At 43.7% G+C, this 144,179-nt stretch overlaps 2 protein-coding genes and 1 long non-coding RNA gene across 9 annotated transcripts; 1 reads left to right on the plus strand and 2 right to left on the minus strand.

The window, feature by feature from the left end:
- Positions 1 to 11,243: 11,243 nt before the first annotated feature.
- Positions 11,244 to 81,824, minus strand: PRR5L (proline rich 5 like). Of its 7 annotated transcripts, none has more exons than XM_082226387.1 (9): positions 81,396 to 81,824; positions 56,733 to 57,004; positions 54,064 to 54,144; positions 49,905 to 49,953; positions 40,624 to 40,681; positions 37,288 to 37,379; positions 31,925 to 32,065; positions 29,560 to 29,686; positions 11,244 to 13,758 (listed from the first exon to the last, which is right to left on the minus strand). In XM_082226387.1, exons 2-9 carry the CDS (start codon positions 56,900 to 56,902, stop codon positions 13,376 to 13,378), a joined length of 1,101 nt encoding a protein of 366 aa, XP_082082513.1. In that variant the 5' UTR covers positions 56,903 to 57,004; positions 81,396 to 81,824; the 3' UTR covers positions 11,244 to 13,375. The 7 variants fall into 7 exon arrangements, with proteins under 7 accessions (XP_082082513.1, XP_082082514.1, XP_082082517.1 ...); XM_082226388.1 differs by having other exon boundaries at positions 81,512 to 81,823; XM_082226391.1 differs by lacking the exon at positions 81,396 to 81,824 and adding an exon at positions 81,073 to 81,323.
- Positions 81,825 to 94,749: 12,925 nt separating this feature from the next.
- On the minus strand, positions 94,750 to 106,872 carry LOC309535023. The gene is made up of 5 exons (XR_014220974.1): positions 106,777 to 106,872; positions 105,965 to 106,088; positions 99,469 to 99,737; positions 96,019 to 96,121; positions 94,750 to 94,918 (listed from the first exon to the last, which is right to left on the minus strand). It is a non-coding gene; the product is annotated as an uncharacterized lncRNA (long non-coding RNA).
- Positions 106,873 to 106,931: 59 nt separating this feature from the next.
- On the plus strand, positions 106,932 to 117,318 carry COMMD9 (COMM domain containing 9). The gene is made up of 6 exons (XM_082226999.1): positions 106,932 to 107,036; positions 108,630 to 108,755; positions 109,248 to 109,387; positions 110,140 to 110,174; positions 115,249 to 115,352; positions 116,380 to 117,318. Exons 1-6 carry the CDS (start codon positions 106,971 to 106,973, stop codon positions 116,518 to 116,520), a joined length of 612 nt encoding a protein of 203 aa, XP_082083125.1. The 5' UTR covers positions 106,932 to 106,970; the 3' UTR covers positions 116,521 to 117,318.
- Positions 117,319 to 144,179: the final 26,861 nt, after the last annotated feature.

Genomic DNA, 144,179 nt, shown 5'->3' on the forward strand with positions numbered 1-144,179 from the left:
CTCTGATGTCCATCCATCCCACCTTCGTCGCCAGTGTTAAGTTGTGGGTTGACATAGCAGCCGGCACAGCGATTTCTTCAAGTAGCTCTTTTATTCTGGTAAGCTGGAAATAAACAGGTACCGCTTACCAGCGGGAAGGTAAACGGCGTTCCGTGTGCTGCGCTGGCTCGCCAGATGCAGCTTGTCACGCTGGCCACGTGACCCGGAAGTGTCTCCGGACAGCGCTGGCCCCCGGCCTATAGATGTGAGATGGGCGCACAAACCCCAGTGTCTGTCAAGACTGGCCCGTTCGGGCAGGGGTACCTTTACCTTTTTATTGTTCCTAAAAGATGTCAAGGATCTGTTTCTGGGAGACCACAGAGGTACAGAGCAGACTGCAACTGCTTTTCAAAAATGACTTAATGGAGAACATACCTGCTAAGTCTTTCAGATCTGAAAAAGGCATAGATGGTACCTATGATTTGTGTCTAGAATTTACTTTGTCATCAGCATTCTCAGATTGCCCCTAGGGCTTTTAAGAAAGCAGTTTGGATGCTGGAGCCCAGTATAACTTGTTCCTGAAATGTCAGAAAGTAATAGTATACTACATTACTCACAAAAGTACAGGCTACAGCTTCTAAGCAAACTCCAAGGTCAATATCAGAGTGGTTATCAGAAGCACTATAATGTATTTCAGTGGCTAAGCCTCAAGGTTTTGAAGGCATAGGTGACAATTGTTTGTGGAAAGGATAAATGCACTCTTACTTGTATTCAACTAATTTTTACTCAGGGTGGACCCATTGAAATGAATGCATATGACCAAGTTAGGTCCATTAATTTCAATGCACCTACTCTTGAGTAAAACATGGTTGACTACCACATATAAAAAATATAGAGGGCCTCATATAATTTTTCTGAACTAAAGACAATATCTTAAAAATAACCCTTTTAAATCTGTTTGTGGGAGGGGGTGGTTATTGCTTTGTTTTTGTTCTTGCTTTTATTATATATTTAGTGTTTTTTATCTTGTATTTTTATGTTGTGAACCGTCCTGAGATCTGTGGATGAAGGACGGCATACAAATTTAATAAATGAAAATAAATACAAAAGCAGTAGAAAGTTCTTGTGCTAAGTTTCAGATTACAGAACTTGATTTATCTGATAAAATGAAAGGTGCGGCTCTGAGATAATCAGGGCATTATCAACAGGAAAACTATGTCTGTGCAGCTATGGGACTTTCCAACTTCTTCAAAATACTGAATAGAGTTAATCATGGAGACTAAATTGCCACCATTTAAAATAAAACAGGAACTCCTTGTTTGTGAAACTCCTATGTAGCACCGTAACTGAAGCTACAATTATGGTTTTACAAAGTGATTATTGCTGTCTGAACATTTTTCTGTTTGAACATTAACCTTCTCTTCCCCCTTCGGAATCTCATGCTAGCAAGTAATTGCTGCTATTGACTGGAGTTACTTGGGTTCAGAAATATCAATACTGTTGTCTCAAGGAAGTGCTTGGAAAGAATAACTCTTCCCCTTTGCTTTTTTCTTAACAAGAGACACCTGAGTTTTCCATCTTTTCTGTACTTTATGTCCTCCAGTTCACTCCTAATGTTTGTTCCTGATTTATTGCCTTCGGTTGAAGCATCGCACTCTCTCATTCTCGCAGGTTTTATTGCAGACAATCTCCAGTAAAAGCAGAACAGGAACAGTGCTGTGGATGGGGGGGGGATTCTACAATATCACTACACAGAGCATGCAGAAAAAATTCTGTGGTTTCCTAGACTGTCCAAAAACACAGTGATGGCTGGTAGACATTGCACCTGTTGGGGTGATTAATTAGTGGTGTTATGAAGGGGGAGTTCTTGGAACAGGGCAAGGTGGGGGGGTCACATTGCTATCCACTAAGGTGACACTAAGAAGGAAAGAGCAACAGCAACGAATAAACGGAATAATGACTAACATGGATATAGCGACATAACGTATTTTTCGCCCTATAGGACGCACCGGCCCATAGGACGCACCTAGATTTTGGGGGGGGAAATAAAGGGGGGGAAATTTATCCCCCCCCCCAGGCGCGGGGCTGGGGCGGGGGAAGCCCGAGCTTCCCCCACCCCCAGCCCACAGAAAGGGTCCGAGAGTGATGGCGAAGGTGAGCGCACCTTCGGCATCGCTCTGGGACCTTGCGCGGCTGGGGGTGGGGGAAGCCGGAGCTTCCCCTGATCCCAGCCCCCAGAACGGGTCCCAGAGCTATGGCGAAGCGGCGCGCAGCTTTGGCATCATTCTGGGAGCTTGCGCGGCTGGGGGGATAGCTTCCTGAAGCCTGGAGAGCGAGAGGGGTCGGTGCACACCGACCCCTCTCGCTCTCCAGGCTTCAGCGAAAGCCTGCATTCGCCCCATAGGACGCACACACATTTCCCCTTCATTTTTGGAGGGGGAAAAGTGCGTCCTATAGGGCAAAAAATATGGTACTTTTAAAAGGGCTTGAACAGGTTTATGACGACTCCTCCAACTTCAGCTTTTAAAATGCTCATTTGTTGATCCTCCTCAAGAGCAACATTAGCTGTTATGGTAGAATAATGCATTACATCAGCAAGGAGAAGTTATTATTATTATTAATTGAATTTATATACTACCCTATACCCGGTGGTCTGAAGGTGGTTTACAGAATAAAATCAAGATATAAAATCACAAAATGCCTAATAAAATAACACCAACAAGCCAATAGACCCCCCCAAAAAAAAATTTAAAAAAGGGGCATAGTATGTGAATCAGATCAACCAAAGGTCTGGTTGAAAAGCAGTGTTTTTGCCTGGCGCCTAAAGGTGTATAATGAAGGTGCCAGTCAAACTTTCCTGAGGAGAGCATTCCACAGATAAGGAGAAGGCCCGTTCTCGTGTTGCCACCCTTCAAGGAGGAGGCACATAAGGAAGGGCCTTAGAATATGAACTCAGGGTCCAGGTAGGTTCATATGGAAAGAGGCGGTCCTTGGGGTATTGCGGTTCTAAGGCTTTATAGGTCAAAACCAGCACTTTGAATTGGGCCTGGAAACTACCATATTTTTCCGTGTATAAGACTAGGTTTTCTTACCAAAAAAATAGGTTTAAAATTGGGGCTTGTCTTATACACAGGTAGTGCTGTAGGGTGTTTTCTTAATTTGGAGTCCCTAAAAATAGGGGGTGTCTTATACACGGAAAAATATGGTAATTGATAGCCAGCGCAGTTGGACCAGGAACGGTGTAATATGCTCAAACCGTCTTGCTCCGGTGAGCAACCTGGCCGCTGAATTCTGCACCAGCTGAAGTTTCTGAACCGTCCTCAGAGGCAGCCCTATGTATAACGCATTGCAGTAATCTAACCTAAAGTTCCCAACCACTGGGTTTTATTAAGAAACGGCAGGACCGCAAGAGTGAGAGATGAAAATAAATTTTGCTTTGGTGAGCTACTGGATGTAATCCAAAAGGGATCAGAATCAGACCAAGAATATAATACATTTAAATCAAAACACAGAAATGATGAAAATATAGAAACTCTGCAATAACTGAAATATAAGAGTCAAAATAATATATGAATAAAATATGAGAGAGTGGATTACTAAGTCTTGAATCACATCCTTCTAAAAATTGGAATGGTGAAGTTTGAGCCTCTCGAACAAATAAGCAGAAGATAATATCAAAATTAAATTATTTTTTTGGGGGAAATAAAATCCTATAAAACCTGCATCTATTCAAAACTATTCATGAACCAAGCATCCAGATCCAAAAAGGAAGCTCAGAGTAAATGGCAAACAGAAGCTACAACCACAGACCAGCATGCTGGCACTGAGCAAAGTAACTGTGTTTGAATCCCATCTCCCAAGTGTAAGCTGATCTCTTTTTTTCCTCGTAGCCACTACAGATACGACTTTGCCCATTGACTTCAGTTGCAGCTTCCAATACCCCTAGGATTTGAGGAGGAAAACTTTTACCATGTAATGTAAGGTCTGGGCACGTACAGATCAAGGTTGTGCAGCTGTTAGGATGGGAACATTCATTTCACCGGTGTCTCTGCCACATATTTCCTGCGTAAACATATAAAAGTTAAAGCTGAAGTTCCTGTCTTTTAAATAAAGCTACAAGTATCAGGGGAATAGTAACTGTAAATCTTATGCAGGAAAACTCCAAGCTGCCTGTTTGGAAAGCCTTGTTTCCCTAGCTACTTTGCAAGAATTTATAGTCAACGGATCATAAGAGAAGTCAAAGTTGGCTTCTTCCAGTTAATTTCCTTGGGTGTCTAACATTACACCGTTCTCTCCATGTGGGCTGCTGTTGTTTTCTCTCTTAAAATTGATTCTTACATGCTGACAGTATGCTAGCTCCTGGTTTCCATTAGAAACTATCCGTGCAAAAGATTAATTGATCGGTTTTTAAATAATGGATATGAGATCCTGGAGGCATGAGAAGTTTTCTCTTCCTTCAAATTGCGATATGTTTGCTTTGCCCAAAATGGTACCTGTACTGCTGCCACTGAAAGGACCCTCCCTTTGGTCCATCTAAGCATATATTGGGGGATGTTGGAGCATGCAGAAGGACAATAATCATAATAGGAGGACAGGTTTGTACGGGACTAAGTGGTCCTTCAGATACCCTAGTCCTAAACCCTGGAAGTCAGGGTGCTTCCTATACCTAACCTTCATTGTAGTATAGGTTGTAGCATTATAAACCAGTTTAGTTTACTAGTACTCTTAAAATAATAATAAATGCAATAAAGCTTGCCTATACCAGTTAAAGCAGCCTTTCTCAACTTTGGGTCCCTAGATCTCATTGGACTACAATTCCCATCATCCCTGCTAGCTAGGAATGATGGGAGTTGTAGTCCAACAACAACTGAGACTGGAGGTTGAGAAAGGCTGAGTTAAAGAATAATAAACCAATCTCTGCTAATTATACTTGGCACTTGATTGTCTCTATATACATTATGAATGAAGCATAAGTTACAGTGTGGCTTTTGCAACTGGAACTTGGGTTTCTGTTAGAGCAAATGTGGTCCAACAGCTACTTGAGCTGCATTATAAGCCAGATATTTGTAACAGAATTTGTAAGGTCAGAAATAGTTCTCAACTGCTTTGTTTTTCTGCTTCTTCAATAGCAAGCTCCTGAGTCATAGTCCCTGTTCCATTGAAAAAAAAGTAAACACATTCAGCAAGTTCCTCTTGAGGTTCAAAATGAAGTCTGCTTCCTTCTAGATGCAGTGCTGTGGACTTGTGCTGACTAATTTAATCTCAAATGTAAGCTTCCTATTTTCCCTTAACTGAAAAGCAATACTCCAATATTTCATCCTGCCTGACTGCTGCTGTGAATTTAGCAGACTAAAGCCTAAAAGTAGAGGCTCTTTTTGGTTATTTGGTAATAACCGGTTACTTTCCAATTCAAAGTCATTGTTTGGCAATATATACTGTCTATATTATAGGGACGCAGGTGGCGCTGTGGGTAAAACCTCAGCGCCTAGTACTTGCCGATCGCATGGTCGGCGGTTCGAATCCCTGCGGCGGGGTGCGCTCCCACTGCTCGGTCCCAGCGCCTGCCAACCTAGCAGTTCGAAAGCACCCCTGGGTGCAAGTAGATAAATAGGGACCGCTTACTAGCGGGAAGGTAAACAGCGTTTCCGTCTGCGGCTCTGGCTCGCCAGAGCAGCTTCGTCACGCTGGCCACGTGACCCGGAAGTGTCTGCGGACAGCGCTGGCTCCCAGCCTTTAGAGTGAGATGAGCGCACAACCCTAGAGTCTGTCAAGACTGGCCCGTACGGGCAGGGGTACCTTTACCTTTACCTTTACTGTCTATATTGTGTACCAAGTTTACCTTTACCTTACCAAATATAGAGTGGTGCATGAGGTTTTGTCTACTCCAATCCATCCATCCAATTGCACTAAAAGATAGCATGTGCAGAAGAATTATTTGAATAGCTCAAATCTGTGGGTATAAGATCAGATCAAGGAACATAGCCTGCTATACAGCCCCAAATTACTGTTTCTCTTGCCAAAGCTGTCCTTAAATGTTGTTGACTCCTTTCACTTCAGTTGTAGAAGAGGAGGAAGAAAAGTTATTTGATGTTAAAGAGGAACTTTGTTCATAAAATATTTGGTACTTCCCCTGACTCATATGCCAAACACAGAGTTTCCCACGTACAAAGGGAAACAGTTTGCAAATGACATGCCCTCAGTGGGTTGGATCCACCGCCTGCAGAATAAGGTCTTTCCCAGAGTGGTTTACTGTCTCTCTCTCTCTTCACAAGTAGATAATTTTACCTCTCAGAGAGAAACAGGGATTGCCTAACAAATCGGATCCTCCTAATTGAGGGTCCGCGTTGCACACGGGCCCAAGGTGCCCCCCCCCACTATCCGGGGGGTGGGGATTGAGCCTGGCCCATGCGATGGCCCCACGATCACACCATGGCCTATTGGCCAATCAGAGATCGGTGGTGTGATCATGGGGGCATATAAAAGGCAGTGACATATTTCCGGGGATTCACCTGGCTTCGCGACGCCGAAGACCCACCCTGTATTTTAGGTGTCTGTTTTGGCCTTGCTCTGGACTTCGTTTGGCCGCCTGTTTTGGAACAGGGGCTGGGTAGGAATTTTTTTCCATTTGGTAAATTGACACTGGCCATTTGGTTTTCGCCTACCCCCTTAGCAATCGTCACAACTTTTGTAAGGTTTGGCGGTTAGGCATTGGCTTATTGTGATATGGGGGAGGGTGGTGCGGTCATCACCTGCCCCTCCAAGTACAAGGGTATTCCGTTAGAGGAATCCATGGGTCTGGATCTTGTCCGAAGTCTGCTTGAGGGGCTAGGGCCATGCCAGGACCCAGTGGGAACCCCGGGGTGAGCTTCAGTTGATTGCCATCGACGGAGCTCCCTCATTTGGTTGTTTACCCTTCCAGACTTCCTGCAAGGTGGGTAGGAGTCAGATATAGTTATTGCCAATGCCTAAGCCAATACCACTCACACTGATGTAATCAATAAAGTTATGGCCTAAACTTTTGCCCATTAACCTTAAACTAAAGTTCTGTGTTAGTGTGTATTAATTTATCCGTGGGGGTGCACCGGGGTCTTGACGCGCAACTCTCAGTGCCCTTAACTACATCTCCCAGAATTCTGCTGAGGGAATAATGGCTGTTTAAAATGGTATCCTAGTGCTTTCAACATATGGTGTGAATGTGGCTTAAGATTGCAACCACTGCCCACGCCCCAGTCTCCAAAAATTGAACCTATATGCATACCACATAGAAGTGGTGTGGGTGTGTGGGTGGGTGTGTGTGTGTGTGTGTGAGAGAGAGAGAGAGAGAGAGAGAGAGAGAGAGAGAGAGCTAGCTTTCACCCCTCAGCTTCCATTTGTTCAATTCTACACGGATGAACATATAAACAGGGCTAAAAGTTAAAATGTTAGGGAAACAACGGAGACGGCGTATTATTAGACCTTCTGTTAAATCAGCTGTGGGGAACTGTTGGTCCTCCAGATGTTTCTGAGCCACCACTCATGTTACCCTTGACCATTGCTCATGCTTGTTGGGTCCGATGGGAATTGTAGTTCAGTCACATCTGGAGGACCAAATGTTCAGCACACCTATGTTAAATATTCCAAGACAAACAGCTTGAAGAACACATCCGATCCCTTGCTGTTGCGAGAGTAGAGCAAATCTTCATCAGTGCCTCAGCTCAAACTTCACTCTTATTTGCTCTGATAAAGGGTAATTGCCTGTTTTAAGAGCAGGCATCTAGTGCTATTTTTCTAGAAAAAGAGGTGCCGGAACTCACCATGTAAAGCCTCAGTCGTTCTCTTACAATGGCAATGGCACCCACCTGAGAGGTGCCAGAACTGAGTTCCGGTGAGTTCCAGCTGGGGAAAAAAGCCCTGGGCATGACAATATTTTAGTAGTAGTCAGCATATTACTAGACACTTGGTTTAAACTGAGTTTATCAATAGACATGAAGCTGGGTCCTTACTGTGACGCTAGGGGGCAGTGTTACTCTATTAAATCTGGAGCAGCTGTGCCTGCAAATTTGCAGCAGTTTTGGGTGATGCTGATCTGGCAGCTTGAAAGAAAGATTATGTGTGTGTGTGTGTGTGTGTGTGTGTGTGTGTGTGTGTGTGTGTTCAGTAAGTTAACTGCAACCCTGTTTAACTCGCTGAAAACCATGAAATTCCCCCCTGCAGCACTTGGCAAAGAGGTGGTAAGTAGTTAGAATTTTAATGTTTTCCTTTCGCATTAAGACTGTATGTTTTAACTTAATGGTAGATAGGAAATAGAAAGCTAGCTAGTGAGGAGATATGTAAGCATTACAGCCCGAGATCTTTAAACACACTCTGTGAACGCTGCAGGAAACCCTTCAGTAACACCACCTCTTCACCTTGTTAAGGGGCACTTAAACTAGAGCAGATGGTGGTTTGTTTGTACATCTACATATATATGAAAAGAAGTGGTTAAAACCTAGCAGCATGGGAACAGAAATGCCACAGAAGTTGTGAATGCAGCAGCTGCCTGATGCAACCCAGATTCTGCTCCTGGCACATCTGAGGCAAGGACTTGGAAGCAAGCCTCAGTCCCCTTCAGCGTAAGCAAGCCCCTCTCGTCTTCCAATGTATGTATCTCAATTTGAGATGGAAAAATAATGCCAAGCGACTTCTGAACTTTGCTACTGGAGAAAATCTAGCGTGGTGAAGTCCTCTGTTTCTCAAGTATTTCGTTCCCTTTTACCACCACCACTCCCCCAGCTGGATTTAAAGCAAGGGTCGGAAACTTACAGCCTGGGCGCTAGGTCCAGCCCAGGGCCTTGACCCCTTTGCTGAATTCTATCCTTTCCCCTTGAGAAGAGTTGTGAAGACGGAGATCAAGCCATACTGGGGACTGCCAGGCAGCTGAAGAGTGTGCGTGGGGAACAAGGGGGCTGGAGTCTGACTCTGGAGAGGGTAGCAGTGGTTTGTGGGAAGCTGTACCAGCCTGGAGGCAAGAATGAGAGGCAGGGGAAACTTCAGAGTGGAGCACAGGATGGGTAAGGAGGAGAGGAGAAAGAGGCAGGTCAGACAAGTGAAGGACTGTGTCCCTCTCCTCCACCACTGTCTCCCAGAACCAGGAGGGAATTGGAAAGGGATGCACGGAGAAAGTTTCCACACAGGCACAGGAGCTTCAGCAGGAGTTTGCCTGGACCTATGTCAACTATTTGGGTGATCACAGCTCATTTGACATATAACTTTTGGTTCCTTGCAATGGGCTTGGTCTTCTGAGTCTCTGTTCAGAGGATCAAACAGTGTGATCATCTGCTAAGAAGCTTGCATTGGCCCAGTTTTAGAGATGCCTTGAAGCAAATCTAGATATCCCATTGGTAGTGTCTCTCTATTGTTAGCCAATTATGCAAGTGGTTTGCTGTTCTGGAAATTTCAACACCACCATCCCAAAGTGCCAAAAAGCAGGTTGGGGGTGATTGGCATGGCATACCACCCAACATTTCTCCAATGAAAATAGGGACATCCTAAGGATAAATGAGACATTCTAGGATCAAATCAGAAACTGGGACAGCTTCTATAAATCCAGGACTGTCCCTGGAAAATAGGGACACTGAGAGGGTCTGGCATGAACAGGCGTAAGATATTTTAATGCTGAACTGAGATGAGCAAGCTAATGAAATCTTCTATAACAATGTACCAGATGTCTCTGTGTTACAAAAACACAGACTAACAGTACCTTATATAAATTTAGAATTTGGATGCAAGCAACAAGTATAAAACAATGTGATTCTTTTCTTTTTCTATTTTTGTCCCCAAAGAAAACTCCATAAATTTTTCACAAGCCCTCTGTCTGTAAGATCAAGGTGATTCATTTATTAGGGGTGTCCAAATCTGATTTCTCTTTCTTTATTCAGACCAGGGTGAATAAAAACCCAAAGGAGGGAGGCAGCAGCTCCTTTTCAAATGATGACTCCACATGCTTCCTCCTGCTGCGAGGCACCTGCTGCTAGCAATGACAGAGCATTATAAGGGAGGGATTTATGAGCTGTGCCCAGATTAAAAATTAATATAGAAACTGGCCTCATTCAATTTTGGGAGGCGGCATTTGTTTTCAAGAAAATAATTCATACTGCTCAGGAGGGGGAGAGGGGAATTTTCACTAAAAAGAACGGCATGCAGTGGGAGGCCCCCTTTAAAGAAATCTCTTGGAGCTCCATGGCAGTGTCTTGAGAAAATACTGACCATGGATTAAGCTGAAGCCATAGGGGCTGCCACAAGTGGACAGGCAAGTGGGTGTCCTGGTTATTGCTACATGGGTCTAAAGGACAGTTGCAAATATGGTTGACAGTATTCCAGGTGTGATTCCAATGCACCTTCTGCTTGCTGTGTTGTTGATGGGCATCTGTCTTGCTGGGAATCTCTCTAGGGGTGAAGTCAAACTGCTGTGTTAGCAGCACCAAAGTGACCTCCCCGGGGTTCAAGCCTGGGCAGTGCATATGGAGGTCCTGGGCTGCCCAGATGACAAGACCCCCCTCTTGGCCTCGCTGATGTGATGCTTTATAGCAGGCCAGTCTGTTTGTCTGGTCAGCCCAATATTGTCTACTGGTTGCAGCTCTCCAGAGGGAGTCTTTCCCATCGTCAACTACATACCTGATCTTTTAACTAGAGATGCTAGGGATTGAAGCTCAGTGTTCTCAGCATGCAAAACATGTGCCCTGCTACTGATCTGTGCCACATTTTCCTGGAAGGCAGCAAAGATTTCCATTCTGGAAGAAGGTAGATGCAAGGTTTTAGCAGAGGAAAAACTGTGGCTATGTGTGGTCCCACAACAGATCCACTAATATGTTTGTAATTATACATTAGGCCTGCTCTTGGTAACACAAAACTTGCTGAGAAGATGGTGCGTGAAGTTTGGCTTTGCTAGACTATTGCTTAGTCAGCCTTTCAGCTGACTTCCTTCACTGCCATGTTTACTGTACTTTGAGGCTTAATAGACCCACAAGCACACACCCTTGATTGGGAGAATTGGTGGTTGGATGGAAGAAGAAAGAAATGAATGTCTGTGGGAACTATACCTATGAGCAACAGAGAAAGAATGTACAGTTGTGTGCACACATGGGGATGAGAAGGCCAAGTGGATGTAATATAACGGGGATTTCAGCAAATTAAGGCAAGCAGAAGACAATGCAGTGGATAGGCATGAGAAAACACAGACATCTCTGCAGTAGGCTTCATCAAAGCTGTTTCTTTTGAATATGTAAAATGAAGGCAGGCAACAAAGATTCCATTTAAATAAAAGGATTTCTAATTGAGGACTCAACACCAGTTCCTACCACATTTCCAAACATTAACTTTTTCCTTCTTTGTGAGCTTCAATTAGATATTCAGAGTAAAGCTCTCTTACCAAGTTAATCCTTGCCATGGACTTGAGTGGTAACCATCACTGTGGCTTGGCACAATTCCACAGGGGCAAGCATACTTGGGAAATTATACATGCGTTTTAACATATACATTCAAATCAAAACCAGAAATGGACACATAGCGGAAGAATAAAGGAGAAATGTTATCCTTCATTCCAAATTAGTTACTTGGAACATTTTATAGAGTGAAAGCTATAAGCCTATACACTTGCAGTTGAGAATCAGACTTTAAGACTAGGATTTACCTAGCTTTTGTTTATATCTCATTGGGAGCCCATATTAGGGCCTGGCCACCCACAACCCCATTCATTTTATTAAGCTGACCCTTTTACAGCTTAAAAGTTCATTCATCATTGTGGGCCTCTGAAGCCAAATAATCCAAGAGGCATTGTCTCTTGTCTGCACCTATTGGTCTAATGTGACCATCCCTGGCCCTGCTCCTTAATTTTATCAAGACTGAATTTAATTCCTTGGGTTGCATTCTACTTCCATAAAGAGGTAACTGTTGCAGAACAACTTTCACACACGATTATGATGCTTGATTTTTTTTTTTTTTAAGTAAAAATCTGGCTATTTCAGTTGCTAACAGGTTCTTGGAATCACCCTCATTGGGAGAAGGAGAACCTGAGGAATATCACCCCTACCCACCCCCATGATAACTTGGATTACCAAAGGTATTTGGTAACAGAACTGTGTTGTGACTGAAGCATCAGGTTTCTAGAAACTGGAACCCTGGACTCCAGAAAGACACCACTACACAGCTTCCAGAAAGCAAGTCTGTCCTAGTGCTGAGCTTTGTGTCAGATGTATGAACATAAGTATAGAAGGCATTACACATTCTATATACCAGTCAACAAATGACCCTGTTTTACAAGAGGAGGAGTGTTGCCCCCAAATGAGGTTAGATCCCCATCAGCCTAAAGTTTCCCATATGTAATGGAATCCTATTGATTAGTAAGAAAGCTGGGTTTCTTTCATTTTTGGTGTTCATGGAAACAATGGGAAGGGTAGACAGTTCTCAGTTCTACATGTTAATACATGCATAGCACCATTGCCACTCCATAGTGGTCCCACTTAAAGTAACCAACATAACTAAATTACTGTAGATTCATTAATTTCAGCGGGTCTCCTCTGAGTAAAACTTAGTTAAATACCACCCACAAGTTCCTTAGCATGAGATCCTTTAAAACGGCTTCTTCTCCAATTGTGTCTCCTGGAATATAAAAATTTAGAGAGTCTTTCCCAGCCTAGTTCCTTCCAAATGTCACTGGACTCTAACTCCCATCACCAGACCATTGACTATGCTGGCTGGAGCTGATGGGAATTGGAGTCCAACAACTGGAAGGAATTAGACTGTGGAAGTTGAGCTTATATTTTTCTTTGGAATATACTTAAGGGATCCCTGAGAAGAGCAATGCTGAAAAGAAAACCTCAAAATCCCCAACATTCAGAAATGGCTTGTGCAACCTGGTCACCAGCTTTTGCTGCAGAATGAGGCAATGTTCTTTCAGTATATTATAGAGTTCTAACTCTGGAAATTGGGTGCAGTTTCACCCATCCTGATGGTTCAAGACTTGAACCAGCATGCTTCATAGCTGGCCTCCTGCATGTGCCATAGAGTGTAGCTAGGGGAAAGTGTGTGCCTAATATTATTGATCATTCTCCCCTGATTTCATAGGAGACCACACATAAGATGCAACAAAAGAGTGAAAGACTGACTCAGGAGGAGAAAAGGTCTGAAAAATCCAGAGAAAAGGGAAGGGATGTTGGAATGCTTGAATGTAGCAGCTTTGTACCTTGAAAACAATATATATAAGCCACATAAAATTAGAACCTGGCCTGGAAACTATTATTTCCAAAAAGTCTTCCAATATTAAGATAGGACATGGCATGTTGATCTCATTTCTGGAGTTTGACTCCTCCACTGTTCTCAGCAAATGACAAAACAATGGTTTGCCTAACACACTTGGTCCTTCGTCCCTCCACATGGCATTTCAGCAGACAGATGTGCAGTTCAGTTCTGTGGGTTCCTTCATGGATGCTGTCCCCAGCCCTTCCGGTCCATCTACTATCGTGGGCTCACTGGAACATTGCCTGTGGTTTAAGCTGGGCTGCAGGAGGAGGCATGTGTCACCACTGTCTGGTTCCTCCACCACCATCCCAGAGTGCATAATGGAAGCCATGGCCAACAGCTGGATATCAGAGTGAGCGTTGGCAACAGTGTGGCGACGGATGTTCCCACACTTCTCCAGATATGCCTCACCCTCCTGCTCAGTCAGAGGTGTCAAGGCAGTCTCGCTGACTTGTCGGTCTGCCACAGTGTGAGAAGAGAAGCTCAGCCCATTGGGTTTTGCACGAGGTCTATGATACCTTCTCTCTGGAAAATAAGAAGGAAGGCATGCAGATTAATTGTGGACTGCATACAAATCCAAGAGCAACCGGCAGTGCAATTTTTCAGAAAACTTCCCTAGGCTGGGTACCATCCCTACCTAGCTGTTTTCTTCCAATGTGGGCCGTGACATATCTTTGACAAAGGAATGTAAGAAAGTGCATCATTCTGCCTAGGCAGGAATAGTCATGTATGTACATGTGAATGTATATATACACCAAGAGAGAGAATAAAAAAACTATTTAATCCTTCCTTCAATATTGTTATCCAGCAGAGGAATGGGGAAGGGATTATGATTGTTGTTGTTTTATGTACATATATAATTATTTCTCCAGCATTGGTAATTTGTTTACAGACATTTGCATCAAGTGACTCCAGAGGTTGTACTTATTTGCATAACATTAGTTTCTAATCTTTCACCAAATTAATTGGGTTGAATTTCGCAACAGGGAAGCAGGTTTTTTTTATTCCTGTATTTTCTAACCATGCAATCCTATCTTTGCGTTTACAAGTATCTGAAAAATGACAGCCTTCATTTTCACTGCTGTTTGTGCCTTGGGTTCAGGATCACATCCGCCCACCCATCCATATGCAGCATCCCTGTTTTCAGACATTCATACCAAATGTGCAAATGTCAGGAATGGAGATAGAAAGCATGGTCCCAGTTCCCCCTACATGTGGAGAATAAGGACCATGATCTGTGAATAAAGAGCACGGCAGTAAAAGTAGCTTATTTCATTGGCTTCCCTGTCAACAACAAAACTGCTATTCCAAGAGCCCCAGTGTTGCATTCAACTTTGAGTCAAAGTAGACCTACTGAAATTAATAGATCCAAGTTATCTGTGACCACTAATTTCAATGGATTAACATTAGTTGACAGCAACCCTATAAGGACTGCTTCTTTACCCACCTGCTATGAAATGCTGCCATGAAATGGAGGGGAAGGGAGATTAATAACAAGGTACAGATAATGGTGATCAGCCAAATGATTCATGAAAGCATGGTAAGATGCTTGTGAGATGGGCTAGAAGGATGAAAGTGTCCTCTTGGAAGGAATCCAGTCTGAGACATTATGTGCAAGATGTCTTTTTTGTTTATCCACTGGCCTACTAGGGGATGAAGAAGAAGAAGAAGAAGAGTTTGGATTTGATATCCCGCCTTTCACTCCCCTTCAAGAGTCTCAAAGCGGCTAACATTCTCCTTTCCCTTCCTCCCCCACAACAAACACTCTGTGAGGTGAGTGGGGCTGAGAGACTTCAAAGAAGTGTGACTGGCCCAAGGTCACCCAGCAGCTGCATGTGGAGGAGCCAAGACGCGAACCCGGTTCCCCAGATTACGAGACTACCGCTCTTAACCACTACACCACACTGGCTTCACCTTAAAGTCCTTGCCTATGAATAAGACTGAACAAAAATATTTCTCCCATGGAAGTCTCCTTGATTTGCCCATGATCATGGTATCATGCACCAAGGTTTTATGTCCATTTGAACTATGACGACGTTCAATTTAAGGGTACTGTATTTCTAAAAAGGCTTCTAAATGGCAGCCTAATATTCCATTCAAAGTAGACAGAAAAAGTACAACAGGGAAAACTGGGCAACACTGTAGCATTAGTTTCCCCAACTTATGAAAACACTAACTATGAGTGTGATGTAGAGAGAGGTTAGAATGTCAGACCTGGGAGATCAGGGTTCAAATCCTACTTGGTCATAAAGCTCACTGAGTGACCATGGGCCAGTCACTGACCGATAGTTGGCTGGTCATACTACACAGGTGAGCACTGCCAACAATCACAACCGAAAGGTGTCAGCTAGGGAGAAACTGAGGGCGGCAGCCAACACTCCTCCCTTTACTCCCCAAAGCTGTTCCATAGAGTTAGGGAAACCCTCATAACAGATTAGGGGGCACACAGGGAGAGGAAGTCCATTACAACACACACACACACACACACACTTAGAGGAGAAGAGGTCTCTGGCTAAGGCTTTGTTTGTATATCTCTTGAAATGTTACGCCAACCCTTGGGTGTATTAGAGTGATATATTGCACAATGTTTTTAAAGCCACATAATCCACCTTCGCTTTGAATGTTAACACCGCAAAATAAGCAAACAGCCTCTAAGCTTAAAACAACCAGCATTAGTAGCCCTAGGGATTTACATAAAGCTAGTATAAATTTACTCAATTCAGTAATCTTCATTGCATCAACTTCATGGGTACGGCTAAGTTATCTAATGAAGCCTCGAGGGACTAAGTCCTCTCGGGACCAGGTCAGGCATTTGCTCTCTCCTCCGCTCCCTTGCCAGATTCAATCTGCAGAAGATGGTAAAAGTTGCCATAAAGCTAAGATGGGAAAACACTGGTTTTTTGTCTGCCAGTATTTTTAAAGCTGGACTTTGCAATGCTTAGAAAAGAACAGCATTATTATTATTATTATTATTATTATTATTATTATTATTACTGATTATAATGGCAAGAGGTTGAATCCGGGGTGCCATACTACAAAGAGAGGAGCCTTTTCTTTTTGCTGATTTCCCCTTCATCTCCCCACAACTGTTCCAGAGCAGATCTTCAGGGGGTACAGGGAGAAGAGGGGAATCAGCAAAGAAAAAAAGCAGGAAAAGTCACCTCTTCCCTTCTTCCTTCATTGTTCTGTAAGCAGAGTAACACTGACAGGAACTCTGGCTCCAAGCCAAAATAATTATTGCAAAATTTTATTACTGCAATAAGTTGCAATAAATAGTTGAGGAATATAAAGCTCTTTATATTAAAGTCTTCTGGCACATTCCCAGCAAGCATGAATGGGAGGCAATCAGCACACAGAGAGAAAATCACAGCCAACTATTCTTCATGCTGTGCCACAGACACTTCAGAAATTGTTCCCTGGAGAAAAACAAAAGTGAACTTGATTTGTACAAGACACCACATTTTAAGGAGAGGCAGACCTGGAGTTTGGGGACTTCAGATAGTATCCTTAAATGATAAAATTATCCTGGATCTTTAATATTTTTGTTCAATGTTATTTGTACCAAAATTAAGCTTTCTGAAGCTCAGTTCAATTCCAATGTGCCATTATTCTCTCTACTATCACCCTAATTTTAAATATAAAAGGCTGTTAAATAGTATTGAATAAACTAGCCTGCATTCCCCTTCCACCACCACCCCCAAAAAAATCTTCCAATTACCATCTCTAAATTATGATAGCAAGTATTTGATTGACAACAATAAACATGGTTTATGAAGCTAAAAACAAGGATTGGGGCCAAGTACTCCTCCTTCATCTGTCCCCTTGCATGCTGCCTTCAGTTGTCAGTTGCACCCAAACTGGAAAACTCTACCTTAATGTCAGTTAAACCAATAAGCCAGGATCAGAGCCTGACTTATTCTCTTTTATCAGCAGCAATTGAACCACAATATATGCCTTGGTGCTACTTCCTAGCTTCATAACCCATAGCTGAAAAAAATGGGGAAGTTTGTCCCAGCCAGACCAGTATTTGCATGGCAAAGTGCACCTACGCATTTAGTAATATCCATACTAACTTAATGCACCTGGGAAACATTTCCTTCAATCCATTTCCTGGTGGTTATTTGAAAATTTGAAATTAAAGTTTCGTTTCTGAAATTTGAACATGAAAACATGTCAAATTAGGACTTCAAAGTCTGAATTGTACGATTTAAAGTGAGGTCAGATTTCCTAAAAATACCATTTCAACTTGTAGCGCTAAGAACACAAATAAGAAGAGTCTTGCTGCATCCAACCAAAACACCTTTCTAGTCCAGCATCCTTTCTGCCAACCTAGTTGCTCAGATGCCTACGGGAAGACAACAAGCAGGGCATGAGCATAATAGCACTCTCCCACTAGTATCCCCAAGAACTGGTATTCAGAGGCATACTACTCACCTGGCAGCAGTTATTACACCAGGCTGCAGGACAGGGGGAAAAGAAAGGTGTGCAGGGCCACTCAGTCAACACAGCTGAGAGAGAAGCAAGTTTTGACACCTGCTCTATTGCAGCCCTTCCACTGCAGCTGGTCATTAGAGAAATTTGTAACTAAGATCTTCACCTCCCTCCCTCCCAATCCATTTTCCTTTTGTGTCGTGTCTTTTTCATAGATTATAAGCCTGAGAATATGGGCTGGCCTTTTGAGCGATCTGAGACTTTGTTGGCTGACGATGGGAGAGACTTCATCAGGCAAGGCCTCCTTCCACCTGCCTTGCTCCACCCTCTAGCCTCTGCTTCTCAATTTGTATTGTATTATTTTATGTACTGTGGCTTGCCATTGTTTTATTGATTATAGTTTAGAAATTATTTATTGTAACTGTTGAGTGGATTTCTGTTTAACTTTCATATGTTGATGTTATTATTTTATACAATTCTAATGATTGTTGAATGTTACTTTTTGATGTAGGTTGCTTATTTTATAGTTTTATTATCACATTTTTGTATTGCATTAGATTGTTATAAGATGTACATTTTTTGTTTCTTCAGCTTGTAAACCGCCTTAAGTATTGTAAGATAGAAATACGGTATACAAATTAAAAATGATGATGATGAATTAAAAATATTTAAATAAAGTATTGTCTCCCGTACTGGAGGTAATATAGCCATGAAGGGTGTATTCTTCATGCAGTCATTACCTTTTATTCCCCATGAATTTGTCTAAATTATCTTAAGTAAGTGCTCTCATGGTTGTGCAATGTTTTCTTTCCCTGTAACCAATGACTACCTGTGCAAAACATTACATCAGCTGGGTTTTGCACTAAAATAGACTCCCAGCCACAGTTCTTTCCAGCAAAATTCTTATTGATTCTTTTCATTGTTAACGTAATGTGTTTCACATACACAGTTTGATGAAGTAATAAGCTGCATGGAGATCAACACAGATTACATGGCACAGTATCTAATAGTAATGTGGCAGAAGAATGCATAGCTTTTGAATATGACTACTCACATGTTTAGGTAGGGCAAAACCCAGCATGCCTTGCTCAGACTTTCACCCATGTCGTAGGCCTCATTCTCCTTCCTTTCAACTGCAGCACCCCTAAATCTGCTGAGGATGGTCCCCCAACCACCAAAAGTAGATACTGGAGTTACATGGGAGGAGAGGAAGGGGAAGTCCTGCTGTGCAAGAAGAAGTCCTTTCCACTCATGCATGGACACCATTGGATTGAAGCCTAAGTCATTCAGGGAAATCATGAACAAGTTGTTCCCCTTTCATCTCTTACTTTTATTACATACAACAGAGAACTATTAATATACATCCATACAGGCGCCCAAGCTTGTTACTTATAACCCTCCCTGGCTCCTTCCCTGTGGAACGCCCTCCCTTCAGATGTCAAGGAGATCAAGAACTACATATCTTTTGGAATACATCTGAAGGCAGCCCTGTATTGGGAAGTTTTTAATGTTTGATGTTTTCCTATGTTTTATATATGCTGTTAGCTGCCCAGAGTGGCTAGGGAAACTCAGCCAGATGGGCGGGGTATAAATAATAAAGTTGTTGTTGTTAACCCTTAAAAGCTCTAACACAGCTCCTGAGTGTCTCATGGGAGGGTCATTTGAAATGCAGTACCTCATCTTTGAAATTCTCTACCTACACACTGATGAAGTCTCTTCATTAAATAGACTCTCCTTCCTTGGCGGTTTTTAAGCAGAGGTTGGGTGGCCATCTGCCACGGATGTTTTAGTTGAGATTCCTGCATTGCAGGGAGTTAAAACTAGATGACCCTCTGGGCCCCTTCCAACTCTACCATTCTATGATTTTATGGAATGATATTTAGCAGCTGGAATAAAGCTTTGAAGGCTATGAAGTTACTGTTCAGTCCTTTTTACCGTTTTACAGTGCAATCCTAACTAAAACTATTCAGAAGCAAGTCCTACTGAATTCAATGGGGCATACTCCCTGATAAGTGCGGCTAGGATCGCAGCCTTAGTACGGAATTCAACATCCCACTATGGTGAATGTCCCATCCGTGCAACTTGAAATGCAGCAAGGGGGAGTGAACTTGCTGAGTTTTAAGCTGCTACTGTGTACACAGCCTTCATTTTCTCAGTGCTTCCAACTGTATTTCCCACTGGGCAGAGGTCAGAAAGGAGAGAGATTCCAGCCCCCCCCTCCCTATTCTGGGCTGGCAGGAGAAAAGGCTGGTGTGCAGTACTGGCCAGAGCTGTGACTACTGGATAAGGGGATTCGGGAGCTCAAGGCAGAGCATGGGGGTGGTAACAACTACTGTATTTTTCTGTCTATAAGACGCCCCCATGTATAAGACGCTCCCTGTTTTGGGGGACTCAGATTTAAGAAAATGGGGGGAGATGCAACCATTTATAAGACACCCCCTAATTTTTTACATTATTTTTAAGGGAAAAGACCTAGTCTTATACACTGAAAAATACAGTACTTTGAGTTTTTCCCTGCTGTCATTTGTAATTGCTGGTCCCAATTCAAACTGAACCTGGCAGAACTTGCCCTTTTCTCCATGAAGGGTTATGAAGTGAGACACTAGCAATACTTTGCTTTCCAGCATCAATAACTGATGCTGTGGAATCATAAGAAGTCTACTGCACTTTGGCTTTGCACACACACACAAAAAGGTTAGAGCATTCACTCCCACGCAGAGGCTCTCCTGCTGGTACGGTAAAAGCTGCGCACAGCGAGGCTGATAGCCGCATTGTCTGGAATGCAGTCTATCTTTCTGAGCAGCAAAGGGAAGATATTCCTCCAGTTGTCACTGTGTCGTGCATCTCTTTCCCCTCCCGGCCTTTCAGCTGGAAATGAATATCTGCTTCATTGTCCGCGCTAAGAAATCGTTCTAGGGTGCCGCTGGAGCAGCAGATTTCTGCATTCCATCATGGCAAAGGCTGCATTTCAGCAATTACTTATCACCGGCTGAAATAATGGGGCAGAGGGCAGGGGTGGAAACATGACGGCAAAAAGCAACTGCCTGGAGATATGAGCAAAGTACGCCTCCGCCATGCTAAACTAGCAACCTGCCCTACTGATGCCAAAGCATGAATGTATTCCTAGCAAGTGGATTGGAGCCAAGAGAGCTGCCAGAATTCCACACACACACACACACACACACACACACACACACACACTGGGACATAACTAGTCCAGGGAATGCCCTACTGATGGTCAAAAAATTCAAAAGTCAGTGAGGCACAGATGGGGAACCTGTAGCCTTCCAGATGTTGCTGTACAGGAAAAAAAGGAAGCTGCCTGGTACTGAATCAGACCATTGGGACCATCCAATGCAGTACTGTCTACACAGACTGACAGTGCCCCTCCAGGATTTCCCTCATGGAATCAAGCAATTTGTTGCTGTGGAACTTGTTGCAGTTGCTATTTATTAATTGCCTTCCACATAGATACCTCAAGGTAATGTAAAAAGAAAAAAGAAAACAAAATGAAATGAATTGAAAACAGTTAAAAACACAAAATACCAACAGAATTTGTCATGGATGATTTAGCTGAGATTCCTGCACTGCAGGAATTCTATGACTGTGCATTTTAAGAAACAAAAAACAGTATGTACACCCATGGCAGAAACCTATTTATCCAGCTGGAGAAGCTTGTCTGAACAAAAATCTATTCAGTTGCTTCTAGAAATTGCAGATAGTTTCTTGACAGGAATGGCTGCTTCAAAGAACACGGGCGGCCACACTGATAGCCCAGCTCAGTTACTATGAGGCAGACTTCCAATATCTTTGGAAACTTGCAGGAGAAGCTTTCTTGCAGACCACAGTGACCTAGGACTCAGCTACATTAAGAAACAGTGATTTGAACATGCTATAAACACACATGTTTCCTGCACCAGAGAGCAGGAAATTTTAAAACACGATTTTCCATACAGATTTTTTTTCTTTTGTTATAATGATCTAATTTCTGACTTATTTACAGCGTTCTTCCCCTCCTGTGTCTAGATCCACACTTAATCTCTCCAGTACGCTGGTCCTGATCTATATAAGGCCTTATATGTTAATACTAAAACGTTGAACTTGGCCTAGCAAGGTACTATATGCTGGTGGCAGTTTGGCCTCACAAACATCCTAGCCTTCACATTATGCACAAGTTGCAGCCTCCAGACAAGCCTCAAGGTTAGTATCACATAGAATGTGTTGCAGTAATACATCCTTAAAGTTACCCATGCATGGACCACTGTGGTAAAGCCAAAATACAGGAAGCTTATGAAAAACATGGTTGGAGAAACTCTATGGACTTTGATAGAGAAGCTTCCAGCTTACAAAACTCAGGTCTCTCCATGCTGTTCAAGGTTTCTAGGCCAAAGCTCATTTAAATTTCTGGGTTCGTCTTTTTCAAATCAGATGAGATGATGAGGCATCCGAATAGATGCTTTCTGCTAGCCAGCATATGATTCCACTTTTCAAAATTAGATTTTGCAATGGTTTCCTCCTGTATCTCATTTTTTGGCGGTCTCAACTCATTGCCTCCAACAGTGCCTTCCAACTTAGAGCAACAGTGATAAAAAGCAGCTGAAAGTGTATCTTGAAGGTGATGCATTCCAAAATCCAATAATGGCGAAATGGAAGCAACTGAGCGAGCAAAAAGCAAAACACTGCAGGCTTTGTTCCACAGCCCTGTGCTAGTACGACAAGCCACTCATAATCTTCTTCTGCTACGGCCAGACAACTCAGCAAATTGCTGCAGGCTGACTAAAGCAACAAGGAGAGAGAGATCAACAGGTTCAGCTAAGCAGATAAGGGATGTGACTAAAAATAGAAAGCAGGGTGGAACTTGGAACCACAGTTTTGGCAGATGGGAGAATTAGCATGGAATCATGCTAAGACCAGTAACCTCCTGTTTGGCTAGTGCCAGAATTAGTACACTAACTTTATCTGAGTTAAAATAAAAAAAATTCCTTCCTGTAGCACCTTAAAGACCAACTAAGTTAGTTCTTGGTATAAGCTTTCGTGTGCATGCACACGAAAGCTTATACCAAGAACTAACTTAGTTGGTCTTTAAGGTGCTACAGGAAGGAATTTTTTTTATTTTGACTATGGCAGACCAACACGGCTACCCATCTTTATCTGAGTTAGTTGCTTATGCTATTGCATAGGACTAATGTCACCTGAGGAACATCCAGTTCCCAGGGCCAGCTCAGGATATTTTGCAGCCTGAGGCAAATGGTAAGATGGTGTCTTCACACAGCTTTCACAACCAGAAACCAACTGGAATGCCAGTCGCAACTTCCTTCCAACACCAATGGTGGAATAGCATTCTTCCCTGTACCTCACGCAGTAGGTCAGATTTGAGAGGGGGGACAGGACAGGCCCCTCTTAGATGAGGAACTCAGAAGGAACAGGGAGGAACTGTTGCTGCCCCCTAGCCATCTGCCTCTTGAGGTGGTTGCCTCATTTTGCCTAATGCCAGGCTGAGGGACCCCTGGTCCCTCAGATGGTGTTGGGACTCCAACTCCCATGGCCAACAACATTTGGAGGGCCACAGGTTTCTTCTTAGGCCACTTAGATACAAGTATGAAGGAAACTACACGTCCACATCAGGCACCATGAGAAACAGACAGCAGACAACCAGTATGTAATACAATGCAGTGGTGCTTCTGCACATTAGGCTAAGATGCAAATGAGTTTCTGCAAGCAAAAGGCCTACAAACTAGAAGAATGAAGCAGAGGTGGAAAACAATATGAGGGGAGGAAGCTGATTCAGCTTTTTTGTTTCCACTTTCAGCTGCCACCTCATTTCCACAAATCACTTCTCACTGAAGTAATCATCTCACACACAAGCCCACGAATCCAGGCAAGATCACAGGAAGAGCGGTGGAAGCATCAAACATTATAGAACCAAGATAAAAAAGCAAAAAGAGGCTGTAAAAGTGAGAAAATGAAAATGCTTTGTGCAAAGAAGAGATCATGAATAACTCAGCCATAAAACAGTTGAAAAACCATAAAAGGGAATGGGAGACAGAAAAGCTTTTGAGTGGAAGGAAGGGGAAATTAAGAAAATATCCACTCATCGTAAAAGTTGGAAGCCAGCAATCATGCGGGGAAAGGAAAGGGGGTGGGGAGCAAAATGAACTTGGTGTTGGAGCTGGGGAACAGACTAAGAAATGCTACCCTTACTCAGAGGCGACCCACTGAAGTTAATGGGCCTGGCTAACATGGGTTCATAAATTTCCCTGGGTCTCCTCTGGATAGGACTTGAATACCATCCTCTCTTGCCAAAAGCTTAACAAAAAGTCAGCTCTGAATATGCTCAACCAAAGAGGAACAAGAAGAGATTTCCAGAGTCCAGACATAGAACACTACCCAAGATTTCCACAATGTGACCCTTTAAGAGGGGTTGGCGAAAATTTAGTGAAAAAACCTTGGTCTTCAGCACCAGTTTCCTTTGTTCCTCCAAGCATTTAGGCTCATGCAAATACAGTTTATTTGACAGCCGCTGTCTCAGTCAGAACAGCCTGAGTGTCAGGGATTGAAGTGTTCAGAAATTTATACAACACCACCAATTTTCTAAGCCTTTCATTCAAAATGCAATGAGTTATTCTGCGCTCACGAAAAAGTGGAGTGGAATTTTCCCCCCTTCATAACTGCCAATAGGTGGAGATATTGCTTAACTCTGCTGTCTGGGATGCTGAAGTCAATGGCTTTGAGGGCCTAATGATGTCTCTCAGGAGTCCCTCCAGCATCCCCTGGGAAAAGAAACACGGGGAGGTGTCATCCTCATACTCAATTGTTAGCTGCTTGCAGGGAGTTAAGGAAATACTGGAAACAATGAAGTCACATCACACATTGCTTTGAGGAAACTGTTACCAGGGAGATGGGGGAGGAAGGAAGATGCTGGTCAGCGGAAATCATTTAAGTGTCTAATTAGTCTCTTAAAATGCCAGTGAAATTGGGAGTTGAGGCCTTTGTCTAGCTCTGTTGTCACTTTGTCTCTAGACAAGCTTTTATTGCAGCATGGCAACATAAGGAAAGCAGTCCTCAACCCATCAGATCTTTTCCACCCACATACTTTAATATCTCTTAAAATGCCAGTGAAATTGGGAGTTGAGGCCTTTGTCTAGCTCTGTTGTCACTTTGTCTCTAGACAAGCTTTTATTGCAGCATGGCAACATAAGGAAAGCAGTCCTCAACCCATCAGATCTTTTCCACCCACATACTTTAATTGCAATAGAAAAGTACAAAACTCATGCTGGCTCATTTAGCCTTATCATTATTATTATTAATTTTTAGTCACTTTTTTTCGCAAGAAGTGTCTCAAAGCAACGTACAGATTGATCGTTTGGGGGGAGGGGAAGGAAGTATAATGCATTCACTGTGATCTAATGTTTGATTAGTTTCTTAGTGAACGAAGGCTTTTAGCATCATGGATTTGAAATGCTGTTCCTGTTGAAATCTGACAGGTGCTTATGATTCTGAAATGCCATTGCCTGCTGAAATTGTTCATTTCACCAAGTGTTGTTGAATTAATGTGATTCCATGTTAGACAGCTGCTCTGCATTTTATATGTTAAAATTTTAAGATGTTTTAAAAGTTTTATTGTACACCACCATGATGTTTATATGAATTGGTGGTGTATACATATTCTTATAAATAAATACTGTGGCCAATAGTGTTTGTTTTACAGCCCATTAAAATAAAAATTAGTAAGTCTTATATCCATTTATTATAGTATTCCTCAATCCTGGTTGAAACCTGATCCCAATCCCACAAACCTGACATGGGAAACAGGTGCTATGCATATTTACCCACATGCACAGTGAGTAGCACACACATAACTTCTAAACAGAAAGCAAATGTGATGGGTTTGAATCTACAGTCCTTTCAAGGCCACTGAGTTCATAAAACTGCTTTATGACACCAATCCCTTGTTTTATTGGCAGACAAAAAGATAGCAGAGAAGTTTCCCAAGAGTCACATGGCTAACTTTCAGGCAAAACAATTTCAGCACCGTGCAAGTCTGCATGCACTTTGTTTCATTTTCCTTCTGGAGAAGGGTCATGATTTTATTACTTGTGAATAGCAAACTGTGCTGTGATTATGTTTGCACTGGGAGAAGTACATCTCGTTTCCTCAAGGCATGTATTTGTTGTGTAAAACCTAAGCAGCTGTAATCAGATATGGTCTTACCACCCTCTTTCTTTTTTATAGAGTCAGGCAGCAAACTCCAGTAGGTGTGCGTTTCCTACAAAGAGACACTCTAGACCACAGCTTTCTGAACTTTTCATGTTGGTTACACACTTTTTAGACACAATCATTTTGTGACACAGTAATTCAGTATTGCTAGCAAACCAGAGATTAAACTAGCCCCTTATAAGAGCATTTGCACAAGACACCAAGACATTGCAGCTCACACACCAACGTGTCACGACACACAGTTTGGAAAGCTCTCCTCTAGAGGGATCAGCCTATGTCTCTCAGGCCTGTTGTTCTTAACAAATATTTATTAAGGAAGAACCAAATGGTAACAATGATGAATCAAAGACTGTTTATTCAGAAGTAAGTCAATTTAAACCAAAGGCAGCCAACGTGATGCCTTCCTGATATTGTTGGACTATAGCTCTCATCAGTTCCCAAACAGTATAATCAATGATAAAGAATGATGGGAATTGTAGTTCAGCAAGTTCTGGAGAGCACCATGTTGGCTTTAAACTAAGTGGGCTTTCCTTTCAGATAAAAGACTGGACCATGCAGCTATATCCAGAGTGGAACTTCCACCCTAACCGATTTTAGCAAAACCCAGAAGTGGGAGAGGGTGGCTCAAGGAAGGAATATCAGTTGGCATGGGCAAAGGAGGATGCAACATGTCAGTATCTCAGCTCACAGTCAGAGGTAAACTGGCCTCCCCCGGGCAAACTGAGCTGGATACTTGTGACCTTCCATTTGCGTCTCCCGGCAGACAAGGTCGTAAACCGGCGATTCTCCTCCCTTGATGTGAAGAGAACACACCCTCTGCTACTCTCTGCTTCTCTCCCTCCCTGCATTCTCCCCAGGGAGGGGAAATGAGACAGACAGGAGTCTATTTACATGTTTTATTCCTGTCATTCAGCAGTACATAGAAAACGTGACTGCACCCTTCAGACTCCATCAGAAGAGTCACAACTCCTCCCCTGTACTTCCAGTACAGGTCACATGACACTCTGAGCTAACATCCGGTGCTCAGTACAGAGAATAGACTCCTCCTTTTTGCCAATAGTACAGTTGCAAACCACAACATCCTGTTTTGCTTTCCAGCCATCTGGAGCTGGCTTTTGCATTGGTGCTTTTCCCCAACAATTTGAACTTGAATAGGAATCAACATAGGAATCACACTCATGAGTCCTATATAAAAGTTGGATGCATTAGACTAATGACTGAATACTCAGGGGAATGCTATGTTCAAAAAAGAGCCTCAGCTTCAGGATATGTCCTTCCAGTGAGCACTATGGGCTGATTTCCTTAAGAACTGATAGGTTTCTTGCAGTCCAGGGGACTCTCAAGAGTCTTCTCCAGCACCATAATTCAAAAGCATCAATTCTTCGGCGATTAGCCTTCTTTATGGTCCAGCTCTCACTTCCATACATCACTGCGGGGAAAACCATAGCTTTAACTATATGGACCTTTGTCGGCAAGGTGATGTCTCTGCTTTTTAAGATGCTGTCTAAGTTTGTTATGGCTTTTCTCCCAAGAAGCAGGCGTCTTTTAATTTTGTGACTGCTGTCCCCATCTGCAGTGATCATGGAACCCAAGAAAGTTTAGTCAAAACTCTCCACTATGACCTGGCTGTCTTGGGTGGCCCCGCATGGCATAGCTCATAGCTTCTCTGAGTTATTCAAGCCCCTTTGCCATGACAAGGCAGTGTTCCATGAAGGAGAACCCCAAGAGTGGACAACTTTAAACGGTGATTAGATGAATTCATAGACGATAAGGTTACCAATGTCTACTGGTCATGATGGACTATATCATTACCTTCAGGATCAGATGCAGCATGCCTCTATATGCCAGGTTGCTGGGAAACAACAGCAGGAGAGTACTGTTGTGTTTATGTTGCCCTTGTGGGCTTGCTGGTGTCATCAGGTTGGCTAAGATGCTCGACTAGATAGGCATTTGGTCCAGTCTACAAGCTCTTGTTCTCAGCATGCATAGGATGTCAAAGAAGCTTTGCCATGTGGGTTTTATACAATCACCCATTCCAAGCTGCTCACACTTTGAGACCAACAGAGGCTCTGACTACATACCCAACACTACCAATCGAAGTTGGTGGCTATTTTTGGATAGGCAACTGCATTGCATTATGCATATATAGAAGCCACCTTTAGAGGGTTTTGACTTTTAAAAGGGCAGCATTTATTTAAACAAACAAATAAAATGCCAGCTATTTATATACAGTGTGCTTAAGTTGCCTAAGAACTCTCCAAATCTATGATTCTTTTACATAGCAATCCTGATTTGCAAAGAGATGGGAAACCTGTGGCTTTCCAAGATGTTGCTGGACTACAACTCCCATCAGTCCCAGTCAGCATGGTCAATGGCCAGGGATGACAGGATCTGTAGGCCAGAAAAATCTGAAGGACTACTCAGATATGAAGAGTTGCAAGTTCCCAACCCCTGGTTTAAATGTAAGGCTGAAAAGACAGGCAAAGAAACAATGATTGTCAGAAGGAAGGGGAAATATGGATTAGAACTGGAGGAGTTGAGAGGCAAAGGGTCGTGTCCACTGAACTACACAACACACACTAGATTACATCCAAAGACAAGAATGTGGCCCCACAGCTGCAGGAATCACAACATAAAGGGAACACGTGTTTTTTGACAAGATGCCAGTTTCAAACATTCCTTGTCCAGTGCTGGCCAGAACTGGGAAAGCCAGAAATTATAGAGATCAGGGGCAGCCCTCCAGATGCTATGGACTGCAACTCAGCCCCAGCCAGCATGGCCAATGGTCAGGGATGATGGCAACTATGGGGGGGGGACACACTGGCTAGCGGTGGTATTAGACAGTATTGTACTAGGGGGGAGTGCTGATCTGACTTTATTGCCATTTCCTTGCCTACAACATAGCCCTGGGAGCTGGGAAGAGCAGCACAAAGTAGTTGTGATTGAATAACACAATTCCAATAGAGTTGACGTTGTCACCCTAACAACCTGGTGATCAGGCAGAACATTGGCAACAGGTGTCTGATGATGCTGTGGAACAAAGGCATGTGGATCCGCAAAGAACTATAACAATGGGTGTTTGGCAAGTTCCCTTGCAGGATAGAGGAAGGGAAAGAAACTAAACTAGAAACCTGTATTATGAGGCGAGAAGCTTTTAAGCTACCACTTTTAAAAAATCAGATTTTAAGCACCTGCAGAACCTGGTTGTGAATACTGAACTCTCATTATCACTTGGTAAGACTCAGGAAGGAAAAAAATGAAGGCTGTTTCCATACAAACTAATTATGTTTAAGGCTTCATTGATTGGTATCTACTCAGGGATGATTTAAGCTTTTATTCTCCCATCTCTGTCTTGCACAAAGCTGCATATTAATTAGACCACGCTGGCTGCTGACAGACAATAGTTGTTGTTTTCTTAAAGAGAGTTGCAAGTGGTATGTGAGAGGCAGCACTCTTGATGTACAGTTCTTTTGTCGCACTGTGTTGTCTCTGGTCAAACGTGTTCTGCAACAATGCAGAGGCAGTACTAACACGAGAACACACATTTTGGGTACCAATTTTCTTTTTGCACAGCCCTCAAGCAAACTATTGACCAACACAGATGCAGGTTACATTGGTTTAAGAAGGGATCTTGAGGGGAAAGAAACTCGAATGGCATTGCAATACAATGCATCTTACCCAGAGCACACGTACTACCAGGGAAGCAGTGTTCTTCGCACAAACCGAGGTATGGGGAGACCACGAGTTTAACAAGCTCCTCCAACTGCATGAAGGCCTTACTGGGACCTGTAGGTTCATGTACTCCCTGTAACAAAAAAAGCATCCAACAGATATGCATATGAACATATATATTTCTTTCACAATACTTTCAGAAGAAATATAATTGTGTGCACAGGAAGAAGTTGTGGAAATGAAGAAAAAAGAGCCTGTTACATAATTATTTCTCCTACATGGAGCTTGCAACAAAATGCAGGTTGCTTTCAGCATTCCAGCCAACCCTCTTCGGGATACTATAAAGTTTCCATAAGTGGCTCAAAGAAGCCATTCGATTCCCCTCATATCCTGGTTTTCTGTTTCTCTATTCCAATGGACAGTCAGCTTTCTGCAGCTCCTGAATATGCTCAATCATCATTCGGCTTGGGTATCTTTGTGAAGGAGGGTTAGGGTTAGAAATATTTGTAATTCTGCAAACCTCAGGGTTCCTCCAACATTGCAGTCACCCCCACTTGTTTTTCAGTGACCCCATTTTGGCTCCCATACTGTTAGCACTCAGTTCACTGTTGGTGATGTCTGGCCACCTGATATATGTTACAATGCAGTACTGTTGAGGATTTGAAAAACTTAAGACAACCATTCAGAGCAATTCAAAAATACTTAATGCTTTGCAGATGTACACCTCTTTCTATAACTCTGCAGATTCAGGCCATGGTAAGCTATCCGAGGTAAAAAGGACCCACTGCTGAGAATGCCCAGGTCAACCGAACCTGGTATGCAAATGTAACTTAACAGAACACCCTAGTAGATGGATAGGATCCAGTGGGTCAATGGGGTTGAATAGGACTTGCCCCAAGGGAAGACCTGTTCTGCTAAAATAAATAAATAAAAGCCCTCTAAGGCTGAACAAGTAGAGTGGTGCAAGCTTTTCAAGCAGCTGCACCAAAATGGATTTAAGTGCTTGCTACAGAGGCAACAAAATGCATGGTGTAAGCCTGGGAAATAAGAGAGTGAATAAATGTTGAACAATCCTCCTATAAAGTTAGAACAGGGAACATGATTAAGCTATCCAGAGTAAAGAAAGTGAGAAAATGCAAAAAACAAACAAACAAAAATCCTATGGTACTTAATGAAAACAACTGTAAGGTTTGAGAGTAAAATCCTTCATCATCAGATGCATAAAAAGTACCAGAGATTGATTCCTCCCCCCCCCCCCATGAGACAGGGAAATGAGGAGGAAGATAGTTGATAAAACAGATGGTATAGTCTTATTTGGTTCAGATGAAAGACAAAATCTGCTTATTGGTATCCCTTTACCAAATGGTTTTGTAGCTAGTAACTTACAGCACAATCTTAATTGTGTCTGCTTAAAGGTAGGTCCTAGGGACGTGGGTGACGATGTGGGTTAAACCACAGAGCCTAGGACTTGCTGATCAGAAGGTCAGCGGTTTGAATCCCCGCGACGGGGTGAGCTCCCGTTGCTCGGTTCCTGCTCCTGCCAACCTAGCAGTTTGAAAGCATGTCAAAGTGCAAGTAGATAAATAGGTACCACTCTGGCGGGAAGGTAAACGGCGTTTCCATGCGCTGCTCTGGTTCGCCAAAAGTGGCTTAGTCATGCTGGCCACATTACCTGGAAGCTGTACGTCGGCTCCCTTGGCCAGTAAATCGAGATGAGTGCTGCAACCCCAGAGTCGGCCATGACTGGACCTAATGGTCAGGGGTCCCTTTACCTTTACCTAAAGATAAAGGTAAAGGTAAAGGTACCCCTGCCCGAACGGGCCAGTCTTGACAGACTCTGGGGTTTGTGCGCCCATCTCACATCTATTGGCCGGGGGCCAGCGCTGTCCGCAGACACTTCCGGGTCACGTGGCCAGCGTGACAACGCTGCTCTGGCGAGCCAGAGCCGCACACGGAACGCCGTTTACCTTCCCGCTGGTAAGCGGTACCTATTTATCTACTTGCCCCCGGGGGTGCTTTCGAACTGCTAGGTGGGCAGGCGCTGGGACCGAGCAGCGGGAGCGCACCCCGCCGCGGGGATTCGAACCGCCGACCTTTCGATCGGCAAGCCCTAGGCGCTGAGGCTTTAGCCCACAGCGCCACCCGCGTCCCTTTACCTAAAGATAGGTCCTATTTAATTGAATGGAGTTTACTATCAGGTAAGTGGGGTTAGGACAGCAGCCTTAGTCTATGCCATTCATAGCAATTGCTCAATTGCACTTTTCTGCTCTGCATAGGTTCTCCTCTTTCTTCATAGTATACAGAAACCTCTCCAGGCCAGCTACTCACTAGTCAAGGCACATATAATAAGAAGAAATGCATTGCTCCCCACCTGTAAAATCAGCAGCATCTGGACAATGGAAGGTGGAAGCTTGGTTTGGACCCGAGGAAGAATCTCATCCAAATTCACTCTCAGTAAGACCAAATCTCGGAAGCCGAGCAACGCAATCTGGCGAATAGTCAATTCTTGGCCCTGTACACACATTCAGAAAACAGTGGGGGAATTAGTGGCTGTTGGTGCTGGGGTACATTTAACTCCATCCGACACCAATTTCAGAGCAGCTGTAAATAATGCCGGGGGTTAATTTTATGCTTTCACGTAAGAACTGGGGAATGAAGGGGGACAGAGAACATAATGCACCATATGACTGGTCACATGAAGTTATAAACCTAGCCACTACAGGCATGTGGATGGAGAGGTATTTACAGTGGCAGGTTAAAGAATCTGGGGAAAGGAAAACTTCCTACACAAGCAGGTAAATTATTCTACAAGTGGTAGCTTTCTTAGTGTTTGATTGCTTACTGGCATTTATGAATTGCTGAATATTTTAAAAATATCTAAATTTTGTGCAGTATAAAAACAAACAATAACATTAAAACAATGTTTAGTAGTGCAATAAAACAGTATAAAAACAATAAAATAGAAAATAAGGAGGTTCAAAGCAACTCCCAATGCTTCATTGCAGTTATGAATCTATCTCCCCCCCCCCCGCCCCCGCCACAACCCAGTTAAACTGTGCCCTATATTCTCCATGGGAATAGTTATATAGGTAACTGCTCCGCAACCACTGAAGCAAATCTTTGGCTGGAGGGAATCCACGTTTGTTAATCATCAATTCATAACGTGGTTAATGATGCAGCTAACATCTTCATCAAAATGCAAAATAGGAACAAAAGCCAATGCTCCAAAGAAATGCTTTGCCCCCTTTGGGTATCAGAGCAGGTATTTATGGGCATACAAGATAAAGCTGTAGAAAGTATGAGATTTCTGCAGGGTCGCAGCATTAGCTTTGTAAGTGTAAACAAGCTAAATCAAGCACATAGTTTATCTTGCAAATTTAACCTGCTGTGAAAATGTACTTATTCACATATTAAATCAATGACAGGGCTTACCAAGGATGGAAGTTTAAGTGTTACCTCTGCAAATGGGTGTCTTCAATACATTGCTGAGATAACAGGAATGAAGGGATATGTGACCATTTGCAGAACAGAATGGGGAAGTCATAAGTGGTTCGCACAAACATGCACACACATCAATTATTACCTGCAATGCACCAATTGTCCAAGACCATTTCTACTGCTTCTGTGTTGGAAGTCTAGCTGGAAGTGGGACCTGGGGGATAATGTGTCTGAACAAAGGGGAACTTTCTAGGAAGGATCAGTGTTTGGAAAAGGATTAAGCCATCTCCCTAGAGCCTCTTTCCCTCATAGAGTCTATTTCCTCATATCATTCAGTGTTACAAACACTTGGCATTCTCTCTAGTCCATTTTCAGGAACCAACTTGGCGAAACAATTATTTCCAAGTAAACATTGTGAAGTTAGACTTGTGAAGAGCTTTGTAAGGCTTTCAAGTTGTGCCATCAACTATGTTTGCTTTAAAAGCACATATAACTCAGAATGGCCTTTAACACACATACACAATAATGGGGGGAAAGTCCAGAGACTTCAATTGTATTCCTTCCACCCCCCAAAAAAGTTCAGAGTTCAAAAAGCTTAACTCTGGACTTTACATGAATTTACAGAAACCAAGTTTAAAATTAATAATGAATTCTATTTTATAGATTACATAAATATTCTAATCTTGAACCAAATTTAATGTTTGGCTGGCCATGTTGTTTTAAGGAAATCAAAACCTTTATTGAATGATTTGTGGGAAAGGAGATTCTGATGAAATATCTCATTTATACCAAAGTGTTGGTGCAAAGGTTTTACAGGATTCTACACTATCATTCCTTTACGAAGGAAAGATGGGAGAGAGGGGAAGTGGTATGACATAACTTGAGAAAAATCACTATGAAGCTTTCACATATTTAAACTTTATATAAGTCAAGTAATTGACAAGTTTCCCCATAACTACGTAGGTAAATGGTATTACTAAGTGATAACAAAAAGGTAAAAAAGGTAAAGGACCCCTGGACAGTTATGTCCAGTCAAAGGCGACTCTGGGGTTGCAGCACTCATCTTGCTTTCAGGCCAAGGGAGCCGGCATTTGTCCACAGACAGCTTTCTGGGTCAAGTGGCCAGCATTACTAAACTGATTCTGGCACAACAGAACACCATGATGGAAGCCAGAGAGCACGGAAACACCATTTACCTTCCCGCCGCAGCCGTGCCTATTTATCTACTTTTACTGGCGTGCTTTCGAACTGCTAGGTTGGCAGGAGCTGGGACAGAGCAATGGGAGCTCACACCATCAAGGGATTCAAACCGCCGACCTTCTGATTGGCAAGCCCAAGAGGCTCAGTGGTTTTAGACCACAGCACCACCTGTGTCCCTTTACCTAAGTGGTAATATTGTCAGGTGGATTCAGAGCTGGTTGGAAAACTATTTTCAGACGTGTTCTCATAAATGAATCCTCTTCAGACTGGAGGGATGTTTCAAGGGGGCTGATAGTATCTAGCTCCCACTTAAGGTGGTACCTCCCCCCCCCAACACTGGGGTTTCTGAAGAACCATATTGCCATGAATAGGAAGTAAGAACTGTTAGGTGACACCATTCAGCTCTCAGACTTTCAAAAAGTTTGGCTTGGCAGACTCTGTAATAAAACACTTTTATCGTAGAACAGTGTTCTTCAACCTTGGGGTCCCCAGATGGTGCTGGAGTACAACTGCCAGCATCACCAGCCAGTGTAGCCAATGTTGAGGGATGGTGGGAGCTGATCAAGGGTCTGGAAACCAAGCCTTATAAGGAATGGTTGAGGGAGTTGGATATGTTTAGCCTGCTAAAGAGAAGACGGAGAGGAGATGTGATAGCCACCTTCAAATATCTAAAGGGCCATCCCATGGAAGATGGAGCAAGCTTGCGTCCTCCTGCTCTGGAGAGTAAGACTTGAACCAATGGCTTCACATTACAAGAAAGGGGATTCCAACTAAACATCAGGAAGAACTTTCTGACAATAAGAGCTGTTCAACAGTGGAACAGACTCCCTTGGAAGGTGATGGACTCCCCCTCCTAGGAGGTTTTTAAGCAGAGGCTGGATGGCCATCTGTCATGGATGCTTTAGTTGAGATTCCTGCATTACAGGGTGTTGGAGTAAATGACCCTTGGGGTCCCTTCCAACTCTACAGTTCTCTGATACTATGATTCTATGACATTCGGGGATCCATCTTTGAAAAAAACTGTCGTAGAATTTTTTAATTGATGCTTATTGTTTAAAACCACATTGTGACGTCTACCTTAAAAGCAGTATACCATTGGGTGAAATTGACTTCTCAGCTGATTTACACTCCAGTTCTGAATATACTACAAGGAAAGACATTTCACTTTTTTTTTTTTAAAAAAAGTCTTATTTCCATTTAATATATTAAGGATTGGGGAATAAATCACTTTAAAAAGCACCAAGAGAGAGACCATAGCCTTCTAAAACGGGCATTCTCACACATACCGTCTATCATCTGCTGCAAGTATGGGAAATAAAGAGGGATAGGAAAGGAGGAAGAGAGAGAATTAATACAGACATCATGGAAAGTTAGTATATACATAGCAAAAAGCAAGTATTTCCACTCTTCTAGACCTTTTGGAAATTGCCAGGTTGGGGGCTGAGTAGGAGGCTTGTATCATGCCTCTAGTAGATATTTTGGAGCTGGAAGTGTGGGGGGGGGGGATAAGCCAGCCAATACCAGAATGCCAGGGGCAGACATAGAAGCATGTGACCTTCATAAGAATTTCATTCTGTGGGAAATTTATGCTGCCAGAAGCTTCTCATGCCCAGACAAGATTTCTTCTTTGGTTCACAAGGTAGCTGTCTCTCATTTAGGTGACTCAACTCCTTGGGGGTACCATAGGGTGTGTGTGTGTGGATATTATCTGTTAGGTCCCTCAAGTTCAAGAATAATGAATATAGCAGGGAATGACTGGGTATTCTCTGCCCTCTTATCTCAAAGTAGCTATTTTAAAATACCCATTTAAAAGTTACTCAGTAGTTAGGATTGCTAGGGTCTGTCAAACAAAGAATACATAGAATGGTTGGTCCTTTGATGAAGCCAACTGAGTAAGAGGCCAACAAAAATTATGTTGTTCCCCTGCTCAAGGGGGAGGAGAATCCAGCCCACAAACAGCAGAAAAATTGAACTGCTAACTGTTGCAAAATGCACACCCTTTTAACTGTCTGGATGTGCCTTTTGGCAAATCAACCCATGGTTTGAAAATGAAGAGCCAGCCTTGGAAATGGGCACTCCCTTCTCTCCACAGCTACCCTTCTTACAAAATATATTTTGTGTGTGCAATTTGCAATGTCTTGATAGGAACTACAATGACAGGAAATGATATACAATGTATACTATAAATTGGGGGGGATTTACTATGTTTTTGTAATGGAGCCACTTGATCCACCAACAGGAGCCAGGTGGGAAAGTGTGACCAGGGGGGTACCCTCAAAATTCAAGAAGAGAGAATGTGTAAGTACATGCTCACCCTCAGAATTTGTTTTCAGTACCAGAACCTTCCCACAAAAATCCATTCCTGGTTATACACACACACCCTCTTTTCCTTTTCAGCAATCTGGTTTTTTATGGGGGAAGGTGAGAGGCCTTTCTATCTGTTAACCAATTGGGAGTCAGAAACACTTGTGAATAGAATAAAACTCACCAAGAGATCTACCAGTAGATTCAATCTACTTTCTTCGCATCTGCTATAAAGGGATTGAAAGGGAAGCCAGAAAGGAAATTTACAAAGTGCAGAAATTTTGTCCTTTAAGGAAGCTCCAGAGAGGTTCATTCTTTTTGACCTCTTGGGTGTTTAGAGTCAATGGACCATTTGCCCCACAAGACAGCTCCACTCCATTAGCATATCAAGGTATATAAAGATGTCAAAGGATCTTCACAACTCCTTTGCTTTTTGGAAGTTTCTTCTGCCTATGTTATCAAGTATGCCCATGTAAGTGTGGTCAAAATACTCAGCAACGCACAGCTGAACTGACTAGAACTGGTGGAAACCAGTTCAAAACATGGGTTGAAGAAGTCTGTTTTAAGGCACATTTGAAGTCACACAGAATTTGTATCCTATTAGAATACTAAGACCTCCCCTATATATCTTTAAGTTCGGCAGTACATCTGAAGAAATCCGTGGTTTATACCTGAAATCTATTTCTTTACAGTTTAAGTGTTGGGTGTCTCAACAGCTTTCAGAGAGGTAGTTTGTGCTAAGTTTGAACTGTATTCTCCTCCCTGCCAAGCTTATATTTTAACTAGACTTACCTGAACAGGGTAAAATATAGCCTGGAGTGTGGGAAGAGTCTCTGTGAAGAAGTGATCCCAGAGTTCAGATAGTATGTCAATGCGATTCTCTTCTAAGCAAACAGAGGGTGGGGTGGAGAAAAAGAAGCTTGTTTTAGAACTTGGTCTCTGATATTCAGCTATACTCTACCCAAAGCAAGCCATCCAACTATGGACTAATTCTCTGTAAAGGCAGACAATTGTTGGCAACTGTAGCTCAGTTTATGTTTCCACCTCTTTCAAGATATTGTGTCCTCCATCATTGAGGGCATGTGTTGCGGTGAGATCAGGGCATGAATATTCGGGTGCTCCCCTAAATCCTACCAAGCCCTATGTTCTGTAACTGCAGAACTACTCAGTATCCATGGAATATAGTAAGCTATATCACCATTATAGTGGGTTGTATCTACTCAGGGTAGACGTGGGTGGCGCTGTGGGTTAAACCACAGAGCCTAGGACTTGCCGATTGGAAGGTTGGCGGTTTGAATCCCCACCACAGGGTGAGCTCCCGTTGCTTGGTCCCTGGCTCCTGCCAACCTAGCAGTTCGAAAGCATGTCAAAGTGCAAGTAGATAAATAGGTACCGCTCCGGCAGGAAGGTAAACGGTGTTTCCGTGCGCTGCTCTGGTTCGCCAGAGGCGGCTTAGTCATGCTGGCCACATGACCCGGAAGCTGTACGCCGGCTCCCTCGGCCAGTAAAGTGAGATGAGCGCCGCAACCCAGAGTCGACCACGACTGGACCTAATGGTCAGGGGTCCCTTTACCTTTATCTACTCAGGGTAAAAACCATTGGTGTAAATCCAAATTTGCATTGAATGTTGATACTGAATGTTGATACTGGTACCCATCTGGACCTGATTTTGTTTTCCGTGGGATGTAAACATGAATGTGCATCTCCAACTATTTTCTGATGTTGGCGCAGCAGCTTTCACAAAAATACTACTTTCAGCCACAACTCAAGTTGGCGCACAGCACAGATGCATATGTATGGAGATTCCCCTGCAGAAATGTGTCCTTCCCACTATTGTTATCCTATCAGCATGGTGTATTTCAAAGGGGCAGGGAAGGCATCTTCATGTCACACAGAGCAAGCAAGATCAAATGCCCCACCATCCGATTAACCAAGTAGCCCTCATCTTCACCACCGATGTCATAACTCCTGTGGTCACCAGGTTTTCAAACATTTTTCAGTTCACATGCCCAAGCCAAAGCAAAGGAGCATCTACGTGATCTTTGGTATAACCATGGAAAATAAGCATCGCTCATTTCCCCCTGCCAAAAAATAAGTTTCAGCAGCCACAAACTGGCACTATTTGCATTCCACATAAATGTGAGTGATTCAGAAACTCACCACCCAGAAGCTGCCAAAATGAGCTTTTCTTTCCAATCTGGAACTATTAGTTTTAAGCTGCTGGATGTTCTCAGAGGCCAGAGGGCAGTACAAGCAGATAGATGTATGTCCTGGCTTAACCTACATATGGACATGGTTTCCAAAGGGACTGTGTGACTTACACTGCAGACCTCAAATTGAGTGCTATAGATCTGAATATTGCAATGTTACAGCCAAATTCCCACCTAATATAGCTCAGGCTCGCTTCCCAATATGTGCGCTTAGAATTGCAGCCTGAGCAACCTATGGCCCACTGTTTTTCAACATAAAGTTTTACTACTTTCAAAATTAAACTTCAGGTTGTGAAATTTTTCCCATGGAGGAAGCCAGCATTCTACAGGACTAGACCAGATGGAATTAAGTTTACAAGCTGAATTTTAGCAGCAAACAGCATATCACACTCTGGAGCTGCTGTATCACACCCAATCCGCCTGCTGATTACTTGCTAGGAGAAGGTTCGGTCCACTAAAAAATAAAAATCAACAGAAGGAATCTCAGCATAAGAGCCGCAAAAGGTTATTTGAGGAGCTCCTTTCTTCCTTTACTTTTGCAGGTTTGGGAACAGTCAGATCCAAGTGATAAGAAACTAGATGAGAGAGCCATACATGATAAAGCAGGCCCATAATTGAATCTCGCTTGTTTACCTATGACAAGTCACAATTGCCTCCTGGTAACCAAAACTAGAAGGGAATAGTTTCTTATTTTTCTCTTTTTGGGACATCAGTGAGTGACATACATGTGTACAGGCAAGCTAATCAACATTTTTGTGGGCTAGTAAAAAATTCTGAGCTTATTGCATGTCTGTGAAAAAGCCATATCCCATGACCACTAGAAGCCTTCCCAGATCTTCCTGGTTTTGACAGTCACACACTGCCCATCTGAATCATAGGATATGAACAGAGAAATCCAGAATCCATAGCCTCCTGCTAGCAGCCCTTTGCAGAGCAGCAGGACTGCCATCACTTCCACAGTCCAGAAACTCACAGTAGTCACAGTGCAAAGGGGGAGAGAGCAGAATGATCTGGAATGATCACTGGTCCAATGACCAGGCACCAATAACATCATGTGAGCAGATGTTGGGCAGGCTCAGCCCCTCCCCACCCTCAGGATGCCCTTTTTAAGGATCTCTTCCTCAGCTTGCTCAGCTGCCTGCACATTCAGTGGATGGAAGGAGGAGGCTGGTGCCAATGGAGAGATGCTTGCTTTACTGTGACAGAGGGAAGTCAGCTCAGCCGGAAAGCCTCCGCTTAACCCAAACGCTCCCTGACAGCCTAGCACAAGGGATTGTTCTGTTAATTGTACTGCTAAGATGTGAGAAATATCTTGCCACGGTACTGCCAGCTAGAAATCCAGAAGTCACAAGATTCACCTTACCACTACTTATCTATTTTATAGAATTTCTGTACTGCCCTTCATCCAAGGATCACAGGGTGGTTTACCATATAAAAACAGAAAATTACTCAACATAGTAACGAACAAAAACAATAACACACAAAGTTGAAAAGGTCCTTTTCTGTAGCAGCTAGAGTTCCTAAGCCACTTTCAGAGGCAGCCCCATGCACACCACATTGCAGTGATCTAACCTAGATGTTAGCAAGACAATAAGGACAAAGAGAAGTGGGTCCATGAACAAGTGCTATACGTAATAATTCCCACTTTATAAGTGATTGTTTGTATTAGCTTTTTTTCTTTTAGGAAAAGAAAAAGTTACTTCCTTTGTGCTCCAGTTAAATTTCTACTCTGTGCTATCATCAGGGCTCAGTTTCTTGCTTGTACAGAACAGGACCTTATAATATTTAGTCCTGTGACTCACAGGTGTTGGTTTTTCCACAAAACCACCTAAGTGACCCAAGCCTGAGAAGATAACTCACAGGGCTTTTAGGGAACCCAGAGCCCTTTCCTGAAGGGCAGCAGCCCCTCTATACTTGCCTTCACAAAGTTTAACCTTCTCCTCCATGAACAGCAAGCCCTTCGAAAGGAGTTGGTTCTACCAAAAAGAGAAGAGAAACAGATTGAACATACATGTGATGATTTCAGTTTTTAAGAAAGCTATTTATAGTGGATTCACCCAACCAGGCGGCAATATGCTTTCAACCCAGTACGCTCTTGGTCATCCAGTTCTGTATTAATGGCGAAGCACACACTTGCAGTAATACCTATTTCATATAACTAAGCTGTCAAATGGTGTAGTAATTATCACTCAAAAACCACAGCCAGGAAATCTGCCCTTAGCCTATTCTTTCATACGATTATTCAGAAGCAGGGTCTGCATTACAGTTCGATTCAGTCATGCTTTATTTTTCAACTTGCCAACAAACCCATAAGTAGTACCATGATAGTTAAATTCAGTTAAACTGGGTTAGAATGTGCATGCAATGCTAATAGCCACAACTCCGCAACTGAGAAATCCATTCAGTGCATTTATCAAGTTCCTGAGAATAATGAATGAAAGGGCATGCTCTGCCTTCGATGTTAGCTTACTTGCAATTTAATCAACACACCACCACCAGAAATATGGAGTAGAGAATATCCCTTACATCAGTAGCACACCTTGCATACCTTGAAGGTCCCATACTATAACCGCATCTCTTGCTAAAGTCAACAGCCTCCACCAAATTCTGCAATTAGAAAACTAATACAATAGGCTAATCTCTTTGGAGCGGCAAGAGACAGTCTCAGGAAATTAACTGTTTGTTTAAAATTAAAAATAAAGCACACTGTTATGACTACCCAGCTAGTCTTCCACTATGTCAGGAATTGAGAGTACAATACAATTTTTACTCTGCATATGACATCTTCAGTGTATATGTAGTACTTTATGGAATAAGCTGCTGCATAAAACGAGCAACCTCAAGCTGGGTAGTGAAGAGAGGAAAGAAAAGCAAACATTAAAGGAGAACAAATGTTTTTATCTCATGAATGTGGCAGAAATCCATTGCCTATCCTTTTGCCTTTCCTGATCATCCGACAATCAGCTTAACTTGGTGGCCCCCCATCATCTACTGTTATGAGCTGGTAATAAAAACTTCCTTTTATCTACTTTCTAACTGAGTAAGTTAGCCAGTTGTTTAATTATCTATATTTAACCCTTTGTTAAAGTTGGGAATGAAGACTAAAGCTTCAATGGACTGGTTACCTCAAGTTTGGGAAAAAATAAAACAGACTCAAACAGGAGCAGAGCACATGCAAACCTGGCATGGTTTGCACATAACGCTAATCTAAGCCATGGCTTAGGTCAGCACAACAATTGATGCTTTTGAATTATGGTGCTGGAGGAGACTCTTGAGAGTCCCACGGACTGCAAGAAGATCAAACGTATCCATTCTGAAGGAAATCAGCCCTGAGTGCTCACTGGAAGGACAGATCGTGAAGCTGAGGCTCCAATACTTTGGCCACCTCATGAGAAGAGAAGACTCCCTGGAAAAGACCCTGATGTTGGGAAAGATGGAGGGCACAAGGAGAAGGGGACGACAGAGGATGAGATGATTGGACAGTGTTCTCAAAGATACAAACATGAGTCTGACCAAACTGCGGGAAGCAGTGGAAGACAGGAGTGCCTGGCGTGCTCTGGTCCATGGGGTCACGAAGAGTTGGACACGACTAAATGACTAAACAACAACAACAGCACAACACAGAACGACTGGGGAGGAGCAAAACAGACATATACTCTTCTCTAGAAGCCTGTCCATTTCTCATTCACCCTAAGCAATTACTTTGCTTAGCACTGCATATAAACAAGGACACAGTGAGTAATGGATGTGACACCCTCCTTCTAAATTTACTGGCAGGCTTTTCTTTCTAACTTTCAGGTTCATACATAGTCTGTTGACATCCATCTGTCTCAGAAGACAATGGAGGACTGTACCTATGGGGATGAAGTCAAACTCAAACCGCCTGGGCGTGTAGGTTCTGCAGTAGTGCAATGATCCCTCAAACAGGAATGGCCTCACTCCTTTGCTCTGAGTGTACATGCATCCATTCATTGTGGTTTCATGACTACTCATATATTCCAGTTATTAATGGGTAATCTATATGCAAGCAGGGACGTGGGTGGTGCTGTGGGTTAAACTACAGAGCCTAAGACTTGCCAATCAGAAGGCCAGTGGTTCGAATCACCGCAACAGGGTGAGCTCCCGTTGCCCGGTCCCTGCTCCTGCCAACCTAGCAGTTTGAAAGCACGTCAAAGTGGAAGTAGATAAGTAGATATCCGGCGGGAAGGTAAACGGCATTTCCATGTGCTGCTCTGGTTCGCCAGAAGCGGCTTAGTCATGCTGGCCACATGACCCCGAAGCTGTACGCCAGCTCCCTTGGCCAATAAAGGGAGATGGGTGACGAAACCCCAGAGTCACGACTAGACCTAATGGTCAGGGGTCCCTTTACCTTTAGATGCAAGCCAACATATTGGGGGAGGGGCAGTGAACAAAACAGATTTGTCAGTTAATATTCCAAAGTTGTTGGGTTGTACTTTTTTAAAATCAAGGAGGAACAGTCACATCTGACTACGTAAACAACCACTTCCCTGTATTTTTACAAAAAGCCAAAGGAGAGGAATGGAGCCAGGAAAGTGAAAAAAATCACACAGACATTCTGAATGTTTAGCATTGGTGGGGAAGCAGATATTCTCATTTTGACAAATCATAAATTTGCTTGCAATGCCTTATTTTCAAAAGTGCTATATTTATTTTGTGGAACTAGAAAGATTATGCCACCCTAATTAAAGGATTTAGGATTAAAGTAAGACATTCCCAGAGACACTACACAGAGTGTTTGTTGTGGGGGAGGAAGGGAAAGGAGAATGTTAGCCGCTTTGAGACTCCTCAAAGGGAGTGAAAGGCGGGATATCAAATCCAAACTCTTCTTCTTCTTCTTCTTAAAATAAATCAGGGTCTGTTTGTTTTTCTTGCTACATGGAGGTCTCTGTCTCCTTTTAATGGCAGGGCATTCCTTAGAACTAGGTACTTAGAATTAGTTAAGAAATTGCCAGCAACAAACAATGCTGTAATAGTTTTGTTATTTTTTTAAAAAAAAATGTTCAGTTTTTTGACCTGCCGTTCCCCTCAAAGAAGCCCAGGGCAGCAAGAAAGAAGATATTGTTGTGTTTTCCAGAATAGGAAAACAAATACCCATTATTCATGCCATTTCACATGTGCCGTGGAAAAATGATTTGGCACCCCCAAAAGGTCTCAGGTACTCAGTGTAATGGAAAGTTTCTTGAATGAAAATGCAAGGTTGAGGTGAAGCATCAGGAAAAGGCTCAGCTGGCAGAGACCCACTGACACTTTAAGCTAGGCCAAGGTGGATGATGGCAAAATTAGGCAAAACTCTCTCCAAATCTTTTCTTTAGAAATCAAGTTTCTGAGGGAACCTTGCCCACCACTTAGGTCACATCAGGAATGCTAATTTATTATGCTTTCCATTTCCTCGGGACTTCTTTCTCCATACACAGTGGCCATATATACACAACAGTCAGTGGTCTAGCTGAATAACATGTCCTGCTCTGAACTCAGAATGGTGGAAAATATGCTTTCATTCTACCACCTACATCTCCAAGGAAAATCCAGGACAGTTTTAACTCAATATAGGAACATCTAACCTGCATGCATATGCAGTTATAGAAGGTCAGTAACACAGGTCCAATTAAGGCACAGGAAAGGCATATTGCACAATCTGTCAATCCTGCAGCCAATAAGAGTCCTCAACAATTAAGTAAAGATGTGTAGAAGTGGCACGTTTCAGCCTGCTGACCTAGAAGAAAGGATGGAAGGAAAAACAGATATGCCTCCTACAGCTGACAAGGGTCAACTAGCTCATTTGCCTTGCATTAGGAGGAAAATGATGAGGGGGTTGATCTTCTGTCATCTCAGCTACAATAGCCCATGAGTTTTGGGCTATCCTGCTTCTGAAGTAGTCTACTCCTGTAATGCTGCATACAAGCAACATTATATGCTACAGTCAATACCTACTGAATCTTGTCAGTGTTGTTTTTCTACCTAGTCCACACACTGCAACAACTGCAAGCTCTATGCTCCTGGAAATTGCTTTTGCATTCCAAAAATAAAAGCTCAATGCAGATTGATTTTATATTACCCCCTAGCCCACCGAACAGTGCACCCATTTGAAAACTGATGAAGGCAGCTCCAGCAATGTGGCATATCCTCACCTGGCCCATGACATTGCAGATGGACATATACCAAGATTGTGGTTACCACTTCCTTCTTCCTTCATCCGGGGCAGGTATGGGGAGGAAAAGGTGTGAAAATTGGCTAATCTAATTAAGGATTGGGTTTTCAAACATATCAACTAACCACACTCATCCTTGCGGAGAGCAGGATCTGGAACCAAACCTTGATCAAAAGCAGGACACTGAGGAAAAGCATGAACAATTGTGTCTTGATTAAAAAAAACTACCTTTTCTCACCACAAATGCGCAAATGTGTACATAGCCATAATCACCACTTGAAATTTCTGATCTTCCCCACAGCTCTGCAAACTTCCCTCCTGCAGGTTTGTGAAAGCACAGAAAATATCAGAGGCTCCATGTGTCAAGCGGGTGCACTCAAACATATCTCCCACATGAAACGGTTCCCATTCAATCTGATGCACTAATGCAGCAGTTTTGTAATCTACATTTGTAATTTTAACTGACCCAGACTCAAAAGCATTCTAACTTTGATAGTGGAATGAGGTGTGCATATGGAACAAACCTCTGGCAAAAAAGTGAATGGCAAAGTCTCACATTTGTCCCGCATGTACATCTTCTCTATGCACCTCGTTTCACCGCTGAAGTGAATGAGGAAGCAGCTGTGGCTGTGTTGTGCACATGTGGGCACAGTTTATGCTTGCAGTTAAATACAAGGTCAGGAGAGAGATGTTTATTTATTTGGCAATTCACATCCTGCTTGTTAGGAGAACAATTTACTGTTGGTATGATGACTCTAAAGATGCGCTAACTGAAGTGGATTTACATGATTTCTATTCAATGTATGTTATCTTTACATTGTACATTGTCTTTGCGATTAACTGTATACATAGATTAATAAAAGTCTAACTGGTGATAAGAATGGCAAATAATATGCATGCTTGTGCTGTGATCTATTAGATTGGGGTTGAAGAATGTCAGACTCAAGGCAGAATGCAACCCTCCACACCTCTCTAGTTAATCCCTGGCACTCTGCCCCAACCACCCCCAGTCTTCCTAGGCCACACCCCTCAGCAGCCTAGCTCACACCATCTGAGTGCTTTTCCTGCTGACTGGAATGTGCCCTTTCTTCTAGAAAAATGGGGCTAGTACTCACCACGAAGCTCTTAAAGCAAGCATCACATTTTTAACCAGTTCTTTTGTTCTAGAAATCAAAAGGTGCCGGTACCACGTACCCTTGAGTACCCTTGGGGGTAAGCACTGCCTTTAACTTTGATAATGGCTTTTATGTGAGTGGATGGAGGTTAAAAAGGAGCATATGGAAAAACCAGTGTGCTGTACAAAAGGTAAAATTCACATTCACTGCTTCACTCACTTTTGCCAATGTCAAGTTTTAGATTTGTTGATTGGTCTCCTTTCAGTTAATTCTCAAGAAACGACATTGCAAAAGAATTCAAGAGTATCTTCCTGGAGCTTTTCTACAAAGGAATTTTATTCTTGAGCAATTAACCGAACTTTCAAAAGTACCAGAGATGACACATATTTTCTACCCTCTTCTGCTGTCGATGTTCCTCAATCCTCATTCCTAAATGCTTAGACATTTAAAACACACACACACATTTCCCATAGTACAATAGCTCCTTCTGTTGTTATTTTTAAGAGTTACATCTGTTGCAGATCACGTGTTCCTGTAGAACAGTGTTTATGCTTTGTGTCAGTCTTGGTCAGGTGTGAGGAACCCTCCCATCAGCCCTAGCAGGCATGGTCAATAGCCAGGGATGATGGTAGTCCTATTTCAGCTTCCCCCTGACTTGATTCTCCCAAATATACATGTATTATTTGAGCAGAAATCCATTCTCCAGCTTCACCACTACCTCTGGAAGTCTGGTCTGAATAAGAGTTCAGTGCATATATGCAGCCTCCTACAGCATGCAATAATCTATTCTCCTGGACACTGATCCATCACTAGAAGAATACATCTAGAAGCATAGACAATTTTTGATTAAGCACTCCCTCCTTCTAAGATCAGAGCAGGGATATAGAGCACTCACACAATGCAGATAGGAATAGTGTTTCAATCCGTCTGGCTCTCCATAGCTCATGCCTCAAGTGCTTTCTCCTGTCATCAAACATTGCATCCTGTAGACTTTCAGACCAACTCAATTCAGACACAATAGCAGTCCATGGCTTGCTGTTATGAGCACAAGCCAGGATTCTTCAACTATAGTAACCTGACTTGTGAGCCAACTGCGGTTTGACGCTAATGAAACAGAAAGCTTGCATTCTGATCCCCAGGAGTATGGAAGGAAGAGAGTGACGAATGCACACCCCAAGGTTTGTGTTGGTTTATACTTGTAACCACAAACCAGATATTGCCTGGGGTTCAGAGATAAACTATGGCAGAAAAGGGAATGTCAGGGTCCAGGTGCCTGATGTGGCCCTTCAGATCTATATGGCCCTAACCAAGCCATCCACTGACCCTGCTCTGCCTCAAGTGCTTTTGCCTGACTGAAACAAGACCTTGAACTGTGATGCCTTTTGTTTGCCTAGAGGGATGTTTCAGTCCATCTGGCTCTCCATAAATGGACTGTGGAGAGGAGTGGCCCATTGAAAACCTATTGACTTTTACATGGCTAGGATGTAGCCTACTGTACAAAGGTAAGGGTCACATCTATTACTGCATCATTTTTTGACTCTGGTCATGCAGCCCCCAAATGCTGCTAAAAATATAAATTAGGCCCTTGTGTTGAAAATAGTTCCCAACTTTAAACTTTGGTTATTCCGAGAGCTAAATGGGTTGAAATCCCACACAGTTAGAGATTATTATTATAATTTTACATTGGATCAATGCCCCATCTCCAATCCTGATGGGGGGGAGCTTTTCAAAAGAGGCCAAGAGAAAATTCATGCTTTTAGGTGTTTTTTGAGATGCTGAGGGAAGTATTGAGATCACTATTCACTTAACAAAAGCTACTAGTCGCCGTTGGAAGAAAAACTTACGTGGTAACACTTTATGGTAACACTTCCCTCAGTTCCCATTTTCATTTCTAACACAGAAGCATGCCAGAACGAAACAGTCAACAGAAGTGCTTTTAACTCAAATCCTTTTCAATTAATCCACTAAAGCTTTCATTGATTAATCTACCATGATGAAGCTCACTTGCCTTGAGGATTGCCATTGCAAATTTGTACTACAAAATGGCATGCAATAAAATATCTACAGGAAACGATCACATCCAGTTATTTTTATAGTGCTGGCACACATACAGGCAGTTTTGGCAAGTTCGGATTTTTTAATAGCTTTTCTTTCCTCTCTTTTTGACCAGGAGAGAAACACGGCACAATGAAATCATGTTGCTATGAGAAGCCCTGTCTCAACGGAGCTACTGGTGACATTATGATGGCTGCAGGAAGCATGTGTGTTACCACTATGCAGCAAACATTTCAACATAGAATAGGCATGCTCAAGCATCTTTAGACATCCATATTGGGTTTCTGAGAAATCCGCTTGGCCCAGATCTTCCTGATGCATGTACATGGCTGTTTTAAAAATGCATGTATTGCTCCCGTGCATCACATTTTTACTGACGATGGCATTGGTGAAACCTCATTTCCTTCAACAATCGTAATAATGTGCAGCACAGTGTGCAACTGTGAAACCAGGAGCAACAGGCATCTCTTTGGATTCAATTACTTTACACTTGCAGAAAGGGCAACAGAACTCAGTGAAATTCTTTGCATGCTTACTGTGTTCAGTGTGGCTTATTCCCTAGTGTGTTTAAGATTGCATCGTAAAGTTTGTTACTCACATGATAAGCCCATGGTTTGGAGAATCGGGAATGGGCACCAGGGAGACTAAGGTCTATGCACTTGCTTCTTTCCTTACCACAAACCAGGATGACCCACCAGGATCAAACCATAGTTTGGAAATTTGTTGCATCGAGACATTAACAGCTAACTATGATTTGCTGGTAGCCAGAAGCAGAAGCTTCTCATCTCCTCCTCTCCTACACACAAGAAGGGCCCATAAGCCTGTGGCTAGGAGCTGTTCATCCCTGAATCCCTGGACTGAACCAATGTGAACTGCAGGTGAAAGCCCCCAACTTGTGATTAAAGGTGATCCACCTGCCATAGTATCTCACTTTGACTAATGCATCATTTCCCCTCCAGTTTGTGAATGATTGCTGCCTGGCAAGTTTCAGAATTTCTGGAAAGCCATTCCATTCCATTCACCATTTCAAAGCAAGACACAGAATGTGTGCTCACACAACGGAATACCAGGGATGTGTGGGTTGACCACTTATCTCATTTCCATCCCACACATAAATGCTACCAATTTCTACTTGCATAGCATCTCATCTCACCACTGCATAGCTCTTGCATAGGGGTAAGTGTTGTCATCCTAGCACAGACCCACAATGAGCACCTCTAGTTTTAGAGCAGCACCTAGAGCCACTTGACAAGAAGCACCAGGAATGGGGAATTAGGAGCACCCCAAAGTAATTTCTTTTGTGGAATGGGACATTTCCTTTGAGCTACCATTGTTGCTTTGATGCAACTGGTCTTTCTAAGTGTACTACACCCAGTGTGGATTAGCAGTGACTGGGATGGGTCACCAGCCAATTTAAACAAAGTTTTACTCCAGACACTGATTTTTAGTGCCAGGACTTCGCCCTGAAATACATAAAGAAAAGGGGGGAAATTGCTTGTGGATATTAAAATACTACAACCAGCCCCTCGTGAGGCCTCCTTGTTAGCTAATTAAATAAAAACTGTGACTCTGCCATTGTGTATCTCCTGGCAAACTGAAATAGAGTTGTCCACCCTTATTTCAGTGATTATTACCATGAAAGCAATGTTGTTCATACAAACTATGCAACCCTTTGTCCAAGATCCAAGATTTTGCTTGGAAGAGGCAACAGTATGCAAAACCTACTCAGGGAAATGAATCCGTCCCATTTTTCTTTACAGGACAGGAAAAGCCAAAGCAAGCATCATCAGAACAAGCCAAAAGATAAGACAAAAACAACTTTGGAAAGCCTTAACTGTCCACTTAAGGAACAGATGTTACCTGGAAATAGTCTGTGATGAAGGATCCAAGTTCACTCTTCAACAATCGCCTGAAAAGGAATGGATCACATGTTATAAAAAATGTTTTACAGGCAGATTTCCCAGAACCCATTCAATAAAAATCAACTCTATAAAACACAGGTGTACCAATAAGGACTGCAAACCATCTTGAAGCATTCTTTTTGTTTTAAATTCTTTCCTGTTTCCCATGATGCTTCTGATATGGCCACTGACCAGAGAAACAGCACTGGGTTTGGGGGGATGTTGCCTAAACCCAGAACAGTTTGTTAGGATATGAGTACTACGCAGCTGCAAACTAGCTCGATGTACACACCCACACACAGAGGGAGGAAGGGAAGGCCTGCTGTCCTAAATCACTTTTCTCTTTATGGGTCACAGTATTTTCTTTTGATGTAGTTGATCCACAAAAGAGGTGCAAGGGTGTTTTGGTGCAATCTGTCAATCCTTTTCTCACTGGTCACTGGTCCTTGCTTTTTTTTTAATCATCCTAATCACTGGGCAAACTAGTTTGCCAACAGAGTTCTTATCTGGGCATGTGAGATGAAGATGAAAAAAGGCCATTCTCTCCATCATATTATTGACTGACATCTTCCAGCCTTCTCTCCAACCCCACCACTCCAGTACACTTACTATTTGTGTTCTTGCTACAAGCCAATCTGCTTAATAAAATGCATGACCACCATTCCTAACTTCCAAAATATGAATATAATTTACCGTTTGCAGACCACAAATAAATTTAAAAGTCACAGAATGTTATGAGAGGGGGGAAAGCAGAAAGCAACCAGAAGGAAACTGCAGTATCTACCAATTTTCCAATTTACTTTGTTATTCCTCTGCATCCAACCAGTCCATGACATTGGGGAGCCTTTTCAATATAGTGTCTCTGCTGTTGAATAGGCTACCCAGAAAGGGTCTTTCAGCATCATCCAGATGGCCTTTTCAGTGCCAGGTAAATATATCTTTATTCACCCTGGTTTTTCAAGTGCATTTTAAATCCTGGCTATAAATTATTTAATGTCATTTCTTCCCTTTTGATTACTGTCATTTCTATATATTACTGTGATTTTATTTTTTGTAAGCCACCTAGAGAATATTTATTGAGGAGTGGCTATATAATTCTAATAAATGATGACGATAAGGATAATAGTAATACTGTCAATCCATAAAGCAAGATCAATTGTACTACCTTTCCCCCCACAATTTAAAGAACAACCTATCTTTCTAAGGTTAAATTTGGAGAATGCATTAAGAAAACAGTTTGATGGGTGACAGGGGAGGGAGGAATCAGATTCCAGAGGCAACTTATGAAGTAATTTGTCAAAGCATGCAGAAGCAATCGTCTTACTCCGATGATATAAAAATCAGTGAACAGAATTTTAAGGAGCCTTCATTTTTAAATCAAACCTTGTGGGAGGAATTTCATGCCTTATAGATTTGTTTTCAAGTAGAATATTGAAAAAAAGAAGACGAGTACAAAAAGGCTTTTATACTGCCATGGAGAATGTTAAAACTGTTCCTAACTTAATACATAACTTTGCGTAACCTCAGCAGTTTCATCCCCAAAACAGTGGCACTCAAAACACTGATAACCTTTTGTCAAAACAGCTTGGCTTCCTCTGTGTTGACGACGTTCAAACAAAGTTCATAAAGGCAGTTGGGGAGAGGACATTGAAGGATGAGAAAAGACAAGGAGGTCATTCTTTATGGTTACTCAAGGTTAAGAGTAGTATTTTAAAAGCCATGATCACTGGCACTGCAAAGAGAAAAACCCAAGTCTGGGAAATGGAAATAAACTCTACCCAGTGCTCACTTTGTAGAGTCTTACTCTAGGAAATTAAACTTTTAGCATAATTGTCTGATGAGGGCTTTTGTTTAAATGAACTTAGCACGCAAGTAAGTATTCTGTCTTTCACACTGCAAGTATCCCAGCTTTCACCAGTGGACTGAGATACTCGTAAATTAATGAACATTGAAATATATGTCAAGATGTTAGAGGTTGGAGCCCCCATCCAGCTGTTGCCCAGGTGCCATGCCCATAACATACACACACACACACACATTCAGTGCCAAACCATTAATTTCACCTAACTTAGAACCCAAACAGCAAGCATCCAGTGCCGCTAGAAGCCAACCATCAAAGCAGAAATCTGATTTCACCTTTTGAAATATACCTCCACGAATCACCGTGACTGAAGAATGGGGAGCAACCTAAGGTTCAAGCTTATTTAATCAAACCACAAAAAACACACACATTCACTCATTCCTGAAGCAGCAAGAGGAAGAGAAAAGAGCTCAATAACAACCATACCTTAAAAAATCATAGGTACCATATTTTTCGCCCTATAGGACACACTTTTTCCCCTCCAAAAATGAAGGGGAAATGTGTGTGCATCCTATGGGGCGAATGCAGGCTTTTGCTGAAGCCTGGAGAGCGAGAGAGGTCGGTGCGCACCGACCCCTCTCGCTCTCCAGGCTTCAGGAGAGCCCCACCGCCAGACCCACAAGCTTGGGGGACAGCGGGGAGGTGCAGCGCGCCTTTCCCGCTGTCCCCCGACTTGGTTAGAAGGCTGGCGGGGGGAGAAGCCTGCTCCTCCCCATCGCCAGCCCCGCAAACTCGGGGGACAGCGGGAGGCGCAGCGCGCCTTTCCCGCTGTCCCCCGACTTGGATAGAAGGCTGGCGGGGGGGGGAGAAGCCTGCTCCTCCCCGTCGCCAGCCCCGCAAACTCGGGGGACAGCGGGAGGCGCAGCGCGCCTTTCCCGCTGTCCCCCGACTTGGATAGAAGGCTGGCGGGGGGGAGAAGCCTGCTCCTCCCCGTCGCCAGCCCCGCAAAGTCGGGAGACAGCGGGAGAGGCGCAGCGCGCCTTTCCCACTGTCCCCCGACTTGGATAGAAGGCTGGCGGGGGGGGGGAGAAGCCTGCTCCTCCCCGTCGCCAGCCCCGCAAACTCGGGAGACAGCGGGAGAGGCGCAGCGCGCCTTTCCCACTGTCCCCCGACTTGGATAGAAGGCTGGCGGGGGGGGGGAGAAGCCTGCTCCTCCCCGTCGCCAGCCCCGCAAACTCGGGAGACAGCGGGAGAGGCGCAGCGCGCCTTTCCCACTGTCCCCCGACTTGGATAGAAGGCTGGCGGGGGGGAGAAGCCTGCTCCTCCCCGCCGCCAGCCCCGCAAACTCGGGAGACATCGGGAGAGGCGCAGTGCGCCTTTCCCGCTGTCCCCCGACTTAGTTAGAAGGCTGGCGGAGGGCTTCCCCCTCCTCCAGCCCCGCAAGCTCCCAGAGCCATGCCAAAGCTGCACGCAGCTTCTGCATAGCTCTGGGTCCTGTTCTGGGTCCCCGCGCCTGGGGGCGGGGGAAATATTTTTTTTTCCTTTATTCCCCCCCCCCCAATCTAGGTGCGTCCTATGGGCCGGTGCGCCCTATAGGGCGAAAAATACCGTATGTGGAAATTCCCTAATTTTGAGGATCTCTGCTCTGGATCCTGCAAATATAACTATGCATAACAATATCTCTGACCGTGTACAGAGTAGTTGCTATTAGTAAACTAAAACATCTGCAATACGATCAGCTTCCTAGCTCCACAGAGAGTTCAATAATTTGTTGAGTGTGTGATTGGGGTACAGTGGAAATCAAAGCAGCTTATTAAGAGCCTGATGTCATCTATTGGCATATGGGTCTGATCCAGCACTCATTTTCCCCATGTAGAATCATTTTGTACATGATGAGCCTTATGCTTAGTGCCAGTAGAAGATGATGTGTTGGGGTGGGCAGTGCTCACCTAACCCCCAACAGCTGAGTCACTGGTGGTCATCAATAAGGAGAGGGAGACAGCCAATCCTGTGCTCCCAACACTATGTTTGCACCATGTCAACCTCCCCAGTGCCTCGCCCCTCTCGTTCCTGGTAAGCAGTAACTCAGCTGTCAGGAGAGAGCACCACCACTCCACCCACTACTGATTAGTGCATTTCTGTGTTGATGTATAAGAAAAGCTTCAAGCAACAGTTACTGCATCACAGCCAATAAAAATAAAAAAGGCAGGCTGTGAATCTCGTAAACCAACCAACTGCCATGGTCATATACACACAGTTGCGCCACCTGTTCTGCATCAGGCAGGCAATTCTATACAACAGAGTCAGAGCAACATACCTTACATTTTCATTGAGGATATAGAGTTCATTGCTTTGCAAGCCTCCCCCTTTGAACACATTGATCACTGCTGTTTGAACACTGCCAAATAGAAGCAAGACAGTTAGGGCAGCCATAAATAACTTGCATCAGTATGATTTACACGGAGCAATGAAACAGCAGTCAGGAGCCATGTAAATATATCAGTAAGCAGAGAAGTAGATTAATTGTCCTTTAATTGCTTCTGCTTTTTTCCCCTCTCCCTGGAATCATCAGAGTTCTTTACCAATGGCTGCCAATAAGTAACAGAACAGAAAACACAGTTTATACACACCAAGGGACTAATACGCACTCACTCACCAACAAGCAGAAGTTATTAGACCCACACTAAGCTACTGCTATTAAACTACTGCCACCTAACAAGAGCTCTGCTGGGCAAAGAACCTTCTAGTCCAGCATCCTCATGATGACCAAAAAGATGCCTTTTGGAAGCCCACAAGCAGGACCAGAGTGCAAAAACACTCTTTCCACTTGTGTTTCCCTGCCTCTGACAGTGGAGGTAGAGCATAGCGATCATGGCAAGTAGCCAGTGGCACAGGTCATTTTCAGTGCCATTTTTCATGACCGCTGCATCATCTTGTTCAGCAACAAAAAACACACTAAAAAAATTGCCATCTTGTATTCCCATTTACTCTTGGAAATATGGGAGTAGAGATATAATGGATGGCTAGACATTTAAGAAAATTGACTGTGACTTGTACTAACTATAATAATAATAATATAATAATTTATTATTTATACCCTGCCCATCTGGCTGAGTTTCCCCAGCAACTCTGGGTGGCTCCCAATCAAGTGTTAAAAACAGTACAGCGTTAAATATTAAAAACTTCCCTGAACAGGGCTGCCTTCAGATGTCTTCTGAATGTCAGGTAGCTGTTTATCTCTTTGACATCTGATGGGAGGGCGTTCCACAGGGCTCTGCTGGCGCCACTACCGAGAAGGCCCTCTGTCTGGTTCCCTGGAACCTCACTTCTCACAGTGAGGGAACCGCCAGAAGGCCCTCGGCGCTGGATCTCAGTGTCCGGGCTGAACGATGGGGGTGGAGATGCTCCTTCAGGTATACAGGACCGAGGCCGTTTAGGGCTTTAAAGGTCAGCACCAACACTTTGAATTGTGCTCGGAAACGTACTGGGAGCCAATGCAGATCTCTCAGAACCAGTGTTATGTGGTCCCAGCGGCCACTCCCAGTCACCAGACGGGACTCCCCCAACAAGGGGTGAAAGGGATCAAGTACTGTAGATTTCCTACCTGTGTTACTATATGGTCCATCACAGCAAAGAACCAAGGACCCCTATTCCATCAAGGGTATTACCCAGGAAAGGTAGGGGAAAACAGACCACCATAGACAAGGGAACAAGAGTCTTCACTGAATTTGGAAATAGACTCAATTCAGCTGTGTGGGCATCTGCTTGTACAAAGTTACCCCTCTATCATGCGGAACAATACTGTTAGCAAAGAAATTCCACAGCACAGTTTTGAGAGTAAAATGTGACTGGAGTTAGTCACTGCAGTTGGTGTATTCCACAGAAAACAGCAAGCATCAAATTAGGGATGGGCTTTTGGCTCCTGATCTAATGTCAGAAGCTGCAACATCAAACCTTGTCTGACATTATACAACCGAGCCTAGGGCTCTTGCATTCCTGCCAAGCTAGCGCTCAGATTCTTTTCCTAACTTCCAGTTTAAAACATACCACCGTCTTAACATTTGAATCAGCAAGCTATGGTTTGCACTCGCCCTGCAAACCAGAATTGAAAGCTATGGTTTGAGATTACGTTTCCGAGCACAATTCAAAGTGTTGGTGCTGACCTTTAAAGCCCTAAACAGCCTCAGCCCAGCATACCTGAAGGAGCGTCTCCACCCCCATCATTCTGCCTGGACACTGAGGTCCAGTGCCGAGGGCCTTCTGGCGGTTCCTTCACTGCAAGAAGCCAAGTTACAGGGAACCAGGTAGAGGGCCTTCTCGGTAGTGGCACCCGCCTGTGGAACGCCCTCCCACCAGATGTCAAAGAGAAAAACAAGCAGACTTTTAGAAGACATCTGAAGGTAGCCCTATTTAGGGAAGCTTTTAATGTTTAATAGACTATTGTATTTTGATATTCTGTTGGAAGCCGCCCAGAGTGGCTGGGGAAACCCAGACAGATGGGCGGGGTATAAATAATAAAATGTTGTTGTTGTTGTTGTTGTTGTTGTTGTTGTTGTTGTTGTTGTTGTTGTTACAGATGCACCAAGAGGCAGGATAGCTACATATGGTTTTGAATGCTTTTTACAATTTCTGTAAAAAACAAATATAAAATTATACACTCTGAAAATAGGTACCATACCTACCGGTGAAGACTCCCTAGTATGGATAGTTTCTACTGCTTACCATTGCTTAAAAGGTTGATTGGGGAAACAGAACTAGATGCCATCAAACACACAAAAATAGAGGCATTACACAAATTCATTCATCTAGTTTTAATGCACTTGCTACTTTGAGGTGGGGGGGGGGGAAATGCCTGTGTAGGCAAGTTGCCGATGCATGATGGAATATAATGGAGCCTCTCCCACATACTGTACACACATTTACTCAATTAAATTCAATTAAGCTATGCAAAGGCAGCTTTTTCTGAGTGAAAAGAGTGCTGCTCACCTGTTCCAGGCAGAGTTGGAGCTAAGCTGCAGAGACTGCCGAGCTGCCAGGAACCGTGGCAAATCGGTCAGTACTGGGGAGCTCATGAAACGTGGCCGGGGCCTCCGGAATGAGCCCATCTTCTGGAACTGGAAAGCAAGAGCTGGGGCTATGGTGGAATCCTTGGTCATAAGTTCAGGTGGAAAGGATCCAGGAAGCGGCTTGTGGTGGGGGGCAATAGAAAATGCCAGAAATAATGCCTTTCCCCCCACCTTTCAAAAGCAAAATTCAACCTGTAGCAAGGAAAAAAAAAGGAATGGGTGGAATGTTACAGAATGACACTCACTCCCAAAGCATCTCTTGGTAGCACAACGGGGGCGGGGGGACCAGAGAATCTGTATCAGCACTGCTGTGCTAGCTGCAGAGTTCATGAAGGGTCATGCTAAAGGAAATAATAAAAGCCCCTTCCATGGGGAAATTTCAGTTTTATTGAGAGGTTTTGGTTTTAGACACTAATACTGAAGGATTCAGAGTACTCTGAAAAACAGAAACCCCCTCAGAAACTAAAGTTTGTAATGTACCATCAAAAAAATATTATATAAAGAAAACAAATAGAAAAGGGATGGAGGATGGGAAATTCCAGACACAGAACTATATAATCTTTGGAGAAAGGCTGTAGCTGAGCTGCAGAGCATCTACTTTGCATTCAGAAGGTCCCAGGTTCAATCCCAGGCATCTCCACACAGGGCTAGGAGAGACGCCTGTTTGAAACCCTGGAGAACAGCTGCCAGTCCATGTAGACAATATTAAAGGAGATGGACAATGGTCTGATTCAGCATAAGGCAGTTTTCATCTTTAAAAAAAGAAAAAATGATTCCTCGTACATTGCTATCTGTTATGTACTGAGTTGAATAGGATCCAAAAATGCAGCAGTCTGATTGGTCCTAGAACAATAGGATCCAAAAATGCAGCAGTCTGATTGGTCCTAGAACAATAGGATCCAGGATGCAGCAGTCTGACTGGTCCACAGGAGCCACCCAATCCAGCTCCAGGTGGAAGTGAATCCACAACCTGATTGGCCTACAGGTGAATCCCGGAATTAGCCAATCACGTGGAGCCTATTGTGTAAATAATGTATATAAAGCAAACATTCTGGGGGAACTTCCATTCCTCCTCACCACTATGAGCTGAATAAAGAGCATGAAATCCACTCTCGACTCCCAGTATATTTCAGTTTCACAAGAGATGTCTGCCCAGTTTGGAGAGATCTCTCTCCTCCTGACGCTGCAGTCCCTGCAATGTAACCAAAGCTGTTTTGAGGGTCACACGATCCCCCAAAGAACCTTTGTATATGTGCTGCCAAAGCGAGCACGATCCCCCAAAGAACCTTTGGGAGAGTAAAGAAGTCGAGAAGGAATTGAGAGAGATTGGCTGCATGAACAGCCTCTCTCGTGCACGAGCAACCTTTGGCTCCAACCCAGGCATGCTAAAAATTGTCTGCTTCTGATCAGCTTCTCTAGGCTGAACACGTGAAAGAAGATGGGTCATCATTTCACATTTAAGTTACGTTTACAACAAGACTCTTAATCTCAAGGTCATGGGTTCGAGACCCATGTTGGGCAAAAGATTCCTGCATTGCAGGGGGCTGGACTAGATGACTCTTGCGGGCTCTTCCAATTCTGTTTGCATGCAGAAGGTCCCAGGTTTCATTCCCAGTGACATCTCCAGGCAGGACTTGGAATGCCCTCTGAAACCCTGGAGAGGCTGCCAGTCAGAGATGGACCACTGCTCTGACTCAGTTAATAGCAATTTCCTACGTTCCTAATTTTAGGAACATAATGCTGCCTTCTTCACTCCAGCCAGTGTTACTAAAGATGCACACCCTTGTACCATTTGTGGGTGCATGTGTAAAAATGCCACTGGATTGAAGCTTGTTGGCACCAGATAGAAGCTAGCTGACAGGTGCTTGCTTATGGGCACTCACAAAGTTCAATAATGATGGCAATAAAAGAAAAAGAAAAACCCTTTTTCAGACCACAGAGATGACACACCAGCCAAGGAAATCCACTAGGTTTAGTTTATGCTTAGCTTGGATGCATTTGCAGAATACTTCGGATCCACTCACAAGCACCTACCACAGACCAAGTCCCACGAAGCTGTGTTTCCCACACGCAGATGACTGTGCAAACCCTCTGTGCAAACCAGCATTTCCCCTTCACAATATGGGGTTTCTCTCATCCCAAGTTCCCAGGTTTCCTTCTGAATGCTGCTCTGTCTACCAAGGCAGCTCTTAGTCATTTGCTGGCCATGCCATTTCCACATGCCCTGCAATATATTATTATACTAGGGGTTGGAAATCCTGAATAGGGTTTTTGGGAATCTGCTGGGGATTCCAGCTATTAGAAATTTACAGTATATAAACAAAACACAGAGCAGTATGCATGTAACTGTTTGCTGCAAAAAAGGGGGGAGGGGACAAAAGAAAAATAAATCACCATTCTTTAAAATACACACACATTTTAGGATTTCCATCACTGCTCTTTTCAAATGTTCCCTCACTCCGGCTTCCTGCAACCACAACAGCACTAATGAAAGCAGTGGAGCCTAAAGGCTGTTAGTCACAGAGGCAGCCACAGCAGCAACCTTGACCATCACAGCAAGAGGAGGAAAAGGAGGAGGACACAGCTAAAGCAAAAGAACCAGAAGTAATTAAATTGTAACAGACCAGCTTTCCAATCCATTCGCTCATGTTGTCCAACCAGACACCAGAGATGATACAAAAACCATGGGATGAGGGTTTGCACAGTATTCTCTGTACAATTCAGTGCATTCAAACCACACAAGCTTTTGCACTGCCCACAAGGATTCAGTGGGTTGTGCAGCCAGTGCATGGAGGGGATGTGAACCCATGCATGAGTTTTTGCATGAGTACCCAGAGCAGAAGGGGAGAAAGAAAAGATGCTTCTCACAGGACTGCTTATGCCTTATGCAACTTTAAAAGGTACCAGTATTCTGCAGGAATAAATATCTGTGGTAGGTGTTGCCTAGCTTTCTTTGTTTGAATTCCTTCTTCTCCTTTCACCAGCACCCGATTTTGTGCTGACTCCAGTCTGATAAAAGGGGCTGGCCTGTGAGCAAATTAGGATCCTGCTGCAGTACAGCAGCCTGTAAGAAAGCCTCCAGACCTGTTGCAACCGTACAATGCAAGGATGATCCTGACTGCAAGGAAAGCCATTTCTTGAGAATTCATCTAAGTCCTGAGGAACTAGGTGAGAGAGTGAAAGTTCTTCCTCACTACCATCCAACTATAAATAGCTCCACTTTCTGGGTTGGGTGTTTTGAAAAACATGTACAAAATTTCAGGTCCTGTTAGTGGTTTGACTACCTTTTTCATTATTATGCAAAAAGCATCATCATATATTATACGTTACTGGTTTATTTCTGGTTATCTTTCCACAAGGCCAGACATTGCTGCCGAAATCCAGTATTGCCTGAGCTCAGAAGGTGCAGCTTTCTCCCAACTGAAGTGCAGACTGTTTGAGGATGGGGACATTCATTTTAGATCTGGTCCTAACCAATGTTGATGACCTGGTTAGTGGGGTAGATATGGATGGATCATTAGGCGCGAGTGATCATGCTCTTCTGAAGTTTACTATACAGCGGAAAGGAGCAGCCAAGCATACTAGGACTCAATTTCTTGACTTTAAGAAAGCCGACTTCATAAAACTTAGGGAAGTGCTGGGTGAGATCCCATGGACAGCAATACTAAAAGGAAAGGGAGTTTATGATGGCTGGGAGTTTGTTAAGAGGGAGATAGTAAAAGCACAACGTCAGGCAATACCAATGAGACGGAAACATGGAAGGTGCCTAAAAAAGCCAGGGTGGCTATCTAAAGAACTTTTAACTGAATTAAGATTAAAAAAGGATGTGTACAAAAAATGGAAAAGGGGGGAAACCACCAAAGAGGAATTCAAACAAATAGCCAGCACGTGTAGACACAAAGTCAGAAAAGCTAAAGCGCAGAATGAACTCAGGCTTGCTAGAGAGGTTAAAAGCAACAAAAAAGGCTTTTATGGGTATGTTCGTAGCAAAAGGAAGAACAAAGAAACAGTGGGGTCACTCAGAGGAGAAGATGGTGAAATGCAAACAGGGGACACAGAAAGGGCTGAACTCCTCAATGCCTTCTTTGCCTCAGTCTTCTCTGATAAAGAAAACAATGCCCAACCTGAAGAATTTGGAGCAAATGATTCAGCAAAGGAAACACAGCCCAGAATAACTAAGGAGATGGTACAAGAATATTTGGCTAGTTTAGATGTATTCAAGTCTCCAGGGCCAGATGAACTGCATCCAAGAGTATTAAAAGAACTGGCAGATGTGATCTCAGAACCACTGGCAGTCATCTTTGAGAATTCCTGGAGAACAGGCGAAGTCCCGGCAGACTGGAGGAGGGCAAATGTTGTCCCTATTTTCAAAAAGGGGAAAAGAGAGGACCCAAATAATTACCGCCCAGTCAGTCTGACATCAATACCAGGGAAGATTCTGGAACAGATCATTAAGCAAACAGTCTGTGAGCACCTAGAAAGGAATGCTGTGATCACCAATAGTCAGCATGGATTTCTGAAAAATAAGTCATGTCAGACTAACCTGATCTCGTTTTTTGACAGAATTACAAGCCTGGTAGATGAAGGGAACGCAGTGGATGTAGCCTACCTTGATTTCAGCAAGGCATTTGACAAGGTGCCCCATGATATTCTTGTAAAGAAACTGGTAAAATGCGGTCTTGACTATGCTACCACTCAGTGGATTTGTAAGTGGCTGACTGACCGAACCCAAAGGGTGCTCATCAATGGTTCCTCTTCATCCTGGAGAAGAGTGACTAGTGGGGTGCCACAGGGTTCTGTCTTGGGCCCGGTCTTATTCAACATCTTTATCAACGACTTGGATGATGGACTCAAGGGCATCCTGATCAAATTTGCAGATGACACCAAACTGGGAGGGGTGGCTAACACCCCAGAGGACAGGATCACACTTCAAAACAACCTTGACAGATTAGAGAACTGGGCAAAAACAAACAAGATGAATTTTAACAGGGAGAAATGTAAAGTATTGCACTTGGGCAGAAAAAATGAGAGGCACAAATACAAGATGGGGGACACCTGGCTTGAGAGCAGTGCATGTGAAAAGGATCTAGGAGTCTTGGTTGACCACAAACTTGACATGAGCCAACAGTGTGACGCGGCAGCTAAAAAAGCCAATGCAATTCTGGGCTGCATCAATAGGAGTATAGCATCTAGATCAAGGGAAGTAATAGTGCCACTGTATTCTGCTCTGGTCAGACCACACCTGGAGTACTGTGTCCAGTTCTGGGCACCACAATTCAAGGAGGACACTGACAAACTGGAACGTGTCCAGAGGAGGGCAACCAAAATGGTCAAAGGCCTGGAAACAATGCCTTATGAGGAACGGCTAAGGGAGCTGGGCATGTTTAGCCTGCAGAAGAGGAGGTTAAGGGGTGATATGATAGCCATGTTCAAATATATAAAAGGATGTCACATAGAGGAGGGAGAAAGGTTGTTTTCTGCTGCTCCAGAGAAGCGGACACGGAGCAATGGATCCAAACTACAAGAAAGCAGATTCCACCTAAACATTAGGAAGAACTTCCTGACAGTAAGAGCTGTTCGACAGTGGAATTTGCTGCCAAGGAGTGTGGTGGAGTCTCCTACTTTGGAGGTCTTTAAGCAGAGGCTTGACAACCATATGTCAGGAGTGCTCTGATGGTGTTTCCTGCTTGGCAGGGGGTTGGACTCGATGGCCCTTGTGGTCTCTTCCAACTCTATGATTCTATGATTCTATGATTCACAGGGAAACCAAAATGCTTGTTTACAAAGCTGTTGTACTACCAACCTTACTGTACACTTGTGAAACATGGACTACTTATAAATGCCAACTCCTCAAAAGATTCCATTAACAGTGTCTCTGAAAAAAATTACATATCACATGAGAAGACAGGCAAACAAATGCCAGTGTAAAGGAAGAAGCAAAGATCACCGGTGTCGAAGCAATGATTCTTCAACATCAACTTCATCGGACTGGTCTGGTTGTTCAAATGCCTGATTATCGTCTTCCAAAGCAACTACTCTATTCCAAACTCCAAAAGAGGTTCAAAGACTCTCTCAAGGCAAACCTTTAAAAATGTAGTATAAACATCAACAATTGGAGAACAGCCTTTACCAAAGGTGTCATGGACTTTGAAGACACTTGAACTCAGGACGAATGGGGAAAACATGCTAAGAGGAAGGCATGTTTGGCAAACCCTCACCATGATCAACTCACACCCAGAAACCTAAGTCCCTACTGTGGAAGGACAGTGACTCTGTAAGTGACTGTGGAGGCCAATTCTGGATCCACATGTTCATGGAAGACAATCTTACTTGGCTACGAGTGATCGCCAAAGAAGAATGGGTTGATAGGTCTCTGTCACTAAGGAGCTGACATACTATAATACTATTATGAGTTTGGGATGTTAAGCTGTATGCCAGACCCCTCTAATCCCTGGATCCAGCAAGTGTTAAAAGCTACCCAAGCTTTCTAATTCCTGATATAGCCAAGCTAGCTTCCTGGTGAGGGGGTGGGGGATTACGGTGCTTGGTATGACATGACAAATGGGAGCCTCCCCTCCCTGAACAGACAAAGCTAGAATTGAGGGAGACAGTTGCTGTGATATGGGCCAGATGTAAAACAGCAAGCTGTGAGTAGACAGGGAGACAGAGCAATAGTATCTGTTTGAATCCAAGGCTGAGACTATGGGGGAAACAAGACTTTTGGGGGGTTGTTGATGCTGTGAACCCCTCCATCGTAGGCTCAGGTTGTATACTGTATATGTGGAAATAAACTATATATCTTAAAGACACCACAGTCTCACACTGTGCCTCAATTCCAAAAGCAAACATGAACCTTGGTCAAAGCACCTGGAATCTCACACCACTCAGAGATTGGAGCAATGTGAAACAATACCTACTCATGAGCAAATGCAACAAGCTACTAAGCGTGCATGCGCGCGCACACACACACACACACACACACACACACACAAGCTCCTTATAGCCATTTCTCCCAGATAGTGGTAAACAGTCTTCTGTTTAGGTTACATATATGAATAAAGCAAAACAGAAAATTTTATCTGCACTATTTCAAACAAGGAGCTTTGGGGAAAGGCAAGTTTTAGCATTATCTTTCTAAATTATGCTTCCCCTTCTCTTCCCCAGCAAAAAGCAGAGATGATAACTTTTTCATATTTTAGCTGTCCTTTCTTATTCCCTTTGCCATGTTAGGACAAGTAACAACAGTTTATTCAGAAAGCAGTATAGGCAGGGACTGAGGCTTACTATAAAGATAGAAGACTTCTTGCTGTCCTTGGTAAGGTCCAAATAAACGAACATAAACATTGCCCATTCCTATATATGTTAACTTAGAAGAAAATCCTATCAGGTTTAATGCAGCTAGCTCGAAGGCAGGAATGCACAGGGGTGCTAATAAGATGAAAAAGACCTTTAAGATCCGTTGAGGTACCAAATCAAATTTCACAGAGCCTCACGAATTTTGCCACAGAGACTAGGAATTTCCCCGAGGCTGCTGCAGCAGCAGGAAAATAAGAAATGCTACACATTTTTCTATATCACATGAACAATTACTTTTAATCTTGATGTTGAACCTCTTTCTCCCTCCTCTCGTTAACAATTTACTGTACTCTTTTTGGTTCCTATGTTTCAGCATGCAGGCAGACGGCGCTAACTAATATTCAATATCACCTGCATTCATAGCAAAGAAACTGACTGCGTTTGATCTTTTGTGTTTGCTTGGAAGCCCAGAGGCAGCCAATTGCGAGAACATTTGTAGCTCTAAAGCCACCATCTAAAGAGTCACTGGCTTCACCCATGCAGTATGTTTTGAAGTGTAGCCTCAAATGGCAAACCATTTTCCGAAATTGGAAAAGTTTCAAAAAACTTGTTGAAACGTAGGAACAGGCAATGCTATTAAAAGCAGGGAGCAAGGAAGAGGTCAAAAGTCCCATCAGGAATGCAGAAGCCCTTTGGGCATTCTCATAGATGGGCTCTGGGTTATACTTCTAATGGCTGCCCAAGGATATAAAATACCTGAACTTCCAAAGCATCCAATTCTCGTTCAGCTCTAACACACACAGGTTTCCTGAAACTGCTGACATTGAAGCAAGCAAACCATCCTGAAACACAGATGATGAATAACACTGTAGGAATGGTAAATCTATAACAGCCTTACAAATAATGGTTCAAATATGGCTGGCCAAGGAACAGTTCCAGAAGCATTTTTCCTCCATACCTAGCTTTAGTGGCTTCTGGACTTTGTCATCTGGATATGTATTGAAACTTCATTAATTTTGTTATTTTTAACATTAAATAGATTCTGCTTCCTAGCCACCTGCAGGTGATTCTTACTTGCCTTGGGCAAGTGCCCATTTACAAACCTGGTATAAATTAGTGTTTAGATTTCTATTTGTGGATTGCTATTCCACACAAAAAGGCAAGTGCCTGAAATATTTTAGATATTTTGGAGGAGGTTTTCAAAAGTATCAGTCCAAGAAAGATCAATCAAACTTTCTGAGTTTTAAAAATATCATGAAGTTCCTTCCCACCCATTTCTAACAGACAACAGAGAAAGAATCGGCATGGAATCTATGCTGCTGCTCATTCCTGCCCTTTCAAATAAAGTAAATCTTTAACTAGGTTTGTGATTAGTGAAATCCTTGATATGGGTTCCACTGATAAGGTCCTGACTCAAGACAACATGTTCATTTCCTAAACATATGAGTGTGTGTTTTGACTTTATTGTATCCAGCAGAAAGAAGCAACTTTAATATTTTCATTATTAGCATGTTCTATACAAAAGCATTTATGTGCACCCAAGTATACTTGGAACTTGTATATTTATAAAGCACATATATGCTCACTGATTTTCAGACACTGAAGACCTACTACCTATTTTGGAAGCTGTTTGGTTGACTGTTCTCTAAGTATTTGGACACCTCACATCTTTGGACCCAGCCAATATAGCCAACTATCGCCCAGTCTCAAATCTTCCATTCTGGGGCAAGGTGATTAGGCGGGTGGTTGCTGAACAACTCCAGGCACACCCGGAGGATGCTGACCATTTGGATCCCTTCCAATCGGGATTCAGGCCTCATCATGGGACTGAAACTGCCTTGGTCGCGCTGGTCGATGATCTCCAGCAGGCTAGGAACAAAGGTGAGAGCTGTTTCCTAGTTCTGCTGGATCTCTCAGTGGCCTTTGACACCATCGACCATAACATCCTTCTGGACCATCTAGAGGGGCTGGGAGCTGGGGTCACTGTTATACAGTGGTTCCGCTCCTTTCTCCTGGGCCATGTCCAGAAAGTGGTGTTGGGGGATGAGTGTTCAGACCCCTGGGCTCTCACTTGTGGGGTGCCTCAGGGTTCCGTCCTCTCCCCCATACTTTTAAATATCTATATGAAGCCACTGGGAGAGATCATCAGGGGGGTTGGGCTGGGTGTTCATCAGTATGCAGATGACACCCAGCTCTACCTCTCCTTTAAATCAGAACCAGTGAAGGCGGTGAATGTCCTGTGTGAGTGCCTGGAGGCGGTTGGAGGATGGATGGCAGCTAACAGATTGAGGTTGAATCCTGACAAGACAGAAGTACTGTTTTAGGGGGACAAGGTGTGGGTGGGTGTGGGAGACTCCCTGGTCCTGAATGGGGTAACTATGCCCCTGACAGACCAGGTGCACAACCTGGAGTCATTCTGGACTCACAGCTGTCCATGGAGGCACAGGTTAATCCTGTGGACTGTCAGACCAGGTGCACAGCCTGGGAGTCATTTTGGACTCACAGCTGTCCATGGAGGCACAGGTTAATCCTGTCAACTGTCTGGCCAGAGTGGGGCATGCTCTGGTTATCTCCTGCTTGGACTACTGCAATGCGCTCTATGTGGGACTACCTTTGAAGGTGACCCAGAAACTGCAATAAATCCAGAATGCGGCAGCTAGACTGATGACTGGGAGTGGCACCGGGCCACATAACATAGGTCCTGAGAAATCTGCATTGGCTCCCAGTACGTTTCCGAGCACGATTCAAAGTGTTGGTGCTGACCTTTAAAGCCCTAAATGGCCTCGATCCTGTATACCTGAAGGAATCTCTCCACCCCCATCGTTCAGCCCAGACACTGAGATACAGCACCGAGGGCCTTCTGGCAGTTCCCTCTCTCCAAGAAGAGAGGTTACAGGGAACCAGACAGAGGACCTTCTTGGTAGTGGCGCCCGTCCTGTGGAATGCCCTCCTATCAGATGTCAAGAAAATAAGCAGCTATCTTATTTTTAAAAGACATCCGAAGGCAGCCCTGTTTAGGGAAGTTTTTAATATTTAACACTGTATTGTTTTTAACACTCGATTGGGAGCCGCCCAGAGTGGCTGGGGAAACTCAGCCAGATGGGCGGGGTATAAATTATTATTATTATTATTATTATTATTATTATTATTATGACTGCATTTTGAAACTGTTGCTAAACGATCTTTAAAAGAACAACCCACAGAGAATTTTGGCTATCCAGCCTAGATATTACCAGTGTACAAGTCACTAAGAGCTGATCTACTTTTCAAGACAAGCTTGCAGTTGCTGGTGCACTGGATTAAGCTGGAAAAGGGTACTTCTAACCGTAGGCATCACCTGGACAGACAATGGTTTTCAAACTATGCAATTGGCTCTTCAAGTGGCATAAAACCAAAGTAAGTTGGCCACTTCCACCTGAATCAGCAGCTAATAGCACCTCCCCTTTCTCTGAATTGACTGTGCTTATCCTCATCCATACCAGAGTTACAAAACATTCCTGGTTAGAGATTGCACTGGGATGCAAACAAACGGTGCTACGTGGGTCAATCTGAGTGGCAAACTGGGACACAAAGGACAGCTTGCCGCAAGGAGGTTCATGATGAAAAGTAGCCCTGAACTAGTAACCAGCACCAGAAACTGTGGCACCGAATCTCCTAAGGAAATTGCTACATGAAGAAATTTATTTTGCTTTGTCCCAAACCTGTCACTAAGTTTCACTAGATGTTCTAGCATGTTGCCATAGCCCAAAATAAGTCAACGTCTGTTGCTGCACGATATTTTGAAATGGCATGTAAAATAAGAAACATGCAGCAACTCCAGGCAATCCACAAACGTGTCCACAAATTGCAACTTTTGAAGGACTATACACAGCTCTTTCTACTTCATATATGCACGCTATAAATAGGAAGGGTGATCTATATGTACCAGGGACACTGGAAATCTAAAAGTTATTTTAAATTTTAAGCTGGCTTGTTACATCCTTTGCTTAGTTTATATTCCAGACATGTCTTGATAAGGCTGAAAAGCATTTCAGATATGTTTAAAATCTGGTTGTAGGGAGAAAAAGAAATGCTATTCTATTCTCACACGCAATCTGATTGAATCCTATTTTCTAGTGTTGTTGTATTACCACAGCTACGATATTCAAATAAACATTTGCCATTTGATTAGTAAGAATGCATCAGCCAGTGAATTTAAACATTGCTTCTATCTGAACACATTAACGTATTTCCTAATGAAAATATGATGGAATCTCATAAGGTGCATGGTATGTAAACATGAGCCTTATTAAAAACATGACTGGAAAATACATTTGGAGAAGCAACTGCATATGCAAGTGTAGAGAAATCTATTCTTCTAATTTTCTGCCAAGATGTCCTGATCTGCTTGTTCTGAATTTGCTTTTATAATTTTACATTTTATTTTTCCAATCTCTTCCAAAACTTGTTAGCCCAAGTGAGCTGAGTGGAGCAGCAGTAGTACAAACTACAAGAATTAACAGTCCAGAGTTAAAGCATACATACCCTTAAGTAAATCCCCTTTTTTCAGTGGAGTTTGCTCTCTAGAAAGTGCACTTAAGACAGCCAAAATAGTTATTGGATATTAAATTTACAATTATTATGAGATGATAATTAAAAACTCTGCGGTATTATTAGAACACTATCACTGTCTTCTCTAAAGCTGCCCTGGTTCTCTTTGAAAAGTGTGTACTCTTCCATAAACTTCAAAAGACTGGTTTAGTACCAAAAGTCATATGCAAAAACTGAATTCTTTTCTTAAAATGTAACACATTTACAATGGTTACAGCTTAATTGCTAACCCCACTTACCTGGGAGTAAGCCTCATTTAATTAAATGAGACTTATTTCTGAGAATGTGGTTATGACGGCAGCCTAAACTACTGCTTTATTTTTATTTTATTCTTAAAAAGAAAAAAAAGTCAGGTGCAAGAAAGTTCTTGGTAATTTATCATTCCTGATAATGCTGCATATTAGCTAAAGGGTTGAGCCATTCAAAAGAGATTCAGATTAAAAGCACACACAAAAATCCCATAAACCAAAACACCTTTTGTTCCTAATACACTCTGATAAAACCTGCTAATGCGGGTCCCTTACCTTTGGGTCCTACCAAAGAGCAAAACTTCTGCCTCTCAAGGAATCAGAACAAGAACTGTGGCAGCACACAATAACTGCAAGCAAGACAGGACAGAAGTAGGACACCCCCTGTCCACAGCTCCTCCCCTCACTTGTCACTATAGGCAGAGTGCCAGCTGGCAGCCAAGAGGAGAAGAAGGTTAAGACTGGCTGGACTTCAAGACAAGAAGAATGCTGGCACAGCCAGCCAAGATAAGCTCTGCATTCTGTGACCTGGATGAGACACAGTCAAACAACCAACAATAAGAATGTGAAAAGGCTCAGGTTAGAAGCGACAAGGGCCAGGAAAGGTTGCAGACCAAAGTGTCATTGTTGGAAAAACAACAACAGGATTTCTTAAGAGTTGGAAAAATTCAACAGGTGAAGCATTCCCATGCTACAAATGGCTTCACCTGTTGAATGTCCTCTTGGGTACCTGTTAAAAGATGTGTGAGCTCTATTACTAAAACAAGACATGCCAGTCATAGGCAGAGCTCACTACTGCTGCTCTATCATGTACTTACTTGGGAGGAACTGTGTAGAAAATCCTTGACACTCTTTCTTTCGTTCTTTCTTTCTTTCTTTCTGACCAATATTGGGGAGCAAGTATTATCTGAGATCTTGGGCTTCTGATACAGCTTCATTCATTATTACTACTGCTAATATAGTGGTTTGTTTTGCTGCAGGTGGTTTATGTTTGTTTTATTGTGCTATGGGCAAGTGTGTTTTATTAATAGCAGTATGGGCTACAGTATTTTATTTGTTGTTTCATTATTTAATTATACGGATGTCATCTTGGCTGCTCATTTAGATCAGAAAAGCAGCACAAAAGTGCAAATGAATAGCCTCATAAAACCAATAGGAGCCACACCTCTGCGTCATCAGCAGTTATACAAAAGGCAATGATTAAAACATGATGCAACAATGCTTCGTTTGATATGGAAGAGGACAGCATGACACAAAACAACAGCACTGAATCAAGCGAGCGTACATCAGTCCGTGGCAATAGCTAAATATATTGCCTTATCCATCTTAAAGCCTTCTCCATCAGACTGAACTAATTCTCACTGATCTCAACGGAATGATAAACTCAGCAAAACACACTGTCAGCCGTACACATAATTGGGCACTAGCATGCAAAGGGCCCATCACATTTCATTGGCATCCACCAAGTTTTACTTTAAGTAGCTCGGCCCAAACTAAACCAAGATACAAATAGGAAGTTGATACAAAATGAAACCAGAGGGAAAGATTCTGCCACCTTCAGATAGTCTGATTTCAGTCCTGAGCACATTTACTGGAAAGTCAGTCCCATTTATTGCTGTGGAATCCCCTTCCAAGTAAACATGCTTAGGGTTCATACTCTTCCGTGTATTTTAAACATTCCCTAAAGACAATATTCATCAAAGTGAGAGGCAAGTGTCCATAGGGAGACACACAGAAAATTCCTGGAGGAGGCAGGAACTCTTGGCCAATGCCTCACTGTAACAGGCATCAAATGGACCATGATGTGAGTTAGTCATGATGCAAGATTAGAGCCCTGTGGCAGCAGCTTCCTGACACCTTCCTTTTCCTTTTCCTTCCCCATCCTCATTAGACGAAATTCGGGATTCTTGATCACAAGCCACATTTGTAATAGTAACACCTTCAGCTGTTTTGCCATTTGATCATTAACATTTATCCATTGCTTTTTACAAAACATCTCACCAAATATTAAAGCGTAGAACCAAAATGGGGAAGAGCCACAGCTCAATGGCAGAGAATCTGCTTTGCATGCAGCAAGTCCCAGGTTCAATCCTTGCCCAAAATTTTGGGACAGCCACTACCAGCCAGTATGGGCAATCCTGGGCTAAATGGGCCTGACTCCGTGTAAGGCAGTTTCCTATATTTCTGTGTTCTTCAGCCTTCAGATGTTGCTGTGTTGTTGTTGTTGTTGTTGTTGTTGTTGTTGTTGTTGTTGTTGTTGTTATTATTATTATTATTATTATTTTAATCCAACACTTTTTAATAAATGTCTTGAAGTGACATATTGAATACAGAATTTAGCCTTTAAAAGCCAAAATAAAAGTGGTTTTAAACTGTTCATTTAAAAGATAAATGCTAAAACATCAATAGAAACACCTTTCTAATGGTTATTTAGATCACATCTAGATAAGGTAAAGGTAAAGGGACCCCTGACCATTAGGTCCAGTCGTGACTGACTCTGGGGTTGCGCGCTCATCTCGCTCTATAGGCCAAGGGAGCCAGCGTTTGTCCGCAGACAGCTTCCGGGTCATGTGGCCAGCATGACCAAGCTGCTTCTGGCGAACCAGAGCAGCACACGGAAACACCGTTTACCTTCCCACTGGAGCGGTACCTATTTATCTACTTACACTTTGACGTGCTTTCGAACTGCTAGGTTGGCAGGAGCAGGGACTGAACAACAGGAGCTCACCCCGTCGCGGGGAATTGAACCGCCAACCTTCAGATCAGCAAGCCCTAGGCTCTGTGGTTTAACCCACAGCGCCACCCGCATCCCCCCATCTAGATGCACCACCACAATAAGCAGTATCAAGCACAAGAAGTCCTCAGGATCCTTCCCACAGGGCAGATGGCAGTAGATAACCCTCTAAGACAGTGTTCCTCAAACTTGGGTCTCCAGCTGTTGTAGGTCCAGGGTTGAGGGGTAATGGGAGTTGTAGTCGCAACAGTTGTAGTCTCAACCCAAGTTTGAGAAACACTACTCTAAGAAGAAGTCATATTATTCACTCACCTGCCCTTCTTGCTGTCCTAGGGTCCTTTCCACAAGACACTTGGTGGTAGCTGGCCCTGTTGGGGTTGGGGAGGGAGGGCGATTCAGCCCAAACAAGCTGTTGTGACTTGATCTTTTCTTCTTGCTCTCAGCTGGCTCATCCCACTTAGTAAATGTAACTTCAAAAGGCACTGGGAGACGGTAGCACTATATGCCATAAAACCACTCATGCCGACAGCATTTGTCGGAAGCATAGGAGCACAGCACACTGGAAGAGGAGTGAGCCATCTGGTAGAAGGATTCTGCTGTCACAGTTGGATGCAGATATGAACTCCTCTGCATCTATATCCCTGCAGATCTGCATCTGTTAGTTAGCCTATCTATACACAACAGCCTCCAGTATCAACTTGCACACATGGAAAGCAGATCTTCATGAGCACTGCATCAGAATCAGTGTGGGTTTGATGTGTAGAAATGCTCTTTTATGGGATTCTGTGGGAAGCAAGCCCCTAATGCCTGGCCATGCTAATTCTAGAATACTTCATCTTGGAGACTAGAAGTCTAAGATGTTGGGAGTTTCTTTGATGCTATCACCTCTTTGCTGAAGGTGGCTGATCTGACCTCAATCTGGAAATTCCTGTCAGATATCTACTTTTTATTTTTATGTTATTTATTAAATTTCTATACTGCCCTTCATCCGAGGATCACGGGGCAGTTTACAATATAAAAATACAAAAATACATAATATAGTAACAAACAACAACAATACTGCCCCCACAGTTGAAAAGGCCATGGGTTGTTTAATTAGCCAAGGAGATGTTTTTAACTGGTGTCTAAAGATATGTAATGAACATAATTTCATTGAGCTAGAGGAAAAGCGAAACATTTTTATTTAAAGTCACCTGCAGATTCATATCAAGTGCCAAGATGAACAAACTGCAAATCTCTGGTCACTCATTTGCTGCAATTCTTGGAGCCATGGGACTTTGTCAAATGGTGTAGGAACGAGAGAGAGAGAGAGAGAGAGAGAGAGAGAGAGAGAGGATATCAAGAAATGTTTTGGATGGATGTTACCTCCTGGAGATGTCCCTGCAATATGGATGGCTTATATTAGAGATAGCCTTGTGAATTTAGGGGGAAATGCAATATTCCAAGCACTTAGAAGCCTGTATTAAAGAATGGTTTTAACAAAACCTTGACAGCTAGGAAACTCTGATATAGCCTTATCACTAAATTTTTCACTCAAAATTATTTAATATTAGATACGGAGTTTAAACCTAGTCTAAAAGAAATGCAGATAAGAGAACATATTTTCTATTTGGAGAGAGAGAAACACACACTATAGGGTCAGCAAAAGAAATTATAGTCTAAGAAAGCAGCAGCAAAATTGTCCCCACAGCTAAAAATACAGAAACCTAACATGAATTTCTGTTTTATCATCCTGGTTTCACTTTGACTCTTTCAGCACTGAAACTAGTTTCAGGAGGCATGTAGAAAAACCAAAATGTTCATAAATTTACATGTTAACATATCTGATCCATGTCTACTTAGAAGCAAGCCCCACTAAATTCAACTGGACTTACTCCCAAGTAAGTCTACCTAGGATTGCAGCTGAACTATGAAATGAGCTGATTTGATACTGAGAGTGGATTGTGATGGATAAATATATTTCTGGCCACTTAGGGGAAATCTAGTAAAAAGTTTTAAGAAGATACGGGGTGGCTGCTCAACTCATCACCACCTGGAAAGGTTTAGTAACAGAAGCCATTTATGGCAAAAACAACCACCTCTGGTAGAAGGTGGTTGTTTTTTAACAGTTCATCTGTTTTTCCTCTTAGAACATATAACATTGTGAATAGCACAACTTCTACTTAGGAGGGGTTTTTTTAACGAACAGTGAAATTAACAGCTCAGTTGGTTAGAGTGTGATGCTGATAATGGCAAGGTTGCAGGTTCGATCCCTGTATGGGACAAATTGCATATTCCTGCATTGCAGAGGGTTGAACTAAATGATCCTCGTGGTCCCTTCCAACTCTACAATATGACTTCTATGATATCACTACCAACAGCCAGGGACGCGGACTTATAAAAAATATTGGGGGGGCCCGGGAAAGCTCGTGAAATGTAAATAAGCTCATGAATATGCAAATAAGCTCATGAATATGCAAATAAAGTGGCGCCGCCCCCTCGTGAGCGAATAGGGGAGAGCGTGCTGCGCCTATTAATCAGCTCCGGAACAGCTGATATGCGGGAAACGTGGGGCTGGCCGGAGAAGAGAGGGCGAGCCCCCTCCGCTCCGGCCCTAAACCGCTGAAACCGCCAGGAGGAAGGAAATTCCCCCCGGCAGTGCCTTGGCAGTGGCGGTGGTGCTGCGAAGCAGCGAGGCAGGAGCCCCCGCCCCCGGGGATTCCCTAATCTCGCGGGGGACGGCCGGGGCTCTGCTGGAAGGGCGCCCGAGATTATTGGGGGGGCTGAGCCCCCCCAAAAAAAAATTTGAGGGGGCTCGAGCCCCCTCAGGCCCCATGGAGTCGGCGCCTATGCCAACAGCAATAAGGAATTTATTCCTCTCAGCACCATTATCACACAAAGCCATTCCAAACAAATATACCCCATTTGGAGGGACAGTTGGATACTATGATAAGCTTTTAAGTGTTAAGGTATCTTTATGGGCTGCACATGGCATCATGGTCAGAGCAGTAAGTTTGACCATCCAATTTCAAATGGCTCACAAAACGCATATCTTCTCAATTTTCAAGCAGGCCAGTCATCGGATCTGCCAATGATGAATGGGGCATGGGGGTGAGGGGTGGAGACAGCGTAATCTGTTCTTGTGCCTTTAACAGAACTTCCATCTGTCAAAATCGGCAGATAGCGCTTTTCACTGCATGGAATCTAGTGGCGCACACACAAACACACCCTAATGTCTGCAGATCAAAACCCTAATTTAAAAGGCAGGGGAACAAGGATAGGATGAAAACCTGGCATGGAGCTGAGGAATACAGAAGTCTCGGCACACAAGCTCATTAGGCTGCTAGCTTACCGTTCCTGTTCCATTAACTGGGGTTCATCAAGTAAACAAGCAAAGCACTGGGCTGTACAGGTCACAGCCCTGTTCTCATCACTAAGTGCTACACTTGCCACCTAGAAATTTTCAGAGAAAACAGATCTTGATAGGTGTTGGGTGCAGCAATATTTCTCCTCCTGTTACAGCCATTTTGGGGTTTGATTTTTTTTTAAAAAAAAAAGAAAAGAAAAACCTGGTAAATAAGATTTCATTATGATCTGAAATGATATGGTGGCGTTCATCAAAGCAATACAGGAAACAGATTAGAAGACGTGTTCTCAGATGCTGGAGCACTGTTAAGATGAAAGAACAACGGCAAGAACTTCTAATTAAACTCTAGAAAACAGACGTATCTGCCTCCTGAGGCGCAAGGGCTGTGTATCACAGGCATGGCATCAAGCTTCCCAAACTCTTCAGAACAGGAGTGGTTGAAAAACTCATTCTTTACAAATGCCAATACCAACTGACTTATCCTCACCACCTGATCTAATGTACAGCTCTGAATGCACTTAGAATCAAGGAATTGTAGCACCAGGGACATTAGTCCAACACCCTGCAGTGCAGGAATCTTTTGACCAACGTGGGACTCTAACCCACAACCCTAAAGTTAAGAGTCGCTGGTACTTCCCAAAATGTTGTGACGCAGGTCTTAATCAGAAACGTTTCCCAATGCCTATTTTATGAAAGATGCATATTCAAATACAAATGTTCGTGCTGATGTTTTAAAAATGCAGATTAATACAGAGACTAGACAGAACAGACTTGTGAACACATGAAGAAACTGTCAGACTAAAAGAAGATTGATCCAATGATCCCTGCTTCAGGACCAATCTCAAAATAGTTGGGAGCACATCTTCCCTTTGCTAGTAAATTCAACACTTTTCTAGCAGGTGACAGCAGGGGGAATGCATAACTTTTAGCCACAGCTGTTGATACTAGGAAAAAATTTACACAAGCTCAAAGACTCACTGCAGTGTAGCAAGAGCACATATCTTGCATCTGAACTGTATTCAGCGTACTGTATCCCGAAACCTAAGATTGTTTGACTGGTTTACTGGTCAGTTGGAAGTTTTGTAAACTGGCTGCAATATTACACACAGCTACCTGCAAATAAGCCCAACTGAACTCACTGTGGTTTACTCACAAGTTTACATGCATATGACTACACTGTTAGGCATGCCCAAGATCATTGTTTTCAGTGGCTAAGTCTGCATGAGATCAGGCTACTGATGCCAGTAACAGTCCCCTAGAGCCCTCCTTCGTATTAGTCAGCATAGGAAAGTGGATAAATACTTTCCCCAGCCCTATAATACTAAATTTAATTAGGTCACATTTCCTCTGTCTTGAAATGGCAGAAGCTATGTACAGCAGACTGCACAGAGCTAATGAGAAAATTATGCACAAAGCATCTTGCACTACAGCGGCATCCTAGGCTCAGCTGACCAGCTTGTTAGTCACAATTCTGTCACTGTCAGAACCATTCTGAGGTAACTTTTAACTTCTTCTTGAACACAATGCCTATCCGGTCTCGATGTAGAATAGGCTCAGTCTTTCCAAACTCTTTGGAGAATCCTCAAAAGGATCTGGCAAGTTCAACGGAAGCTAGAAAGGCGTTTTCTGTCAACCTCTACCATCTCCAAATATCTGAAGGGTTGTCAGATGGAGAAAGTGTGTTTCCTGCTGCTCCAGGATGAATGGTATCAATGGAATAAGATCACAGGAAAGGAGATTCGGACTAAACATAAGGAAGAACTTTCTGACACACCTTCGTTGGAGGTTTTTAAACAGAGATTGAATGGTCATCTGTCAAAGATTACTTAGCTGTGATTCCTACAATGCATGCAGTTGGGCCAGATACTGCAACTCTTGGGGGTCGCTTCCCACTCTACAGTTCTACCACCCCCTGTCTTCACTTAGGCCTTCCCCCCCCCTTTTCCTAATTTTACCTAGATAGAAAGGAATATGGAAACAAATAATGGCAGTGCTGGAACAGCCAGACCCAGTCACATACAAAATTTGGATCAGCTCATAATTGGCTCAGCTTTTCCAGGCTAGGGTTAGTTTACTTCCGCACCAGCTTTTTATAAAGTTTGCCACTATCCCTACATTTTTACCTTCCCAAGCAAGACTAGGTCAGCCTAACTTCAGTATTTGAAACCATCCAATCACATTGTTTACACATCTCTTTAAACTAGTTTTTATAGGTGACTGCAAGTCTTTAAAATGCAGTCAAATGTTCACAAATCAACAATACATTTGATAATTAAATACTACATTTCCAAGTAAAGATGCATGTTCTGGAACCTCAACAAATTTTGGTGACACAGTTGGGGGAAGTAGAAATAGGGTTGCCGTATTCCCAAAAGTAAAAATCCAGACAATGTTGTTGAGCTTTTGGGGGGGATTTTTAAAGCATTAAAAATTAGTAATAATCGCCCTACTATGGCAGCCCTAGTAGAAAGTAGATATGCCCACTGCCATTCCTCACAGTTAATTTTAAGATGGCAATCTTTAAACAATGTGATTAAAACTCTGATTACTAAGAAATTGTGTGTTAAGTTGTTGATTGACAACATTTTTACATTCCCAGGCAGGACTAGGTCAGCCTGTGACATCAAAATCTTGAAGGAGCTGCCAAAATGTAGGCAACACAGATCTCGCTTCGTTGCCCCTGAAACGTTAAGCAACTAGTGTGCTGGAAATATTTGTTGCAAAGTGCTAGCTAAATAACAAAATAGAAAAATGGGTCATCTCATGTGCAGTTCATTCTACACAACTATTACTGAAAAAATTAACGGTTTGGTAATATGCTGATTTGCAACATCATAATCAATTGATTTAGTCACTCAATCATTTTTTTAAAAAAATCTTCAATAAGGTGGTGAATGTTTTAGTTGATTCATAGGACAATTTCATTCAACAGTTATATGGTAGGTTGACCTTTTTTGATTTGATAGCCTAGTTTGCCCAAATTACAGATCTCTCATCTGCTTGTTCAGTCCTCATTCTGACACCCATCAAGGGCACATTAGTAAGAGGGCTTAATCTACCAAGAACATCCCAAAATATATTGCCAAGGTCCTTCATCACCACACTGCTGGTGGATGTGGAACATGGATAAGAAACTGGATCCAGCCAGTGGGCCACATGTTGACCATGATATCAGTTGAAGCATTTCCCTTTGCCTGTGTGGTATGAAAGCAAACCACAAAGGCAAAGTGTTGGCAGGTGCAGATTATCAGTTGACAGCAGAGATGGTATCTTTATCTGCCCTCACATCTGACATCTTACACAACATCAGGTATAGGGCACAGGAAAATGGCTTGGGGAAAATGACTTTGTGGGTCAAAACAGGCTTTCTCAGCCTGATTATGCACTTTCCCAATACAGTGGTACCTCAGGTTACATACGCTTCAGGTTACAGACTCCACTAACCCAGATATAGTACCTCGGGTTAAGAACTTTGCTTCAGGATGAGAACAGAAATCATGCTCCGGCGGTGTAGCAGCAGCAGGAGGCCCCATTAGCTAAAGTGGTGCTTCAGGTTAAGAACAGTTTCAGGTTAAGAACGCACCTCCGGAACGAATTAAGTACTTAACCTGAGGTACATCAGATTCTCACAATACACATCCACCAACAAACAACCACTGGGCATGGAGGTGGGTGGTTTACACACCTTCCACCCAAAATGCAGTGCAACAGTTATACCAGAGAACCAAAAGGTGTGTCAAGTTTTCAGCTGGCCACTGTTGTTGTGCCTTTGAAATGCAACACCTTAGAAGGCAATTACGCCCAACTCTGCTCAGCAACCAAAGCCAATTTTTCTCCCTCCCACCCTTATTTTTGTCTTTGTATCAGAAAGGCACCCAGCCAATTTGGTTGCCAACAAATATTGCCACAGACATTTCTGACATCACGGTCTTTCCAACGAGTGGCTCCTGTCCACATTTGTTAATTGTCTTACTTTAAATGTTGTGAGGATCCTATGCCCTTTTGAAATGTGTTTTTTGGGGAGTGGGAGTTATTGGGTTGTTGTTTTTATTTTGATTATGTATTTTGTGGTTTTATATTTTGATTTTATTCTGTGAACTGCCCTGAGATCTCCAGGTATAGCGTGGTATATAAATTCAATAAATACCGGTAACAACAACAACAGCTACCAACAACTCCATGCAGCAAAAACCTCTGTTTTCGCATTCCTACACATCAAGCTGCTGTTAAAAGACAGATCAGGTTACTTCCACACACACACATACACACCGCTTGGTTGGCAGTCCTATTGTCTACTTCCACACACACACACACATGCCACTTGTGTATGGTTGGCAGTCATATTGTCTAATGGTGCCATCTGACAACTCTAGCCACTTCGGGGTTCTTTAAAGGTAAAGGGTAAAGGGACCCCTGACCATTAGGTCCAGTCGTGACCAACTCTGGAGTTGCGGCGCTCATCTCACTTTATTGGCCAAGGGAGCCGGTGTACAGCTTCTGGGTCATGTGGCCAGCATGACTAAGCCGCTTCTGGCAAACCAGAGCAGCGCACGGAAACGCCGTTTACCTTCCCGCCGGAGCAGTACCTATTTATCTACTTGCACTTTGTGCTTTCGAACTGCTAGGTGGGCAGGAGCAGGGACCGAACAACGAGAGCTCACCCCACCGCAGGAATTCGAACTGCCGACCTTCTGATCGGCAAGTCCTAGGCTCTGTGGTTTAACCCACAGCGCCACCTGCATCCCTTCGGGGTTCTTTACTTGCACCTAATTTAGTGTACCCGTCTTTGATAGTCATTCCACCTGTTCCAACTTGCAAAAGCATATCAGGAGTTTTGAACCCATGTGTCCCCTTCTCCCAACTGACACGGCTATAAGTGATAACTGATAAAGAAATCTGGGTTTGCAGGCTGCACAGTTGGCTTTGATCAAGGTGCACAGAAGGTGACCCCCCCCAAAAAAAAGACAGCACACACAAACACTTCCCAGAAGGCCAAGATGTGTCTCAGTTTTGCACAGAAACCTGTAGCAAAGAGCACAAAGGGTTTCTACTTGGATTTATGCCAAAATGGTACAGCTCAACTCTCCACTGCCTTCCCCATTACATAACCTGTTGCTATTCATGTACACACAATGTAAGCCCTAGAGAGGTGCCGTGCCGGGGAATGTGACTCGCTACCGGCTGAACAAAATTGAAACCTTCCACACCACAAAATAGCAGAGCTGTCTATAAATACGACCCACACTTGTTGCTAACAAACAAAAAGCCATGGGAGAGAAGCTGAAACTTCAGCACAAGTTTAGTCATTTAGAGAGTTGCGCCGGGGCGCGGTGGGTAACCACTCTGTGTTGTGATACTCTTCCCCTTCTAAGCCTGTTGAAACTGTAACAGCCACAGAATCTGCATAAAAAAAAAGATTTGCATGTCTTTCAGCCCCAAGCAAAGATGCAACTCTTGCAAACGATGGGGAGTTCTCAACAAGCAAAGGAAGAAATGAAAAGGACCAGGAGAAGATCCATCATTGATCGTACTTACTGCAAAAGGAGTAGAGGGTTCATTAAAAAATAAATAAATAAAGATGTATATGGTTCTGCTAGGGGATAAAACCCTCCAATTATCATCCTCTCCCGAGCAGTGAGATCCCCCTCTAGGCGATTCATTAGTTAACAATAAAACGTTCCACTTTTCATTCACCAAATCACCAGCCAGCCCAGCGAATTCTCAGGCGATTGAGAAAAGAATTTCTTTCTTTTTTAATAAATAAAAGTGAAGGAGGGAGGGAGCCTGCCAGGCGCCTTTACTCACTGAAAAGTCTGCAGTCTGGGCGCAGCCGGTTATGCTCTCTAATTAAAGTCATTTAGCAAAAAAAAGGGGGGGAGAAAAAAAGGGGGAGAAAATCATCTCTCCGCGGTCCCCACCCACTCTGAGGTTTCGGGATTCAGTAGCTCCCGAGGGAAGAAGAAAAATAGAGACTGAGAACCGGAGGCGTGCTTGTCGGAGGCGAAGGCGGACACTTCTCGAAGACGCTTTGAATAAATAAACCCACCTACAAATTCCGCGTTGCCGCGTTTAAGGCTGGAATCTTAAACCCACTTCGAAAGGGAGGAGGCGGGATTCCTTCCCAGCAAAGAGGGCATTACTTCCGTGTAAGGGACGGTGGGATCGGGATCTGGCGCACATTTACTCCAGAGTAATTCCCTCTTCCTTCCGAGGAAACCTGCCTTGGCTCGGAGCGCACAAAGGAGAAGCTGCCCCTGCGTTTTGTTTTGACGGCGAAGCCAACGTGCGCGTCGCTCCCGCCTCCCGCCACAAGAAGCTTCTACCTACAAAGGGATGGGTGGGGGAAGGGAGTCGCTGGCTCTCTCCTACCAGATCAGGCATTGCGGAACACATCGATCTCCTCTCCTTTTATTTTGGGGGCAAATAACTCATCTGCCCCCGATCAGTGTACCCCAGCCGAAAGAGCGCGCGTGGAAAGCGGCTACCTTGCAATTATCTCCTCGCCAACAAGACGCGCGCTGACAACTTGATGGAGAATCAATCTGCAGCCGTTGCTGTGGAGACGCGGCGGCTCCGAGCTCTCAACGCCCCCCCCCCAAAAAAAAAACTCCTCCCAACTCCCTTTCAACTTCAGGGGAAGTTGCTGCCATCCCGTTTCTGTCCCATCCCCTTTACATTTCGGAACCCGCGGCGGGAGAGAGCGGAACTTCCCACTCGCCCCCCTTTAAATGGAACTCGAGCGCCACTTTTGGCGAACTGGGAAATAAGAAATGACTAATGGAGCTGTAATAGCTGGATGGGGGAAGGAAAAAAACTTCCTTCTCCCCCACTCATTTTTCTTGCCAGGGCAAGGGTTGTGTGTTTTTCTTGCTCGCTGTGTTTGCTTTAACTCATCGGCCGGGAGCGATTCCCCTTGTTTCCAAAGCTTTAAAGCAGCCATAACCCGGTTGGTGTTCGTGAGAGGTTAGCAGTGCTAGCCTATGCAGCGGTCTACTCAGAAGTAAGCCCCCGTGAATTTGATGGGGCTGCCTTATACTCCCAGGTCAGTGGATGCAAGTGGACCAGCAGCGTTATTCCTGCTGCTGATTTCAGTGAGACTGTCAGAGCAAAGATGTGCGTGTTTACCTGGAAGGAAGAATGTGTTCCTTGAATTCCGCCCACGCTTAGGCTCCTTCCCACAGGTGTAGAGGAATGCAGTCTCAGGTAAAGAGTCAGGTATTCTAGGACATCCCGATGGTGCAACTATAGATCGCTTCCAACTATTGCTTATTATGTCTTAAATTTCCACACCACCCTTCATCACAGGGCGGTTTGCAATACAAAAACACAAAAAACATAGCATAACCAACATAACAGTAACACATGCACACACACAGTTTAAGAGGCCATGGATTGTTCAATCAGCCAAAGGCCCAGGAGAAGAGGAATGATTTTGCCTGGTACTTAAATATATGTAGTGAAGGTGCCAGGCAAACCTCCCTGGGGAGAGCATTCCACAAGCAAGGAGCCACCACAGAAAAGGCATATTCTAGTGGCGGGTGGTGCTGTGGGTTAAACCACAGAGCCTAGGACTTGCTGATCAGAAGGTCAGAGATTTGAATCACCACCACAGAGTGAGCTCCCGTTGCTTAGTCCCTGTTCCTGCCAACCTAGCAGTTCGAAAGCACGTCAAAGTGCAAGGGAACGTAAACAGCGTATCCATGCGCTGCTCTGGTTCGCCAGAAGCGGCTTAGTCATGCTGGCCACATGACCCGGAAGCTGTGCGCCAGCTCCCTTGGGCAATAAAGTGAGATGAGCACCACAACCCCAGAGTCGGTCACGACTGGACCTAATGGTCAGGGGTCCCTTTACCTTTACCTAGTGGCATCCTCGCATTCAGGCTGTTACTCCCAAGTCAAACTGCAACCTTTAGAGATCTACCAAGCTTTTTTTTCTGCCCTAGCAAATGAAAATTTCTGCCTCCTTTGTGTTGTCCATTCACAAAGAAGCATATCAGTAGCAGATTAAACGTTATTTTCTCATTTTCTTTTGCAGTGTCTGCCTCAATTTTACAGCAGCTGCTCATCCTTTTACATGCTTGCTGCTGATGCTTGCCATTCTTGAAGAGGGCAAAAACTCAAAAGCAAACTTAAAAGCAACAAACACATGTCCTTCCAGCTGTGTGTGTGTTGTTTTTTAAACTTGGTTTCACATCAACAAGGCTCCAACAGAGATGGCTCCAGTGAAATGGAATTGAGCACATTTAAGGTTCCAGGATTCTGCACTGCCTTTGCAGGTTGCAGAAAGGCACCTGCTCTGTCAGAAACTGATTGGTGGCAGCTGCTTTCCTTGGGTGCCCTTTCTTTGGGTTGGCCTGCAGTAGCTGGGCAGGAAAGCAAAAGCAAAGACAGAGATCTATTTGCTTTCTTTTGGGGCTGGACTGGGCAGGTGAAAATCTGCACTGTGGGGGGTTAATTGAAGAAACATCATTTGATGAGATCTGGGTAATGGATGTAGAACAATATATTAAATGAGAGGCAGGTGAGTCAAGTTCTGAATACATTTTAAAGGTCAGTTCTGTGATTTAAAGGGTTTTTGGTGAAATGGGTGATTTGCAAGAGTAAATACATGGGTTGAAGAATTGGTTTGGTGTTTTGAGGCTCATTACGCACCTCTGCCCAAAACTGTATTTTTGGTCTTAAGTAAAAAAGTTCCTCCCATCCCTGCCAGCATTCCATTTCTAACAGTGACATAGCTGTCAACGTTTCCCTTTTTTCGAATAGGATTCCTCGCAAGAAAAGGGAAAAGTTGACAGCTATGAACAGTGATCAGCCAAATGTTTCTCAGAAAACAACAGTATAGTATTCTCCAGTGATTTGTTCCCAGTACAGTGGTACCTCAGGTTACATACGCTTCAGGTTACATACGCTTCAGGTTACAGACTCCGCTAACCCAGAAATAGTACCTCAGGTTAAGAACTTTGCTTCAGGATGAGAACAGAAATCACGCGGCAGCAGCAGGAGGCCCCATTAGCTGAAGTGGTGCTTCAGGTTAAGAACAGTTTCAGGTTAAGAACGGACCTCCGGAACGAATTAAGTACATAACCAGAGGTACCACTGTATCTGGTATTAAGAGAAAGAGATTAATACAGGTGTATGCACTCTAATCTCTGAGTGATATGAGATTCCAGGGGTTCCTGGCACTTGATCAGGGTTAGTGTTTCCTTTTGGAAATGAGGCACAGCAGAGACTGTGGTTTATTTATGATATATGGTATGATATATCACACACACACACACACAACCTGAGCCTGCAATGGAAGAGTTCACAGGAGAACAACCCCAAAAGGGTCTTTGTTCCCCCATGGCCACAGCCTTTGATTCAAACAGAAATCAACCACTGTTCTGTCTTTCCAGCCTGAAGCTTTCCTTCCAACTTTTAGAAACCCTAATCTGTCCTGATTGCCCAACGCCAGGAACACATACTCTAGATTCTCTCTCACAACTGGACAGAGAGCCTGGAGATAGAGAGAATCTCTATAGACCACAGCAACGCCCCCTCCCCAACCTTTGAGTCTGGCCTGATGCTGCACTGAGTACCCAGGTGGGCACAACTCCACCCCACTGTTCACCCACCCAGGTTTCAGTAATACATGCCAGATCAGCGAGATGAGGGAGATTTTATTCTGGACCAACCTGGCATTCAACACCAGCAGTCGCAGACCCAAGGGCTGGTTGATATGGAACAATCATAGAGTTGGAAGGGACCACAAGGATCATCTAGTCCAACCCCCAATATGACAACCACAGTTCCCCAGGTTGGATGAGGGGCTGGCACACTGCACAGTCACTAACTGCCTATGCCGTGTGCCACTTACCTGGCCTGCCCCTCCTCCCATGCCCTACGTCCCCCTATCCAGAACCATTGTAACTGGGTTTCCCCCACTCCTCTCCTCCCAGGCACATCCCACAAAATGCCATTACAACTCAGTTAAAGACAGTTAAAACACACACCCCAAAAAATGTTTTTAAGGATATAAAAAACAATTTAAAAGCAGTTTAAAAGAAGAAGCCCTCTCTGCTGGGCAGCAGCAGCAGTCCTTAGAAAACCTGTCAGGCCCCTCCCTGGGCCAGGTGGGTAGAGGCAGGAGCAGGGCCCTCTGGCTCTCAGCAGATCTGTGCAGGGATGCCCAGTTCTTTCATTCTGCTTCTTGCACTTGCTTCATGTTACATAACATAAGAAAATGGATCTAAAGAGGATGAATTGGAAAGGAGTTTAAAAGGGTAAAACATATCTGAAGCCGGAGCAGCACAGACTATTGTATATGTGCGTGCACTTCTTTAGGTTGCAATCCTATCCACATTTATTTGGGTACAAACTCTCTGTGGGATTTACTTGCATAAGACTGAGCTGTGGGTTTATAAATGAAGATTGCTCAGATTATCAGTTTGCACCCTCTCACTCAATCACATCTCTTGTTGCCCTTAGTTAGCAAAATATGCTGGTAGCTATGATTATTTCACTATGGAAATATCAGCAACTGAGACAGACACATAAAAAAAGGATATGGATTTCTGAGTATTAAGAGAGGATATTCTTTTGCATAATGTAATCCTGCAGGTCTTTGTTACAAACTGCAGTAGGCATCTAACCAAAATTCTCTTACCAGAGTACTAGGACTCAGCTATACAGATGCAAATAAAATGTTTTAAGTGCAATATACAATGTGACACTAGATAGAGATGGTGAGACTTATGGAAAATTCAATGTATTTTTAAAAACGCCTTTTCTTTTTTTCTTTTTTTAAAAAACATTTTCAGAAGGGATTTATATGTGTGTAGATTGCACCCTAGTCACCCAAGTTATTGAAAACTTTCTAAGAGCTCAAGAACTAGGTACAACTGTCTGGACTCTGGAATCTTGCTCTCTTCCTCAGAACTAGTTCAAGAGCAGCTGCCACATATGAACTACCATATTTTTCGCTCTATAAGATGCACCAGACCATAAGACGCACCTAGTTTTAGGAGGAGGGAAACAAGAAAAAAAATATTCTGAATGTTAGAAGCCAGAAAAACAAGAGGGATCGCTGCACAGCAAAAGCAGCGATCCCTCTTGCTGTTCTGGTTTCTGGGATAGCTGCGCAGCCTGCATTCGCTCCAGAAGACGCACATACATTTCCCCTTACAGTTTAGGAAGGAAAAAGTGAGTCTTATAGAGCAAAAGATACAGTAACTGAGAAGTGGGTCATCACCCAACGTAGCTTGCCAAAAACTGCTGATGTAACCACATGCCCTCATGAAGTCATCATCAAAAGAAATTTTAAGCTGAACATTTGAAATACTTTTAGAATACAGTGGACACTCGGGCTGCGAACATGATCTGTGCAGGAGGCACGTTCGCAACCCACAGCGTTCGCAACCTGCAGCGCCACGTCTGTGCACGTGTGGGTTGCGATTCGGCACTTCTGTGCATGCGGAAAGCACGATTTCGTGTTTCGGCGCATGTGCGAGTGCTGAAACCCGGAAGTAACCAGTTCCGGTACTTCCAGGTTCGGCACGGTGTGCAACCCAAAAACGCATGACCTGAAGCGTCTGTAACCCAAGGTATGACTGTAGTTCTAGAATTTTCCAGAGGATGAGATGAATGGGACACCCAGGGATGGCCTGTCTATTGGGCAAGTTTGAAGCCATTTGCTTTAGGCAGCAGAGCTTACTGCTTCTCCACCCCACCCCCTCCGTTGTGCCACTGCCATCCCCCTAGGGCTTTGCCTGCCCTGCCAACACAGCCCTGTATCCCAGCATTCACACTTCGCATAAACATTTACTGGGGGAAATGCTTGAAAGCAACTTCAGGGGTGGGTTTAATTCTTTACTATGTAAAGATCATACAGTCACAAAGAGAAACACATACAGCCTTAACTGCTCTTTATCCACTGGTACACATCTTGGCATTCAGCAAGTCTAAGCAGCTGGCCAGCAAGCCTTGACTCATTTTATAAGAAATAAAGTGTATCTTGGACACAATAGTACTTTTCTTTGTGGATGAGTGTCACCAGTGAATCACCAGAAATGAAACGCTTCTGATTAATACATAAATATCAACCAGGAGAATTTGAATCACAGACTCCTGTTCCTGACGCAGCTTCCCTTACTCCTCTTTATGATTTACCTTGTATCATTTATTCTTCTCATTTGTACACAGGTCTGAACAGGATAGTTTGACAGTCATCAGATGCTGTGGTATATTTGAGTGTAAAGTGTCTCAACTCGTTGATAATACAGAATTATTTGGAAACCATTAAAATGGTTACATTGAAAACCTACAACTCCTCTGCCTCTTTTTTATTCCTTTTATGAAAGGTTAAATGGAAGACAATGGCATTTGCTTTTCTTGTGCATAGAAGCTTGAGCTGTGATGCCACAATTCTAAGCGCTCTTAAAAACGACAGTTCCCATGATCCATTGGTGTGTACGCAGCCTAAGAGCATTGCAGTAGCTTTTCAGGACATTGTTAACCAGAGTATTTAAAGGAGGTAACCCCTATAGGATGTCTTCTTTCCCCACTTGCTTTACCTTTGCTGAAAGATGGCTCATTCTTCCTGATGTTGACACTGTAGCTGCTCTTTCACATGTTGGCTTCCCCGTTTTTTTTTTTGTTTCTTTGTCCTCCTTTCCAAGAGTCCAAGTGCTGGTATAGGTTTCAGCCATCCATGCTGAATTCTAGGAACATCTGAACTGCTGCCTTTCCTGTTAATTGTCAAAACACCCACACCTTCCTTACGATAATATTGTTTGTTTTTCTCTTTCTTCCTCAAGTGGTGAAAAGTTCAGGGCAGCCTATGCAGGGTCAAAGGGAACAAAGCGCCAATGTCTTCAAAAACACTTTTATAAGAATCTGTTGAATCTCTATTTGCAGGAGTCTCAATCTTACAGGCTCAAAGCACAATCAGTGCAAGGCCCAGATCCAACAATCTCTGATCTCCCAACACTCTGCAACATGATAGTTGGTGGTTACTGGACTTGGCAGGGCTGCTAGAGAATATGGCTGGTGGGGTCACAAAAGTGTGGCCAAGTTGTTCTGATTTCCTCTCCCTTGTGAAGACAACATAGACTGAAGCATTGCAACTGAGCAAAGACTTGGTACCTAACTTAACTGATATTCTGCATGTATACACTAGGAAAGGTAGGCAAGTTTGGAGACTGTGTCTCTTTCAAAATTTATCTACTTCAGTAGCTTGATTGTTCCCATTCCCTTAACAGCCTATAACACTTGCTTTTGCAAGCTTCATATAAAATTTAGCAGATTGGAGCCTCAATTTTGAATTTTCTGCCACTCTTGCATAACATAATTTTGGTGGCTGCTCTCTGGTTTTGTTCTTTTTTTACAAGGTGCTCCCCAGAAGTGCTTCACTCTGAGCTTAGCTTCCTGGACTAAGTCACTGTTACTTCACAACTCTGAGTTCCCATGAGAAAATGATGCCCTTTCACTATTCATGACAGGACTATCCTACCCTTTACAACACAAAGAACACTCACCTACAGCAATTATGCACATAACAAGTGAATAGTTCCTTTGAACTCCAAGGTTTTATTCACTCCATAAAGAGACTTGGCCTGCCAGTCCCAAGCCTACCTAAGTTGCTTGGCCTTGCATAATGGTCTTGCTTTCACCAGATGAACTTTATTTTGAGATTGCCCTGTTTAAGGGAGTGCCTCTTACAATGCCAGCTCTGTGTGAAATTCTGGGTTCGTTTGCTTTATAACAGAATATTATAGACTATCAAAATCCAATGCAGGATGAGTACCATAGATTCAAAGGCATCCCTAGGGGTTAGTGAAGTTGGCCCCCACTAAGGGCACAGACCCACCTCTACATGACTTAAAGTTATTATAGTTTTATATAATTACTCTGCAGTATCAGAAGCTGACTCTATAGATCAGGGGTCAGCAAACTTTTTCAGTACACTGTCCCTCAGACCTTGTTGGGGGCCGGACAATATTTTGGGTGGGGAAAAATAATGATCAAATTCCTATGCCCCACAAATAACCCAGAGATGCATTTTAAATAAAAGGACACATTCTACTCATGTAAAAACACGCTGATTCCTGGACCGTCCACAGGCCAGATTTAGAAGGCGATTGGGCTGTATACGGCCCCCAGGCCTTAGTTTGCCTACCCATGCTGTAGATCCTTCTGCACTACTGATATCTGGGTCTTTATATGTGCTGTATATTTTGTAAAACTTTTAAAAAAGGGATTTTTGTAGAGATTGCTTTGCTGAAGAACTACACTGCAAAATTTGGAGATGTGCAAAATTCAAAGGGTGGCGATGTTTCAGTTCATGTATTATTTCAGAAAGTGTGAATGAGGTAAGTTCCCCTTTTAAGGCAAACCAAACTGAATCTCTCACATCCCTAATGCAGACCCAGCACCAGCACCTGGCATGGCCAGGAGCCTAGGAGCCTCCCAGGGGCTGACAACTGTTCCCACAGCAAACTCTCCTGGACCGTTTTAACATTTACTAGGGTGGGAAAAAGTGAAGTGCTGGCTGACGAGGCCCACCACCTTGACTTTCCTAGAATGCCTGCAATGTCCTCCAGCCCCTGGGGCAACTGAGATTTGCAGACCATCTTGAATGGGGCAGGCCCTGGCACAGGGGGCCACAAGTTCCATGAGCAGGTTTATGGTTGAGCTGTGTGCCTGAATATCTTAGGTCCAAATTCAACACTGGGACATGTTGGGTCCATGCGTAATCCGAATGCTTTCCTTGTGGGTGAATGTTCTTTATTTATTGTTGCACAAAGAAATCAAAAGTCGCAATATTTCACATTCTGCTAGCAATGGCACAGAAAGCCAATGTGCCAGATAAACTTAGGAAGATAAGGAAGTGCATAGCTAGAGTGCATATATTATCATCACAATGAGATGCCATTGTTTATGGAACAAACAAAATCTAATATGCAAGCAGATGGTCGGTCCGGATAGGTAAATAAGAAAGGCTAGGGCTTAGAGCTGAGAATAAACAATAGCCCTGGAAGAAAGCATGCCACCCCCTTTGACCAGACTTCCATCCAGGAAGTGCAGGCCGTACTATAGTCATCCTGTATCCTGTTCTCCGTCTAAGGGCATAGATTCAGTTCCAGTTAATCATACTAGCCCTGCTTTCCTGCATAGAGACGCTGCATAGAGACGCTGCAGATTCTAAGCAGAATTACAATGGGAAATGTTTCTCTGGGATTCGTCTGCACAGTCTGAAAAATGAAGGGGAACTCAGAAATGAACGTTTGGGGTGCAGAGCAGAATGAGCATGCAAAGCTGCCTTAAAGTGAATCAGACCATTGATTCAACTAGCCCCCTTCTGTCTAAACTGGCAACAACTCTCTAGGGTCTCAAACAGATAGTCTTCCCTGCAAGATGCTGAGGACTGAAGCTGGTATCTTCAGGATGCAAAACACGTCCTCTGCCCACTGAGCTAAATCCCTTCCCTGTATGTGGCTCTTTTTTCCCCTTTTTGCTTCCTACTTCACTTGTCTCATGCGTGAGGAAAATGGAGCAGACTAGAGCCTTTTGTGGAGAACAGAGTTGCCAGAATTAATGTGGATCACCAGAGCTCCCGTGCCTTTGACAATTTGTGTGCGGAAAGGAATTTGACGGACTGAGACTTCTTTTAACAATGTAGTACCGTGATGGGAGAAGCGACATGACTGCAAATGAGGAATTATGTGACATTTTGCATTGATTTTACTAGGCAAACAAAGGTAGAAAATGCCCATTATTATTAAAGCATTCATTGATTTAGAAACACCTTGCTTGAAATACCATTATCCACTTGGTCCATTATTCTAGATCGATTAGGTCAGTTACTTATTTATTTATCTGCTTCAGATAATAGAGGTATCTAAGTGGTTTACATAAAAACAATAGAAATGCAACAACATTCAATAAAATTTCCTAATAATAAGATAAACTTGATATAAAAACCGAGTGGTGCACAAAACAAAAATAAAATTGAATTAAGAGTAAATTTCTGGGACTTTACAAAGGTGTTGGAATCTTGGCAGAACTACAGTTCCCAAGGTTAATTTGAGAGTGCCGTATCTCCAGTGTGAGGAAACACTTTCCAGTGCTTTCCAACATGGGCAACCCATTGGCATTTCAGTGGTTACATGCCAATGGTGGTTGGGGATTCTTCCCTGTGCACAGCAAGCCACAGTCTCCAGCCACAGAAACATTGGAGGTTTCAACACTTATATCTCTCCACCCAGGCAAATGGCAATACTACAGTCCATAGACATATTCCAGGCAGGTCAAAGGAGGGCCAGGGAGGGATGTGGCTAAAGATTGTGTGACACATTTTTATAGCCATTTCCTGTAAGTTTATAGATGAGTTTACAGGCATTTGTGAAATCTGGCACTACTGTATTATGTGGTGTGGGCAGCTAATTTCATGTTTAGCTTCATGCGTGTCATGTGGGTGGGAGGACACCCCCTGGCCCCATGTGTTACATTCTTTCCTTCACAGCAACATTGGCATCATGTAGTAGAAATAATATATAATCAGAGGGTTCTGAGAGGAAGGAAAAGGACCGGCTATATATGGTCACCTTCATTTGTAGGAAGTTGAGAAACACCATAACTGTTTTCACATTTCCTAGTGGGAAGAAAGAGAGGGGAAATGACTGTGGGTCGTGCTTTCCTGAGCTAAACTAAGCAACATAGGATGCAGGTTTGTTAAGAGCTGTGCTCCCTGAAATGCCCACATCAGCAAAAAAAGGTGAGTGTCTTTGTGTGCAAATATTACTCCATGAAAAGGTGGCATGTTTTTCCAACACAGCGCTTCCTCTGCGTGCACCGTTAACCTCCTGCTTTTCTCGACAAACACCATCCAATCGGTAGACCAAAAAGGATAGTGCTTAAATGGCTTGCTCACAAAGCTGCAGGTTCACTTAACAACACAGAGGGAACTTCAGGCCTGCCTGTGGCCCTCCAAGCTTCTTTGTCTGGCCCTCAGGGCTCTCTCTAGGCCACACCCCTTTCTGCCCCTGCTCTGTGCCCTCAAGTGATTTTGCCTGGCTTGAATGTGTCCTTCAACTCTGCTAATTTCTCTTGTTTGCTTGCTTGGATGGAGAGATATAGGGGGGCATGTAGGAACCTCTGGCTTTGGTGGGGCTGGAATGTAGCCTACTGCACAAAAGCAAGAGCCTCATCCATTGCCTCTGGCCCTGTCTAGCCCCTGAAAGGATATCCATAAGGAATGTGGCCATCAGGCTGATAAAAGACTGTGGCCACCTTCATACCATGCCATCTTCCACTTTAAACAGTCATGAACCCCCCCCCCCAATAATGATGGGAGCCATTGTTTGTTAAGGGTGCAGAGAGTTGCTAGGAAATGCCAATTCCCTTCCCACAGCTGTTTAACAATCAATCCCTTTTCACAGGGAACTCTGGGAATCATAGCTCAGTGAGATTAAGAGGGGTTTCCTAACAACTCTCAGCACCCTTGACAAACTACATATCCCAGAATTCTTTGGGGAGAAGCCATGACCACCTGAAGTGGTATCATAGTGCTTTTAATGTATGGTGTGAATGTAGCCTATGAGCACCGTCCCATTTACTATGCATCCAGTGCACTACCATCGCTGGCTTGGGAAGCAGTGTACACACGACATTAGTCACAATCTATACCTATTTTGTATTGATCCTGTTGCTTCTTATGAAATACTGCATTTTGCCAAAAGCCAGCTGAATTGAGAAAAAGAATGGCCAGCCTGCATTGTAAACCAGTAATGTGCACACAGTCAGATATTCCCCAGCCCTGACTTAACACATGAAAACGATGCATCTATATTGCCCTTCAGCTTGTCGGAGGGAAATACTTCTTGCAATGGCCCAGAGGATATGTAAAATAAACAGGAAACCTTCACTATAATGTAGATGGCATGCCAGAAATACGTTCTCTTATCAAAGCAATGGGACCCTAAGTGGGAAGCGGTACTTAACCAGACAGCAAGGAAACCATTTATGCACCTGATTGTGCCTTAAGATCTCCCTCAGTCCAGGCCCTGGCACTGCGTGACAAGATTCTCTTTGTTGAATGGTGTTTTGAATTAAAGTTCAGAGTATAATACCCTCATTGTGACAACGAGGGATGAAATCAGCTTCTTTGCTCAGTGTACCAGCCAGAGAAAAACAAGAGCGCAACATCCCAGGGAGAGTCCTTGGCGCAGCTCAAACTGAGGAACATTCCCAAAGTTCTAGTCTTACATGTGGATTTCCAAGCAGAAAAAAGGATGGTAAGGTGAGAGTTGAGGTCTCTGTACAAAAGAACTGCACCTCCGCACTGCTTAACCAGGGCGGTTAGTTCTTCTGACACCGACTTGCTTTATGCACTTTGGCAAGTCATTGAAAATAATGTGTTCTTGACTATCTCAGATAACAATGGTTATCTGTTCGTTCCACTGATCTTAACTGGCTAGGTTTTACATGTTTTAATATATGGTACTCGTAGATCTGCTCAGGCCCCTTGAGATCTGGCCAGCTAAAAATCTAAATAAATGACTTCATAAATAAGGGGGTGGTTAGGCATCTTAGCCTCCCCCAGATCCAAGTGGAACCTTACACAAAAATGATGGGGAGGGAATTCTTGTTCTGATCACCCCTCTGTGTCTTCTCAACTTTATTTATTTATCATTAAATTTGGATACTGCCCTTCACTGGGAGATCTCAGGGCAGTTTGCAGCACAAAAACACAAGATAACAATGCAAAATACATAATAAAAACAAGAACAGAACAAACCAATAACCCCCCTCCCACTTCTTTTCCCCATCTTCCTTCCACCACAATTTGCAAGTTCCCTTTACCTCGTCTGCCAGAAGGTGATGCAGAATTCAGAACCGGCAGGCCCAGTGCTTCACAGCACATTAAAGAATCACTGCAGCAGGATTTATGGTGCTATTTCAGGGAATATATGGAACGGGCCAAGATTTGGCAACTGTACTGGATCCCATGATGCTTCCCCAACTGGACAAGCAATGAGAGGGAGTACATAGAGGCAGCTGTGATAATACTCTGCTGTTTCTGAGTTGGTACAGCATAGTGGCATTTGCTGGTCTCAGTCAAGAGTGGCACAGCTACAAAATCTGCCAGAGGGGTAATGGTCAAGCATTTGCCATTCAGACACTTGCTTGAAGACAGCTCTGACTCATTCCCCAAAGAGCAGAGGAGTGACAGATTGACAGATGGCTCTGCCACACAAACATCTCCTCCTGATGTCTCTAGCACATATCTTCCGTTCTATGCCTCTCTGTGAGTTTCAGGCCCCAGACAGCTGCTGCTGTTAATTATGATAACATTCCTGATCCAGGGATGGGAATTAGAATAATGAATTGGTACATAGCGGTAACTGTTTTGCTTTCTGGAGAAAATGCCTGTATTAATTTTTGCTAAGCAAGCTTCATTTACCACGTAATAGACTGTGGTTCAGATGGAATTTTTACCCAAATATATGGCCTTTTAAAAGAGAGGGAATTGTTTCATCTGGTGTTATATTTTGTACGTTCTGTATGGTCGGAGGCCAGAAGAGCTTTGGAACATTGATTTCATCTGTTTGCTTCTTAATTTTTAGACCAAGCCTTATAGCAGATCAGCACAGTTTAAATGTCAGGAGCTGGAGTCAGGTGAAGGTCTGCAATAAAAAAACCCCACTGGTCTCTGTGAAGTTAACTCTTTATTCACAAAAATCAAAACAACGCAAACCTAGTAATCCCAGAACTCTTCCCAGTAGTTCTTGCCCCATTGAGGCAGCTGCAAGGACTTCCTAGGTCCCTTCTCCTCCAGGGTTTTTTCCAAGTAGATGTAGATTGTGCCTGCATTCAACCAATCTCTCCTCTGCCCTTTTCATTTTTCTGTGTGTTCTAGGAGACCAAGGGAGAGGGGAGCTGGTCTCAGCAGGAGGAGGAGTCTGTATCTTTGGCCCTCTCCTCTCCAGCCTCCTTTTCTGCATCTGAACCTGGCCTGCTCTCTGCCCCAGCCTCTTCCTGCTCACTAAACCCTGTTACCCCTCTTTTGCTTCTGACACATCTCCCTTCCAGTCTGCTCTCTTCTCTTCCTCTGCCCATTCATTGTTGTCCCACCATAATAATAATAATAATAATAATAATAATAATAATTTATTATTTATACCCCGCCCATCTGGCTGAGTTTCCCCAGCCACTCTGGGCGGCTCCCAATCAGTGTTAAAAACAGTACAGCGTTACATATTAAAAACTTCCCAGAACAGGGCTGCCTTAAGATGTCTTCTGAATGTCAGGTAATTATTTATCTCTTTGACATCTGAAGGGAGGGCGTTCCACAGGGCGGGCGCTACTACCGAGAAGACCCTCTGTCTGGTTCCCTGTAGCCTCACTTCTCGCAATGAGGGAACCGCCAGAAGGCCCTCGGCGCTGGATCTCAGTGTCCGGGCTGAACGATGGCTCTGACCTTCTTCCCCTGGGGGTTCCCTTAGGGGTTCCCCAGCTGGTGCCTCTACATCCAGCCAATCCATGGCATTGACCCATGCCAGGGGCTGCTAACTTTCGGGGGGCATTTGAAAACTTGGCATGCCCTGCAACTCACACCACGGCCTGTTCTCTTGGCAGTAGAAGAAGAAGAAGAGTTTGGATTTGATATCCCGCCTTTCACTCCCTTTAAGGAGTCTCAAAGCGGCTAACATTCTCCTTTCCCTTCCTCCCCCACAACAAACACTCTGTGAGGTGAGTGGGGCTGAGAGACTTCACAGAAGTGTGACTGGCCCAAGGTCACCCAGCAGCTGCATGTGGAGGAGCGGAGACGCGAACCCGGTTCCCCAGATTACGAGACTACCGCTCTTAACCACTACACCACACTGGATCCCAGTAACAGAATGCTTCTTTCAAGCTTAATTTCAGGGCGGGAGGTGGTTCTGTGGGCACATGTGTGCTTGCGGGCAGCATGTTGATGGCTCCTGATATATGCAGTGCAGGCTGCGAGCTCTCACCTTTGGAGAATACTCCTTTATGCCTCTTGTGCCTATTCACTGTCCGGAGCCGTAAGCCAATTCTGAGATGCTTGGTGCTTGAGGTAGAAAATCCAAATGGCACCTACCAGAAGTAAAAATATCATAGTCAATTAAATAACTAACAGTGTGCTGCTCTTTAATGGTTCACAATAACTGCCATCTGGAGCAGCTGCCTAATGGTGTGGCAGAGCCTCAAGCACAGGCTAAATTCATTATTTTCAAAACTGAAAAAGAATTAAGCAGCTGATGTTTACGGGATACCGTTCCCTCCAGCTCCATATCAACATTTTCACAAGTCGCATTCATTTCCACATCTAACTGTTTGTTTGCAACTTTGATCAGAATGAGCAATGGCATTCAATTCTCTTTAACAGGAAAGGAACAAGATGACAGCAGTGGGTAAGTCCCATGGGTGGGCAAACCAGTGACACCTCGTGGCAAAGACTGGAAGCGATGAAGTTAACAAATCAAGAGGTTTGGTAAGTCGCAAGGAGAGGAATGCTTTCAAAAGACAAACGTAATGAGAATGGAATTTTAAATGCTGTGTTTCATTCACATAGCCTAATTCCCGACTCTAGTACAGCTTTGTTTCTGTTTCCATGTACTGATTATTATATTTGTTTCTGATTTGTGCATGTAGCCAGAAGCCTAAAACATGCAAATTATGGTAGAAGAATGATTATTAAATAAATGTAATTATACCTTTCCCCCACCCTCTTAATTTACATAATATATATTGGTTAGAGAAAACAGACCCTCTGATTATGTTTAAATTGCCTGGATGCAAAACCTTGTTCTTGTTGTTTTTACTGTTTTTTAAAAAGTTTATACAGGCACACAGTGAGTAATGTGGTGGAATAATTTTTGAAATTATATTACCTCCGAAAAAATATTTTACATTTCCGCCTGCCCTTTCTCAAGGGGCTCAGAGCAACACACACATTTCTCAGCTCAATTCCATTTTATATTCACAGCGAGAAAGGGTAAACAGAGAGGTTATAAAGGACCCAAGAGCGCCAAGCAAACTTCATGGCTATATGAAGCTCTGAAACACAGATTAGGATCAGGACACCTAAATGCCTGTCTTTGGTTGCCTGCCTGCTCTTTAAGATCCACAAAAACGGGATTGGGGAACCTTTGGCCCTCCAAATGTTGCTAAACTACAATTCCCATCAGCCCTAGCAAGCATCGTCAGGGTGATGGGTGTTGTCATTCATTAGCATCTGGAGGGCCAAAGGTTCCCTACACCTGTACTAAAGAGACTCTACTCACAATCCTGCTGGTATCCAAGGTCATTTTGGCAGGGATACAGCAGTGAGCCTTCTCTGTGGCAACACCTAGGGGGTTGGACCATCTTACTCAGTGGTTGCTTCAAGACAACCTGTTTATTGAGCATTGCTCCTGATTTCTTTGCACACAAGTTACAGGAAGGTTAGGCTATTTATTGAGCGTGTGTTCCAATTTATGGGGATGTTGGACAATGCTGTGTCTTACCATTGTCCTCCCACACTTTCCAGTGTGTTTCCCCATCACTTTCCCAATCACAAAGTGTCTGGCTTTGCAGGGAAATGGCTATATTGCACAAAAAACACTCAACTGTAATTGTGCAACCTGAGTTTGCTGGTATGTGGTTGATTCCCACCCCTAAATAGCCAGCCTGTGGTGGTTGTCTTGCTTCCTCTCTGATGGGTTTCTGTCGCCCAATGAGGACCTTCCTCTTTTGGCAGGCCAAACTGAAAGTATTTCTGATATTCTTTTATAGAACTAGCCCAGGTTGTGCTCATCTGCTGTGCCATCTTTCAGTATTTAAATTCTTGTTGAGATGTTTGCAATTGCTTTCAAAATTGGTTTCAAGTCACCCTAAGTGATGGTGGCGGTGTTTCTCTTGCTTAAATGGAAGGGCGGGATGGAAATACATTAAATCAATAAATAATTAAAATAAAGGATACGGATTTGAACCCAAGTATCTCCAATTCTCCTTATCCCCTGCACTGTTTCCTAATTCCAACCATGTGTTTGGAATGACGGTGAGTCACAGTATAAGAAATATACCATAAATGACAAGCTCTTGTGGCACCTTAAAGATGTGCAAATTCTGTTATGGCCATTTTTTGAACTAGAGCTCACTTCATTGAATGCTAAACTGGATGGGCTCAGGTTAATCTATAGCCATGTCACTTTCTGAGGTTTTATTCCTTTCCCTAGCGCTGTCTTCCTCTGAAATCTGTTCTGAAGAGATTTGTAGTACTGACACCTGAAGTTTTGGAGTGGTCTTTCTGCATTGCTAGGATCGTAAGTGATTTTGAGGAAAGTGAGCTACTGTCACACATACCATGGCCATGACACTGACATTAGTTAAGTAAAGGGGGGGGGGCATGTTGGGAACAGTTCAGGAACTTGGCTCAGGGACTGGTTTACATCTCCCCTTCTTCTTTCCACCAGGAGTAATTAAAAAAGAAAAAAAGCAACTGCAAAATGTACTGAGGGTCAGAAGAATGCACCTCCAACGTCACTTCTGTTGCAGCAGCCAGACAGCCTAGCAGGGCATTAGATGAGCGGTTAAAACACCTTCAGCTGTGCCCCACCACCCTTAACCTTCAAACTGCACTCTTAAACCTTTTTTCAAAGCAAGCATCCATCACATTCTTTTCCTTCCCGTTGTTCACTTTTGTTGTTTCTGTTTTCCACGGGAGGAAGTTTAAAAATTGCCTCAGTTTCAAGTCAGTTTTTGCCTTCCTCCTTCTCAGAGCTTGGCTCAGTTCCCTAATTTGCCAATTGCAAAGGGCTGCAATAACAACAACAACAAATGTTCCAAGGCAAACAGAAACCTGCTTTCATTCACCTTTTATTAAACTGAAGTGTTTCCATTGATCAGAGACCGCTACACCAATTTTCCCCAACTCAGGCTCAATTGGGTGCTTAATCGACCTGACGGTGTCTTACCCTTCTATAAAGAATCATGATATTACAAGGGTTCTGGGTATTAATTAAAGTTTCTAAAGGATTTGGCCAGTTGGATTAAACAAGAGTACAGAAGATATGTATCAAAAAGCAAGTAAAACAGTTAATTTCATTAATGCAACAATAGGGAGCCAGTGTTAGGTAGCGGTAGAGAAATCGGATGTGAACTGGGGAGACCTGGTTTGTGTTGGCACCCACCACGCTTTTATGTATCAGCACCTTACTTTTACCCCCAGCCCCCCCAAAAGGAGTGCACACATGCAATGAACACATAAGCATGTAGTAGGAATGCCATCACTGCTCACAACTTGGGCACTAGAGATAAGGAGGCTGTCAGATTCTTCCACCCAACTGGGACCCCTGATTGGCCAGGCACATGTTTATTTATGTATATTCCACCTTTAAGGTGGCGTACAAATAAAATTGAATACATGAATAAAATCACAATAAAAGGATATCGAAACAAACCAAGTCATCAGGATTCTGAAGCCATTTTCTGCCATCTCTCTCTCTCTCTCTCTCCTGGGATCTTTCCCTCGGTGGTGATAAGATGACCCTTTTCCCCAGACCACTGAATGCATGCAGGCTGCAACAGGGTGCAAGGAAGAGCACAATCAACGGGAGCATCAGTGTCAATGTGTGGTTGGCAGGGGCTTTCCGCATCACACTTTCGTTGAACGTGTGGGAGGCTTTGTTTGAATGCTCTGTGTCTCAGCCTAGTCTGCTTCACAGGGTTTCTGAGAGCATAAAAAGAGGAGAAAGTGCTATTAAACATGTAAAATAACCTTTGGAAGGTTCCTGTTTTCAGTTTCCTCAAATGAGTGGGGCATTCCTAGGAGAAGCTCTGGCTTTGAATTATGTTATCAGTAGTGATGTTTTACAACCATAATTAGACACTTTATAAACCAGCACCAATATCAGCTTAAATCCTTACAGGAATAGTTTGTGTTGCATGTTGGTATCAGAGAGGTTGGATGGTTGTCTCAAGTCCTTTAGGGGACAAAATAATATCAAGAGTTGTCTTGACTTTCCTTTAGGTGATCTGGTAGCTTAGATAATAATAATAATAATAATAAATTTTATTTATATCCCGCCCTCCCCAGCCGAAGCCGGGCTCAGGGCGGCTAACAACAATCAAATAATCAGTCAAATGATCACAAAATCTAAAAATATTTCATTATAAAAATTAATTAAATCAAATTGATGGCAACCAATTAAGCAAAATTCTGTGCAGGTTGCCAGAGGAGGGAGTCAGGCTGCGCCCTGACCAAAGGCCTGGCGGAACAACTCTGTCTTGCAGGCCCTGCGGAAAGATGTCAGGTCCCGCAGGGCCCTAGTCTCTTGTGACAGAGCATTCCACCAGTTTGGAGCCGCAGCCGAGAAGGCCCTGGCTCTAGTTGAGGCCAGCCTAACCTCTCTGAGGCCTGGGACCTTGAGGATGTTATTATTTGCAGACCGTAGGTTTCTCTGTGGGGCATACCAGGAGAGGCGGTCCCGTAGGTACGAGGGTCCTAGGCCGTATAGGGCTTTAAAGGTTAAAACCAGCACCTTAAACCTGATCCTGTACTCCACCGGGAGCCAGTGCAGTTGGTATAATACCGGATGAATGTGCTCTCGCAGCGAAGACCCCATAAGGAGTCTCGCCGCGGCATTCTGCACCCGCTGGAGTTTCTGGGTAGCAGTCAAGCAAAGGAAATTCCTTCCAGCTGCTTCTACATGATATTTGTCTTTGTCTGAAACCAAGAGGTGCATGTCCATATTGAGAGCACTTTTCTCTTTTCTTTCACTTGTCTGACACAAACTATTATCATATTTAAAGTGAAAATGAGCTACAAAAACTTTCATCAAGGCTTTTCATCTGGAAGCCACTGGAAATGACCATCATTGCCATCTCTCTTTTAAATTTTCCAAATGTTAATCAGTTGAAGGACAGAGAAACCTTACATTTCATGGACAGTACAAATAAAATTTCAGTATCATCCTCACCTACAAAGGTCAGATGGGTTTATCTTTCCTTTCAATGATGCCTAGTTATATGGAGCCTGTTAGAATGATCAGTTCAGTTGAAACTTCCTCACATAAGGTAATAAACTCATAATCAACCATTAGCTTCTTTCACTAAATTTATCATGCACAAAAACAGGCCAATAAAGTGAAGATGGGTGAGTGGACCATGCTCAGATATGGGGATTTGCCCACTGCAAGTTCACTGCAATTGCTACCCAACCCATGGACATGTTTAATTGGAAATAAACCCACTGAGAACGATAATGCTTTGTAAAATGATAATGCTGCCTTTTCATCTTTGCTTTGTGAAATTGTCCCCCAAGGACCCATACTTAGATTTGGGACTGATATCGTGCCATGGGCAGGTTCACTGGATACTGGATTGCTGAAAACAAATGTAAATTGCCTTTCCATCTCTGGACATCTTGTGTTTTGGAAAGCCACAAGAACATGGCTGGTCCTAAACTGAAAGGCACTATTGCAGAGAATTTAACACAGTTGAGGAAAGCCAGTCCTTGTACTAGATGAGAGCCATTAACTTTTAGAGTATCTCTTCTTCATGATGACGTTAAGTGGATCAGATCCCTATTGCACAAAAATAAAGGTCTTGAAGTCCTGCCAAATTTTGGCATCTGGTAGCTCTTATGGAATGTTACATCTGCTCACAGTAACAGTGTAAGGGAATTGAGTGCTCCTAGAACCACAGGTTCCATTGTCACCATTTGAAACAGCAAAGGCCACTCTTTTTTCAGCCTCCTCTAAGGAAAGCAATTTTTTAAAATGGTTGGCCTAATATGGGATGACCAAAGAACCACCTTGGTTCTGATATTATTATATGCCAGATATTACATCTACTCTCAATTTTCATCATCTAGCTGGGGATCTGTGAAAGTAGCATTGGAACCACTTGTGAGAATACAAACATTCCTCCCCAAACCAATCATGATCCAGAAATGTGTTGTCCTGTCTTTGGCAATCCTGACTCACCAGTGTGTGCCTCATTGAGATAAGCAAAGCTAAGATTGAACATAAAAGTGACTGTACTGCTGTAAGATGGTCACCAATTAAAAGCTGCCCTTTGTAGGGGCCAACAAAAACACCAACCCATTGACACCCTAGACAGCTGTGTGGAGGCAGGATAGTTGCTCTTCCTGTGTTGCTGTGCCGCAAATAGTAGTCCTCATTCAATAGCCCCAAAGCAACCAAAATGCAGTCCCATGAACCTTTCAAATAGATGTTGACTTACACCACCCTTTTCGCCAGTGTAAGTTCAGCTGGGTTGCCGGATTGCGTGACTGAGATGAACAAAGTTAAGACCCAGCATATGTCTCCCATGCCCAGTCCTACCGCTGCCACTTTCCCATAATGCCCATTTTCGGGGTTTATGCAGCCTAAAATCCATTTTAACTATCTACCCAAATCTTTAGCTACAAATTTCCAGTAATAATTATTTTTAAAGGATGGTGCATGAGAGGTTGGTTTATACAGTCCATTAGGAAGTTCTCCTATGCAAGCAACATTGGAATGCATGGAGACTATGCAAAACCACAAATGCTCTTCACTTTGGTGGGGACTTCCCTGCAGGTTGTGCCCCACAGGGCAAAACCATCAGCTATCTTTCATGATATCCAAAATCTGCCATCTCAGGAAGCTGCTGCCTTGCTGTCCCTTATAGGAGGGTCGAGCTGCCTCTAAATCCCACCCACAAAGGAAGGGAGATAATATCCGAAAGATGGGTGAGAGCCTTCAGAGTGAGAGCATGCAATTAGATAATAGCCCAAGGACTGAGTGATCCGATCAAGATAAAAGGTAATGTGTTTCCTATGAATGGACATCGGGCAATGAGCTGCAGTAATCACTGCAAAGAGAATACAGTTCAAAGAGATGAATGGAGTGAGAGTGGGGAACCGGAGGGAGCCCAAGACCTTGAAAAAGACGTCAGCCAGCTTTTGCAATCAATAAGCAAGCATCCCTGGGAATGACACAACCAATGAGTCCAAATGATGCGCATCATACTATGATACTAAATACAAAAATATTCTTCTCTGCAACAGGCATTCTAGCCCTGCTGTTAACTAGTCCTATTTGTATGACCCTTCAGTTTGGAAATATTTGTGGTGGCTAGTTTAGTACTAATAAGCAACACCGATGCCTTAGGGGAAACACTGAAAATAACAATACAGTAGTAGCACATTAAAAGTGATAATGGTGACAGCAAAACATCCTTGTTGAACAAGCCAAGTATCTGAGTGTGGAAGCAGTCTCAGTCAATGTCCTTAAAAGTTATTCAGGAGAGTATGTGTGTATGAGTGTGTGAGTTGTGTGTGTGTGTGGCTTTTTTCCACTGGAACTCACCAGGACTCAGAGCCAGCACTTATCAGGTGGGCACCATTGCCGTTATAAGAGAACAAGGAATGTGTTCATGGTGAATTCCGGCACCTCTTTTTCTAGAAAAATAGCAGGGTGGCGTGGGGTATGATGCAGCTGAGACAAGATCAACCACATAATAAAAGTGTCCAGCACTGCCGCCAGAATTTTCGCTTTTTTAACCAAAGTACCTGTTTAAGCAGAGTTGAGAAAAGCATTTGCTAGATGTGCAGATAATTACAGACACAATGAGAGGTATTCAACATTAGTCCTCCTTTGAGTAAACCTATTGAAATTAATGGACATGGCTAACTTAAGTGCTTTAATTTCAACGGCTCTGCTCTGAGTAGGATTTAGGTTGATTGAATGCAGCCCAATATTACACAACACACTTTTATGCTGTTTGGTTAACTCTAAATCTATTTAAAAGAAATAGATTGCTATATATAAAGCCAGTTCTCCTGGCATCCACCAAGCCCACAGCTGCCAAAACTATGGTTAGCTCTTGTCTGTGTGCAAATTCACTTCAAAGCTGCTTAATCCTTTTAACAGGAGAAGTGTCAGGGTTGCTATCATATACCCCCACAAACAAAATAATTTTGAACTCTGATAACAGAGCAACTATTAGAAGGACACCACACAGGACAATCAAGGAATTTAACCAGGGTTATTCCAGACAGAACAATTCAGAGTCAGGAAAAAACCCACAACTTCAGACTGTGCAAATCAATATTACATATGCCCAAGGTATAGAAAGATGCACTCTGCACATGCACTTTTGATTGAGAAATCAAGGAGCCTGCACATCCAGAAATCTGTTAACCAACTACATAGCAATTCTATGTGCGAAAAGCTGCATTAAAATGTCTGAGCTTTTTCTTTCACATTGCAGATAATGCTTTCTACTACACAGTCTCCTTAAAGTCTCTTTAATGTTTCAAAGGAATCCATATAAGTGGTCCCTCCTCACAGCTGATCAATCTTAATTAATTTCAAGAGGCCGCAGATGGTAAAATGATGCTCTCAAACAGCTCCCTCAGGAATCTCTCTTCCTACTGCTCATTTAAAAAAAACACCAGAAGAGAAATTATACTTTCTTTGGCATTTCTTCTACTCTTGTAACTGATCTAGAGAAAGTTGAAATTGAACCCAGGACTTCTGCAAACAGGAGCCCATCCCTTAGGAAAGTCCTGCATTTCCAATGCAGTGCAAACAACTTTTGTGTGTTTGGTTAGATGCAATCTTTGATTTATTTCAGGAGAAAAATGCAAATGAAACCTGTGTTGCCAGCAGTTTGAAAGATACACAGAAATAAAGAAGTCTTTGGAATATGTAATATATAAGGCACTGTGGGTGGGAGAGAGATGAATTAAATAGGGCAGAAGAAGATCTTGCTCACAGAAATGGGATCTGAACTTTTCTTGCATGGGAAGATTTACTCACTAGCCTCTAGGACCTAGAGCAGTAGCTTTCAGATATCCCACTCTAGGGTACTTTTGCAGGATACATCTGGCACATGGCAGAGGTTTCTGGGGACTGTTTTAAGGCACATGCCTAGTTCACATGGGGCACAGCTGGATTCCATTGTTGCTCTGTTTGAACAGCACTAGCCTATAAAAGTCTAATCTGAGCCAACAGGGGCTTGATCACATAGGAAGATGAACATACGGTGCTGCTTTATACTGGCAGTCCATTGGTTCATTTAGCTTGGTACTGTCAACACTGGCAGAAGATCTCCAGGGTTTCTGCACAGGGCATTTCCCAGTCCCAGCTGGAGGTGCCTGCCTAAGCGTGGGCTCCTCCCTGATCTTCAATATGGGTGGAGGACAGGCGGTAATTTAAGGTATACAGAGAATGTGCTCAGGAAACATTTATTATGAATCTTTGTTCTAACTTCCCTTGGAATGTCTGAAGACAGCACAATGCCCAATGTAGCTAAGGGAGGGCAAGCAGGTTCTGTTTCTGATGTCACATGTCAATAAGGACTCAGACATCCAGCTACTGGAACAGGAATACTAGAAACTGCCTTATACGATGTCAGATCATCCTTGGTCTATCATCTAGGTCCGTATTGTCCACATTAACCAGCTCCTGTTCTAGTTTCCCAGCACTACCTTGAGATGCCAGGGGTTGAACTTGGGACCTTCTGCATGCAAAGCAGGTGTTCTACCACTGAGCTAAGGCCCCTTCCCTTGTTCAGAAAGCCCTTTGCAATCAAAACAGAATTCACAGCTCAAATGGCACCCCTCTCCCACTCATGTGAAGCCATTCTAGGAAAACTGTCCTAAACCCATGAGCTGGGTTTGAGAGCTGCAGATTGAAAAAGTAGGCTGTGACAGCAGAATTATGGACTAAAACACTGGAGGTGGGGGTTAAATGCCCCCCTATTTATACCATATACTGTATTGTATAAGTGTTGATTTATTGACTATATTGCAGCCATGAGGGCACAGGCAAAATATTACTGGCATGCTACTTGTTTTTTAAACCCACAACAAATTAGAAAACAAATTATTGGGTTGCCTCCAGACAACCTGTTTACTGAGAGTTCATCCCAATTTGTTTCCGCTGAAGTTATACGATTTCTCACCTGGATAGTTCAGTTGGTTAAAGCATGATGCTGATAATGCCAAGGTTGCAGGTTTGATTCCCCGTATGGGACAGCTGCATATTCCTGCCTTGCAGGGGGTTGGACTAGATGATCCTCAGGGTGCCTTCCAACTCTAGGATTCTATTATCTATTGTTGCTACCTCATCCTTTCTAGTGCGTTTCTACTACAAAAAGTCACTTTGTTCTTTATGTGCCTTTGCTGAACAAGAGCACAGAATCTGACTTCAATTGTGCAAGCCCGTTCTGTCAGGATGCCGCTGAATCCCTCCCACAAAATAATGGCAGCCTGGAGCTCAAATGAGGGCCCACCTAAAGAAAGTTAGTAGCTATGGGCATGTTATCATTTTCTAGTGCCTGAGAAGGATTGCAACATTGAAGAAGAGTGCATATTTTGCATGCAAAAGATTCAATCCTTAGCATCTCCAGATGTGGTTTCCTTGCTTTGGAATCTGGAAGCGAAATCATGCCAAGCCAATACTGAACTTGATGAATCGGTGATATAACACCGCAGAAGCATCCTCCTTTGTTTCTATGAGAGAAATTAACTCCACATTTTTTCCTTCTTTAATAGTCCCTTTGTTTTCTGGAGATACGCGGTCTCCACATAAATACGCGCGCGCGTCTTTCGTTTTCTCCTCGGTCAAGGTTTCAACTTGAAACTGGTTTGATTTGCATCTTGCGAAGCAGGCATCTATTGGTGCAACCCGACTAAGTATCTCGCCATTTATCAGCCCTGTAAAATTGACGCAGGGTCACACAGCTTCTCTTGCGCAGGTTAAGGAAAAACGAACCAGCTGCGCCAGGGAAATGGGCCTCACGACTTCCGTTGCCAAACAGATACTTTCCCCATAGCAGCCTAACAAGCTTCCTCCTCCGTCAGGCTTACCTAGGGACTACAGCTCCCACAATGCAAAGCAGCCTAAACAAGCTGCCACGTGACTACAACCACCCTCTCTTCTTCCGATGTTGGGTGGCATCAGGTCACATGAGAGAAGGAAGTATGGCTGCAGTGGGCGAGGAGGATTTCACGGCGCTTCAGATCTTGCTGAAAGTAGGTGCATATTTCTTTATTTGCGGGCAGTTGTTGTTTACTGCAAGATCTCTCAGTTGTGATAATTTTTAATGATGTATAAAGCACGTTGTAGAGGTGAAAGGGTGATATTGAAAATCAGTTACATTATTTATATCATTCGACCGCGATGGCACTGCTAACGTCCAAAGTGCTGCACATTTTTTAATGTATATTTACTATAACCCTGGCAGTTAGGTCGGACAGGGACGGTGGCTAAAAAGGGATTTGTCGAAAGCCCTTCAAATGATTGAAGAAGACCCAGCGAAAGAAGAATGGATACAAAAATGAGAAATCAAGATAACAAACTTTTTATAGAAGAATTTATTGAATATTTACAAATAAACTGAACAGATAAGAACATTGGCAGGATTACGATAATAATCTGCAGTTTTATAAGAGTATAGATGAATAAAGGAGTAAGTTAATTTGGAATATGCAGAACATGTAAAAAATAAATTTAAGGAACTGCAGAAAGAGGGGGAAGGAAGTCAAGTTTCAAAACGTTAAAATGATTACAAAATTCTTGAAATGTATAAAATTGAAAATTATAAATAAAAAAGAAAAGAAAAGAAAGCTCTTCAAATGAGGTCATGGTGGAGCCAGAATTGGAGCTCTGATCAGATTGAAGTTTACTGAAGTCACTGTTATTTCCTCCCCTCCTTCAAAGAACCTGTTTGTTAGCAGAATCGTTTTTTCAATGGGTTCCTTCTTCCGTTTGAAAATCAACCAGGATGCATGCCTAGAAACATTGTGTCACATTTTATAGACTACATGTGTGGGATTTTTCATTGATGCTGACATGTAAGGTTAAATACCCTTTCTCCCTCCCCCCTTCAAAAAATGGCGATATCCTTTGGATTGTTTAGGGCTATCCAATGATACTGAATGTTGGAAATTTAACATTTTCCTTCAGGCTCCCGCAAAATGCAGTAACAACCATCAACTTTGACGGCTTTAAAAGAAGATTACAGAAATTCATGGAAGAGAGCCATCATAGCTAGTAGCTGTTGATAGTCCTACATTCTGCCACCTTTGTCAGAGCCAGTATGCCAATGTATGCCAGTTGCTTGGAGTAACAAGTGAGGACAGTGCTTCTACACTCTGGTCCTGCTTGAAGGTTGGCCGCTGTGGGAACAGCATGCTGAACTTAATAGGCCTTTGACCTGATCCAGCAGGGCTCTTTTTACATTCACAATCCTGTGTTCACAATTGTGTTCATTAAGTCCCATTGCATTGCACCTCCAGAATATATGAAAGCGCAGTTTATAAATACTTATAAAATAAGGTTGCACAGCTAAATTGCTAGTTATCAGTGAGCCATGCCTGAAAAAGAAATGAGAATAGATAACCGTGACTGGACATGACATTTGATGGCCTTTCCTATTTCCCCACCCCCACCCTCAGATTATGATATTAAGAGGTATTATTACCTCTGTAGATGGGATCCAGTTCTGCTTACATGGTTAATGGCAGCTGATGAGATCTAGTTTTCTTTAGTTTGTGCAAAGATAAATTTGAGCTGCACCATATCCTATGTTTTGAAAAAGCTCACTGTTCATTTCTCTTTGCCAGGCTTCATCAAAGGATGTAGTTCGACAATTATGCCAGGAGTGCTTTTCTAGCTCTGCAGGTGGTTCTGACAAACTGATCGAGAACACGTGTTCCAGTCTCTCGGTTACGCCAAATGAAGCAAGTCAGGTAAGATTTAGGCTGTAACCCTGTGCATGATTATCTGGGAGTAAGTCCCCCTGAAAAGACATGTGTTGCACTATTAAGTCAAGTTGGCTTTTTTGACAGATCCTGATGTTTTATCGCTTTTTTATTAATAATAATATTCTGTTGGTAGCCGCCCAGAGTGGCTGGGGAAACCCAGCCAGATCGGCGGGATATAAATCTATTATTATTATCATGATCATCATCATCCTGAGGAGGGAGGGGCTGGTTAGGTGTAAAGACTGAGCAGCAAGAGCTCAGAACAGGAAGAAGAGAGCCTCTAGCTCAGGGGACAAGGAGAGATCAGGGTTCAGGATTAAAGGGCAGAGGCTAAATGGTGAACTGGACTGATGGGAATCAGGCAGCAGAGTGCATATATATGATATAGTGTGTTGGTGCTGGGTTCAAAGCGAGAGAGAGAGATTGCCACGTTTTGTTGACATTGTAGCTGAAAGATCTGTCTGGTTCCTCTTGCAGCTGATCCGATCTTTGCACAATCTTACAAGACACACAGTCTATCATGGCCTGACATCACCAGAAGAAATTCTCGCCCTCTTTCCAGAAGGATTTCACCAGAATCTTAAAAACCTCTTGACCAAGATAATCCTGGAAAATGTGTAAGTGTCATTGAAGCTGTTTTCCATAGAATTAGACCACTGGTCCATATAGCTCAGCATTGTCTCCACGGGCAAACAGGGTTTCAGGGAGGAGTCTTTCTCAGCCATGCCTGGATATACCTGGGATCACACCTGGGACTTTTGGCATGCAAAAGATGTGCTGTGACACTGAGCTGCAGCCCTTCCCATCAGGTTTGTGCTGTTGGACAAAAAAAAAAAAAAACCCAAAGGCAGTGGATTGGTAGGTTAGTCAGGCTTCACACTATTATCCAGTTGTCCCTGCTTTCTAGCTGGTCATTGGGTGTGTGGTAACACCAGATTCCCAATTAGATGGTCACCATGTGTTAGGATTAAAGGCAGGCAGCGATGACCTGTCCCTCTCAATGGGAAGTGACTTTTGCACTCCCTGAATGGTGGAATAAGGCTGGAGCTGTAGCCCCACGCACCTGGGAGTTCGCCCCATTAGAATTCTATACGACTTACTTCTGAGTAGACATGGATCTGATTGCACTCTGAATCAGATCAAATGCCCTCCATAGAGTTCATTACATATTGGAATTTGTCAAAATTTTGGTTTATTAAAACTAGTGGGGCTGAAACCTCTTGTGCTTTGGACTCCTTCAGACTTGATGGCTGCAAAATGGTACTTCATGTGGCGAAAATAGCTTTCCTGAATCCACCTTCAGTCCCTGCTGCTACTCTGTGTTTCAAAGACAAATGGTGCATATTTGCGTTTTCTCTGCTCTTTTCAGCTCTTCCTGGAGAAATGAAGCACAAGCCAGTCAAAGTAAGTAATGGGCTTTGTGGAGGAGCAGTTTTCATTTCTGAAATGGTTATCTTTACATTTATGGGGGGTATTTATTAGGTTGTCTTGCATTGGGAATGGACTGGATGAGAGGCACCAAACTGAAGCTCAATCCAGATAAGACTGAGGCAATGTTAGTGGGCAGCTCCCTAGACTGGATGGATGGGAGGCTGCCTGCTCTTAATAGGGTTACACTCCCTAGGAAGGAGCGGGTATGTAGCTTGGGTGGGGGAGATGGTCCTTGAGGTACTGCAGTCCCAAGCTGCTTAAGGCTTTAGAGGTCAAAACTAGCACTTTTGGCCTGGAAGCTAATTGGCAGCCAGTGAAGTTGGGCCAGGGTCTGTATAATATGCTCAAAGAGTATTGCCCCAGTGAGCAACCTGGCTGCCGAGTTCTGAACCAGGTTACCAGAGCATAGACAAGAGAAGTTAGGCTATCCCAGATAGGGGCACAGCTGGGCCACCAGAAGAAGAAGAGTTTGGATTTGATATCCCGCTTTATCACTACCCGAATTTGCTGCCAAGGAGTGTGGTGGAGTCTCCTTTTTTGGAGGTCTTTAAGCAGAGGCTTGACAACCATATGTCAGGAGTGCTCTGATGGTGTTTCCTGCTTGGCAGGGGGTTGGACTCGATGGCCCTTGTGGTCTCTTCCAACTCTATGATTCTATGATTCACGCTCAAATGAACCAACCCAGACCCTGGAGTCATAATCTGAGGCCCTTCTTCATATGCCTTTTCTGCGAGAAATCCGGAGGGTGGCAACACGAGAATGGATCTTTTCTTTGGTGGCTCCCCATTTGTGTAATGCTCTCCCTAGGGAGACTCACCTGGCACCCTCATTACGTATCTTTAGGTGCTGGGCAAAACTTTTTTTCTATAACCAGGCCTTTGGCTGATTAAGCATTCTGTGGACATTTAAATGTGTTTGCCATAGGGGGATTATTGGTTTGTTTTTGTTTTGTTTTGTATTATGTTTTCATGTTGTGAACTGCCCTGTGATCTTTGGATGAAGGGTAATAATAATAATAATATAACCATCATCACCACACTTACATAGTGTCAGTAGTGGCAGCTCCTTTCCTCGTATGTTCTTTGTATGAAACCATATTTTTTAGTTCTGCTACTTATCTAACTTTTGACCAGCAACATTCTATGTGGAAAGTTTGTGCTGTATGAACGAGTTACAAGGATCTACATGCTATTCATTAGTAAAAGGTGTGGAATGAAACCTCAGCAACTAAACTGTGCCATCAGTGTGCATGTTATGAGAGGATTGGCCCCTGTCCCATGAAGCTTACAATTTAAAAATCAACAGAGGAAACAGAGGAAGTGGAAGAAAGAGTAAACAGGAAAGCAAAATGTGATTGCTTATTTGTTTGTTCAGTTAAGTGCTTACTTACCAGCAGAGTTATTAGTAGGGCGTGGGAATCTTGGTCTTGGTTCACCATATAATGTAGCAGCCTTGTTAGCAATTATCCAGTACAAAGTTTATCCTTTGGCTGTGGAAGGAATTAATTTTTGAGCATCCTCTCTATGTTGCCTCTGGCTCTTCCAGCTCGCACATATGGTGTCTTTGTGATGTTGGACGAGAGGACTGGTATCTCATTCTGGCAGGGGGAAAACAAATGGTAGCTTATGCCAATACAAGGTTGACTTCTTTTCAAACACCGTTTTAGATAAATTCCTCTCCCACCTTGTCCTAGAGCTGTGTTGGCTCTTTTTTTTTCTTTTTTCTTTTTTGCACGAGACGACAGAGACAGAGAGAGAGAGAGAGAGAAGTGGACTATTGTAGGTGATGCGTTTTTGTTCAAGGAATCTATTATTGTTGTTTATATAATGCCTTCAAGGTTCATGGTAGTCTAAAGAGTTTTTTAAAAGATAGGATGGAGAAATATTTGGACAATAGGAGTCTTATCCAAATAAAGAGAACAAAAATGAACATCCATTGTCAACTTATGTTTGTTTTGCCAGCAAGGTAAGAAGAAAAAAGAAGAATTTGCAGAGTGTATTTCTAAAAACAAAAAGCCAACAATAAAAAAAAAAAAAATTCAACAGGATACCAGCTAGGTTTGCTGTCGCATCATTGGAGAAAGGAGTAAAAGGTGTGCAGAGAACCTGAACAAACTTATTTTAGTCTGTTCTCACACAATAGATAAGAGAAGCATAGAAAGCTGCCTTATACCAAGTAAGACCATTGGTCAACTTAGCTCAGCACTGTCAACACTAATGGGCAGTGGCTTTTCAGGGTTTCAGACAGGAGACATTTCTAGACCTACCTGGAGATGATGGGTGTTGAATGAGAGACCTTCTGTATGTACAGCAGTTGTTCCACCACTGAACTGCTTTATGCATTGTATGGAGAAAAAAGATAGAAAAGGTTTTTTTTTCCTTCTCTGTGTATTGTGCTGCTGGAACTTTGGGTCATTCAATGAAACTGATTGGACAGGAGATTCTGAATAAACAAGAGAAAATGCTTCTTTATATCACAGATACACAATACTCCTTGTTAATGAGCCCCAGCTTGACTTTTTAAGGAGTTAAGACAGATTTATGAAACTTAAGTCTATTAGCAGCTACCACTTTTGCTGGCAATATGTAATCATAGCTCTTTCCAACTCTACAATTATATGGTTCTCTGGAACAGAAGTTTTCTGTTCTCTTCCCATTTTGGTTCCAACTGACATTCTCAGCAAGAGATTTCAGAAAGTGTTACTGAGCAGCAAAAGAAATGTGAATACAATAAAATAAAGATGGAAACCCTAAATGTAGTGATATTAGGATTTGGTGGTGGTTGTTTAATAAAGGCCATGTTAAAAATCCTTAGCTGGTTTTCAGCTGTGGCGTTGAATTAAAAAGCAGCTTTTCAAATGACTTGCTGGATAAATTGAGCAAGCTTCAATTCCAAGTATGCTTGTTTGGAAGCAAGTCCCATTGAATTCAATGAGAGTTGGTTCCCTAATAAGTTTGTTTAGGATTGCAATCTGCAGAATATTTGGGATTTCGTGCTTCCTAAACATTTGCACGATTGCTGCTTTCTGCAGCTCTGTTAGAAATAAGGTCAAGGTTTTGCTCTGGGAGTCATCAGTCAAGTAGAAGTGTCTCTGGGGCACCCAGGGACTGATATCCCATGCAGTATAAAGGCATCCTTTTGTTAGCAGGCACCAGAATTGCAGTCATGTTCTTTCCATTGGTTGGTTTTCAGAACCTGATTTATTTGTGGCTGCTGAGTGCCTACCCACAGTGCCTCTCAAACTGGAAGCTTGTCAGAGCGAAGGGGGATGATGGAAAGAGATGTTTAAAAAATGCACGAAGGTAACTCCTAGTCAGTTCGGCCAGATTGGATGGAGGACTGAGGCAAAATCCTGTATATACTTATTTGGGAGTAAACCCTGCTGAATGCAGTGGGACTTAGTAAATAGTTGTGAAGACTCTTTTTTAAAAAATGAGATCACTGTCATAATTGTGCTCCCTCCGTCAATTTTTCAAATGTTCGCCGACATTCTTTTAATTCTGTTCTATTCAAGTGCAGAATTAAGGTTAAGCATGCAGAATTTGGCACCCTGCAAACTGATTTTTTAAAATTAAAAACAACAACAAAATTTCTGGCTTTTACAGATATGAAAATGGGCTTGAAATGTATGTCATTTTTTTAAAAAAAAAATCATTGAGTCATCAGAATATTTTACAATACAGCAAAACAAAGGATCAAGGGGCAACTTGCCATTATAGATCCATGATGCATGGTTAACTATTACTTCAGACCATAAAAAGGTTCGATCAAGAAAATGGGAGTATTTTCATAGAATCAGAGAGGACTAATAGTAGTGAGTATGCACATGTAATCAGTGCTAAATTTACATTGCATGGATAACCTTGGGACTAGATTTCTTAATCACGTTGTGTTGGAGCTCTCAAACATGCACTTCAGTATTACCTGGAAATGAGATTTAAATAAACTTTATTTAACAATGTTAAAATATCTAAAAACAGTCTTAGTGGTTAAGAAATCTACGTATGACTTTTAAGCGTTGCTGAAACAGAGAATGATTACCCCATTGCTCTGTGGCAGGCAACAGGGGCCTCCTTCATCTTTTCTGGTGCTCCTTCCCTTCCTCTTCCAGTAACAACATACAGCCAACCACATGGCAATCTTGGGGACACCTTGCCTAGTCCGAATTCTCTTCACAGCTCTGGGGGCTAAAGTGGAGAGTTCATGCTCTGTTGTTGCTGCTGCTGCTGTTGTCATTTTAACAGGCTGAGCCAGATCCTTCTTGTCTTCTTGAAGAGAAGCCTTTTCTGACCTTTAGCGTTCTCAAGGGAAATGGGGCTCTTTTTAGCTAGCTTGATTCTTATTTATGGCTTGTCTATCTTGGCAGGATCAAGAGCCAATATATTCTTTTCAGAGCCAGAACATACACAGCAAACAATGCTGGAAACATATTTTAAATCCTCCAAATGCCGGCATGAAACGAGGTCTTGGGTGGAGGTCACCCACATCACCTGCCACCTGATTAGGAAGAGGCCAAAGCCGACTGACAGAGCACAGACTTTTTTCACCCCTGAGACCATTATTTATCATAATTATCTGACTTTCCAAAAATTTAACACTTCTTGAGATAGAGCACATGCTATGCTTGCAAAAGGTCCCCAGCATCTTCAAGATTCCCTGCCTGAAACTCTGGGGACCCACTATGAGTCCGCCTTGACAAAACTGGGCTTGACAAGACCAATGGTCTGACTTGGTCTTGTGATCCTTTGAGCCATATCCGCCTGGGGTGTTCCGACTCTGAACTCTGGTCCCCCTTGACAGGCATAAGCTCTACTGATGAGCCACACTTCTTCCCAACCTTACATGAGGATGAAGTTTTATATAAAAGCTACAGTTTTACCATTAGCATGTGAACCCTTCCAGGGTTTTGTTTTTTTTTTAAATTTGCTCACAGAGATATCCCCTGAATAGCTCTGAAATGACCCCTTGGAGTGCGGTCCATGTGTTCAGTATCCTGATAATTACAATTCAAAGGTCTGTGTGTTCATTCATTCCATTTTAATTCCAGTTTCCCTGCCCCGGCTTGTGGATCTGGACTGGAGGGTAGATATCAAGACCTCCTCGGACAGTATCAGCAGAATGGCTGTCCCTACCTGCCTGCTGCAGCTGAAGGTATTGTTTCTTGAGAGCCATTCATGACCCACCATGCTCGACACAGTTCCACCTATCAGCAGTGTACCAGAGGCTGAGAAATTATCTTAGCTTTACAGCTTATCTGGGCTTGTGAAACCACTGAAAAGCCACAGCACAATGAGAGGACAGTTGCAAATTGTGAGCATCTGTGATGAGACATGATTGCCTGTGACTGTTTTTCACCCCTAGCCTCTAGACAGTTTCCCACAGCTTCTGAAGCTCTACTTGTACGATGGCTTACTCACGCTATTACCAGGTCACACTGTATCACCAAGACTTAAGTGTAAAGTCCCATTTATTTCAGTGGTGAAAATCCCATAAACTAGGTTGGATCCACACTTAAGTGGGCTAGATCCATACTAAGTGTAGCTTACTTAGTGTTGCTCCAACCCACTGTCTTGATAGAGTCTTAATTGATGGAGTGGTGATTGTTCGGTGATGGGGACTTTGCATCCACTGCAAAGCAGAAGTACCAGCTTTTTGTGCATACCTTGTTTTATGCAAGAGCAGCAAAGCTGCATTCAGACATAGCTGGAAGGTATGATGAGTCAGCTAACCCAGAAGAGGGAAAGCATCGGGTTGGTCTCTGGTTAGGACTTCTGTGACTCCTTTTTTTTGAAAGGTGACTAGATAAACAGTAATTCAAGAATGTTAAGAAGATAAAGCAGATGTAGCCAAGTCCTGCAGATGCTGTAGGAATCCAACTCCCATTAGTCCTTGCCAGCAGAGCCTAGTGGTCAGGTCTGGTGGGAGTTGTAGTCCAACAATATTGGAGAGGACATCTTGTTGGATAGCCCTGCTTTAGAATTTATGGCTTGTCCACCGAACCATCCTTCCTGGCTGGGTTTGGTAGAAGCTGCACATTGGAAAAGGCATTTTGTGTGAAATATCCCTATTCTCTGTCAGTAGAAATATTAATCTGCCAGAAGAGAAGGAGGGCTGGGATTAAACCAAGAAGGTGGTTTTGATGGTGATTTCAAGCTCTGGGATCTTTTTTCTTTTTCAGATTCAGGAAGATGCTGCCTTGTGTGGGAATGACTTCACAACCTCAGCATTGACAGTAGAGTTGAATAAGCAAACACTGGACACTATGTTAGATGGCCTGGGAAGGATACGGGACCAGCTTTCTGCCGTTGCAAATAAATAAAGCCTTCTGGTTAGAGGATTCCAACAGCTTTTCGCATGTGGAAGATAACTCTCCTGTCTTGCCAACCTGGCTGTGACATTTTACCAACAGCCAATCTTTGGGTTTCTCTTCTTCCTCATAACCAAACATCATTGTTATTTTTGTACTTTTCAATGAAATGGCATGATGTTTTTTCCCCTTCAGAAGCAAAGACTTCAACACTTTCTTGCTCCGATGCCTGACATAAACTCATAATGACAATCAGGACCTCCTCTTGTACATATTCCTAGAGAGGCTCATAACTCAGCTTGTAGCAGGAGCGAAGAGCAGCCGATGAAGCAGACTGTGTCTTCTGCCTCTGAAATGGGGGACTAAGAAGCCTGAACATGGCTAATAGGCTGGCTTGCAGCCTCAGCGCACTCTTGAAAGGTGTTTGCTGAGAAGTGTGGGATGTTGGTCTTTTCCTCCTCCCTGAGGCACAGCTTTTGAAACAACGTCCAGGCTGCAGTGCGTCCTCTTGCGCGGCAGAAATACCTTGTGTGTGAACTTTTCAGTTCCAAGTTTAAACTGCTGGAATGAATTCAGTAGCAAGTAGCACCAATCTGATGACGGAGGAGAGAAAGTTTTGTCGCTTCATATTGGCGTTAACAGGAGGCTCTGTGATAGACTTGGATGTACTGAGAAAGGTTGCTAATGGCAACTGGTTCCTGTAGCAACAAAGTCACTGCACACATTTATGAATTATTAAGCGTTTCATTTAAAATACAACGATTGTGCTAGATGGATTTATGTTTGCTTTAAATAAAACAAACCAACCAACCAGGGCCTTTTCCTTGTTTTTCTTCTGGTGATTAAGTACCAAAGGAAAACGCTATCCTTTGGTACTTTGAAATGTGCTGTGGTGGATTTCCTATTCTTATTTCTTCTTTCCCTTTCAACCCATGGGTTATATCTTTAAAGTTCATGGTATACCTAGATCTCCTTTTCTTTCTTCTGTAAGATGTGTTTAACTGACCCTTTAACCACCCCTTTACTGCTACATGAACAGCATTGAACTAGGTAATCATAGAGTTGTAGAACATAAAAACCTCCAAGGAAGGAGAGTCCACCACCTCCTGAGGGAGGAGTCTATTGCAGCTTTTGCTGATTGCTTTTTGCCCAACTCAATGGTGTCCTCTCATCTTTCTTGCTTGATGTGACAGAGAATGGAAAGGGCTGTGCGTGTTGCACACGCATCTGCACATGCATGTAGACAACTGGCTTTTGAATGGCTGGAATGTAGCTTACTGCCTTTATCCTGTATTTTTATCTTGTGAGCTGCCCTGAAATCTTTGGATGAAGGGCAGTATATAAATTTAATAAATAAACAATAATTTAAAAGGAAGAGCCACAACTATTGCGCCACCCACTTTTGTCTCTGGCCCCACCCACTGTTGGAGCTTGGCCCCCAGAAAGTTCCTCATGAGGAAATGTGGCGCTTGTGCCAAAAAAAGTTTCTGCACCCTTGGCCTATAAGCAAGCAGGTGTCTTGTCTCCACTCCTTTAAACAAAGACATGAAGTTTTGTTTCCTTCACCTGAAATACATTCATACATTTTTTATTTTTTGGCATTCAGTATGTTAATTCTACGCTATTAATTACACAGTTTTCCCTGCCTCCTTCCCTCTTTGTGGACAGTTTTGTACATAAAATGGCTGGCTGATTTATTTTCTGCAAAGCCTTGTGTGGCTGGAATTGCTCGAGCGTTATTGAATAGCTGTCGCCCACTCAATGTAACTTGATTAAGGTTTAATAATTCAGCTGCCGATGGGCTCGCTGCTTTCCAGCAGCCACAGTGCAGATACCCACCGTCAGGCTGGCAGGCTCGGCTCCTTCCCAAGCAGGGCTCTCTCTCTCTCCGCTTCCCATGCTATCTGTATCCTATGGCAATTTTTGAGGCGGTTAATCGCACTAATACGTTGTGTTTATATGGCATCCATTCAACAACTATTAAGCCCGCCGTACAAATGGGGGAAGCCGAACTGCAGGAGCTGCGAAGTGCTTTATCAGAGCCTCTGTTCCTGTAAATCAGCGGCAGCGTCGCAGAGGCAGAATTGGGAAGCGCAGATCAGAAAAGTTACATGCCTTGGAAGGCTACAGTTGCTGGGTCCCACAGGTAGGGAGAGGGTTGTTGCACTTGGGTGCCGTTTGTGAACTGTACATGGTTGGCCACTGAGAACAGGATGGTGGACTAGGTCGGCCTTGGGCCAGATGCAGCAGGAGTCTTCATATGTACAGTGCCAGCTCTAACCCAAGAGACATGCACTCAGGAAGGGAGCTCTGCAAAATGCCCATGGCAGTTTGCTCCAGGGTATAGTTTTCTGCCAAAGACCTGCCAACAAATGTTCCAGTAAGGAGAAGAGAGCATCTGTAAGGGGCTTCTGGCTCTTCCCAGTCCCTCTTAGTGCCTTCTGTTCCCCTGCTGATACCCCATGGATATCCCTCCTTTTGTTTGATGGCTCTGCACTCCTATTTATGTAGACTCCTTTCTTTCTTTTGTTCTTTTTGATTTTTTCTAATTTACTTTTACAATAATAATCTTAATAAAATAAAACAATAAATAAATAAATAAGCAAGCAAGCATGGGAAAAAGTGACCCCATTAATACTTGTTCTTTTTAGACAAGTAATAATAATAAGAATAAAAGTATGCACCCTACCACCAAGACCATTCCATTGTAACTATCCAACCTCTCAAAATTTCAACACCTCTTGTGATGGTTTGACCCCTTTCCATTTTAATAGTACAAATTCTGCAAACGCCTTCCATATCTCCTCAAAATTATTTCTCCTGCGTATTTCCCATCTTACCTTAATGGCACATGTTAATTTATCATTAATAGCTATATCCCACACCTCTTTATACAATTCTTCCATTTAGTATTCTGCTTGCATCTTCCACTTTCTAGCTATAATTATTTGTGCAGCTGTCAATGAATTTGTGAGCAAGTCCTTTATAGCCTGCGAACCTTCCACGCCATCACAAATTGATAATAATGTTTTCCGCCAAAGCTCCAGACTAGACTCCTTTTCAAGGGAACTCCATAGTGTGTTCAGAGTGCTCTGTGATGTGTTCCTGTGCAGCACCTCACAAATGAGATCATAGTGATGCCATGCTTGCAAATAGTCATGGAACTGATAGAGCCCCCTTGTCCTCCCACTGCAGAACAGTTGGCTGACGTCCACTCATTTCTTTAAGAGGTTGCTGGCACTTGGAAAAGGAAGCTCCATGCATGAAACTTTTATGGCACTGCACTGTGCTTAAGCCATCTTCGTATGCATGCATGCACATCAGCCAATAATATTATGAGGAGCAAGCTGCATGTGTGTGATGAAGTTTGGACTTTAATGAAATGGCGACTTGAGAGGCTGTCATCTTACATGGAGGTATTGGCTGGCAGGGGGCGGGGGGAAGAGAAAGGTGGCACATAATCATTTCTGCTTTGATTGGTTTCTTTTTCTGTCCCCAACCCTACCCCAAACACTGCTTTTTCCCTCTTAGGAAATAAGCGGCTGAGGGGCATTTTTGAGGAGGCAAAGTTCTCTTGAATGCTCCTGTGCTCATGAGTGCTGCTGTTTGAGGCTGTTTTTCATTCTTCTTTTTAAGAAAAGCGTTCTTTCCCCACTCTCAGCCATTACGTTTGCTACTGACCTGAGGTAAATTGCAACAAGAAGTGTCCATTGCTGCTGTCTTGACATGCCACTTTTTTCTCCTCAAAAGATGTGTGTGTTGGTTTCGTAGTGCTGCCTTGTGTTCATGCAGCACTGTGTTGGCTCAAGTGTTTTTCTTACAGCCTTCAAATTATCAGCTTTAGAAGCTCTTAAAGGACTGTTTGGGCAGCAGCTGCCAGAGAGTGCAAGAGCTGTCATCCAGGCAGGTGTGCAGGTGTGATGACATGGACTGACCTGGGAGCAATTACTACTTTTTAAGAAATGCAAATATAGCAAACTTGAGCAGATATTTATGTATTTTTAAATCCAGCAATTCAGAGGCCAATGTTTTTAAGTCCCTTTATAGGAAATTTGCTTAATTGTTATAGGCATTTGTTTAAAAGTTTCCCATTGAAATGAACAGGAATGAAACATTTAAGGCAGCAGTCCTAAACGTGGTTACAAGGGAGTAAGGCCCACTGAGCACAGATTGTGTCTGAGTGAACATGGATCGGATTGCACTGCCTCTGCCACCAGCTGTCATGGTGAGGTAGTAGAATACCTCCTTCTGCATGCAAAAGAACCTCCCTCCAATGTTGCAGGGAGCGTTGAGTAGGATCTCTGAAACCCAATCACCATACAGAATACTGAGCTAGATGGATCAATGGTCTGATTTGGTATAAGGCAGTGTCATATCTCCCCACTTACGAAGGTCCCCTCACTGCTCCAATGTTCAGTCAATGAGACTTTGGTGAGTCTCAGTGGGGAGCGAAATGCAAAATGAAGAAACGACGACAACAGGTGCAACTAGATGCTAATGTGGGCAGTCTATGGTTAGGATTTCCTGCATGCTCTAAGATGTGACTAGCAGCTGCCACAGGAGAAGCTGTCGGAATGGCTTGGGGCTGTGGTGTTGTGGGGAAGGGTGTTTTCCCATTTGAAGCTGCCCTCCCCCTGCACTTCCCACTGATGTTTGCAGCATAAGGTGAAAATGAAAAGGTATCAGTTGTTGGAGGAGTAAAACTATGGGAGAGCTATTCCCGTCATGTGCCATTTTTTACTTACCTAGAATCAGCTGTTTATTTAGCCATTGTGCAGGATGCTAGACAAAATGCATCTTTGGCCAGACCCACAAGGCCTTTTCCCGTGTCTTAATCACAGATCTCTTGTGCCCCATCTAATTTTGGCCCAAAGTCAGGATGAGTTCAAACCACCCAATGACCTCAATGCCCTCTTAGAGGGTACTTTCCTGTTGCCTGATCTTGTCCCCCAATGAAATATGTTTGGAAGGAGGCATTTCTCATATTCTTCTGCCGAGCCATCAAGTAAGATAGTACTTCTGTGAAAATGTCCAGTGTTCCCATTTACAAATGGGCAATTTGTTTCTGAATGTTATGGATCAGTGTCAGAATCGGCCCACAGATTTGGCTGATCTATGCTTCTGATCTCATCCTGTACTTCAACTGTATCTTACTCAAAATCTTCCAGGAGAGAATGGGTGAACTGGATAGTGGAGGATGGGGACGGAAGAGGCCACAGCAGTTTTGCAAAGCCCCTTTGTGCCTTGCGTGTTTTCCCCAGAAGATGGCACCCCTGGACTCTTGATTTTAACTGCATAATCTCATGGAAGCAGCAGAGCTGACAGTGTGTCTGTAGGGTGAAGTGAGGATATAGGAAGTTGCCCTACACAGAGCTAAGCCAAGCATCTTCCTAATCCTGTATTGTCAACACTCACTGGCAATGGCTGTCTGGAGTTTGGCAAGTGTGTTTCCCAGCCCTACCTAAAGATTTTGGGACTGAACTGGAACCCTTTTGCAGCAAAGCACTTCCCCTACCAGGTGCCTCTCCATCTTTTGAATTGTGAAAGAAGGAGGAAAACAGAACTTATTTGCTGCTTAAGAAAAAGGCCTTTCGCCTGAGATGCAGAAAGCGTTTGCGGTAGGTGTGGGAGCACACACTTTCAATGTCCTTTTGAAAGGAAAAGGAGACAGATCAAGTGCACATCTTCCTATTTATGCCCCATCTCAATGCAGACGCTGCGAGGGCTGTCCTGTTTAGCAACAGCCATTTTAAAAAGTTTATTATTGAGCACATAATATATAGTTTTAAAACGGAAACTAGCATAAATACAGAAGTAAGAGCACAAATCATTTTCCATCTCTAACAATGTTTATTTCCTTGACATCTGATGGGAGGGCGTTCCACAGGGCGGGCGCCACTACTGAGAAGGCCCAGTCTGGTTCCCTGTAACCTCACTTCTTGTAGGGAGGAAACAGTGAGCATTGGGTTGGCTGAACGTTGGGGGTGGAGACGCTGCTTCAGGTATACTGGGCTGAGGCCATTTAGGGCTTTAAAAGTCAGCAGCAATACTTTGAAATATGCTCCGAAACATACTGGGAGCCAATGTAGGTCTTTCATTGTTATATGGTCTCAGTGGCCACTCCCAATCACCAGTCTTGCTGCCACATTCTGGATTAATTGTAGTTTCCGGGTCACCTTCGAAGGTAGCCCCACGTAGAGCGCATTGCAGTAGTCCTAGCGAGAGCTAACTAGAGCATGCACCACTCTGGTGAGTTCAGACCCATTGATGAGGTATGGTGACCACATATGGCCAATCGTCTTTCGCTTTGCTTTACTATGCCTCTAAAGTGTATGGTTGGAAATCTGTCCTATAAAAATACAAACAAATAAATAACTTTCTGGCCCCAGCACCTCCAGTTTGCCACCCCAGTGTTCAACCATGCAGAAAGACACCCTTCAAAGCACTTTAAATAAAGGAAGATTTATTTGTCCCAATCTTTTCATTAAAAGGAGGAAAAACTCACCCCTTCTTTCATTTCTCTCTTTAATGCAGCTGCCACCCTGCATAGCTTTTCTAGTTTATTTTTGCTTCCTTCCTTGGAAGAAGAGAAATCTTTATCCTCTTCTCCCTCATCATCTCTTTCAGGGAAGGCTTGTAATAGCAGCAGTGGCAAGTTCATTTTCTATGCAATTTGTTTTTCAGGCTGACAGTGTCCCTTTATGCTGATGAGACAGTGGAAGTTCAGTGCCAACAACTAGCAACAGAATTATAATGGCATCCATTAGGGGTTGTTAAGTAGAATCTGCCACTGGTTCTTCTTGTAATTTAAGGGTGATAACTCAGCTATGCAAATAAGATTCAGGAAACAAACTGCATAATTAAAAAAGAAGAAGAACCAGAGCCCTCAAGTGAGGTTTTTAACAAAATGGGAAAGTGTTCAAAAGCAGCATCCAGCAGGAAGGTTGATTAGGCTGAAGGTTAGAGACAGGCCTAAGGTCAACCATTCTGTGTACAGATTTGAAACTGGGTCTCCCAACTCCTGGCCTGATATGCCAATCACTTCCGGACCCTATGATTAAATGATTAAACACCTTTTTAGCAATTCAAAAGGTGCCACCCTAGCAGCAGATTTTTTAAAAAGAGAAAATAATGATGATGATACAGGGTTCATTATTTTAAATTCAATTATCTATGGCGCAAGTAGCCATTGTGGTTCCCTCCGTATGTTGTAAGGTTCGATCTCTCATCATTTGTTAAAACTTGATCGTTTAGCGTGGCAGCGTCTCAAACATTGGAACTCCCTGCCTATTGAGATCAAGCACCGGCTAAAAACATTCTTGGTTAGACAAGATGCTTAGAAAGTTGGGGTAATTTTAATCTGTTTTAGTACAATGGCACCTCAGTTTAAGAACAACCCTGTTTACAAACTATTCGGTTTAAAAACTCTGCAAAACCGGAAGTAGCGTCCTAGTTTGCGAACTTTTCCTCGGTCTAAGAGTGGAATCCTAACGGTAGAAGGACACTGGCGGCGGGAGGCCTCATTGGGGAAAGCATGCCTCGGTTTAAGAACAGTTTCAGTTTAAGAATGGACTTCTGGAACGGATTAAGTTCGTAAACCCGAGGTATCACTGTACAGTGGTACCCCGCAAGATGAACGCCTTGCAAGACGGAAAACCCGCTAGACGAAAGGGCTTTCCGTTTTGGAGGCGCTTCGCAAAACGAATTTCCCTATGGGCTTGCTTCGCAAGACGAAAGCCCATAGGGAAATCTCCGGGGACCTCTTTTAAATGCTAGCGGTGGGGAGCAAAGCCTTCCCCCCCCCCTCCAGCCTTCAGAAGAGGTCCAGGAAGGCTGGCGGGGGCCGAAAGGCTTTGCTCCCCACCGCCAGCATTTTAAAAGCAGTCCGGGATAGCTTCCCGCTATCCCGGACGGCTTTTGAAGGCAGGAGAGGTCCGCGAAGCCTGGGCGCGCTGATCTCAGCGCGCGCAGGCTTCGGCATGCCGGCAACTCTCCGCAAACAGCGGCAGCGCTGCCGCTGCTCGCGGAGAGGTCCGCGAAGCCTGGGCGCGCTGATCTCAGCGCGCGCAGGCTTCGGCATGCCGACAACTCTCCGCAAACAGCGGCAGCGCTGCCGCTGCTCGCGGAGAGGTCCGCGAAGCCTTGGCCGTACAGCTTTTGAAGGCAGGCGGGGGGGACAAAGACTTTCGCCCCCCGCCAGCCTTCAGAAGAGGTCCAGGACCTCTTCTGAAGGCTGGCGGGGGGCAAAAGTCTTTGTCCCCCCTGCTTGCCTTCCCAGGGGCTTTTAAATCGCCCCGGACAGCGGAGAAGAAAAGCCCTTGACAGTGGGAAGAAAAGCCCTTGTCCCCCCCCCCCAGCCTTCAGAAGAGGTCGGGGGACAGACTGTCCCCGGACCTGGTCTGAAGTCGGTTTCCCTAGGAACGCATTAATTGATTTTCAATGCATTCCTATGGGAAACCGTGCATCGCAAGACGAAAAACTCGCAAGAAGAAAAAACTTGCGGAACGAATTAATTTCGTCTTGCGAGGCACCACTGTATTTTAAATTTTGTATGTTTTAAAGTATAGCTGGAATTTTTTCTTGGTTTTATCTTTTGTAAGTCGTTTTGAAGTTTTTTACAATCAAGCAGTGTATAAATTTTATAAAATAAATAAATTCCCAGCCAGTATGTCCAACAGTCAGAGGTGATGTGAATTCTAGTCTCACCCCATCTGGAAAGCAAACTTGACTTACAGCTATACAAATTGGCTACTCTTGACTTACAGCTATACAAATTGCATAGGGGCATCTTTGAGGGGCACTTTCTACTTCTTTTTTACAGAAAGGAACACTACTGATCAGGTACTTACTGATATATGTGTCAGAGAGAGACTCATATGCACATCTATGCTGATTTGATTAACCCTCATACAATTATTTGACTAGAACTATTGAGAGCTAGTCCTACTAATGACATGTGTTCATTTGTCCTTAGTTCATCCATTTTCTCTCCATTCTTTTCTTCCTGCACGTTATAATCATATGCACACTTTCTTAGGAGTAAATCCTGTTGCACTTAGCATGGCTTGCATCTGAGTAGACCTTCATGGGATTATACTGCCACTGTTGAAATTTAGGTTGCAAACTCTTCACTTAATGGAGCGGGTGGCACTGTGGTCTAAACTACTGAGCCATTGGGGCTTCCCAATTGGAAGGTAGGCAGTTAGAATCCCCGCAACGGGGTGAGCTCCCATTGCTCTGTCCCAGCTCCTGCCAATCTAGCAGTTCGAAAGCATGCCAGCGCAAGTAGATAAATAGGTACCACTGAGGCGGGAAGGTGAACTGTGTTTCTGCACACTCTGGCACTCATCATGGTGTCCCATTGCTCCAGAAGTGATTTAGTCATGCTGGCCACATGACCTGGAAAACTGCCTGTGGACAAACGCCGGCTCCCTTAGTGTGAAAGCGGAGATGAGCGCCACACGCCAAAGTTGAATTTGATGGGATTTAACTTGTTTACTCCATAAAACAACATGTACATAGATGGTGCATTAAATATTAGCAGCAACAATCTGTGTTGAGAATCACATTCTCCTGGCCATTATGCTGAAGGCATTAGCAATGATCTTTTGTTTATCCTTTCTTATGCAACTTCAATTAGAGCTTTTATGTAGTAGTTTCAATTTATTTATTTTTACCCTACCCTAGACTTCTTGGATTGGGGCAACTTCAACAAAATGGGGGTGGGGACAGTTACTGCAGGATAAGCTTCCTTGTGCAATAGCATCATTGTGCTAACTAACACATTTGAACCACGTGCCTGGGTGTTTCTTCTGCTTGATGGTAGTGGTGGGGATACTGGTTGTGCCTGGAGGCATTAGCACAATGGTCACTGTTAAACTCTGCTGTTTCAGTATCTTCTGTGGCGATCATTCGTAGCTGAGTAAGATTGTCTTCCATGAACACAGTCTTAACAGTGAGTCCATAAGTGGCTATGGAGGCCAGTTCTGGATCCACACGTCCTTCCACGGTGGGGACATAGGTTTCTGGGTGGGAGTTGATCACGGTGAGGGTTTGCCAAACATGCCTTCCTCTTAGCAGGTTTCTCCCTTTCGTCCTGAGTTTGAGTGTCTTCTAAGCCCCTGACACCTTTGGTAAAGGCTGTTCTCCAACTGGAGCTCTCGCAGGCCAGTGTCTCCCAGTTTGCGCTGGCAAGCATTAAATTTTTTTGCTAGGACATCACCTGGGAGAACGCGTGCTTCATTCAAACAGACGCAGTAACAGATCAATAATAGATCACCTCATGCTGAAGTCCACAGAGCTAAAGATGTTAAAATTGATGAATGCATTTTAAATCAACACATATCTCTTCATTCAGAGCAGTTGGAGAGAGGGAGGGCTGGGATGTGCACAGCCATCTGTTTCTTAGGATAGGTTTGTGTTTTTTTGTTTTTTTACTGGGCACAGATGGCAAACATCAAACACTGAAAGTGTTCCCATGTAGAACAGCAGTAATATGAGCATTCATCGACACAGGTTTTCACTCGTGGGTTTTCCCATGACCTTGTTTCTCACAATGGGTCAGCATGCCAGATTGGGTTGAATCTAATGGAAGAGGATGCCAGATTCCCAAAGGAGGAAAGGCTTTCATTTGTTGCTCATAACCAAGCTTAGCTATACTTAGGAAGGGCATGGGAGGATTATTAGGGAGTGCATAATTCCACACAAATTGCTTCCCTTGTTTCAGAAAACAAGGCTATCAACTGGTGATATGAGGGAATAGCAGAGATGCTGAAGCAGCAAGGCACTTTTCGCTTAGGGAACTTGGGGATATTGGAAGCTGCCCTTAGTCTGTCTAGCTCAGTGTACACCATCTTTCTGCATCCTGGTGTACTCTTTGTGTTTTGGACTACCACTCCCATCAGCCCCAGCCCACTGCTTTTTAATGACTGGCAGCAGCCTTCCTACCAAGACATGCGTGGGACGGAAGCGGGGACCTTCTCCATGCAAAACATGGGTTTTATTCCAAGTCACAGTCCCATCAGCAGAGCGATTTCCACTTGTCGCTTCATCCCCACCTTGTGCACCCTCTATATCTGTTCCAGAGGTTTTCACAACTCTCTGGAGCAGATTTGGGGGAGGTGTGGGGAGAGGAGAGGGCTGCAAAGTCTTGCACTAATGGAACATGTTACTTGGATACCACCCCATGTGCTCTACCACTGAGTTTCAGCCAGTAACTGAACTTTCAGGGTTTGTTTGCCACACGAGTGGTGAGAAAAATAATGATCAAGTGTGAAGACTGTCAGGAAGATGTAAGTTAACCCACACTGACTTTTCCAGCACAAAATAATTTAAGAATCAATGGACAGGAAGTACTGAAAATGTTGCCACTCACGTCTTCTTAGGAATGGTGAGGCAAATGTTATCCTTCACAACACTGCAACCCTATACCTGTACGCTCAGCAAGAAGTCCCTCCAATTTCAGTAGCCTTGATCTCCAGTAAGTGTGTTTAGAATAGTAGCCTAATACAGTTCACATGTATTAGATGGAACAATGTACAGTGGTACCTTGGTTTATGTACTTAATCTGTTCCGGAAGTCCATTCTTAAACCAAAGCGTTCTTAAACCAAGGCGTGCTTTCCCATAGCAGCGGGGGACTCAATTTACAAAGGGAACACACTCAACAGGAAGCAAAGCATGTTCTTATTCCAAGGCAAAGTTCACAAGCCAAAACACTTACATCCGGGTTTGCAGCGTTCTTAATCCAAGTTGTTCATAAACTAAGCTGTTTTTAAACCAAGGTACCACTGTATACAGTTGCCTCTGGATTTTAGCCCCAAAGTACCCCTGTTTATCAGGCTTATCCCTATTTTCAGGCTACAGAAGAGACTGGGAAGTATGGAAAGAACAGCATTTCTCCCTACCATTTTTAGCCCATTGATCTTCCTTTTCCCTGTCATTTGAACTGTGGGGAGTCCCATCCAAAAGACTGAAACTGGGTGGGGAAAATGAATTGGAAACACAAGGCAAAAACGAATCACATAACATGCTCTTGGTTTCCATGCTTGTCTACAGGGATGGCTGAACTTTGCTTGTAAGGCGTTGCTGCTTTATTATTTCATCAGTACCAAAAGGACACCTTAATTAATGAATTTTTACTATGGAGAAAACGAACCCGGCTGTATCTGACTGGCGAGTGCAGGAAACAATTTTATAAGCTCATTACGCCTCTCTGCTGAAATCATCTAAGAAGCCACAAAGTTTACCAGTGCCTGAAAGACAATTTGACTTTCAGGTAAGGAAATCCGATCAGTCACAGTTCTTGGGCAAGGCAGCTTGGAGGAAAAATCCAAATCGCAAGCTGTATCTTAACTGAGCATGCAGATAAATGCCCCTCTGTGATAAACACAGGGGTGCTGGAGGGAGGCAAAGGACAATGGAGTGACCACAGATATTACCCTCTGTTTCCTCCCACTGAACTGTGACTCAGACTCCTAACATCACTCCTGGTTGTGTGATCCTTGGAAGGAGTCCTCAATTTCCCTTTTTATCTAATGGATGCAATATTACTCCTTGCATGCCTCACAGGGGAAATAGGGCAAGTTATGCTTTGTACTAGTTTAAGCATATTTTTTTCTGAAAGCCGCGTACAGCCTTGACAAATTAGTCGCCTGTAGCTGGGAAAAAGACAATGGTGTCAGATGTAAAAACCTTCTGTAGTGAATGATTAGAGGATCCTGTTACATGTGCCAACTGCTACTTAGAAGAGAGGCTGCCCCACTGGTGCATTTTTCTTCCTTGCTTCCCAATTACTGTATCAGCTGCGATAGGGGCGAAGGTCAGTCCGCGTGAGCACTTCCGATATTAGGGGCCTGGGATGATACACATGCTGTAGCTCAGTTGGTTAGAGTGTGGTGCTGCTAACACCAAGGTTGCAAGTTTGATCCCCGTATGGGGCAGCTGCATATTCCTGCATCGCAGGGGGTTGGACTAGATGATCCTTGGGGTCCCTTACAACTCTATGGTTTTATACCAGTGCTTCTGTGCTGGTCCCGGAGGGAAGGTTACGGTTGGCGTAGTCAAAGTCCGGTCCTGGGTCACTGGGCTGGAAACAGTTCACAAGGAGCGAGGTGAGGTCCAAAGCAGGAAGCCGGGCGGGGACAGGAACACTGGGGGAAACAGGACTGGATGCTGGCCAAAACAGCTCATCAACGACGTTGCTCCCGCAACCTGGGACCAGGCTGACTGGCCTTTATCTTCTCTGAGGCCAGGGGCGGTCCCGGCCCCCAGGAGACCCGCCTCTCCTGGCCTTAAGGCGAGCACTCCTCCTGGGAGAAACCAATTCCCTTCGCCTCTCTGCCCTGAGCCTCTGCAGTCCAGGAGAGGCTGAAGGGTTACTGGGCCCAGGGGGAAACTCACCTGTAGGCACTGAGTCCTCAACCACCTCCGGAGCCAGAGTGGATTCACCTGGTGCCTGCTCCTGAGGATTCGGCACAGGTGCAGGCGCTTCAGAATCAAGGCCCTGCCCCAGTTCAGCCGGCCCTGGAGGTGGGGACGCCTGTGCAGGCTGGGATTCCTCCGGTTCAGCCTCTGAATCGGTTTCCCAGGCCATCACAGCTTCTTAAGCTCAAGTACCATTCCATACACATATACATACAAGGGGCAAAACTGTGACACCCAATGTTTCTCTTACTTAAGAACATAAGAAGAGCCTGTTGGGTCAGGCCACTGTCCCATCTAGTCCTGCATCCTGTTCTCAAAGTGGTGAGCTGGAAGTCTGTGGGAAGCCTGAATGCGGGACCTGAATGCAACAGCACTCTCCCCTCCTGCGATTTCCAGCAACTGGGATTCAGGAGCATATGACCCACAGCTGTGGAGACAGAACATAGCCCTTGTAGCTGGTAGCCACTGATAGCCTTCACATCCATGAAGTAGTCTAAGCCTCTTTTAAAGCTATCCTAGTTGCTAGCCATCGCTGTCAGGAGCTCGTCCTACACTTGAGTAGGACCCTGCCAGAGACATATGCCCGACTGGCATGTTCTCTCCCTCCTGGTCTTTCATTCGGGAGCTACATAAGCTTTCTTCAGCCCAAACATCACAGCAACCGATGCCAACAGACACCAGCACACTTAGGGATCCGCAGAGTCTGCGCAATTCACGGGACAGACCTCAGCAACTCAGCATTTTGGCTAATCTACTTTATTTACATATAAAGTACACAGAGCACTGCAACATGGCTCCCTCTCTCTCTAGCAACAGACAGCAAAGAGAAAGAAGAACAAAGGACAATAGTCCCACTTCACGGAACACAGTAACACAAACATCCTGCCTCTGTCACTTCCCACTCTGTGGAGTCAAAACATACCACGTCATGTGAAAGACAACAGTCCTATGACTGCAATCATGGAACAGGAATTCTAACAATCATTACATCATTTACGCACTGAATAAAGATACTTCTTTTGCCCGTTCTGAATCTTCCAACACTCACCTTCATTGGATGTCCACAGGTTCTAGTTTTATAAGAGAATGAGAAGGGGGGGCGAAATCCCTGCCTGCTTTCTCATATAAGATGAATCTGTATGTTCTATAACATTCTTGAATTTTATACCATGTAGTCGTGTAGGCTTGTTGAGATTTGCTGTTATTTTGGTTGTTTCCAGAAGCTGCAAGTGTGTTCGGTGGCAAAAAGCGTTTTTGCATTTACCTGGCCCGAGGTGTTTGCATTCAGAGTTGTGTGCAAATGGCCTCTTGAAGTTGCTTATCATCTTTGTGGGACAATAAATTGCAGGGACCATTTCACCCTATTTCTCCAAGGAGAGAACAAATTTTACAGCAGTTTCTCAGTGGGGCTCACAATTGGCAGTAGAAATAGCATTAGTTCTTCTCTCCCTAGTGGTGGGCATGGGGGGGCAGGAGGTGGCAATTCCTGCTTCTCCTCAGGTGGGCCGCCCCTGCATGTACAGCTGAACATGCAAAGGCATTGCGTATGATCATACAAGGACACAAAAATTTAAGCACTGTTGAATGCCGTAGGGAATGATGCTCAACCACAGTGTCTCCAAGACTCTGGAGAACTACCATCTCTGTACTGCCTGCCTTCATGCCTGCAGCACACAGGATCACAGGCTGTCTCTTACATTTGTGGCCTTCATAACACCTGAAAGAACACAGCAATTTCTGAGAATGCATAGCTGTCCTCCGTAAGTTTTCAGCATGCTTCGCATCTGGTGATGGCCGGCACCAGGGACTCCTCATTGATAAAAAGAATGTGACTCCTCAGATGGCATGCAAGCTCAGTGCTCTTAACATTCTTCTTTATAGACCCGTTAAGGGGGCAAAATGAAAGTGAAGAGGGATGGGAGTGATTTCTCTGCATATTTCTTAGCTATTCCAAATGTGTCTGCATGAGCAGAAAGGAATTTTTGGCATTACTAAATGGATCAAGGCTGGAGCGGGATTAACTAGCACAGAGTTTTGTTTTTACAGCTGGGCTACCCTGTTCTCCAGATTTTATTCTTATGTGCAATGCTCACTCCATATGGGTAGACTTCAGGGGCAGTTTCTATGCAGTCCCATTAAGAACGCCATCACACCACTGAAGGTCTCCTGACCTGAGTGCAGCAAGATTTCAGCGGAATGCAGAGGCACATCCAAATCCATTTTATGAGGAGACATCGGGCAAGCCTGTGTAATGGTAGTGTTTGTGGAGGAATAAAGCAGAGATTACCTAACAGCCAAATCTCGGCGTGAAAAAGCAATTTGTCAGGGATCATCAGTGAAAGGTTGCTGAGGCTAGCCAGAGTTGAAAGGCCTCGGGAATTAGGAGCTGAGAAAGGAAGCCAGTTAAGGTCAAGGGCCAGAGATAGGTCAGAAAGGCAGGAGGCCAGAAATTAAAGCCAGTGTCCTAGAAGCCAAAGCAAATCAAAATGCCAAGAGGTTAACCTGAGGAAGGGATCAAGGCCAACAGTGGAGAGAGCAGTGAGGAGACTGCTTGAACTGAGAACAAGGTAGAAGACAAAGGACTGGGGGAGGGGGGCTTCAGACCCCATATTTTGCAGAAGAAATTCAAGCACACAGATTATGGTGGTCCCTTCTTTGGAGATAGTTCCCTCATGGCTTTTACGTGGCAACTGAAAGCATGTCTTTTCACATAGGTATTTTGAGGGAGGATACTAAACCCAGTATACCTGAAGGAGTGTCTCCTCCCCCATCGTTCAGCCCAGACACTGAGGTCCAGCGCCAAAGGCCTTCTGGCGGTTCCCTCCCTGCAAGAAGAGAGGTTACAGGGAACCAGGCAGAGGGCTTTCTCGGTAGTGGCACCTGCCCTGTGGAATGCCCTCCCATCAGATGTCAAGGAAATAAACAACTATCTGACTTTTAGAAGACATCTGAAGGCAGCCATGTTTAGGGAAGTTTTTAATGTTTGATGTTTTGTCGCTTTTTTATATATTCTGTTGGGAGCCACCCAGGAGTGGCTGGGGAAACCCAGCTAGATGGGCAGGGTATGTATGTATGTATGTATGTATGTATGTGTGTATGTATGTATGTATGTATAAATAAATAAATAAATAAATAAATAAATAAATAAATAAAAATAATTGCTGTGGTTTTCTTTGGGCCAACCGCTGAATTATTACTAGCCTTGTTAAAATGCCTTGGAGTGGTTTTCAGCAATGAATTAGACCATCCTCACCTGAGAGAGAAGTATAGAACATCGATTCCATTGCAACAAATGAATGAATGAATGAATGCATTTGCCCACGTTCTTTGTAATAAGAAAGCAGCCTTCCCAGTGGCAGGGCTCTGCGGGGCTTCTGCTGCGGAAAATTGTTTCTTTTCACTGTATCCCAGGGCAATGTGCTGCATCCCAAGTCATCCATACAGTACTTTGACTGCTTTCCCGTATTCAGCCCAGTGCCAGTCTGGCTCAGGAATAGAAACCTGACAAGTTCGCAGGCTGAGGTGCTATAGCGGCTTTATCGCTCAGTCCTCAGACCAGTGTGCCTGCCTTTGAAAATAATCCAGCTCATCTTCCCAGGCTTGGTGTTTTCCTTTTGTCTCAGTGGGGCATTTTTCATGCCTTGTTAGCACATTTTCAGCCGGTTTGAAGAATGCTTTGAAGGGCAGGCCTGCCACTAGGAGCCTTGCACTGGAGCCCTTTGATGTTAATCCCGGCTTTATGTGTCTACATGACATTTCTGCGGACAGGCTAGTGTTTTCTCCATCACCTGGCAGGCACTGCTGCGAAGCGAGTGACACCATCAATAATGATGGTGACCACAGTTTTTATTTCAGTTAGTGACTGAGAGGGGGAAGGAGGGAAGAGGCAGTAAGATGTGGGGAAATGATGGAGTTCCCAAGGCTACCTAGCAGGAATGGGATATGGCAGCTTTTGCCTAGGCAGCGCTGGGCAGCCTTTGGGCCTCCAAATGGCGCTGGACTCCCAACTCCCATCAACCCTAACCATTGGCCAAGATGGAGGGAGCTGGTGGAATTGGAGTCCAACAGCACCTGAAGGACCTAAGGTTCCCCAGGCCTGACCTAAGGTGTATTTTGTAGCATTTGGCACAACTGTGGTAAATCCCTCCCTTCCTCAGTTCAATGCTGATGGCCCTTCTCCTTTAAACAATCTTTTTTATTATGGAAGGAAGTTACTTAGTATAAATAACACAGAATAAGGTGAAGTGAAAGACTGAAGAAAATACAGCTGCTGTAGTAGAAGAAGAGATGGAAGAAGAGAAGCAGGAGAAGAGGGGGGCAAGAATATTGTTAAATGTTGATGATATAAGACTGGATTAAGAAAAGCCTTTCCCCCCCCCCTTTTCTTCGTGCAGATTATGGAAATAAATAGCTGATAAGCATTAAAGATGATTTACATTATGTCAGTCAATGTGAGGCTGACTTTACACATCAAAGTGTTTTTAGTTTTTTAATCATTAAAATTGTTTATACGGTATATATGAAAATGTGCAACATATTTCCTGGCAATCAATTAATAGATGAGGAGACAATATACACATAAACACACGCCTCCCTGCTCAAAGAAAACTAGTATGTCAGGAAAAAATGTTCAACTGAGTCTTCCGCTGGCAGTTTAGTTCCTGACTCCTCCATTACCTCTACAATCCCCCCCCCCCAGCTTTCAATGTTCTTCCGTTTCACCAGTCCTTACCACACTGCAATTTTTTGGAAAGTTTCTCATGACGTAAACTAACTTATACAAACTAAACACACATGTGCTAAACTGATTGCTTTACAGATTGCGTTGTATGATAAGGAGGGGGAAAACGAGTATCTTTTTCATAGGACCAAGAGCACTCTGGGATGGTCTGTGGGACAGGGTGGGTTGTCTTCTTCAACAGAAGCTGAGCAAGTAATGTGCTTTCACAGTCTAGTCCCAGTTAGTGCTTAAACCTTGGCCCAACTCCCAACTAATCACTCTTGCCTCACTCCAGTCTAAACCATGCCAGGCAACATAATCTACTGAAGATCTATCCTGAGAGCTCAGAGGCATTAAAAGTGAGGCATTAACAAAATTCAGTGCCAAAAAACCTGCTTGCTTCTCTGAAGAGTTTTCCAGATAGGACTGAGCAAAATAATGTTTACCCCACTTTGCCTAGTCCCTTCCTACACACACAAACACACACACTTATAAATATAGTGAACTTTAATACCAATCTGCTATGTTCCAAAGCACCTTGAGAATAAGGCCAAGATAATTTATTTTCATTTGCTTTCCCTTTTCTGTCCACAGGACAGGACAGGACAGACCAGTTTCAGTGGACTCTCTTCCCAGCCAGCTTATTCCGCTCTATCAAAATCCTTTCTACCTATGAGTGATCACTATTGATTTGTTTCTGGCGGAGTTCCAGTATCCCAAACAGGCAGAAATCCATCAGGAAACACTTTCCCTGCAATGCACCTCTTGTTGTATTTCTGCCCACCAGGTCTCTGTTGAATTTCTGTCTGCCTTGAAGCCCAAATCTAGCCCCGTTCTCAGTCCTCCTGAGGTGAGATGAGGGAGAGGGAAAGAACGTGCGCACTGGTGAGCCACACGGCAATTCCCGGTCCGTCTGTGGGCCAGATCCAGAAGGGAATTGGACCTGATCCAGCCTGTGGGCCTCAGTTTGCCTACCCATGACGTAGGCTTTAGGCAGACAACATAGAGGAAATGGCTGCCACATGCCTGATAAATTATAGATGACTGGTCTCTAGATTTGTTTCTAGCATTGAGCTATTAAGGCCCGCAACCTTTTGTTCCTTCTTTTATTGAAACTTTTAAATTCCAGTTGGTCATTACAAGAACTCTAACTAAGAGGTAAAAACGGTAAAGTAAAGGACCCTGGACAGTTAAGTCCGGTCAAAGGCAACTATGGGGTTGTGGAGCTCATCTCACTTTCAGGCTGAGGGAGCCAGCATTTGTCCACAGCTTTCCGGGTCATGTCGCCAGCATGACTAAACTGCTTCTGGCACAATGGAACACTGTGATGGAAACCAGAGGGCACAAAAACACCGTTTACCTTCCCGCTGCAGCAGCACCTATTTATCTACTTGCACTGGCGTGCTTTCGAACTGCTAAGTTGGCAGGAGCTGGGACAAAGCAACAGGAGCTCACCCTGCCGCAGGGATTCAAACTGCTGACCTTCTGATTGGCAAGCCCAAGGGGTTTAGACCACAGTGCCACCTATGTCCTTGTAACTAAGAAACAGTGCCTGAGTTTCCTTTTCCCCTCCCAGCTCCCAGCTCCCAATCCCTTTTCCTTTTTGTCATGTCTTTTAGATTTTAAACCTGAGGGCAGAGGCTATCCTATCAATGGCACTCAGTAAACTGCTCTGGGGGCCTTTTTTGACTGAAGACTAGGATGAAATGCTTTCAATAAATGCATGGGCACATACACCACCCAAGAGGGTGAAAAGCACATTGTTGGATCAGTTGCCAAGAGTGTGAGACACTTGCCATTTAGTTCACAGAGCCCCAATTTAAGCAGGATGTGAAGTAGAATGAAAAGAGCTGGGCAGAGATGGGAGAGCTTACATATTTCCACATCCAGCAGCTCTCCTGTAATGGGTATCAACAAATCTATTTGTCTTTCCTTTAATCTCTCAGAGGCCACTTTTTGTGTTTGACATTAACAACGAAGTGCATTCCATCTTCTGCCAGTCTGTCTTACATAAGTGGGAAAGTCTTTACCGGTGGCAGTTAAGAAGCCCATCTCCCAAACATCTCTCCCTGCCCCAAGGGCCTGTGCCGCTGTTCAAGAGGGTATTTTAAGCTTTCACATCTAGAGAAGCCATAATTGAACCTGACACGGGAGCACTAAGAGCCCTGCTCTCACACAGAGCTCATGAGAGTGCCTCACACCTTCATTTTGATGGCCCTTGCAGCTTGAGGGAAACCCCGGTCAGGAGGAACTGCAACATGGATGTATGCCCCTGGAGGAGGAGGAGAGGACAGAGGGTGAAGAAAGAGGTGGGAGTAGAGGGGAGACCTTTCCCCGTCCTTTGGATCCACTGAGAAACTCAACAAACCTGTTGCACCTGGAACTGTTTGAATGGGACACAACTGTGGGAAGCCTGAGAAAGTACTATCTTCTTTGTGCTTGCCCATAAAATGCAAGTCTAGAGTGATGTTTGCTGTTTCCAGATGTGGGACTTTTGTGGGTGAGCTGAGAGTTTGTTTAGACCCTGGAGGCTGAGAGGAAGGGTGCATCAGAAGGAAAATAAACTGATATTTATTTTTATAGATATTAGTAACTTTGTAGTGATGTAACATTTTTATATTTAACACTGTATTTTTTGTAACATTTTGTTTAAGTTGTCTGTTGTTGCTTCAATGTTTTGTACGCTGATTAGAAGTATTTTTAATATGTTAAGTGGAAAAGAAATTAAATAATCAATCAATCAACCAATGCAATTTGATGATTCCCCCACAAAATAAGCACCGCATTGGATGGGATGAACTTACCCCTTTCCAAAGGATAAATTCAAAAATTGACCCAAACAGTATGAAGGACCTTAGCTTGTTTTATTTTTTATTTATAAAAATATTCATATACTGCTGTATTGTTAAAAAACATATCACAGGGGTTTACAACAATAGAAGAAAACAAAACCAAGCAATAGTTCAGTGGTAGAGCATCTACTTTGCATGCAGAAGTCCCCAGGTTCAATCCCTGGCAGCTCTGGGGAGATCTGTGGAGGTCAGATGCCAGCAGATAATGCTGAGCTAGGTGACCCTGTGGTCTGACATATGTTCCTATGACTGCACTAGTTCTTTTTGTCAGTTTGCATTTCTTAGTACAGAAAGTACTGAAAGTATTGATCTGATGTGTAGAGATCTTTCCTGTTCTGCTTAGTTAAAGAGGGTTCTGGAAAGTTTTCTTTCTATATGAAAGAAACAGGCAGAAGGTTCTTGTTTGGGTTATTTCTTCTGGGAAGCTGAGTACATCTTGTTTAAACTGGTTCTGTTCACTGGCGGAGGAACAGGGGTGTGGGGGGAGCGTACCGCCCCTGGCGCCCCGATCCCAGTGGAGTGCCATCATGGCTGCCCCCCCCCCCCCGCGCTGGGTGCCACGCCCCCGCAGGCAGCGCACCACAACCCTGCGGACAGCATGCCACACCCCCGGGATGTGCGCCAGCCACGCCCCCGCCCGCTCTCCGCCCCCCCCCCCGCCCCACTGCCGGAGCTTGAAGCTCCACCACTGGTTCTGTTATTTTTCTGTCAAGGTCATGCTAACTATAATAATCAGTCCAAGAGGAGCCTGGGTTTCACTTACTTTCACTTCTATCTCTTTGATCGGTTCTGTTCTGTATGCTTAGTGTTAAGTTTAAGTTTTATTATAAGACATTGTAAGTTTTATTGTAAGTGCTGCAACTGGATTTTTAAGGACTGTGCCAATCCTGAATGTATTGGATTTGTGACCATTATGCTCGTTTGCCTTCAGTAGCAGTAAAGCTCTGCTGGATGAAGTACAATTGCCTCTGGTCTATTTTTTTGGGAATTCTGCAACGCGTCTTTAAGTTGTTTCCTCCTCCAGAGATGGTGTGACACTTTTCCCTGGGGCAGGTGGGGAGTGCTTCGTCCCATGTGCACCAGGCTCTGCCTGGTGCAGATGCGATGAAATCCACAAGCCCCACTCCCTGACCCCACCCAAATCACACCTTTCTTGTAGCTTTCAAAGGGCAGCACCTAAGGGAGACCCCCTGGCACCCCTGTAATCTGAGCACTGTTTCAAAAATCCTAACAGGAATTCAGTCACCCTGGAGAAAAAACTCTGTCGCTTCCACCCACCTCTCTCGCTCTCTCTCCCTTTCTCCTCTTTTGGCTGATTCCCTTCTTCCCCACTCCCTTTCACCTTCTCGATCACAGTCTCTCAGCACTCTAATTGCCTGGAGTTCTAGCAAGGTTTGCAACCCCAGCAATGCTAGCTGTAGTTCCCACTGCTTCCAGTCTTTGGCTACAGCGTCTACAATGCAATGTGAGAAACCAGCAGAAAGGAAACAAATTGGGGCAGCTTCAGTATTTAGGACAGCTGGTGCAATAAGCCATGTGATGTGTTCTTAATAATGACGAAGGGCTGCTGATTTGGGGACCAAATTATCTTCTTTTTTTTAATTTGCTCATCGGCTTAAAAATCTGGTCTGACAATAGCTTAAGCCTCATTGACTTGACCGCTTTCCTTATTGGTTTCCTAGCTCGAATCTGAGCCGTTTCCCCGTTGCTTAGGAAACATCACGGAGAAGGGGGGGGGAGATGTCTATTCTGCGGAGGGAAAAGAGCAATAACATTTCATATAACTTCTGCTGACAGAGACAGCCTCAAACCTGAAGGGGATTGAGGGCAAAGATCTAATTTTGCAATAGGATGATATCCAGTTTTTCTATTATTACGCAGGGTCAGAAGATCTCTCCTTTGTCAAAGTCAGCTTTGGTCCTGGTGAAAGGAACTGGATAAAGATTTGCAGCCAAAAAAGTAAAAAAGAGGCAGTGCTGCTTTCTGCAGAAAAGGTTAATGCAAGCAGTTCGCACGGAAGTAAAAAAGGTGCAATATAATTATACCTCAGCACCTTCACTGTCATAAGATGCTTTGTTACCTCAGGCAAGTTTGCTCCTTTGCCACTTACTGTTTCTTTAATTCCTTATGATTTCTTTAATTCCTCCAGAAATATTATCACCATATGACAGTGAAGGCTTATATATGTTTTTGGCCAGCATGCCTAGTGCTTTCGGTCATGAAGCTGTTTGCAACAACAACAACAACTATTTATTATTTATAGCCTGCCCATCTGGCTGAGTTTCCCCAGCTACTCTGGACAGCTCCCAACAGAATATATAAAAAAGCGACAAAACATCAAACATTAAAAACTTCCCTAAACAGAGCTGCCTTCAGATGTCTTCTGAAAGTCAGTTGTTTACTTCCTTGACATCTGATGGGAGGTTGTTCCACAGGGCTGGTGCCACTACCGGGAAGGCCCTGTGCCTGGTTCCCTGTAACGTCACTTCTCACAGTGAGGGGACTGCCAGAAGGCCCCCAGAGCTGGACCTCTGTGTCCAACAACAACCTTTCAGTGTACATCTGGGGCACTTCAAGCTCAGGGGGCAAATGTGTCCCCCATCTCTGTCTGGCCCTTAGTGGGCACCAAGCTGGCCAAGGCTCCTTGAAGGGAAAGAGACAGAGGAGGTAGGAGAAGTTAGAGGCCTTTGCCTGAGGGAATTTTGTGCACGCTAGATTGTTTCCTTTTCTGTCCCACTTATTTGCCTCCATCCCTTTAACCCACCTCACCTTTTGGTCATTTTCAGATTGTGATTCTCACAATGGAAACATCCCCACATGTCTGAATAATGACCATTGTAAATATGTCCCATCTCCCACTATCCTCCTCCTGTGCTGGGACTTATTGCCCACTGCTTGTAACTACACATTGTCTTTTGCCCAGCACTGTTGGCACCTGAACTTTCTGCAGTACCCGATTATCGCAACATAAGCACACTTAATTCAAAGCCAACACCACCCAGGATAAAACATCTCATCTCTCCAACAGGCTGTGCAAACACTGCATTTTTATCTAAAGTGGCGAAGTCAACCATCTCCATTTCACAGGGATTTAGAGTCTTAATTCCATCCTAAATGTTTGCATAACACTTTGAATTCCCTCAGAGTGTCAGAGCCAAAGCTCTGCTACCAGGCCCTGAAAGCTTGGAAGAAATCAATTTTGGAGAAAGAGGATGGCGGGAAAAGAAATAAGACAAAACGGGTCCATGCTGACATACTAAACAGCAACAGCTCTGTGTTCCTCTCCGATCACTTTCTACACCCAAGTTTGGGGCCATGAGCAAGCCCTCCATTGTGGGAATCAATTGGGGATTTTTTTCACAGTATCTGGGTCCATAAACTGACAGGATCTGTTCCAATCCACCCACATCTTTGAGCTCTCACCACTCTTGTGCTTAGCTGGCAGCCCAAGTCAACTGTTCAAAAGAGCATTCAAAATAAAAATGCGTATCAACGCTTTGGAACTAATATATACAATCAGAACATTAAAAAAGGAAGTGCGATTTGTCTGTTGTCAGAGAAAGATGCGCCAGAAGGCCTCTCCTGCGATTCCCCCAATCCCTTTCCCTTTGCCTCCTGCTTTAATTGGAAAACACTGGCTTGCTTGTAGTCCGGGAGAAAAGAAAAGAAATAAATAAAGCAAGGGAACACTTGGTGCATTTAAAAGAGCTGTCGTCAGAGTAACTGGGCTAAAACCTAGGTGGGTTTATTTATCTGTATTCTCCGCTTGAGAAACTCCAGTTGAAATGGGCTTTCAGGGTACAAAAGTAGCCAAGATTATTCCTCCTCTCTGCCTCCTCCCCCCTGTCCCTTCCACATCTGCCATTCAGCCAGCCACACTTGCCTGCCCGGACCCCTTGGTGGTGCCCAGATGCCAGGAAACGAAAAGGTCTGCTTTAGTCCACAGGCTGGCTGTGGATGTGATTAACGAGCAGCCGCTGGCAGATGCAGCTTATCTTGAGAATGCACAAAGGCAGCGGGTAAGCAGGCATGAAAAGTGCACATTTTTCACCCGCAGTGCTACTGCTGATCAGGGAGGTGGAAGGCAGTGATTTCTCATGCCTTCGCCACAGAATGCCAGATATCCATGGGACGCGGCAGCAACCCGAGATCTAAGAAGGGCTGTTTCTTGCTGAGCTGGAAGGAAAAGTGCCTTCCGTTCACAGCTCTGCCTCCCAAAGCCTAATTCGGCAGTGAGGTGCTTCAACACGAATTTTGGAAAAGTAAAGAGAAGGCCCGGAAGAGAAGTTCTTGCGTTCACCTGCAGATCTAGAGGCTGCCAGTGTGGCAGAGGAGCCAAAATCGAATCGGAGGCCCAGTAAAATTGCAAGAGAGGACAGGCTCAAATCAGATTATTTAGGAAGTGGATGGTGTACAAATTGTCCAGATAGGAACACTAAAACAGAATGTTGCAGAGCAAGACAAATGAGAGCTGACATCCGCCACTCACAAGGCCAACTTCACAATATCTTGAGTGATATTGGCACAATAGGACATCAGGGCAAGGGGAACCATTATTGCTTCAACTCTCAAGGTCCGCCTCACTGGGTGAAATATAAAACCCATCCTGTGACTGTACACAAACCACAGTTTTGATGCATCCCACGCTTGCATGCTTTGCTTTACGTCTGCAATACGTTGTCCTTGTCCAAGTGGCTGCCTGCATTTCTCCCCCGTTTAATTTGGATTTTCCTTATTGGCAGGTAATATGGTAAGAGGCATGTAAAACTGCATGTTACCCAACTGTGAAGATGCTGAAGCACATTGTGTGGGTTTGTTGTTGTTTTCTACTTGTTTGGTAACATCTCGCTGGACGCTATATATCACCACAATCCTAACTTCTGTGGGTGATGCACTCCTCAGCAGGCTGCTGGTGGGACCAGGCACAACACAGGCACATTTTTGTTTTTTAGCCCACTGTTTTGTGCAAGTCAGGTAAAACTACTACCTCAAAAATTAATAAAAAGATTGCCCTTGTGCACAGGTCAACAAACCCAGTGAGCAGGTCTACAACAGACCTCACGTTTCTGGAACTCAGGGAGAGCAAGGAAGTACCAACTGAGGGGACAACAACCAAAGGGCAAATACACTCTCTCAAATACCACCTAATAATGTGGATGGGAAACACTGAGACCAAGTTCAGCTGAAAGTGCTGATGTGTGAATGAAAGGGGGAAAATAGATTTATGTACATGAATATTCCGGTGGGTACACAGCTTTTGTCCAGCTTAAAATGAACAAAGGAGCGCAAAACCCTTCATCTATCAATATATTTGGATGATTCCAACGATTTCCCTCATATTTTGGCTCATTCAAGAGGAAAATCGAGAGGCTTATTTTCTTCCTGTCTAACAGGAACCCAATTTACACTTCTCCTCCCCTAAACCTTGTGAATGACAAGGACTAAGTACCCACTTCCATAAAAGAGCAGACACCACACGTATTCTTTTACTGCATTTTGATTGAATATCTTTTCTCCTTTGAATATAATTGAAGTGTAGGCGGGTTCAGGCATGACCCAAGATGGAGATCCAGTTCCAAAAGGATTTATTGGAATACCAGAAACAAGAAGAACAAGACTGACAAACAGGGACACTTGGCCCAGTATATATACCTTAAGCCGGCCCAGGCAAAAACAAACAAACAAACAAACAAACAAAACCCTAATACAGTGGTACCTCGGGTTAAGAACTTAATTTGTTCTGGAGGTCCGTTCTTAACCTGAAACTGTTCTTAACCTGAAGCACCACTTTAGCTAATGGGTCCTCCTGCTGCTGCTGCGCCGCTGCTTTGCCATTTCTGTTCTCATCCTGAAGAAAAGTTATTAACCCAAGGTACTATTTCTGGGTTAGCAGAGTCTGTAACCTGAAGCGTCTGTAACCTGAGGTACCACTATATTAGCGAATCGCAAAGCTGGTCCTATCTCAGCAGGGATTGGCAGCCTGCCAGCTACTAACAATGTCATTGGAGGGTTTTAGAATCCTCTCTGTCTTTTGTTATGCAGATGAAGCTCCTGAGCGCCAGGAGGCCTGAAGGCCTAGGCTTGCATTTCATGCATACGATGCCTGCATACATAGCACCAATATATTTCAGATGTTTCCTTGTGTCTGTTTCCTGGATGAACATCCATGAAAGTTATTCTGCTTGAAAGTTACTGAATCTTCCGTGGAGAATATATCAGTTTAGATACCCTTCTTCGTTTTGTTTTCAATGCAAACTGTTCTTTCATTCTCTCCGTTTTGAACTGTTTAATAAAAGACTGGAATTTGAACTTTGGAGGTAACTCGGTACTTTGTTCATTCAGGATCTGACTCTCTCATTTGCCTAATCGGTTGTCCATGCTGCATGCTTTTAAGGAGAATTAAAGGCAACCTGCTAACAGGTTTACCCCCTTCTCCACATATTTGGTTTCAGATTCAGAAGAGTCAACATGGTGGCAGCAGCGATGGAATTCAGAAGCAAACCTCTCTCATTCTGTTCTACCTCGCAATAGTGTGCCCTTTCTCTTATACTCGAAGGAGGACTCAAATGTAATTTCCTTCAGCTAGTAAATACGGTGGTTTTTTTTTAGGAAATCATATTTTCTCAGGGCTCAGTAACAACATTTCATTGCTGGGAAAATGTGTTCCCTCCTGTAG

This window comes from Podarcis vaucheri, assembly GCF_965113315.1.
Source record: "Podarcis vaucheri genome assembly, chromosome: 1".
Taxonomy (NCBI): domain Eukaryota; kingdom Metazoa; phylum Chordata; class Lepidosauria; order Squamata; family Lacertidae; genus Podarcis; species Podarcis vaucheri.

Excerpts from the sequence above, each read along its gene's own strand:
- PRR5L (XM_082226387.1), bottom strand. The coding sequence starts at position 56,902 with ATGACCAAGGATTCCACCATAGCCCCAGCTCTTGCTTTCCAGTTCCAG. Across the intron at positions 40,682-49,904 it reads TCATCACAGACTATTTCCAG|AACCAACTCCTTTCGAAGGG; the intron begins GTAACATCTGTT and ends TCTTTTTGGTAG. Across the intron at positions 13,759-29,559 it reads TGGTAGTACGTGTGCTCTGG|AGAGAAGGTATCATAGACCT; the intron begins GTAAGATGCATT and ends CTTATTTTCCAG.
- COMMD9 (XM_082226999.1), top strand. The coding sequence starts at position 106,971 with ATGAGAGAAGGAAGTATGGCTGCAGTGGGCGAGGAGGATTTCACGGCG. Across the intron at positions 107,037-108,629 it reads CGCTTCAGATCTTGCTGAAA|GCTTCATCAAAGGATGTAGT; the intron begins GTAGGTGCATAT and ends TCTCTTTGCCAG. Across the intron at positions 115,353-116,379 it reads CCTGCCTGCTGCAGCTGAAG|ATTCAGGAAGATGCTGCCTT; the intron begins GTATTGTTTCTT and ends TTTCTTTTTCAG.